Source organism: Crinia signifera, chromosome 1, assembly GCF_055691185.1.
Source record: "Crinia signifera chromosome 1, ASM5569118v1, whole genome shotgun sequence".
Lineage (NCBI taxonomy): Eukaryota > Metazoa > Chordata > Amphibia > Anura > Myobatrachidae > Crinia > Crinia signifera.
In genome coordinates this window covers 268280112-268414945 of record NC_139217.1, presented here as the reverse complement: position 1 = coordinate 268414945, position 134834 = coordinate 268280112, and the positions used below count along the sequence as shown (strand labels likewise).

General features: G+C 44.2%; 3 protein-coding genes and 1 non-coding gene across 6 annotated transcripts; 3 read left to right on the top strand and 1 right to left on the bottom strand.

The window, feature by feature from the left end:
* The first annotated feature begins 33244 nt into the window (after positions 1-33244).
* Positions 33245-48414, top strand: LOC146028343 (uncharacterized). Of its 2 annotated transcripts, none has more exons than XM_083158307.1 (4): positions 33245-33399; positions 43433-43523; positions 45696-46021; positions 47284-48414. In XM_083158307.1, the coding sequence occupies exons 1-4, from the start codon at positions 33324-33326 to the stop codon at positions 47397-47399; spliced, it is 609 nt and encodes a 202-aa protein (XP_083014433.1). In that variant the 5' UTR covers positions 33245-33323; the 3' UTR covers positions 47400-48414. The 2 variants fall into 2 exon arrangements, with proteins under 2 accessions (XP_083014433.1, XP_083014432.1); XM_083158306.1 differs by having other exon boundaries at positions 33246-33399; positions 47281-48413.
* A 10279-nt stretch (positions 48415-58693) lies between these two features.
* Positions 58694-111715, bottom strand: LOC146074895 (ADAMTS-like protein 5). 2 transcript variants are annotated; one of them, XM_083183581.1, is made up of 13 exons: positions 109592-111715; positions 108725-108865; positions 108496-108562; positions 100439-100575; positions 98625-98685; positions 97441-97552; positions 95938-96065; positions 94233-94356; positions 90771-90854; positions 89998-90161; positions 86315-86444; positions 82742-82816; positions 58694-60731 (listed from the first exon to the last, which is right to left on the bottom strand). In XM_083183581.1, exons 2-13 carry the CDS (start codon positions 108739-108741, stop codon positions 60424-60426), a joined length of 1407 nt encoding a protein of 468 aa, XP_083039707.1. In that variant the 5' UTR covers positions 108742-108865; positions 109592-111715; the 3' UTR covers positions 58694-60423. The 2 variants fall into 2 exon arrangements, with proteins under 2 accessions (XP_083039707.1, XP_083039697.1); XM_083183571.1 differs by lacking the exon at positions 109592-111715 and having other exon boundaries at positions 108725-109174.
* A 2016-nt stretch (positions 111716-113731) lies between these two features.
* DCAF10 (DDB1 and CUL4 associated factor 10) lies at positions 113732-133079 on the top strand. Its single transcript, XM_083183646.1, has 7 exons — positions 113732-114518; positions 115894-116007; positions 118614-118811; positions 119258-119460; positions 120939-121052; positions 128984-129129; positions 131973-133079. The coding sequence occupies exons 1-7, from the start codon at positions 114175-114177 to the stop codon at positions 132339-132341; spliced, it is 1488 nt and encodes a 495-aa protein (XP_083039772.1). The 5' UTR covers positions 113732-114174; the 3' UTR covers positions 132342-133079.
* Positions 126363-126481, top strand: LOC146047906 (5S ribosomal RNA). The gene has a single exon (XR_014466071.1). It is a non-coding gene; the product is annotated as a 5S ribosomal RNA (ribosomal RNA).
* Positions 133080-134834: the final 1755 nt, after the last annotated feature.

Here is a 134834-nt window from a genome sequence, read left to right as displayed (position 1 = left end):
TTTTAAAAGGAGGCTCTCCCTGAGGCGGACACGGGCAGGGTTGCCGTACCCTGCCTCAATAATTACTGAGATGCACCTGCGTCTCAGACAGCTGGAGCGCCTCTCCGCTGGCGCCTGCATGACCCCCTCTCTGCCGGCGTCCGCCAGTGCAGGGGTTCTGGCGGTTACCGGCGATGTGTGAGAGGCGCTCACTAGGCTTGCTATGGATGCCGGGCTGCCGCGGAGTTACTACGCTAGGCAGCCATCAGGCTGCCGCGGAGTCACCAAGCTAACTACGCTAGGCAGCCATTGGGCTACGCTGACAGTGTAGCTTAGCCTACGCTGTAAACGTAGCGTAGCCTGGCACCATGCTATTACACAAGTACCGTGTGTGTAATAAAGTTCTACTTTTCTGTGTGTGTGTGTGTCTTTTATTTTAACGGACGGGTGAAGCCACTCCCCCAGGTACCCCGTCCAAGGCTGACCAGCCATGGTGCTCATGGTTCGGCCGGGGGACCTTATGTAAAAAGTGTCCCCCGGCTGTGGCATGACACCGCAGGCTGTTGGAGCCCGGTGCTGGTTTCAAAATACGGGGGACCCCCAGATTTTTTGTCCCTGTATTTTTGGAACCAGGACCGGTCCAAGAGTCCGGGGCTGGTTTCAGAAATACGGGGGAACCCTACGCTTTTTTTGGAACCAGGTCAGCTCAATGAGCCCGGGGCTGGCTATGCTCAGGAGGGGGGACCCCACGCCATTTAAGAAAAAAACTAACTTTTACACATTTTTTTAGACAGGACCATGCACAGATCTCAATGATCTGTGCAGGCTTCAGACAATTTGCTTGTCAGAACCTGGACTGCATGTGTGGCGATTTTTAGACACATTTTCCTGAATTAGCATTTAATTAAATATGCGATTTGTATACTTTTCAATGGGAAAACATCTGGATGCGAGGCATTACTAAAAATCGCACCTTCAGAATGTGCAATTAATGTGCCATTTTTCCAAACTCATTAACCCCTTCCTGACAGAGCCAGTTTTTGCGTTCCTGACAGAGCCCTTTTTTTCAAATCTGACATGTATCACTTAAGTGGGGATAACTTTTTTTTGCTTTTACTTATCCCAGTGATTTTGAGATTGTTTTTTCGTGACACATTGTACTTCAAATTAGTGGTAAATTTGGGTCGATACAGTCTGTGTTTTTTTGTGAAAAATACCAAAATGTCGTAAAAAAATGGAAAATTTAGCAATTTGCAAAATGTTAAATTTTCTGCTTGTGAGACAAATAATCATACCACTCAAAATAGTTAATAACTAACATAGACCATATGTCTACTTTATGTTTCCATCATTATTTCAACTTCCTTTTAATTTTTTTGGACACTAGGAGGCTTACAATATGAATAGCAAATTCTCAAATTTTCAAGAAAATTTCAAACACTGATTTTTTTAGGGACCAGTTCAGTTCTGATGTGACTTTGAGGGACTTGTATGTGAGACACCCCCATAAATGATACCATTTCAAAAACTGCACCCCTCACAGTATTCAAAACAGCATTTTGGAAGTTTGTTAACCCTTTAGGTGTTTCACAGGAATTAAAACAAAGTGTAGGTGAAATTTCAAAATTTCATTTTTTTTGCAGATTTGCAATTTTAATACATTTTTCTAAGGAACACAGTACATTTTACTAGAGAAATGTGACTAAAAATTGATTCCCCCAATTCTTTTGTTTTCATAAATATCCTATATGTGGCCCTAGTGTGCACGTTGACCAAACCACAGGCTTCATAATAGAAGGAGCACCTACTTGATTTTGGAGCCTCCTTTTTATGAGATTATTTTTTAGGCACCATGTAGGTTTCTAGGCACCATAAGATGCTAAAATTTAGGAACCCCCCCACAAGTGACCCCATTTTGCAAACTACACCCCTCAGGGAATTCATCTAGGGGTATAGTGTACATTTCAAACCCCCAGGGGTTTCACCAATTTTGATACAACTGGGCTGTGCAAATGAAAAATTACATTTTTTTACCCAAAAATGCAGTTCTGGCTCAAAATTTTTCATTTTCATAAGGTATGAAGGAGAAAAAGCACCCCAAAATCTGTGCCCCAATTTCTCCCGAGTATGGCAATGCCTCATATGTGACCAAAAAATACCAGTTGGGTGCATGGCAGGACTCAGAAGGGAAGGAGTGATTTTTGGTGGTGGAATGTTGGTGGGTGCTATGTCGCATTAGCAAGACCCCCAAAGCACCAATACAGTGGAACCCCCCCACAAGTGACCCCATTTTGCAAACTACACCCCTCAGGGAATTCATCTAGGGGTATAGTGTACATTTCAAACCCCCAGGGGTTTCACCAATTTTGATACAACTGGGCAGTGAAAATGAAAAATTACATTTTTTTACACAAAAATGCAGTTCTGGCTCAAAATTTTTCATTTTCACAAGGAATGAAGGAGACAAAGCACCCCAAAATCTGTGCCCCAATTTCTCCCGAGTACGGCAATGCCTCACATGTGACCAAAAAATACCATTTGGGTGCATGGCAGGACTCAGAAAGGAAGGAGTGATTTTTGGATTTTGCAGCTCAGATTCTGGTGGAATGTTGGTGGGTGCTATGTTGCATTAGCAAGACCCCCCAAGCACCAATACAGTGGAACCCCCCCACAAGTGACCCCATTTTGCAAACTACACCCCTCAGGGAATTCATCTAGGGGTATAGTGTACATTTCAAACCCCCAGGGGTTTCACCAATTTTGATACAACTGGGCAGTGAAAATGAAAAATTACATTTTTTTACACAAAAATGCAGTTCTGGCTCAAAATTTTTCATTTTCATAAGGTATGAAGGAGAAAAAGCACCCCAAAATCTGTGCCCCAATTTCTCCCGAGTATGGCAATGCCTCATATGTGACCAAAAAATACCAGTTGGGTGCATGGCAGGACTCAGAAGGGAAGGAGTGATTTTTGGTGGTGGAATGTTGGTGGGTGCTATGTCGCATTAGCAAGACCCCCAAAGCACCAATACAGTGGAACCCCCCCACAAGTGACCCCATTTTGCAAACTACACCCCTCAGGGAATTCATCTAGGGGTATAGTGTACATTTCAAACCCCCAGGGGTTTCACCAATTTTGATACAACTGGGCAGTGAAAATGAAAAATTACATTTTTTTACACAAAAATGCAGTTCTGGCTCAAAATTTTTAATTTTCATAAGGTATGAAGGAGAAAAAGCACCCCAAAATCTGTGCCCCAATTTCTCCCGAGTACGGCAATGCCTCACATGTGACCAAAAAATACCATTTGGGTGCATGGCAGGACTCAGAAGGGAAGGAGTGATTTTTGGATTTTGCAGCTCAGATTCTGGTGGAATTTTGGTGGGTGCTATGTCGCATTAGCAAGACCCCCCAAGCACCAATACAGTGGAACCCCCCCACAAGTGACCCCATTTTGCAAACTACACCCCTCAGGGAATTCATCTAGGGGTATAGTGTACATTTCAAACCCCCAGGGGTTTCACCAATTTTGATACAACTGGGCAGTGAAAATGAAAAATTACATTTTTTTACACAAAAATGCAGTTCTGGCTCAAAATTTTTCATTTTCATAAGGTATGAAGGAGAAAAAGCACCCCAAAATCTGTGCCCCAATTTCTCCCGAGTATGGCAATGCCTCATATGTGACCAAAAAATACCAGTTGGGTGCATGGCAGGACTCAGAAGGGAAGGAGTGATTTTTGGTGGTGGAATGTTGGTGGGTGCTATGTCGCATTAGCAAGACCCCCAAAGCACCAATACAGTGGAACCCCCCCACAAGTGACCCCATTTTGCAAACTACACCCCTCAGGGAATTCATCTAGGGGTATAGTGTACATTTCAAACCCCCAGGGGTTTCACCAATTTTGATACAACTGGGCTGTGCAAATGCAAAATTAAATTTTTTACACAAAAATGCAGTTCTGGCTCAAAATTTTTCATTTTCATAAGGTATGAAGGAGAAAAAGCACCCCAAAATCTGTGCCCCAATTTCTCCCGAGTACGGCAATGCCTCACATGTGACCAAAAAATACCATTTGGGTGCATGGCAGGACTCAGAAGGGAAGGAGTGATTTTTGGATTTTGCAGCTCAGATTCTGGTGGAATGTTGGTGGGTGCTATGTTGCATTAGCAAGACCCCCCAAGCACCAATACAGTGGAACCCCCCCACAAGTGACCCCATTTTGCAAACTACACCCCTCAGGGAATTCATCTAGGGGTATAGTGTACATTTCAAACCCCCAGGGGTTTCACCAATTTTGATACAACTGGGCAGTGAAAATGAAAAATTACATTTTTTTACACAAAAATGCAGTTCTGGCTCAAAATTTTTCATTTTCAGAAGGTATGAAGGAGAAAAAGCACCCCAAAATCTGTGCCCCAATTTCTCCCGAGTATGGCAATGCCTCATATGTGACCAAAAAATACCAATTGGGTGCATGGCAGGACTCAGAAGGGAAGGAGTGATTTTTGGTGGTGGAATGTTGGTGGGTGCTATGTCGCATTAGCAAGATCCCCAAAGCACCAATACAGTGGAACCCCCCCACAAGTGACCCCATTTTGCAAACTACACCCCTCAGGGAATTCATCTAGGGGTATAGTGTACATTTCAAACCCCCAGGGGTTTCACCAATTTTGATACAACTGGGCAGTGAAAATGAAAAATTACATTTTTTTACACAAAAATGCAGTTCTGGCTCAAAATTTTTCATTTTCAGAAGGTATGAAGGAGAAAAAGCACCCCAAAATCTGTGCCCTAATTTCTCCCGAGTACGGCAATGCCTCATGTGTGACCAAAAAGTGGCAGGACTCAGAAGGGAAGGAGTGATATTTGGATTTTGCAGCACAAATTCTGGTGGAATGTTGGTGGGTGCTATGTCGCATTAGCAAGACCCCCAAAGCACCAATACAGTGGAACCCCCCCACAAGTGACCCCATTTTGCAAACTACACCCCTCAGGGAATTCATCTAGGGGTATAGTGTACATTTCAAACCCCCAGGGGTTTCACCAATTTTGATACAACTGGGCAGTGAAAATGAAAAATTACATTTTTTTACACAAAAATGCAGTTCTGGCTCAAAATTTTTCATTTTCAGAAGGTATAAAGGAGAAAAAGCACCCCAAAATCTGTGCCCCAATTTCTCCCGAGTACGGCAATGCCTCACATGTGACCGAAAAATACCAGTTGGGTGCATGGCAGGACTCAGAAGGGAAGGAGTGATTTTTGGATTTTGCGGCTCAGATTCTGGTGGAATAAATGGTGGGTGCTATGTGGCATTAGCAAGACCCCCGAAGCACGGTGAAATTATGAACCTAATAATCCATAGATGTGTGGTATATTTTAAAACACTCCTTTATACATAGGCCGGGTTTGTCGGGGCAAGTGTCACACTGGAAAATAGTTTGCTTTCTTATTCCCTTTTTATAGCAAACTTTGCACCTTTTTTGTGTCCTGCCCTTTTTTCCAGTGGAGGGGATTTCATCAGGAAAATGCTGCCCTGGTACAATACGGGGGCCAGTACTAGAAGTACTGGGGCCCTCTGCCTGCTGGTTCCCAAATATTAGGCCCTTTATGACTTCCTCTTGAAAGTGCATAAATGTCCCCCTCTGGCCGGTAGAACGGAATAGCACGTAAGCGTTATACAGTGCCATCTGGATGATATACACGGCCAGCTTCTTGTACCAGATTTTTGTTTTCCGCAGGGCACTGTACGGCTTCAGTACCTGATCTGAAAGATCCACTCCGCCCATGTACTTATTGTAATCCAGGATACAATTAGGTTTGGAGGTGTGGGTACTGGTACCTCGTACAGGGACGGAGGTGGTACTGTCTCCGTGAATTGTTGTCAGTATAAGGACATCCCTCTTGTCCTTATATTTGACCAACAACATATTTTCGGTGCATATTCCCCTGCTTTCACCCCTTCTCATTACTTGGGCAATGTGCGTTTTTGGGAGGCCTCTTTGGTTCTTGCGCACAGTACCGCAAGCTGCTGTACCTCTTGAACCAAGGGCCTTAAACAGGGGGATGCTAGTGTAAAAGTTATCCACATAGAGGTGATAACCTTTATCCAGGAAGGGGTGCACTAAATCCCAGACAATTTTTCCACTAACACCTACGAGTGAGGGGGGGCATTCTGGCGGTTCAATTCTTGAATCCTTCCCTTCATATACCCTAAACATGTGGGTGTACCCTGAGGTGCTTTCACACAGCTTATACATTTTTATGCCATACCTTGCCCTCTTACTGGGAAGGTACTGGCGGAATTTAACCCTTCCTTTAAAATGTATAAGGGACTCGTCAATACAAATACATTTTTCAGGGATGTACATCTCTGCAAATTTGGCACTGAAATGATCAATGACCGGCCTGACTTTGAATAGCCGATCAAAGGTGGGATCATCTCTGGGAGGGCACTGTGCATTATCGTTGTAATGCAAAAATTTAAGGATCGTCTCAAATCGAGCCCGGGGCATGGCCATACGGTAAAATGGGGTGCTGTACAGAACATCTGTACTCCAATATTGCCTAATTTCTGGCTTTTTTACTATGCCCATATGAAACACCAGACCCCAAAACGTCATCATCTCTACTGCATCTACAGGGGTCCACCTAGCAAATGATGACGTGGGGTTTTGAGCAATAAACTGCTGGGCATATAAATTAGTTTGGTCCACCATTAATTTATAAAATCATCAGAGAAAATAATTTGAAAAAGTCAATTTCTCTGAGACCTGGTGGAATCAAATTGGATTCCTGGCATGGCCAAAACTCAGGAACCTGGGGCTCAAAATTGTCTGGTGGTGGGGTCCATACGAGATCAATTATTGGGGGGGGGTCTCAGCTGCTCTACGGGGGCGTCTTTGAGGGGGTCCCTCATCACCAGAGGAGGAAGAGGAGCTTAAGACAAATCCTTCAAATTCCCCGCTTGCATCACTGGCTGTGTCAGAGTCAGAGGCAAGCATGGCATATGCCTCCTCCGCTGAATACATTCTTCTGGATGACTGGGATGACATTTGGGATGCCATTTTTATTTTTGTGTTACTGGTAGTGAAATGTTTCAACACGTGTATAGTGTAGGGGGGGGTACAAACTTTATTTCAACCCGGGGGGTATGTAGTGTGTATGTAGTGCAGAAAAAAAAAAAATACTTTATACAGGAATTTGATCCCAATAAAAAAAAAAAAAATTGAAGGGGTTAAAAAAAAAAAAAAAATTGAAGGGGTTAAAAAAAAAAAAAAAAAGGTCCTGCGCCAAAAATTGAGCACAGATGTAACGTCCGTCACTGAACAGCGCTCAAAGGCAACAGGAATTTGATAAAAAAAAAAAAAAAATAGATCAACCCTGTGCCGAAAAAGCTGATCAGTGATGTACGTCACTGATCAGCGCACAGTGGCCACAGGACACCCACAAAATCACAGTGTGTGTAAAAAAAAAATTAAAAAAAGACCCCACAGCACTCTCAAAAAAAAAAAGGTGATCAGTGATGCGACACTGATTACCAGTGAGGGGCAGCAGGTGCACAACCTTTGGTGCAACTGACAGTGCAACTGGCAGCAACTGACAGGTATATATATAAAAAAAAAAAACCTGCGCCCCCAAAAAGTTGCTGATCAGCACAGATATACTGATCAGCACAAAAGGGGGGGTAGCAGACACAAAATATACACTCTCTATCACTCTCTGTCACTATCTCTCTCTATCTCTCACTATCTCTCACTATCTATCACTATCTATCACTATCTATCACTCTAGGACACTGCAGCAGCAGCACTGACAGTTATATGTATAAAAAAAAAACCTGCACCCCCAAAAAGGGGGGGTAGCAGACACAAAATATACACTCTCTATCACTCTCTGTCACTATCTCTCTCTATCTCTTACTATCTATCACTCTATGACACTGCAGCAGCAGCACTGACAGTTATATATATAAAAAAAAAACCTGCACCCCCAAAAAGGGGGGGGTAGCAGACACAAATCTCTCTATCTCTCTATCTCTCACTATCTATCACTATCTATCACTATCTATCACTATGACACTGCAGCAGCAGCACTGACAGTTATTTATATATAAAAAAACCCTGCACCCCCAAAAAGGGGGGGTAGCAGACACAAAATATAGCTCTCTCTGTCACTATCTCTCTATCTCTCTCTATCTCTCTCTCTATCTCTCTATCTCTCTATCACACTGCAGCAGCAGCAGGAAGTCCCAAGAAGTCAGATCCAGGAAGCGTCCAGCACGCTACAAGCAGTGATCAGGTGATTCAGTAAGGTATTTGCAAGGATCAGGTAAGTATTAGCAAGGATCAGGTCAGTATCACGGCAGATAGGCACGGTGACCGCTCTGCACGCTATTCCAGACCGGAATGGCGTCTGCAGCGCAGTCACCGTTAGTTTTAAATGTCGCGCCTTGGCTGTGATTGGCTGTCGGTCCGACGGACCAATCACAGCCTTGGGGGCAGGTGGGGTGAGGTGTCATCGTCACCGATGACCCCCTCATGCCCCCTGACGCCCGGCGGTGATTGACACCTGTGTTACCGAGCGTCTGATTTGCTGGTAACACAGGAAAACGCTGTGAATGGCTGTTCACACTGAACAGCCAATCACAGCGATCGCCGACGGGGGGGCGGCATCGCAGCCCCCCCTGGGCATGCAGGGACATGTCTGCTGTCAGGGACAGCAGACATCGTCCCTCTGTCACTGCGTCTCTAGACGCAGTGACAGTTTTAAAGTCATGACGTACATTTATGCCATGTGTCGGGAAGTACATCCCGGCCATGACGTAAATGTACGTCAAATGTCGGGAAGGGGTTAACAAAATTGTTTTTCACTAATAAATGTCATTTTATTTGAATGTACTACACCGCCTGTGTTTAGTGTTCAGCGCAACCATCCTTGTATTTGCATATAGAGTGAGGTAGAGATGCCAGTAGAAAGGGATAGGTTAAAGAGGTGAGCAAGGTGAGTGCAGCCAGTGGGGGAGAGGGAACGTGGACACAGGATGGGAGGGGGTCTAAGGGACAGGTAGTGGCGGGAGAGGCTGAAATGAGGGAATGGACTTCCTCATCGGTAGTGGGGCAGAAGGAGGACAGAGATGGGTAGTTGGAGGGGGAGGATGATTGGGGTGGATGGGCAGCAGAGGGGGGATGGGAGGAAATACCATGTCCGTTTATCTCAATTTTAAAGAGGAAGAAGGCAAAGTCAGTGGCAGTGAGGGGTAATGGGAGTAGGGGTTGAGGTGGGCAAAGGAGGGTGTTGAAAGTTTCAAAGACACAGCAAGGACTAGAGAGGAGATGAGTGATTTGAAAAATAAAAGATTGGTGACGGAGAGAGCAGTGCTGTAGGAGGAGATCATAAACTTGAAATGGAGGAAGTCTGCCAGAGAGTGAGATTTCCGCCAGAGGCATTCAGCAGAGCGTCCACATTTTTGTAAAAATTGTGTTTGTTTATTGTGCCAGGGTTGGGATTTAGAGCGTTGGGTTGGGATCATTTGGTCTATTGCATTATGGTCGAAAGTCATTAGGTCGAATCCATTAGGTCGACATGCTAAAAGGTCGACATGACTCTAGGTCGACATGGGAAAAGGTCGACATGATTCTAGGTCGAAAGTTCATTAGTTCGACAGGTCATTAGTTCGACAAGGTCATTAGTTCGACATTGTCTATGTCGACATTCACAAGGTCGACATGGGGTTTTTCACTGTTTTTTTACCTGAATGTCAACACAGTCGACATGGACACAGTTTAAAGTGCACTGCATCCCCTCGCATCGCTCGCTGCGCTCGCAATGCGTCGGGCACGGTGCCTCGCTACGCTCGGCACACTATTTTATTCTCCCACCACGCCCTAGTGGATGGTAGGGCATGAAATACCGCCTGTCGGCACATGTTGGCTCAAAAAACAGTGAAAAACTCCATGTCGACCTTGTGAATGTCGACATAGACAATGTCGAACTAATGACCTTGTCGAACTAATGACCTGTCGAACTAATGATCTTTCGAACTAGAATCATGTCGACCTTTTCCCATGTCGACCTAGAGTCATGTCGACCTTTTAGCATGTCGACCTAATGGATTCGACCTAATGACTGTCGACCATAATGCAGTAGACCAAATGAGCGCATCCCAGAGCGTTGGATGGGGACAGTATACGGGGGGGGGGGGGTGCAGAGGTAAGAGAAGAGTTATAGAAAGAGGAAGCCTGATTGGGGCAGGTCATAGAGGAGAGAGGAAAGTCTCCAGGGGGGACAGGATAGCAGGGTCAAGAGACCCGAGATTGTATCTGGTGATGGTGGGTCTGGGCAATGAGGGTGGAGGGAAGGATGAGAGGGTGAAATAAAGAAGATGGTAGTCAAAGAGTAGGAAGGAAGAGTTAGAGACCCATATATAAATGAAATTTGCAAAAAGTTCTGTATTGCTTATACAAGACACACAGTTGGTTTTTGTTTCCTTCACCGGTGCTACATATAAAGAGAGGAAAGGGACATCCCTGTTATGGGGTGAGCGTCTCCTCTTCTCCGTTATTCAATGGATAATCAAGCAAAGGAAACCTTTGTAGATGTTTTGTCACCACATGGAAAAAAGGGATTGTAATGTGTGTCCAGCAAGCTTACTGTCACCACAGGAGTTTGGCCAACAGTATGAATGAGTTATGGAATTTAACATCTATCTTTGCCGTTCCTTTGAAGTGCCTAGTTCCTATCATGTGAATTAGGTTGACACAAGCATTAAGTCGACATGGGCAAGGTTGACAGTCAAAAGGTCGACATGGGTTTCTTACTGGGGTTTTTTTTAACCTGAATGTTGACACAGTCGACATGGACACTGAAACGTGGCACCACCTGCGTTCGCCATGCTTCGGGGAATGGTGCGCTCGCCATGCTACGGGCACGGTGCCTCACTACGCTCGGCCCACTACTTTATTCTCCCACCACGCCCTAGTGGATGGTAGGCCATGTCGGCTCAAAAATAAAGGTGAAAAACCCCATGTCGACTTTTTGACTGTCGACCTTGTCACATGTTGACTTAGTGGTGTCGACCTAATGACTGTTGCTCAACATGATATCGACCGTATCCCGTAGCAGCAAGGTCCGTAGAACACCAATTTTACTATCCATGCCTCCACTTGTTGCTTTTAGTAACTACTAGGTGGTGAGTGAAGCATGCCAGCGAGGGAATGCTTTGTGTTCTTTTAGCTACTTTCAGTCTACCCCTGCCAGCCCAGCTCACTTGGTGTGCCCTGTCGGCCAGGACATTTACTCAGAAGGATATATACACAATCAGTCTTTTAATAGTTGTCATCAAATATCTTTTGATTCATGTCAAATGTACAGTAATTTTCTTGCTGGCATTTATCAACATGATATTTTAACAAAATAATGTATACAAGTGACACAAGTCAGCAAAAATATACTATATCTGTACTAAAACAGTATTTTACATTGGTATCACATGTGCAGAACAATGTTAATGCTAAATAGTTCTTTTAGTTACTTGTACTGGTAAAGGTTTGTTGACGTTACATCAACTGTCTCTCATCACGCAATGGGGACTGTGAGCTTGTTATCTCTCTGCCACTCATAGTCATCTGGTGCCATTTTAGCCCAGTCATTGTGCATGTATCATATTTCAGCACAATGACTGCCAAATGCTAGTGAACATAAATAATGTGGGTAATGAGAAGCCGTATTCATATCTTGCAAACAGTGCCATGTCTGGCGGCACTATGCCCCAGAGCCATAAGGGTGAAACTACTGGCAGTGCAGCTGGTGCATCAGATTGGGACCCGCAACTGGGTAGTCTCTGCTAGTCTAACAGCTATACTGCCTAGGCCATAGGAAGCCCAACCTGAATGGTTAACAGCTGTAGCTCTAGTTTGGATTCTTGTGACACCTTGAGTCACACATGGTGGGTACTGGTATCCTAGTAATAGGTTGAGAGGATGGAGATAAGAGAGTAGCTGGGTGGGAAGTGTGTAATGTTCACTGGGGTGGACTTGGTGACATCACTACTACTTGCTGATGTGCATGTCCATTACATAACGGTGTGTGGGGTTGTGACACCCTCAGAGTGATCAAAATAAGTCAATGGCTTTCATTACCACCTTTATGCTGATGATACCCTACTCTATCTCTCCTCCCCCGACCTATCCCCATCACTCCTGTCCAAGGTCTCCGAATGCGTCACGGCCATCTAAGCCTGGCTGACCCGCCGCTTCCTGAAACTAAACAAGGCTAAAACTGAACTTCTAATCTTCCATCCCACGACCATGCCCTCTTTGCAAACTATCTCCATCAGCATTGGTGGAACCGAGATCACCTCCAGCGACCAAACGCGCTGCCTCGGTGTCATCATTGACTCCTCCCTCTCTTTCACCCCCCACATTCGTGCTCTCTCACAGTCTTGCCGCTTTCACCTCCGCAACATCTCGTGCATAAGACCATTCCTCTCCACTGACGCGACCAAAATTCCCATTCACTCTCTTGTCATCTCCCGCCTTAACTACTGCAACATCCTTCTCTCTGGGCTACCTCTCACCCCTCTCCAATCCATTCTTAACGCTGTTGCTAGGCTCATCTTCCTCTCCCGCTGATCCACCTCCGCCTCCCCCCCTCTGTCTATCTCTTCACTGGCTCCCCATTCCTTTCCGGGTTTTCTTTAAACTCCTCACCACCACCTACAAGGCTCTCTCCTCCTCCACCTCTCTTCACTGATCTCCCTCCCGTCCTCTTCGCTCCACTGCCGACCGACGACTGACCTCTCACCTAATTACCTCCTCCCACTCCCGTGTCCAAGACTTCTCTCGCGCTGCCCCCCTGCACTGGAACAACCTCCCGCCACCCATCAGGCTTTCTGATTCCCTTACCTCCTTCAAGCGCTCCCTCAAAACCCACTTCTTCTGATTGGCCTATCCCTCCTCCTCCTAACCTCTTTTGCTCCTCCTATCCTGGCTACCCTACCCCTCCATCGGTTCCTACTTATCCTATTGTTTTTCGATCGTCCACCCACCTCCTTTTAGTCTGTTAACTCTTATGAGTAGGGCCCTCCTTCCTCATGTACTCCTTCCTACCTCTTTACCTCACCAGTGCTCCTGTCCTGTTCTTCCCTTCCTCTACTTCATCTTCAGTCTCCGCGACAATTTCGACACCTACTTCAGAACTGATGCTGATTTTAGTTCTACCAGCTTTACCCTATTTATGCTGTATTTTATCAACACACCCTGTACGTTACCTTCTAATTTGTTTTTTGTTTGCTATGTACGGCGCTGCGGACACTTTGTGGCACCTTATAAATAAACGACCGTCCCTATGAGGCCATGCCATGTTTTGACTCACCCAAAAATCATTTGTAGATTGCACCAGGAAACAATATCAAATGCCTCTTCTGCATCAAGACTAAATACAATTCTGGGAATTTTCTTTCTGCAAATAGTGGATGTGATAATAGAATCAGTGTTACTGGCCAGGTATACTTGCGTATACTAGGAATTTGTTTTCAGTTTACTACAATATAAACAGGTGCGGGAACACGTACAGTCATACAGAAAGATATTCCATGGGGACATAGTATACATTATGTGCAGAGGGGTTACGGTGTGACTAGATAGTCAGATGTTGAGGAGTTCACGTGTCTGTAGGTGAACCGCTTGAGGGAAGAAACTTTTTGGGCTTCAGGTAGACCTGGTGGGAATGGCCAGTAGGTTAAACAAGCGGTGCCCAGGATGAAGCTGGTCCTTGGCTATCTTCGTTGCCTGCTTTTTTTTGCTCTGGATAGGTACAGGTCCTGGACAGAGAGAAGGTCTTCCCCAATGATCTTCTCTGCAGTTCGGTCTACCTTTTGGAGCCTGCATTTGTCTTTCTCCCTGGCGGAGCCGTACCGTACCGTACCAGACCAGTATCAAGGAGCACACTACAGACTCCAAAATTGCAGAGTAGAAGAGGAGCAGGAGCTTCTGTGGGATGTGGAAATTCCTTAGTTGCCTAAGCAAGAACAGCCTCTGCTGCACTTTTTCAACAATGGAATCAGCATTGGGCCCCCATTTAAGGTCCCAAATTGCCCTTCACCAAATGATGATCATTAATGAAATAAAGCTGGGACAGCAAAGCAGTTACAATGAATTTTAAATGGTTTTCCATAATATAGGCCATCATTTTAAAATCAGAATACAACAGCTTGAACAGTCTATTGGAGAAAACCTGATGAGGGCCTGTTTCACGCTTCAAAAGAGACAGATAAGATGCATTGGTACTTATGTAGTAGTTGGGCGCCCAATTTAGCTATGTATGCTGGCAGACAAAATCGCATCGCATGTCCCGTTTTAGTGACATTCCATCCGTGCGATGCGATCCCAGTACTTTCTATGCATATAGTACTGATGTATGCATATAAAGTACCGTAACTATGCTTTGTGAATAAACTTAAGCTACATAAATAGTCAGTCAGAAGTTGCGTAAGTGTTCCTGGTCCCTCACTCTGAGGAAAAACAGTGTCAGTGATGGATGCTACCCAGAGTTTTTCCAGTGTTTCAGCGAGTACTGTCCAGAGCATGATCGCAGCAGGTCAACAGATCTCATTATTCAGCCTGCCGACATCAGAGGAGGATACAATTGGCACTACAGTTAATGCGATCACACCTTACAAAACCGCATATAATCGCATGTGGTTTTAGGCAGTGAATACATTACTTAGTAAGATCCCATCGCATTGCATCATGAGGTACAATACGATGCGATAACAGTGACTAAATTATCGCATCGCATGACACTAAAACTGGACATGCAATGCGATTTCCTTTACGCAGAATAGCCCACTAAGCAAATTGCTTAGTGGGCGCCCAACTACTACATAAGTACTGATGCATTACATCTGGGGAAATTCATGGAATCCATCTGCAGTTTAAAATAAAGAGAAGTAAGCAAAGTAATGGGGCTCAAAGACTTATGTACTATTCCTTACTAAATCCAACAGGGGCCACAGATTTATTGTGAACTAAAGCTGGGTACACACTTAGTGATATATCGTATGTGTGACTGAGCAATATGTTGCTAGCAGGTGTGTACCCACGATCACGTTGGCTGTGCAGCACTGCAGATAGCTGATAATCTACAGATATATCTGTGTGTATGTGTTGTCCGCTAACTGCCCATTCACTTGCCGCAGGAACTAATGTCACAGCTGGTGACATCATTGAGTAGTCGATTGGTATACTTACCTGAATTGGTGTGATGATGCGTGTAGAGTATACCCACCTTAAGGATATTATAGACCTATACCCCTCCTATTCACTGATCTTCATGTTCAGCATTTCATGTTGTGCTCTAGTGTGTTTTGGGTTGTTTATCTATATTGTCCATCATTGATGAAAAGCCGAATTATTGGGTTATGCAGTATACAATTACATTTAAAAGTCAACATTATCATGAATACTGGTAAGGTAATATCCTTCATTCCGGATCCAAGATATACAATATGCAGAGCCAGCCCTTGCTAATTTGATTCCCTAGGCAAGATTTTGGCTGGTGCCCACTAGCCCCACCACAAGTTAGACCTTTGACCAAACATCCCTCCCCCACTACAGCACAGACCACAGAAGCAGCCAACAAATCTCATCACCCCTCGTTACGCTTCGGGCTCGCTGTGCTCGCCACACTTTATAAAATCAGCTCCACGCCAACATGGATAATAGGTGTATGAACACTCGCGGTGCTCGCTACGCTTCGGCCTGGCATGGATAGTGGGGGTTTTAAAAGGAGGCTCTCCCTGAGGCGGACACGGGCAGGGTTGCCGTACCCTGCCTCAATAATTACTGAGATGCACCTGCGTCTCAGACAGCTGGAGCGCCTCTCCGCTGGCGCCTGCATGACCCCCTCTCTGCCGGCGTCCGCCAGTGCAGGGGTTCTGGCGGTTACCGGCGATGTGTGAGAGGCGCTCACTAGGCTTGCTATGGATGCCGGGCTGCCGCGGAGTTACTACGCTAGGCAGCCATCAGGCTGCCGCGGAGTCACCAAGCTAACTACGCTAGGCAGCCATTGGGCTACGCTGACAGTGTAGCTTAGCCTACGCTGTAAACGTAGCGTAGCCTGGCACCATGCTATTACACAAGTACCGTGTGTGTAATAAAGTTCTACTTTTCTGTGTGTGTGTGTGTCTTTTATTTTAACGGACGGGTGAAGCCACTCCCCCAGGTACCCCGTCCAAGGCTGACCAGCCATGGTGCTCATGGTTCGGCCGGGGGACCTTATGTAAAAAGTGTCCCCCGGCTGTGGCATGACACCGCAGGCTGTTGGAGCCCGGTGCTGGTTTCAAAATACGGGGGACCCCCAGATTTTTTGTCCCTGTATTTTTGGAACCAGGACCGGTCCAAGAGTCCGGGGCTGGTTTCAGAAATACGGGGGAACCCTACGCTTTTTTTGGAACCAGGTCAGCTCAATGAGCCCGGGGCTGGCTATGCTCAGGAGGGGGGACCCCACGCCATTTAAGAAAAAAACTAACTTTTACACATTTTTTTAGACAGGACCATGCACAGATCTCAATGATCTGTGCAGGCTTCAGACAATTTGCTTGTCAGAACCTGGACTGCATGTGTGGCGATTTTTAGACACATTTTCCTGAATTAGCATTTAATTAAATATGCGATTTGTATACTTTTCAATGGGAAAACATCTGGATGCGAGGCATTACTAAAAATCGCACCTTCAGAATGTGCAATTAATGTGCCATTTTTCCAAACTCATTAACCCCTTCCTGACAGAGCCAGTTTTTGCGTTCCTGACAGAGCCCTTTTTTTCAAATCTGACATGTATCACTTAAGTGGGGATAACTTTTTTTTGCTTTTACTTATCCCAGTGATTTTGAGATTGTTTTTTCGTGACACATTGTACTTCAAATTAGTGGTAAATTTGGGTCGATACAGTCTGTGTTTTTTTGTGAAAAATACCAAAATGTCGTAAAAAAATGGAAAATTTAGCAATTTGCAAAATGTTAAATTTTCTGCTTGTGAGACAAATAATCATACCACTCAAAATAGTTAATAACTAACATAGACCATATGTCTACTTTATGTTTCCATCATTATTTCAACTTCCTTTTAATTTTTTTGGACACTAGGAGGCTTACAATATGAATAGCAAATTCTCAAATTTTCAAGAAAATTTCAAACACTGATTTTTTTAGGGACCAGTTCAGTTCTGATGTGACTTTGAGGGACTTGTATGTGAGACACCCCCATAAATGATACCATTTCAAAAACTGCACCCCTCACAGTATTCAAAACAGCATTTTGGAAGTTTGTTAACCCTTTAGGTGTTTCACAGGAATTAAAACAAAGGGCGGTATTCAATGAGCCTGATTCGCCAGGTTTTTATGGTGAATTTGTGCTGTTTGGCGAATTTCTGACTAAAACGGTGAATCACCCTATTCAATGACCAGTTGGCGAATACATTTGAAGGTTTTGGTCACCATGATTCACCGAGCAGCAATCGCTATCTTTTTATGGTGAAGTGGAATGTGAACTTTTAAAATAAAGTGTTCTGTTTTTTACATTTGGTGTCAAAAAATCAGGAATTTTCTTCTGAGGAGGGGCATGCTATTTTTATTCATGTGCTGTAAGCACATGAATATATATTTAATTTTAAAAATAATATTTTTTTTTTTTTTTTTTTTTACACAGCAGCCAGCAGGTGGCGCCAGAGCGGAGCCGCTCATTACATATTCATATATTCACTGCACGATCATTACGATCCTGTGTAGTGAATATACGCTTGCCTGCTGGGACCCCCGGGGGGGCAGCCTGTGCTGCCTGGCACCCGGGGAGCACACCTAACCCCCCACAAAGGTCTGGGCTAGGCAGAGAGACTACCATCTCTCTGCCTGGCACCGTCCTGAGGCTCCCTGCGGCAATCACCGCAGGAGCTCATATTCGCCTGTCAGGGGCAGCGAGCCCCTGACACGTTGAATACCGGAGCCCGCTGGCTCCGGAACGTGGCGATTGTGCAGCGAATCCTAAAAAGGATTCGCTGCACCTCGCAGGGTATTCACATTGAATACCGCCCAATGTGTAGGTGAAATTTCAAAATTTCATTTTTTTTGCAGATTTGCAATTTTAATACATTTTTCTAAGGAACACAGTACATTTTACTAGAGAAATGTGACTAAAAATTGATTCCCCCAATTCTTTTGTTTTCATAAATATCCTATATGTGGCCCTAGTGTGCACGTTGACCAAACCACAGGCTTCATAATAGAAGGAGCACCTACTTGATTTTGGAGCCTCCTTTTTATGAGATTATTTTTTAGGCACCATGTAGGTTTCTAGGCACCATAAGATGCTAAAATTTAGGAACCCCCCCACAAGTGACCCCATTTTGCAAACTACACCCCTCAGGGAATTCATCTAGGGGTATAGTGTACATTTCAAACCCCCAGGGGTTTCACCAATTTTGATACAACTGGGCTGTGCAAATGAAAAATTACATTTTTTTACCCAAAAATGCAGTTCTGGCTCAAAATTTTTCATTTTCATAAGGTATGAAGGAGAAAAAGCACCCCAAAATCTGTGCCCCAATTTCTCCCGAGTATGGCAATGCCTCATATGTGACCAAAAAATACCAGTTGGGTGCATGGCAGGACTCAGAAGGGAAGGAGTGATTTTTGGTGGTGGAATGTTGGTGGGTGCTATGTCGCATTAGCAAGACCCCCAAAGCACCAATACAGTGGAACCCCCCCACAAGTGACCCCATTTTGCAAACTACACCCCTCAGGGAATTCATCTAGGGGTATAGTGTACATTTCAAACCCCCAGGGGTTTCACCAATTTTGATACAACTGGGCAGTGAAAATGAAAAATTACATTTTTTTACACAAAAATGCAGTTCTGGCTCAAAATTTTTCATTTTCAGAAGGTATGAAGGAGAAAAAGCACCCCAAAATCTGTGCCCCAATTTCTCCCGAGTACGGCAATGCCTCACATGTGACCAAAAAATACCATTTGGGTGCATGGCAGGACTCAGAAGGGAAGGAGTGATTTTTGGATTTTGCAGCTCAGATTCTGGTGGAATTTTGGTGGGTGCTATGTCGCATTAGCAAGACCCCCCAAGCACCAATACAGTGGAACCCCCCCACAAGTGACCCCATTTTGCAAACTACACCCCTCAGGGAATTCATCTAGGGGTATAGTGTACATTTCAAACCCCCAGGGGTTTCACCAATTTTGATACAACTGGGCTGTGCAAATGCAAAATTACATTTTTTACACAAAAATGCAGTTCTGGCTCAAAATTTTTCATTTTCACAAGGAATGAAGGAGACAAAGCACCCCAAAATCTGTGCCCCAATTTCTCCCGAGTACGGCAATGCCTCACATGTGACCAAAAAATACCATTTGGGTACATGGCAGGACTCAGAAAGGAAGGAGTGATTTTTGGATTTTGCAGCTCAGATTCTGGTGGAATGTTGGTGGGTGCTATGTTGCATTAGCAAGACCCCCCAAGCACCAATACAGTGGAACCCCCCCACAAGTGACCCCATTTTGCAAACTACACCCCTCAGGGAATTCATCTAGGGGTATAGTGTACATTTCAAACCCCCAGGGGTTTCACCAATTTTGATACAACTGGGCAGTGAAAATGAAAAATTAAATTTTTTTACACAAAAATGCAGTTCTGGCTCAAAATTTTTCATTTTCATAAGGTATGAAGGAGAAAAAGCACCCCAAAATCTGTGCCCCAATTTCTCCCGAGTATGGCAATGCCTCATATGTGACCAAAAAATACCAGTTGGGTGCATGGCAGGACTCAGAAGGGAAGGAGTGATTTTTGGTGGTGGAATGTTGGTGGGTGCTATGTCGCATTAGCAAGACCCCCAAAGCACCAATACAGTGGAACCCCCCACAAGTGACCCCATTTTGCAAACTACACCCCTCAGGGAATTCATCTAGGGGTATAGTGTACATTTCAAACCCCCAGGGGTTTCACCAATTTTGATACAACTGGGCAGTGAAAATGAAAAATTACATTTTTTTACACAAAAATGCAGTTCTGGCTCAAAATTTTTCATTTTCAGAAGGTATGAAGGAGAAAAAGCACCCCAAAATCTGTGCCCCAATTTCTCCCGAGTACGGCAATGCCTCACATGTGACCAAAAAATACCATTTGGGTGCATGGCAGGACTCAGAAGGGAAGGAGTGATTTTTGGATTTTGCAGCTCAGATTCTGGTGGAATTTTGGTGGGTGCTATGTCGCATTAGCAAGACCCCCCAAGCACCAATACAGTGGAACCCCCCCACAAGTGACCCCATTTTGCAAACTACACCCCTCAGGGAATTCATCTAGGGGTATAGTGTACATTTCAAACCCCCAGGGGTTTCACCAATTTTGATACAACTGGGCTGTGCAAATGCAAAATTACATTTTTTACACAAAAATGCAGTTCTGGCTCAAAATATTTCATTTTCACAAGGAATGAAGGAGACAAAGCACCCCAAAATCTGTGCCCCAATTTCTCCCGAGTACGGCAATGCCTCACATGTGACCAAAAAATACCATTTGGGTGCATGGCAGGACTCAGAAAGGAAGGAGTGATTTTTGGATTTTGCAGCTCAGATTCTGGTGGAATGTTGGTGGGTGCTATGTTGCATTAGCAAGACCCCCCAAGCACCAATACAGTGGAACCCCCCCACAAGTGACCCCATTTTGCAAACTACACCCCTCAGGGAATTCATCTAGGGGTATAGTGTACATTTCAAACCCCCAGGGGTTTCACCAATTTTGATACAACTGGGCAGTGAAAATGAAAAATTACATTTTTTTACACAAAAATGCAGTTCTGGCTCAAAATTTTTCATTTTCAGAAGGTATGAAGGAGAAAAAGCACCTCAAAATCTGTGCCCCAATTTCTCCCGAGTACGGCAATGCCTCACATGTGACCAAAAAATACCATTTGGGTGCATGGCAGGACTCAGAAGGGAAGGAGTGATTTTTGGATTTTGCAGCTCAGATTCTGGTGGAATTTTGGTGGGTGCTATGTTGCATTAGCAAGACCCCCCAAGCACCAATACAGTGGAACCCCCCCACAAGTGACCCCATTTTGCAAACTACACCCCTCAGGGAATTCATCTAGGGGTACAGTGTACATTTCAAACCCCCAGGGGTTTCACCAATTTTGATACAACTGGGCTGTGCAAATGCAAAATTACATTTTTTACACAAAAATGCAGTTCTGGCTCAAAATTTTTCATTTTCACAAGGAATGAAGGAGACAAAGCATCCCAAAATCTGTGCCCCAATTTCTCCCGAGTACGGCAATGCCTCACATGTGACCAAAAAATACCATTTGGGTGCATGGCAGGACTCAGAAAGGAAGGAGTGATTTTTGGATTTTGCAGCTCAGATTCTGGTGGAATGTTGGTGGGTGCTATGTTGCATTAGCAAGACCCCCCAAGCACCAATACAGTGGAACCCCCCCACAAGTGACCCCATTTTGCAAACTACACCCCTCAGGGAATTCATCTAGGGGTATAGTGTACATTTCAAACCCCCAGGGGTTTCACCAATTTTGATACAACTGGGCAGTGAAAATGAAAAATTACATTTTTTTACACAAAAATGCAGTTCTGGCTCAAAATTTTTCATTTTCATAAGGTATGAAGGAGAAAAAGCACCCCAAAATCTGTGCCCCAATTTCTCCCGAGTATGGCAATGCCTCATATGTGACCAAAAAATACCAGTTGGGTGCATGGCAGGACTCAGAAGGGAAGGAGTGATTTTTGGTGGTGGAATGTTGGTGGGTGCTATGTCGCATTAGCAAGACCCCCAAAGCACCAATACAGTGGAACCCCCCCACAAGTGACCCCATTTTGCAAACTACACCCCTCAGGGAATTCATCTAGGGGTATAGTGTACATTTCAAACCCCCAGGGGTTTCACCAATTTTGATACAACTGGGCAGTGAAAATGAAAAATTACATTTTTTTACACAAAAATGCAGTTCTGGCTCAAAATTTTTCATTTTCAGAAGGTATGAAGGAGAAAAAGCACCCCAAAATCTGTGCCCCAATTTCTCCCGAGTACGGCAATGCCTCACATGTGACCAAAAAATACCATTTGGGTGCATGGCAGGACTCAGAAGGGAAGGAGTGATTTTTGGATTTTGCAGCTCAGATTCTGGTGGAATTTTGGTGGGTGCTATGTCGCATTAGCAAGACCCCCCAAGCACCAATACAGTGGAACCCCCCCCACAAGTGACCCCATTTTGCAAACTACACCCCTCAGGGAATTCATCTAGGGGTATAGTGTACATTTCAAACCCCCAGGGGTTTCACCAATTTTGATACAACTGGGCTGTGCAAATGCAAAATTAAATTTTTTACACAAAAATGCAGTTCTGGCTCAAAATTTTTCATTTTCACAAGGAATGAAGGAGACAAAGCACCCCAAAATCTGTGCCCCAATTTCTCCCGAGTACGGCAATGCCTCACATGTGACCAAAAAATACCATTTGGGTGCATGGCAGGACTCAGAAAGGAAGGAGTGATTTTTGGATTTTGCAGCTCAGATTCTGGTGGAATGTTGGTGGGTGCTATGTTGCATTAGCAAGACCCCCCAAGCACCAATACAGTGGAACCCCCCCACAAGTGACCCCATTTTGCAAACTACACCCCTCAGGGAATTCATCTAGGGGTATAGTGTACATTTCAAACCCCCAGGGGTTTCACCAATTTTGATACAACTGGGCAGTGAAAATGAAAAATTACATTTTTTTACACAAAAATGCAGTTCTGGCTCAAAATTTTTCATTTTCATAAGGTATGAAGGAGAAAAAGCACCCCAAAATCTGTGCCCCAATTTCTCCCGAGTATGGCAATGCCTCATATGTGACCAAAAAATACCAGTTGGGTGCATGGCAGGACTCAGAAGGGAAGGAGTGATTTTTGGTGGTGGAATGTTGGTGGGTGCTATGTCGCATTAGCAAGACCCCCAAAGCACCAATACAGTGGAACCCCCCCCACAAGTGACCCCATTTTGCAAACTACACCCCTCAGGGAATTCATCTAGGGGTATAGTGTACATTTCAAACCCCCAGGGGTTTCACCAATTTTGATACAACTGGGCTGTGCAAATGCAAAATTAAATTTTTTACACAAAAATGCAGTTCTGGCTCAAAATTTTTCATTTTCACAAGGAATGAAGGAGACAAAGCACCCCAAAATCTGTGCCCCAATTTCTCCCGAGTACGGCAATGCCTCACATGTGACCAAAAAATACCATTTGGGTGCATGGCAGGACTCAGAAAGGAAGGAGTGATTTTTGGATTTTGCAGCTCAGATTCTGGTGGAATGTTGGTGGGTGCTATGTTGCATTAGCAAGACCCCCCAAGCACCAATACAGTGGAACCCCCCCACAAGTGACCCCATTTTGCAAACTACACCCCTCAGGGAATTCATCTAGGGGTATAGTGTACATTTCAAACCCCCAGGGGTTTCACCAATTTTGATACAACTGGGCAGTGAAAATGAAAAATTACATTTTTTTACACAAAAATGCAGTTCTGGCTCAAAATTTTTCATTTTCAGAAGGTATGAAGGAGAAAAAGCACCCCAAAATCTGTGCCCCAATTTCTCCCGAGTACGGCAATGCCTCACATGTGACCGAAAAATACCATTTGGGTGCATGGCAGGACTCAGAAGGGAAGGAGTGATTTTTGGATTTTGCAGCTCAGATTCTGGTGGAATTTTGGTGGGTGCTATGTCGCATTAGCAAGACCCCCCAAGCACCAATACAGTGGAACCCCCCCACAAGTGACCCCATTTTGCAAACTACATCCCTCAGGGAATTCATCTAGGGGTATAGTGTACATTTCAAACCCCCAGGGGTTTCACCAATTTTGATACAACTGGGCTGTGCAAATGCAAAATTACATTTTTTACACAAAAATGCAGTTCTGGCTCAAAATTTTTCATTTTCACAAGGAATGAAGGAGACAAAGCACCCCAAAATCTGTGCCCCAATTTCTCCCGAGTACGGCAATGCCTCACATGTGACCAAAAAATACCATTTGGGTGCATGGCAGGACTCAGAAAGGAAGGAGTGATTTTTGGATTTTGCAGCTCAGATTCTGGTGGAATGTTGGTGGGTGCTATGTTGCATTAGCAAGACCCCCCAAGCACCAATACAGTGGAACCCCCCCACAAGTGACCCCATTTTGCAAACTACACCCCTCAGGGAATTCATCTAGGGGTATAGTGTACATTTCAAACCCCCAGGGGTTTCACCAATTTTGATACAACTGGGCAGTGAAAATGAAAAATTACATTTTTTTACACAAAAATGCAGTTCTGGCTCAAAATTTTTCATTTTCAGAAGGTATGAAGGAGAAAAAGCACCTCAAAATCTGTGCCCCAATTTCTCCCGAGTACGGCAATGCCTCACATGTGACCAAAAAATACCATTTGGGTGCATGGCAGGACTCAGAAGGGAAGGAGTGATTTTTGGATTTTGCAGCTCAGATTCTGGTGGAATTTTGGTGGGTGCTATGTCGCATTAGCAAGACCCCCCAAGAACCAATACAGTGGAACCCCCCACAAGTGACCCCATTTTGCAAACTACACCCCTCAGGGAATTCATCTAGGGGTATAGTGTACATTTCAAACCCCCAGGGGTTTCACCAATTTTGATACAACTGGGCAGTGAAAATGAAAAATTACATTTTTTTACACAAAAATGCAGTTCTGGCTCAAAATTTTTCATTTTCATAAGGTATGAAGGAGAAAAAGCACCCCAAAATCTGTGCCCCAATTTCTCCCGAGTATGGCAATGCCTCATATGTGACCAAAAAATACCAGTTGGGTGCATGGCAGGACTCAGAAGGGAAGGAGTGATTTTTGGTGGTGGAATGTTGGTGGGTGCTATGTCGCATTAGCAAGACCCCCAAAGCACCAATACAGTGGAACCCCCCCACAAGTGACCCCATTTTGCAAACTACACCCCTCAGGGAATTCATCTAGGGGTATAGTGTACATTTCAAACCCCCAGGGGTTTCACCAATTTTGATACAACTGGGCAGTGAAAATGAAAAATTACATTTTTTTACACAAAAATGCAGTTCTGGCTCAAAATTTTTCATTTTCAGAAGGTATGAAGGAGAAAAAGGACCCCAAAATCTGTGCCCCAATTTCTCCCGAGTACGGCAATGCCTCACATGTGACCAAAAAATACCATTTGGGTGCATGGCAGGACTCAGAAGGGAAGGAGTGATTTTTGGATTTTGCAGCTCAGATTCTGGTGGAATTTTGGTGGGTGCTATGTCGCATTAGCAAGACCCCCCAAGCACCAATACAGTGGAACCCCCCCACAAGTGACCCCATTTTGCAAACTACACCCCTCAGGGAATTCATCTAGGGGTATAGTGTACATTTCAAACCCCCAGGGGTTTCACCAATTTTGATACAACTGGGCTGTGCAAATGCAAAATTACATTTTTTACACAAAAATGCAGTTCTGGCTCAAAATTTTTCATTTTCACAAGGAATGAAGGAGACAAAGCACCCCAAAATCTGTGCCCAAATTTCTCCCGAGTACGGCAATGCCTCACATGTGACCAAAAAATACCATTTGGGTGCATGGCAGGACTCAGAAAGGAAGGAGTGATTTTTGGATTTTGCAGCTCAGATTCTGGTGGAATGTTGGTGGGTTCTATGTCGCATTAGCAAGACCCCCAAAGCACCAATACAGTGGAACCACCCCACAAGTGACCCCATTTTGCAAACTACACCCCTCAGGGAATTCATCTAGGGGTATAGTGTACATTTCAAACCCCCAGGGGTTTCACCAATTTTGATACAACTGGGCAGTGAAAATGAAAAATTACATTTTTTTACACAAAATGCAGTTCTGGCTCAAATTTTTTCATTTTCATAAGGTATGAAGGAGAAAAAGCACCCCAAAATCTGTGCCCCAATTTCTCCCGAGTATGGCAATGCCTCATATGTGACCAAAAAATACCAGTTGGGTGCATGGCAGGACTCAGAAGGGAAGGAGTGATTTTTGGTGGTGGAATGTTGGTGGGTGCTATGTCGCATTAGCAAGACCCCCAAAGCACCAATACAGTGGAACCCCCCCACAAGTGACCCCATTTTGCAAACTACACCCCTCAGGGAATTCATCTAGGGGTATAGTGTACATTTCAAACCCCCAGGGGTTTCACCAATTTTGATACAACTGGGCAGTGAAAATGAAAAATTACATTTTTTTACACAAAAATGCAGTTCTGGCTCAAAATTTTTCATTTTCAGAAGGTATGAAGGAGAAAAAGCACCCCAAAATCTGTGCCCCAATTTCTCCCGAGTACGGCAATGCCTCATGTGTGACCAAAAAGTGTCAGGACTCAGAAGGGAAGGAGTGATATTTGGATTTTGCAGCACAAATTCTGGTGGAATGTTGGTGGGTTCTATGTCGCATTAGCAAGACCCCCAAAGCACCAATACAGTGGAACCACCCCACAAGTGACCCCATTTTGCAAACTACACCCCTCAGGGAATTCATCTAGGGGTATAGTGTACATTTCAAACCCCCAGGGGTTTCACCAATTTTGATACAACTGGGCAGTGACAATGAAAAATTACATTTTTTTACACAAAAATGCAGTTCTGGCTCAAAATTTTTCATTTTCAGAAGGTATGAAGGAGAAAAAGCACCCCAAAATCTGTGCCCCAATTTCTCCCGAGTACGGCAATGCCTCATGTGTGACCAAAAAGTGTCAGGACTCAGAAGGGAAGGAGTGATATTTGGATTTTGCAGCACAAATTCTGGTGGAATGTTGGTGGGTGCTATGTCGCATTAGCAAGACCCCCAAAGCACCAATACAGTGGAACCACCCCACAATTGACCCCATTTTGCAAACTACACCCCTCAGGGAATTCATCTAGGGGTATAGTGTACATTTCAAACCCCCAGGGGTTTCACCAATTTTGATACAACTGGGCAGTGAAAATGAAAAATTACATTTTTTTTACACAAAAATGCAGTTCTGGCTCAAAATTTTTCATTTTCAGAAGGTATGAAGGAGAAAAAGCACCCCAAAATCTGTGCCCCAATTTCATTTTTTTACACAAAAATGCAGTTCTGGCTCAAATTTTTTCATTTTCATAAGGTATGAAGGAGAAAAAGCCCCCCAAAATCTGTGCCCCAATTTCTCCCGAGTATGGCAATGCCTCATATGTGACCAAAAAAATACCAGTTGGGTGCATGGCAGGACTCAGAAGGGAAGGAGTGATTTTTGGATTTTGCAGCTCAGATTCTGGTGGAATGTTGGTGGGTGCTATGTGGCATTAGCAAGACCCCCGAAGCACGGTGAAATGATGAACCTAATAATCCATAGATGTGTGGTATATTTTAAAACACTCCTTTATACATAGGCCGGGTTTGTCGGGGTAAGTTTCACAGTGGAAAATTGTTTCCTTTCTTATTCCCTTTTTATAGCAAACTTTGCACCTTTTTTGTGTCCTGTCCTTTCTTGCAGTGGAGGGGATTTCGTTCGGAAAATGCTGCCCTGGTACAATACGGGGGCCAGTACTAGAAGTACTGGGGCCCTCTGCCTGCTGGTTCCCAAATACTAGGCCCTTTATGACTTCCTCTTGAAAGTGCATAAATGTCCCCCTCTGGCCGGTAGAACGGAATAGCACGTAAGCGTTATACAGTGCCATCTGGATGATATACACGGCCAGCTTCTTGTACCAGATTTTTGTTTTCCGCAGGGCACTGTACGGCTTCAGTACCTGATCTGAAAGATCCACTCCGCCCATGTACCTATTGTAATCCAGGATACAATTAGGTTTTGAGGTGTGGGTACTGGTACCTCGTACAGGGACAGAGGTGGTACTGTCTCCGTGAATTGTTGTCAGTATAAGGACATCCCTCTTGTCCTTATATTTGACCAACAACATATTTTCGGTGCATATTCCCCTGCTTTCACCCCTTCTCATTACTTGGGCAATGTGCGTTTTTGGGAGGCCTCTTTGGTTCTTGCGCACAGTACCGCAAGCTGCTGTACCTCTTGAACCAAGGGCCTTAAACAGGGGGATGCTAGTGTAAAAGTTATCCACATAGAGGTGATAACCCTTATCCAGGAAGGGGTGCACTAAATCCCAGACAATTTGTCCACTAACACCTACGAGGGAGGGGGGGCATTCTGGCGGTTCAATTCTTGAATCCTTTCCTTCATATACCCTAAACCTGTGAGTGTACCCTGAGGTGCTTTCACACAGCTTATACATTTTTATGCCATACCTTGCCCTCTTACTGGGAAGGTACTGGCGGAATTTAACCCTTCCTTTAAAATGTATAAGGGACTCGTCTATGCAAATGAATTTATCTGGGATGTACATCTCTGCAAATTTGGCACTGAAATGATCAATGACCGGCCTGACTTTGAATAGCCGGTCAAAGGTGGGATCATCTCTGGGTGGGCACTGTGCATTATCGTTGTAATGCAAAAATTTAAGGATCGTCTCAAATCGAGCCCGGGGCATGGCCATACGGTAAAATGGGGTGCTGTACAGAACATCTGTACTCCAATATTGCCTAATTTCTGGCTTTTTTACTATGCCCATATGAAACACCAGACCCCAAAACGTCATCATCTCTACTGCATCTACAGGGGTCCACCTAGCAAATGATGACGTGGGGTTTTGAGCAATAAACTGCTGGGCATATAAATTAGTTTGGTCCACCATTAAATTTATAAAATCATCAGAGAAAAATAATTTGAAAAAGTCAATTTCTCTGAGACCTGTGGAATCAAATTGGATTCCTGGCATGGCCAAAAACTCAGGAACCTGGGGCTCAAAATTGTCTGGTGGTGGGGTCCATACGAGATCAATTATTGGGGGGTGGGTCTCAGCTGCTCTACGGGGGCGTCTTTGAGGAGGTCCCTCATCACCAGAGGAGGAAGAGGAGCTTAAGACGAATCCTTCAAATTCCCTGCTTGCATCACTGGCTGTGTCAGAGTCAGAGGCAAGCATGGCATATGCCTCCTCCGCTGAATACATTCTTCTGGATGACTGGGATGACATTTGGGATGACATTTGGGATGACATTTGGGATGCCATTTTTATTTTTGTGTTACTGGTAGTGAAATGTTTCAACACGTGTATAGTGTAGGGGGGGTACAAACTTTATTTCAACCCGGGGGGTATGTAGTGTGTAGTGTGTATGTAGTGCAGAAAAAAAAAATACTTTATACAAAAAAAAAAATTGAAAAGGTTAAAAAAAAAAAAATTGAAGGGGTTAAAAAAAAAAAGGTCCTGCGCCAAAAATTGAGCACAGATGTTGGTCAGTAACGTCCGTCACTGAACAGCGCTCAAAGGCAACAGGAATTTGATAAAAAAAAAAAAAAATAGATCAACCCTGTGCCGAAAAAGATGATCAGTGATGTACGTCACTGATCAGCGCACAGTGGCCACAGGACACCCACAAAATCACAGTGTGTGTAAAAAAAAAATTAAAAAAAGACCCCACAGCACCCACAAAAAAAAAAAAGGTGATCAGTGATGCGACACTGATTACCAGTGAGGGGCAGCAGGTGCACAACCTTTGGTGCAACTGACAGTGCAACTGGCAGGTATATATAAAAAAAAAAAACCTCTGCACCCCCAAAAAGTTGCTGATCACCTCAGATATAGTGATCAGCACAAAAGGCGGGGGCAGCAGACACAAAATTTAGCGCTCTCTATCACTCTCTGTCACTATCTCTCTCTATCTCTCTATCTCTCACTATCTATCACTCTATGACACTGCAGCAGCAGCACTGACAGTTATATATATGAAAAATAACCCCTGCACCCCCAAAAAGTTGCTGGGGGTGCACAAAATGGGGGCAGCAGACACAAAATATAGCAGTCTCTATCACTCTCTGTCACTATCTCTCTCTATCTCTCTATCTCTCTATCTCTCACTATCTATCACTCTATAACACTGCAGCAGCAGCACTGACAGGTATATATATATATAAAAAAAACCCTGCGCCCCCAAAAAGTTGCTGATCAGTTAATTTATACTGATCAGCACAAAAGGGGGGGCAGCAGTCAGTTATATAAAAAATATATAGCACAATCTGTCACTATCTCTCTATCTCTCTCTATCTCTCTCTCTCTATCTCTCTCTATCTCTCTATCTATAACTCTATTACACTGCAGCAGCACAAAATATAGCACTCTCTGTCACTAGGCCTCTCTATCTCTCTCTATCTCTCTCTCTCTATCTCTCTATCTAATAACTCGCAGCAGCACAACACAGCACAACACAGCACAGGATGTCACAAGAAGAAGCAAGATCCAGGCAGTGATCAGGTAAGTATTTAGCAAGGTTCTGGTCAGTAAATGGCGGCAGCTGGGCACGGTGACCGCACTGCACGCTATTCCAGACCGGAATGGCGTCTGCAGTGCAGTCACCGTTAGTTTAAACCCCCCTCCATGGCTGTGATTGGTCCGTCGGTCCGACGAACCAATCACGGCCTTTGGGGGCGGGCGGGGTGAGGTGGGGTGACACCAGTGTCACCCTTAGACCCCGCGGTGATTGGTGCTGTACTTTACAGCACCAATCACCTCCGATCCCGTGTCACCGGCGAACGTTATTCGCCGGTGACACAGAAAACGCTGTGAATGGCTGTTCACACTGAACAGCCAATCACAGCGATCGCCGACGGGGGGGGCGGCATCGCAGCCCCCCCTGGGCATGCAGGGACATGTCTGCTGTCAGGGACAGCAGACATCGTCCCTCTGTCACTGCGTCTCTAGACGCAGTGACAGTTTGAAGTCATGACGTATATATACGTCATGTGTCGGGAAGTACTTCCCGGCCATGACGTATATATACGTCAAATGTCGGGAAGGGGTTAAATATGCGAATTTGTGGAAAAAGTGCGATTTCTGAAGTTTTTTCATTAAAAATCACACAAATCACATTTTCACTTCTCATTAAATGTCACCCAAAGCTTTTGAGAAAAACACTTATTCAATCAACCTATTGGCTGCTTGGGTGCACCAATAGATTGCCAGGCTGACCTGCAGTAGGTGATAAAAATAATCCTATAGCAATGGAAAATCGAGAAGTGTGGTTCACAAAAAGAATTTCTCCAATTCGACAACATTATCAGTAACATCAGAATGCTGAAATGTAAACAGAAAAATTAACAATGCATAAAATCAAGGCTCATGTCCAAACTACATGTACTGCTGGCACATGTCGGCTAAAAAAAAAAGGTGAAAAACCCCATGTCGACCTTTTGACTATTGTCCTCCCCTCTGTCGACCTAACGCTTGTGTTTACCTAATGACCTGTCGACCTAACCCATGTTAAACTTCAATCATTTCAAACTTCAGTCATGTCGACCTAGTGACCTATCCCGTTTTACACTAGTACACGCACACACATACATACAGGGCTGACATTAGAAATTGTGGGGCCCGGGACTCCTCTCTCTCTCTGATGTATTACAATAGCATTCTTTTATTTACCTTTTCCACGGGTGAGTCGGCAAGAGGCTGATCTGGATCACAGACAGGCTGCCCCACTCCTCAATCACTCCCTCGTGTAGTGGCAGCACCAGCTCCTTGTCCTCCCCTCTGGAGCATGGCCCTATGTCATCACATCAAGTTACAATGTGGGAGCTTCCTGTGGGGGCTCCCGGCTGAATCACTAATGAAGTATGAAGGTGGTCAGAGCCAGAGGTGTACCGAGGTGACATGGTGCCTGGGGTAAGGATATGCTGATTCCAAGCAGATCACAAGGATTTGAGGGGGGGTCCAGAGAGTGGGACAATGTCCAGCAAGGTAGGGTCCAAAGTACTGGTGGGGACATTTACACCCCACAGCCATCCATCCACCAGTACCAGTGGGAAGTATCGTTTGGAAACACCTCCAGTGGCCACGGAACTTTCACCATCTTTCCAGGCCACACACTAGCGAGGATCCACCACAAATTGGCTGAGTGCTCCATCCACTTTTTTCAACAGTCCATCAGGGCCCAACACAACAACACCACCAACCCCCCACCCTCCCTCCCCCCACCCCAAATTTGGGAGATTCGTCCTGACCCACTGAATACTGCACATCCCAACTTACCTACGGCAGGACGACAACTGAGCTCAGTGCTGTATACCAACATCCAAGGAGTGGTAACTATATCATATATTTGATTGCACAGGTACTTTTCCATCCAGAGCTACTATATAAATATCCAGCAGGCAGAGGGCGGGATTCTCTAAAATCCGCAGCCCTCTTCGCCCGGCATCGAATTTCTAATGACCGCATATTCTCTAAAATATGCGGTCATTAACGCAAGGGACAGCTCTTGCGGTAAGAGCTGTCCCTTGCGATGCGGCGCCGTTGCTAGACTTCCGGGTCTATGACCCGGGAGTCCGTCTGCGCATGCGCAGACTGACGCGCCGGCCGCAGGGCATGCTGGGAGGGATCCGTGACGGATCCCTCACACACCGCTGCGGTAAGAAGCCCATAGGCTTCTGCAGGGAACCGCCAGCTTTTGCTGGCGATTCCCTCCGCAGCGGTGACACTGCGGAGGGAGGTTAGAGAATACAGAAATGCGGTAAAAACCCCGATAACTGAGTTTTTACCGCATTTCTGTAATAGAGAATCTCGCCCAGAGTGTTTTATTATACATGTTTTATTTTATATATTTTATTGTTTGTGTACATGCTACTTTGCATCTTGATTTTTATCAGAACAATATACAGTTTGTTTATTAATTAATAAAATTGTTTGTAAAGATCATCCAATCTTTCAATATATATTTTTCACACTATCCCAATCCAGCGCTGCCACAGAACTTTTGTTCTGTCCCCTTGTTTTCAAGGACATAATGTTCTTTGCTTCTCCATGACTTAAAGCCCACCGAAATCGCACCCTATTATCCAAATATTTATTTTATATATTGCAGTAAGCTCAAAATTTGTGTTGTTTTAATTGCAAAGCATATTATTTAGACCATTTATAAATTATTTTATAAGACTGTCAGTGCTAAATATAACAACTTTAGTGTTAAAAACAACCTACCCACATAATTAATCAGTATTCTGAGGTCCTAACCATAACCCTACCACACAGTAGGACACACACCAATTTAGCATGTGATAAGAAATCATTATTAGCATTCAGCAATGGTCAGAGTAGATAAGGCACTTTGGGAGGGAAGAAAAGTTCTACAAGACACTCCTTGCATGAAATTGAAACTTGGCAATTTCAGTGCAATGCAGTTGAGACAATAGACGAAGCAGAAGGCACCAGCATTAATAAAAAATGGGTGACCATCATTATTCAGCGGAAACCTCGGTCGTGGCACATGGGCATGATGGCAAAACACAGGAAATACTTGGTAAGGAGAAGCAGGCTTCCTAAATCTTGCAGTAGACCTAAAAAAAAGCAATGCGTGCATTTATATGTCAGTGATGTCTATGCAGTATTAATGACATTTAGGACATGTATATTATGCTGCTTTCAGACCGCAAAACTGGCTTTGACCAGGTATTTTAAAACGTTTCTAAAAACGGACTGCCAGCTAAAGCCCCTTTCCCACCGCATGTCTTTAAACGGTATTTCAATGCAGTTTTTGTTCCTTCACAACACTGAACACGTTTTAACCCATAGAAAACAGTGGATGAAAAAAAACGGGTCTGAAACGGGTAGGACCCTGCTTTAATACCATTTAGAAATACCAGTTCAATAGAACCGGTAAATTCACTCCTTTCAGACTGCACAAATTACCGTGTTAAAATGGTGAAATAACGGGTAAAAAGTGCGGTCTGAAAGGGGCATAAGAGGCCCGCAAGTAAAATCTTTATGTTTCTCTTCATTATAACATTACTAGTGTATTTTGTGTTTAAATATATTTATTGTTTTAGGGAAATTAACAAAGCATGATGGCATATTGTAGAATAAAAATATTATTTAAATCGCAAACACACTACTTTAGTACAACAGAGATTCTCTCTCTCTCTCTCTCTCTCTCTCTCTCTCTCTCTTTTGTAGACAGCCACAGAAATGTAGCTCTGATTGAAAGCACCTATAGAGTTTCCATAAATATCTAATTAAAAGTGTTTGGTACTTGTGTATTATAGCGGCGCCCATCGCATACCATAAGGCATGCGATGGTATGCGATGCGACGTGATATCGCGCGATATTGTACAATGTCATACAATTTAAAAATTGTATGACATTGTGTATGGCATACAATGCCATACAATGCGATGCGATGCGATTAAAAATTGTATAAGCACCCTAATGGGTGCTTACAATGTGAAATGCACCCCCACGCCACCCCCCACTATAAACGTGAACCCGAAGTGTGGCGAGCGGTACGCGTCCTCCGACCTTTTCATACCCCCACTATCCACGTCGGCGTGGAGTTGAGAATAGAGTGTGGCGAGCGCAGCGAGGCGAGCCCCGCGAGGGGACGCCGATACCTTCACAGGTATCGGCGTCCCCTCGCGGGCTTCACAGGTATCCGCGTCCCCTCGCGGGGCTCGCTGCGCTCGCCATGCTTTGGGTTCGGTGGCTCGCTGCACTCGCAACACTTTCTATTCTCAACTCCACGCCGACGTGGATAGGGGGGTATGAAAAGGTTGGAGGACGCGTACCGCCACCCCTCGCGGGCTCGCTGCGCTCGCCACGCTTCGGGTTCACGTTTATAGTGGGGGGTGGCGTGGGGATGCATTTAATATTGTAAGCACCCATTTGGGTGCTTAAAAGCGGGTGCTTATACAATGTTTCATCGCATAGGGGGCAAAAATCGCGTCGCATCGGGTGCATGGCATGCGATGCTATTCGATAAAAACCTTGCGCGATGTACATTGGGGGCGCCGCTATAATATGATAATTGTATGCATTTTGAACTTTTTAATTAAAAGGGCATTGCATGTACTACAAATCACACTGTGTTCACCGTGGCTTACGATGTGATGTGCACTCCCGTGCATATTGCAAAGTACAAAAAGTATGTGCAGGCTGTACTATTTGTACTAGATCAGTGGTAGCCACCCTAGCCCTCGAAAGCTACCAACAGTTCACATTTTCCAGACAACCTAGCTGCTGCACAGCTGCATTCATTAATCACTGACACATTTTAAAAGATACACAGATGGAGCTAATTAGCACACTTGTGATTCTGTGAGGAGACCTGCAAAACATGCACTGTTGGTAGTTCTCGAGGACTAGGGTTGGCTGGGGTGTACTAGATCATATCGCATCTAATTCAAATCAAGCGCTGTTTTAGCGTATCGCATGCGTTTGAACTAGATGCAATGCGATCTTTTACAAAACACATCAAGCGCACATCGCACCGTGTATGGGCGCCTTTAGGAACAACCTTAGGGATTTCTCTGGAAGCACTAATAAATGACTATAGTAGCAACACTATATTTTACAAAGATATTTCGATACTTATGTAGTATCTGGGCGTCCGATTTAGAAATCGGATCGCATCGCATGCGACCAAATCGTATGCGATGCGATGGTCAAGATTTTTCCATAGGATTCAATGTTAAAATGGTCTGAGTCCATTTTAACATAGAATTCAATGGGAAAAAGGGGTCCTTTTCATTTCCCCACTATCCAAGTGGGCATGGAGTTGGATATAAACCTGTGGCGAGCGTAGCGAGCCACCGAGCCCGAAGCGTGGCAAACGTAGCGAGCCCCGCGAGGGGACACAGAATACTTTTTAAGAAATATGCGTCGCTTCGCTCGCCACGCTTCGGGCTCGGTGGCTCGCTGCGCTCGCCACGCTATATAAAATCAACTCTATGCCCACTTGGATAGTGGGGAAATGAACAGGACCTTCTTAACATTGAATCCTATGCAAAATCGCATCGAATCGCATCGCATCTGATTGTATGCCTTAAGGTAAGGCATACAATCACAAAATCGGACGCCCAGATACTACATAAGTACCGATATTTCATTTTAAAATGTTTTTGCAATATAGGACAATTCAATTCAAGTTTTCACTACAGTACATAAGTTTAGGAGCTCATGAAAAGCAGAAAGATATGAATCCTGTTGGGTCGGATCCACCATAGATTAGAGGGAAGATTCCTGGTAGCCTGCCTTAAAAAAAATAAAAAAGATGTTGTCCTCACCAGTGTAGTGGGCTCAATCTCTTCCTGTGTCCCACACAAGCAACCTTGGCCCTTAAGAAAGCCACACACGCACCGATGCGGGCGGTGCGATGCTGTACGATGGGGTGCGCGCTCCCACGGCACCCCATCGTACAGTACAAAAAGTATGTGCTACACATACTTTTTGTACTAGCTTTTTCTAGCACAGCATTGCATCGCATGCACATCGTATGCACAAGGCATACGATGCGATGCTATGTGTGCTAGTTAAGCCCACAACGCACGCCGGGATCGGTGCGTGTGTGGGCTGCATTATTCAGATCTGATCACAGTACTAAATTGCAGTCTAAAAATAATGCAGCCAGTATTTACCCTGCACAGAAACAAAATAACTGACACAAATGTAACTCTCTCTATACATGTTACATCTGCCCCACCTGCAGTGCACATGGGGCCTTATTCTAGTTCACTCTTTCTGACAAAATCCTTCTTAGATGGACAAAACCATGTGCACTGCAGGTGGGGCAGATGTTACTTGTGCAGAGAGAATTAGATTTGGGTGGGGTTTTACTTCAAAGTGAGATCTATATTGCAGTGTAAAAATAAAGCATCCAGTATTTTCCCTGCACAGAAACAAAATAACTCACACAAATCTAATTCTCTCTGCACATTTTACATCTGCCCCCTGCAGTGCACATGGTTTTGTCCATCTAAGAAGGATTTTGTCAGAAAGAGTGAACTAGAATAAGGCCCATGATTTTGTCCATTTTGAGAACAAATTTGTACTGCGATCAGATCTGAATAAGGGCCCTTGGCTGGTTTACATGGCAGAGTACACAATGATACCTATATTCAAATATGGTAATGAGTTTTTGTCTGCTTGATGGAGTTTTGGGGGTAAGTGTTTAGTCTCATACTGCTTTCACATTGCAGAAATGGGTAATGACACGGTATTCTTAAATGGGACTTTAAAACGGGTCTGAGCCTTGAGACCTTTCACATTGCAGGTGAAAACCGTTTTTAAAATAATTTAATACCATTCAAACATTCAGCCCGTTTAACCCCCAAGGGACACGTTTCAAGCCATTGAAATAGAGCTGTTCAAACTGCCAAAAAAACGGCTTTAAAACGTGTAGGACTGCTTTTTAACCGTGTTGAAATACCGGTTAACTTTAACCGATAAATCAACTCTGGCACTTTCACATTTAAACGTTTTAAAATGGAAAAAAAACCGGCAATATACCGTTTTAAAAGTGCAATGTGAAAGGGGTATCAGTGTTTCAGTGGGGGGAGTAGGGGTATTATTGGAAATATGGAGGTTTGTGGTTCATCACAGCATCTTAAAGGTCTGGAAGCAGCTAGACTGCCAAGCATATTGTAGCCAACGGCTTACACACAGGTGTCGTGATGGATTACTCCAGCTTATTTAAGTGTTGGTTCCGCCTACATTTGATTTGGTACTGCTCACATGAGGTTACTTCTAGATATTTTTCCAGGGCCACTTTTAGTTTCCAATCCGCCCCTGATTATAACATAACCATGTAAATAAATGGCTCATTTTGTTTTATAAATGGTAAAGCTGTTTACTATCTCAAAACAAAGCTAGACATTGTTATACAGTATCTGCTTATGTGGGAACCAATTACCTTTTACCCTATCTGTCCACCCATGTGTATTCAGTAAACCTGCTCCACCTGTGTTGTAAATGTGTATGTACAACAGTTATTTAAGCTAAAAAATTTAAATGGCATGGTTATTTTCTGCTTTAAAATGACTGCAATAATTCTACTGTGCTGTCATGCTGTAGACTTCCAGTGTGTACAGTACAGCAGTTACATGTTACGGGGTTATGGATATAATGCAATATACCAAGCAGATGATCTTTTCGAGCACTTTATGTCAAACAATTGAGCGTTACTTGCCTTCCTCACTAAACAAAGGCAGTTTCTGTCCTCCACGTGTTACTGACTTTGTCATACTAGTCTAAAATGGGTATTAAACTATTTACAAGCAGTTTGTTACCTATTGATCTGGTCTGCTATATTTCTGGTTGGCACAGGATATACGACAGCCTGCCATGAAGTTGTTTGCTGCTAGACTTGTATGCAGTACCCAAGAAGATAAGGATATGAATACAAGCTACTGGTAGCTGCAGGAAGCAACTCTGCAGATAAGAATAAGTACTGCACACATTCATTATACAGGAGTATTTCAGTACACAAGACCCAAAATAAGGGCTACATGGTCCTGCGACTCAAAATAATAAAAGGGACTGTTGTAAGAAGCTGAGGAGCTAAGCCTGTCAGGGCAGCAGCTAGAACCCCTTCAGGTAATGTAGCCTATGATGTCATCAAACCACATGAACCATGGGACATACCATTTGAACTGTGATGGCAAGGGGTAAGAGCAAGGTCGGTGGGCTAGCAGTTTTACTATCCTATGTCAACCTCTTTCCTCTTTAGTAACCCAAAGAGTGGAGAGCCTACAACTTGCGCCCAATGTTACACTTTGGGTCCCATGTTACATAACCTTGCAGTTATGGTTCAAATCATATGTTCTGTTGTTTACATGTTCTGATTCCCTCTCTGGATCCATTTACTGAAGGGGAAATAGACACAATCCTGTAATGAATGAATCCTCTATGAATGCAGTACAGTTGGAGTCAGTAGTGGGTATGTACTCACTGAAACTATGGACCTCATTCAGGTCCGGTCATGTAGTTTGCAGGGAGATGCCAAAAACCCTACCACTGGCCCTGTCTCTGCCTAATGGGGGTAGGGGAGGGGGTGTAATTAGGTGGCATAGAGAAATGAGTTCCCCCACCTCTGCATGACCACTTTATGCCCTGTACATGCCCCTCACTCATGTACATACCTACCTGTAAATCACAGGATAACTTACATAGGGGTGATTCATTGCTATAAAAAATAAGTCACAGATATTAATATTGTTATTAGAATTTGTGTGCATCTACCAATGGTTGGGATGAGGATAGGCCCACGGTTCTGAAAAACTGTGGGTTGCAACCCCAAAGTGGGCCCCGACCATCTCAATATGACTCCATGTTGCTGACCATCAGGCTAATGCCTCCTCTGATCTCTCAGCCAGTGATCCAAGGAGTCTGAATAATCAGTTGAATTGTATGTTACCTTGGATCACTGCATTAGACATTTGAGGAGATTAGCTTGCTCCGCATCCACTCCAGTGATCTGCCTTTTCTGTCCTGCCCAGCAGGAGCACCTATCATCTCCCTTCCCCATATGTACTTCTGCCCCTGTCGCCATGAGTGTCTCTGACCACTGCCACCCAAAGTGTAACTCTTCCTCACAGGTGCCTCCTACCTCCCTTTGTGTGCCTTTTATCTCCCCTCCCCATACAGTATGTACTTCCAGCCTCTTCCTCCCCATTTGTTTCCTTGGCCACCATCCCTACTGTGCCTTTGCCCCCTCATCAAGGCTGGTGGCTACTGGTGAGAAGTAGCATGGAGATTAATCTAGGACAAAATTGAGCTAAACAGTGATGATTTGAATGAACCAAGTAAAGAAAAAATGGCCATACGAGCGCAGATCAAATGAAAGGCGTATGCTTGGCTTGTCAGTGTGAAAGTATACACGGGCATCTGTTGTGGTGACAACCTCAAGAATTGGTACCTCCATAAAAATATGAAAAATATATTTGTATAAATCATCTTGTTTCCACTCCACTTAAAAATAAGGTTTACTAAATGTAAAATAACAATTTTGTCCTGCTCCAGAAATATACACCACAGAATTTAGGGGCAGTCGCCCCTGTCACACCCCCTTCCCTGTTGCTCACCACAAGCCAGTCCTGTCTCCCCACCCCGGCCACCATTCACAGCAGTGACCATGCGGCAGGCTCGGGGATGTTCGAGGCGGCTCTGGCAGACTCTGGTGTCCTAACACCCGAGTGCTCCCAAGTGGAGCATACGATCGCCGGGGTGGGGAGTCGGGACTATCCGGAGGGGGGGGCGACAGGGGTGGGGTGCCCATAGAGGTGGTGCGACAGTGGTGCACAGGTTGGGGCACCACTGACACACACCTATTAATCACTAGAATCCCCGTGCTGGCAGCGTAGCTCAGCCCGAGAAATTTCCAGGCATACTACTGAGGTGGTTCAAAATGGTTACACCAACAGCCAACACGCTGGAAGGACCAAAGAGCAGAGTTTAGATCAAGGTTGCCTACCCTCCTGGAATGGCCAGCAGGGTTATGAAAATTGGGTCACCCTCCCGGCCCCCCGGAAAGGTGGGCAACCCTCCCGGATTCTGGGGGACCCCCCCCCCCTGATTGCGGCTTCCCCCACCCCGGCCGCGGCATTTAAATTACCTTTTCTGACGATCTCCAGAGAGGGGGCGGGGCCAAAGTGTCATCATTGCATAGTTTAGCCCCGCCCCTCCATGGAGATCGTCAAATTGAGGCACTTTCCTTTAATGATGTCATGTTTAAGCCCTGCCCCCGAACTTCTGCTGAAAGTCTCCTCTCCGGGCTTCTCCCGGAGAGGAGCTTTCTAAAGTCGGCAACCCTGGTTTAGATTTTGCTAGTATAAATCTCTGTTAAGAGCCGTTTCCACTGCACTGTTAGTGAGTTTCATTTGTTAAAAACCCTACTCATTACCTGAGAACAAATCCCAGGTCACTAGACCCGGGATTTTTTCCTTGTAGCCATTTCCACTGAGCAGATTCCCTGGTATACCCACCTATGACCTGGGTTTTTTCATTATGAAGGTATGTGCTCATTAGTGTGTTATTTTAAATATGCATCAATTTTTTCCAGCATTTATGCTACAAATAAGACTATGTTTAAATGGGAAAATGGACATCTTAAAAGAAATTGGCTTCCAAACATTCTAAGATATTTTCTAAACTAATACTGGGTACACACCAGGACGACTAGGGCCCGATCCCCACAATCTAGATCCAATTCCGATCAATTGGATGTAGATTGTGTGCTGATTGGGCCCTTTTCTGACCTGCTGTGGACCGATACCGATCCGATGCGCGGTCCAGCGGGTCGGTCGGTCGTTATTGAGATCCTACCTGCTGCAGGTAGGATCTCAATGACGACCATACAGCCGGGTGTGGGTCGCCATCAGATCGGACCCGCTGACGGTGCACATCGTGAGCGGGTCGTGCCCCCCCCCGCGTCACCGTGAGCGGGTCGGACGAGACACTGACGACCCGCTCACGATGTGCATCGTGAGCGGGTCGTCCTGGTGTGTACCCTACATTAGGCAACTATGGTAAATGCACCATATACATAAGAACGAAATAAGTAGGTCCATTTGTTGGTATTTAAAACGTCAGACCTGTTCTGCTGGCTTTCATGCAAAACATATAAACATCACAATTCTGATGACTATGATAAAATACTGGTCACAATTATTCCCATTCTTTGAACTAGAATACAATTTTTCTATTCACCAGACCCGAAGTCTGTGACTAGAATACACAAAATAGCCAATTTAACTAGAATACACTAAGGGCCTTATTCTGATTCACTCTTAGAGGCAAATTCCTTCTCAAATGGACAAAACCATGTGCACTGCAGGTGGGGCAGATGTAACATGTGCAGAGAGAGTTAGATTTGGGTGGGGGTTTTCTTCAAAGTGAGAACTATATTGCAGTGTAAAAATAAAGCAGTCAGTATTTTCCCTGCACAGAAACAAAATAACTCACCCAAATCTAATTCTATCTGCACCTGTTACATCTGCCCCCCTGCAGTGCACATGGTTTTGTCCATCTGAGAAGGAATTTGCCTCTAAGAGTGAACTAGAATAAGGCCCTAAATACCCAATTCTAGTAGACAAATTCAAATGCAGATCTGGCAGCAAGTATATAAAGCAGACTCCCCTTCTTGCCTTATTAGTTCCATTAACTTATTTTTTTCTTGGATCACCAAGCCAATCCTTTCTATGTAGCATTTTACAAACTGCAGAAACAGGCTCAAGAGATCCCTGATCTTTTGCACAGATCCAATTAATTACAACAGTTTGTTATTTATTAGCATTTGGGAACTGTTATTATTATTATCATTATTATTATCATTTATTTATATGGTGCCACAAAGGTTCTGCAGCGCCTAACAATACATAAATGATCAAAAAACAGATACCGAATTACAGTATAAGACAATTTAGGACAAGTACATGGTAAATATGGATAGTTGCATCAGGGGACAGGACACTGAAGCAATTATCAGGGTGGCAGAGATGTATATATTCTAAGAAAAGTACATGAGGAGAGAAGCCCTGCTCGTGAGAGCTTACATTCTAAAGGGGAGGGTTAGACAGACAGGGGTGACACAGAAGGGGAAGCAGTGAGCATAAACAGAAGGTTAGGATGAGAGATGGTTGGGTTTTATGTGAGAGGTATTTGAAGGTTGCATGTTAAAAGGTACATTTTGCCTTTCCGATATCACTGTGGTCATCTGTGAAAGTACAGTACATAGCCATTAGATTGTAAGCTCCCATGATCAATCAATGTCTCACTTTCTATCCTTGCCCCATCTGTTCCTCTTGCATATTCCCTAAATCCCAGTACACATTAGACCAGAGGTGGCCAGCAAATCAGAGACAAGGAGCCAAAAAATATGTTATGGTAAGGCAAAGAGCCGATACCATGCAAAAATGGCCGTGGCGTAGCTCCCACAAAATTGAGTATACACATTAGACGTTGCAGTGATACAGTGATATCTTTTTTAAATGCCTAGTGTTGCCACTTATTGTCTTTGTGTGTTGTCTATCGTACACTGTATTTTGCTTTTATCCTTCCATATTTTTGAAGTATACAAGGATTTTTCTGATTTGTCACAATGCAATGCCTCCATAACATCCTACCCCGAGTCTGCTCTCAACTATAATCTGTTTTCTGTTACTTACTTTATCTATGTAATGTGTGTGATTACAGTATATGCAGTTTGTGTAAAGTTGCACATAGAATTGCCGCAGTATTTTTTATCGCTATGTAAAAAAAATGACAATAATGATATGATACATATTGGAAACCATTGCTCTTTCATTTATACTCAGATCAAAAAAGAATAAATGAATCCAGAATATTTAATTTATCAATGACTGAGCCATAACTAGACATGTCAGCGCCCTAGGCACGCGTTAGCCCTGGAGCTATCCATAATGTATATAGAATGTATTTTTTTATGGATTTTGTGGCATAAAGCTTGGATGGATACATATGACCCTTGTCTATTTTCCAATAAATATTATAACGTGGCCATCTATTTGTATTGAATATATCTGTAAACTGTTTTGTGTATTAGTGATTGAACCACGTCGTTTGAGAGATCGAGAGGCTCTAAAGAGGAAAAGAGAAGAGGCGCAGGCCAGAGACACTTTACAGGAAGATTTTCGGTAAGTTCATAAGGGGTCTTCTTATTGAATAGTTAAAGTTTTATTTAAAAGATAAAATAAATGGGGAAATGGGTCAAGGTGAAATATATATATATATATATAACAAATAAACTATAAGTACACATAACCATCCCAACCACATGCAAGTCAAATACTAGTAGGCTTCAAAATGCCAAATTCTCAGCGGTGCACTGCTAAACAACGATATAGAATAAACTTCTAAGCCAATGGTGACCTACTTATGTATAGTGCACACACAGCTGTCCTCTCTCATCATTGCTGCAGTCACACTAAGGGGCCCTTCTATTCACACTTAATAATCCCAACCCAAACCAGTGTACTAATGGCGAGTATTTTTATTTGTATGCCTTTTTCCACAATAATGTGCTTTATTCAGTTTATTCGCATCTCGTTTTAATCAGCATAGTCCATTTCTGCAACTTATTGGCATAACGATGCAAATAACATGGATTTTCTGGGAACAAAAGATGCTCAGCGCTGGCCGAGTCATACACGAGTTGCCTGCTCGCATGTGACCTGTTTGCCGCGACTCATTACATACAGAGGCTAGATGAAGACGGAAACATCTTTAGGTCTGTACTATAGTTAGAATTGGATGGATTAACTCTTGGCACTGGAGGCCAGGGCCGCCGACAGGGGGGGTGCCAGGGGTACAGCTGCCCACAGTGGCACGGCCCCACCCCCCGCACCCGCACAATGCATTCCCCCACCCGGCGCCGGCAGCCAGGCACGCACAATACACAGTGCAGCCTGCAGAGCGCCGAGCCTAGGATACAGAGGGGCTGGGCGCTATGCAGGCTGCACTGTGCAGTGAGTGATGTTCCAAGCTCCGAGTGCAGACTCCTGGAGTGAGAAGATGCTGCGCTGCCGCCTGCCACTGGTAAGTAATAGCAATGGGGGGGGGGGGGGCGGCGCGAGGAGGGGGACATGGGGGGATGCTGGCACGCGCAAGGGGGTCAGTCCCGGGCCCCAACATTACTAGTGGCAGCCCTGCTGGGGGCTGATATATAGGCTAGGAACATGGATAGTAACAAAAAAATATATAAATATAAAAATTACCATTCACTGGCTTGCCACAGCCCTAAAGGAACAATACAAGTAAAGAAGGCTGCGTGGAAAAGTGGATGGGGCTGCCAATTCAAATGAATATTATAATGTTGATATATATTATACAGAGACGTTAAATGCAATAAACGATACAGATGTATTAATATGAGGCTGCCTCACATAGCTAATAAAGCAGTTAAAATAGATAAAAAAATAAAACATGCAGCAGAATTAAAGAATTATTCTGATTCACTCAGAAAGGCACAATCACTCTGTAATGGACAAAACCATATGGACTGTAGGTGGGGCTGATGTAACATGTGCAGAGAAAGTTAGATTTGGGTGAGGTATTTTGTTTCTGTGCAGGGTAAATACTGGCTGTTTTATTTTTACACTGTAATATAGATATCAGCTTGAAGTACAAACCCCACCCAAATCTAACTCTCTGTGCACATGTTACATCAGCCCCACCTGCAGTGCACATGGTTTTGTCCATTAGAGAGTGATTGTGCCTTTCTGAGTGAATCAGAATATCCCCTTAGATCATATCAATTAATTATAAGGTGTAGCAAAAGTGTGCACAGTTAGATACCGGTAGTTACAGTATGCTGAAGTTCAGTAGCCAGAAATAAGATAAAACATTCACTCATAGTCCAATTTAAGTGATATTAACAATCTAAAGTTAGGTGAGTTTTGCATTTACTGGGCTTGGATGATGCCTTCAGGAGCTTACCTTAATGCTTGGAGTCACAGTGATTCGTATCCGGTCGATGGATTGACGATGTTTAGATTGATAATCAAGTATTACACCTAGACACCAAAGAAAGGTGAAATCCTTGCCACCTTTTGCTTGCCTCAATCTTCTGTTACTGTTGATCTAGACGCTGCCGTCCATTTTTAGGTGTCTAACTAGACATTAGTGGTCAGGCTTAACTTTATTCCTCAGCTGTCACTTGCAAGATGCCAAAGGCAGCAGCGACAGTGAGCAGGACCTGGCGGTGGGGAGTAGGACGCGGCCAGCGGCAGCCCTCCTTCTACAGGAAGATAGAAGCCGCCGCTGAAAATGATTTTGCTTTTTAGAAACTATTTTATTATTTTCAATAGCAAACAGAAGAAAGCTAAAGGAACTGGACGTGGGAGAAGGAAACAAGTCAAGGAACCTGAGCCAGAGCTGGAGCATGAACCCAAGCTTGAACCAATACATGACCCACAACTTGAATTGAAACATGAACCAGAATATAATCCACAGTACAAGGCAGAGCTTGATCAGAAGTCTGCGGTAATGTCTGATGTTCCACTAGTACAGGATCCGCAGGAACCACCGGAGCATCAAATCCCACTTCCAACAGTGGGAACAGATGAAGCTGCAATTGTTACACATGAAGAGGCATCTGGCCTTTTGCCAGAGGAAAGCACATGTTTTCTAAAAGGTAATAATTTCCACAATTACAGTATACACAGCTTGATAACTAAAGGTGCCCATACACGACCAATCAGGCCCTGAAATCGGTCCAAATCGGCTCGGTTTGATGTCCCCTCAGGTCCAATGCATGGTCCCGTGCGCATGGGACCCGAACAGGTGGTCGGACCTGCTGGCCGTCCGACGACCCATCCTGGGACCTCCGACGCGTGCAGCGTGGGATGGACTGTGGGGTCCGGACAGCTGGTTGGGTGGTGAGGCGGGGAGCAGGCGCCGGCGCAGTAAGCTCTACTGAATTTGGCCAGTGTTTTCAAATTCAGCAGTGCTTCCTCACAGTTCCCATCTGCTGGACCTGCTGACCAGTGCCGCAGAGGTACCCCGTTGCCTGCCCCACAGACCCCGCAGCTCCTCTGGGATATGCATGGCAATAAAGTGACAAATCGTAAGCAGCCTCCCGGGGAGCTGCCGGGCAAACTGGTCCAACTTGTCCTAAGGACAAGTCGGATACAGTGTATGGGGGCCTTTACTTCTGCTATATTGGTACATTATTTTGTACTGTAGATTTAATTATTTCATTGTATAATTTATTATACCCTACCAATCTCCTTAGCATCACAGCGTCCTTTCTCCAGGCCCCAGCTATACATACTCTCTTGTTTTAAAACTCTATCTTCTTCCTTATTATTGCATCAATACACATTTGTCTTTTTCCCAGTGTGCATATGTACACAGTTGTGCAAACACTCCATTACTGCTCCCTGTCTATGCTACAATTCCTCCACCCTGCCACATACCTTCTATCCAGACCCTTCACAACAAAATGGTATAATACTTGAATTATGCATCAAAGCACTGGTAGCACATCATGTGAAGGCTTTTATTTCTAGTTGGGAGGCTCCTGAAAATTGGTTGAGCAACCCCCCCCCCCTCCTTTAGTCAGAAGGCTCCTGAAATTTGGGTGGACCCCCCCAAGTCTCCCAAATCCTGCTGCCCCAGCCCCCAGCCACTCCCAAAGATTCCCTTGTGCTTGGCAGCAAACTGGATGCTCTGAGGTGGTCATGATGGGATTCCTGTTGAATCTCATCATCATAACTCTACCCTTGCCTTTACAATGCCAGCATTCAGCATTGTAGAGTGTGGGGGCCTTGATGATGTGAACGAGTGTCCACACCGCCCAACTTGCATCATGCCAAGCCCTTTCCTGCACCAAATCTTGAGTTAATATGTTCTTTTTAGCCAGGCATATGACCTTTGTGTACTTTACCTTAGCAGATAAAGAAGAGGTGGCAGAGGCGGATCCGGAGACAGCGACTGCAGCACCTGAAGTTCTGACCTTTTCCCTCAGTCCTGAAGAAGTGGAGCATCAATACTACACTTCATTGCTTTAACTTTATGCAACTAAGCAAGCTGTTTTATACACAACAGTAAAATAGATAAATTATATTAATGTAAAATATTACTTATGTTATTTTGAGTGAATGCAAACAAAAATCAGCATTTATTTTCTACACAGCCAAGAACAGGGTGCGTGATGTCTCCAATCAACTATGATGTAACATGGGACTGATATTTAAGACCTTCAGTATTTTTCTTTATGACAAGCATTAACTATACTGTTGTTATTCAATTCTTTTTTAAATGAGATGCTAGCTGACATATTTTTCCAGGTAAGTTTTTCCATGTATGTAAGAAGCAGACAGAAAATAAATTCCCTCTGTCTACTCGTATAGGACTATAAGGTGAATTATTTGCATAATCCAGTCATTCTTGGCAATTCTGAGCACAGGTTAAGCAGCCACTGATTGTAGATAAGCTTCCTTGATGTTCCATACTCATCTGAGAGGCTCCCAGATTTGTTTGGCTCTCTTTCGCCCCATGAAGATTAGTTAAGGTTTACTCTAATCAACTTGCAAGATGGCCACCTCCATCCATTTCGAGAGTGAAGTGCGTGGGACAAGAAGCTTGATGACACAATTCATGCTGAATTGCATCATCATAGCTGTGCCTTGCAGCACAGCAGTGTGGCACAAAGTGACTACATGATGTCATGCATGTTGCAACACAATAAACGAAAAAAACTTTATTACAAGCGAGGAAGATTAACAAACAGCAGCTGCTCCTTCCCTAGACATGGTTTATGTAAGTGCCTCACATGACTAGAGGGAAATCTGCACTGCCATTATGACTTCATGCACCACCCACTTGGTTGTATTACACCTGTCACACCTGGCTGTGACACACATGCCACACCACACACCTGGCTGTGACACACATGCCACACCTGGCTGTATCATACCTGCCACACCACACACCTGGATGTGCCATGGCCACCCACATTGCCTACCCAGAGAGCATACTTTGTCACTAAGGCCCTTATTCTAGTTCATTCTTTCTGACAAATTCCTTCTTAGATGGGCAAAACCATGTGCACTGCAGGTGGGGCAGATGTAACTTGTGCAGAGAGAATTAGATTTGGGTGGGTTATTTTGTTTCTGTGCAGGGAAAATACTGGCTGCTTTATTTTTACACTGCAATATAGATCTCACTTTGAAGTAAAACCCCACCCAAACCTAATTCTCTCTGCACAAGTTACATCTGCCCCACCCGCAGTGCACATGGTTTTGCCCATCCAAGAAGGAATTTGTCAGAAAGAATGAACTAGAATAAGGCCCAAAGTCATATTCTGCATAAGAACAGAAGCTCATTAACTCCAACATTTACTTCAGCAGCTCAGCTAGTACCGTAGCCGAGACCAACACCTTCCCCTTACTTGTTACTTTGAAGGCTCAGCCCTGGGTCACCTCTTTACCTGCTATCAATAATAGTATCTGTCCTACAATTAGAAGGCCAACAGCAACCAACTTACATCTATCCATTCATCAAGTATCTTATTGAATGCCCAGATGATATTAGTTACATAAGGAAAGTAGTGCCCTAGGGATATGTACAAAGACATATCACCGTATACCATAGATAACGGGCAGGAAACTACAGAGACATGATCACTGGTGTTTACTGCATGAATGAGATTTAATGACACACTGGGACAGATGTATTAAGCCTGGCGAAGAGATAAACTGGAGATAAAGTTGAAATAAAGTGGAAGGAGATAACGCACCAGCCAATCAGCTGTGTTTGAAATATGACAGTTAGGAGTTGATTGGCTGGTGTGTTATCTCCTCCCACTTTATCTCAACTTTATCTCCAGTTTATCTCTTTGCCAGGCTTAATACATCTGCCCCACTGTCCCTAATGTAAGAACTTGACATCAGAATATTATATTGCATGTTAATATATGTTATGTTTTCTAGTCAATTTTAAATAATCAATAGTATGTATTGCAAGTTTCTTTGCAAGAGATGGCATATGGGCAAGAGAAGAAGAGTAGATTCCTTGGTAATTGACTTAACTATTGGAGGTATATTTACTAAAGTACGATTTTCATCTATTTCAGTTGAAACTTAATTGATGTTGGGCTTGTAGGGCTAAAATATACATTTACTAACATTAATAAATTAATTTTATAAAGTAAAAAGGAAATTTATAGGACAATGACTGCGCCCAGACAACACTGCTGCTGGTCGACGGTCCTGAAGATGTACCAGATCTTCTAGCAAATTGTTTGGAGAAAAAAAGGAATGTCACCAGCGCTGTGTTCCTTTTAGTGGCAATTTTTCTGTGTCTGGTCGTTAAAATTATACCCTTCTTAACTGACCTTAGGTTTATGCCCTATGTTCACATAAGGGTATCTTTTTACTGGGATGGTCCACTGTCCATATACACTTTTCTTTACGTGGCAGAATTTAATTTTATAAAGTGATAAGTAAATGCCTCTTTTGGCCGTGTAAACCCAACATCAATAAAGATCGATTTTAAACAACATTGAGTAAAATTGCTCAAAATTGACCCTTAGTAAACATACCTCATGGTCTCATATGACATTGTTTGTTTGCCAGTGACGTGCATGTGACAAAACATTAGAATTCACCTGTCAGTAATCAGGTCTCTATTATATTCCTCCCGATCATCTGCATGCCAGTATTTTTAATATCTATATTGTATAAAGTAGCAATATGAAGTGGTGGGTGACAGATGGAACTGGGTGAATTCGGGCCAGTTCCGATGTTTGGGGGTCTGTACATGTGCAGACCCTGGCAACGAACGTCCTCGGTGAGTTACACACTCGCCAGGCTGTACATTGCAGGGAGGGACAGGGGCAAATAGAGGTGGGGATCGCCCATGGGAGCGCCCAGCAGTTTATGGGTGTCCCCGTGAAAACGCTGGGCAGGAGGATGACATCACAGAAAGTCAACCGCCCGCCCCGTCGTCGTCCAGGTGCATGCAAATAAAAGTCAGTTTTCCCTGACTTCTGTTTGTGAAGGCAGGAGGAATCATTCAATGGTTGGCGACCATGGAATAATTTCTCCTGCAGCGGCGGCGTGTGAGGGCATGTGTTTTCATTACATTCCCTCGCATCTGACTTCACTGAACAGTTTATTTAGGTAAACCATACTGGTGAAAGGCAAACCCTGAGAAGAAATAATGTGCTAAAACATTCTTTGATTCTGATGATATTTGGACTGCATATAAAAACAGAATAAGCAATGAGACTCAGCTGGGTGCACCCCCCGGTGCTCGGTTCAGCACATTGCAGGGAGGGGTTCCTTTCGGAGCCCATAATCTCCATATTACCACCTCCAAACAGTCACTTCTTTTCAATCACTGTCCCATGACATCCTCATTGTTAGTGGAACTGCAGCGGTACCTGGGCGTTTGGGTATTGGAATCACAACACATGTGCAGTCTGACAAAAATCGCTCTGTTGTGTGAACATAGGCCATTACATACATGAATGTAGGCCCTATGATGCTAGCTGCTGACTGAGTCTGCCAGGCAATACATAGTGGAACATTTAATTTATTGTTTCCCACCTAGCTGCTGAAATGACCAGTGAAGCCGCTGATGGCTTCCTTGGTGCTGTGTAGCTCAGCGGGTATATGTTTCTGCGTCTATAATTCCCAGGGTACATCTAGTGTATACTTGATTGTATATCTGTACTGTCACTGTCTAATTGTACCTAACTGGCTGTTGCACAGCAATCCAAATCAAATTCCTAGTATACGCGAGCTGCTGCTCATCTTCTACACTGCCATAGTAGAGTCTGTCCTTTGCTCCTCGATCACAATCTGGTTCGGAGGAGCAAACGAGAATGACAGACGAAGGTTGCAAAGAGTGGTGAGGATGGCAGAAAAGATCATTGGGGCGGAGCTCCCCACTGTCCAAGAACTATACCTAGCCAGGGTCAATAAGCGTGCAGGAAAGATCTTGGCGGACAAGCTACACCCTGGCCACAACCTGTTTGAACCCCTTCCGTCAGGCAGACGTTTTAGGTCCATCCCAGCAAAGACGACAAGAACTACAAAAGGCTTCTACCCAATAGCTGTCCACCAACTAAACAGTATTGAACGCACCAAATACTAAATACTAACTTGAACTGTTCTAGATATATGTGAAATGTATGTGATGTATGTTTATGCCTCTCTTACCACCCCCCTTGTGTTCCCTGATTGATGCTGCACTGTTACCACAAAAAATTCCAAGCATACGCAAGTATACCTGGCCAATAAAGACGATTCTGATTCTGATATACCTAGCCAATAAAGCATTCTGATTGTGTCCAGCTGTAGCGGTGGTTGGGAGCAAACATTTGCTGAAGAGGCAAGACGTTGCCGCTGGTCATGACAAGTCAATGTCAGAATAAAGAATATGAGAAGCAAAGAGCTTAATAAAGATTCCCATTGCTGGTAGGATGCTGAACACTTGCATACTTGTTGTGGAGATTGACGTCACAGCTGGGGGTGCATAATTAAATGCCTGCCCAGCTGAATGAGAGGAGGACACAATGAGCTGGTGGTTGGTAAGAGTGTATACGTATATCAATTGGCCGCTCTGTAAATGGGTCCACCAACATCGATGTCTGGTGTGTACCCAGCCTAAGGCACTGTAGTAGCCATGGAGTGCCTTATACATGTGAAGCACTCAGCCATTCACTATTAGATATAAGCAGCGGTTATCACTCCCCGGCTGTTTTTCTGGTGCTCTGTGCAGGTACAGTATTTCTTGATTAGATTCGGGGTCATCCTTCTCTAGCCAGCAGCAGTGGCAGGTGGGCCACCATTCACTGCAGTGCAGACAGAGAGCTTACCCGCAGGAGCGGTTCTGAGTCACAGTGCAGGTGTAAGCAAGGCTGATCAGAACTGCAGAAGAATGCAACCTATTTCCAAAATCCACTATGTGTTCATTTGCTTTCATACTCCGCTGGGATTAGAAATGAAAGGGACAAAATAAAGAAATACTTAATAAATTAATAATTAATTACTACTATACACTGAATGTATTAATATAAACATTAACATATACATATATTATATAATATTATATTAAGATAAAATAGTCAACAAAGTCTACACTGATGTATTCGAACTTCTGATTGTGGGTGGTAGTTGTGGGGTAAATTTACCAAGATGGTAGTTTTATTGAAGATGGGATATTGGGATATTGCCCATAGCAACCAATAAGGCAACATCCCGTCTTCCAACATCTCGATCTTAGTAAATATAACCCATAGGGACCAATTCAGACGTGTTTGTTTGGGTCCGAATTCAGCCTCTTCATTGTTTGGGGTTTGCGTCAGCTGCCCGCCCACTTCCTGCTGAATGTCCACGCATATCTAAGGTTATCTGAGAGTAACCTTAGTGGTGCGTGTGCCTTCCACATCATTCTATGGGCGGCGACCATCTAATGATGTGGGTGTTCCCCACAGCCTGCCAATGGATGTTTATGTTATACATCCATTCCCAGCCCATGAAAGCAAATGTGGCATGTGAGGGGGGCGGGCGTACCGGCATTCACAGGGCGGCGTCTGGTGGACTTGCAAGGCTGCAAATTCACAGCTTTGTGAATTAACCAGAATAACCCCCATTATGTAGATGAGTTTCTGTGTGGTGTCCACATTTGTGACATCTACCCGATTCCACTGGAATAAAATGGCTTCTTTGGCTCTGGCAAACATATGCTCTATGTAAGATATTAATATGTTTCCTGTAAGGAAAAAGGAATGGAGAATATGTAGTGTTTTGTCTTGGTATTTGAATAAAGTGTCAACCTGATTCAATAAAGGAATACATTTTTTTAATTTATATTTTTGTACAATATTTTGAAATGGGTCAAGTGAAGATTGTTCAGATGTCGGACTGGAAAGAGAGGAAATCTAGTGATACAGCTGCATAATTGGAAATGAGCTGTGTTGTGGGAGTTCAAATTTAATCCGAAGTTCCTTAAAAATTAAGCAGTCTGCCGACACAACATACCTGACATACTTCACTATCACTACCTCCAACTATGCCACTTTTCTTACATATTTTGTGTTCTGCTAAATACCAGATTGCCTGTAATTGGGCAATCTGCGGCTGCGAGTCGCCAAGAACTCCTAAATAGAATCTGGTATTTGGCAAATATGGAATACATCACTAGTCTTCAGAATAACTTTGTTACAAAATTCCACTCTATCTGGGCTCCATGGTACTCTTTTCAGAACATCCCTCTCCTGGTCTTAAGTAATGCCCACCTTTTAATTATATTCATATGCCTCCCCTTCCTTTTAAAACCCCATTGGTCAGTTTGCTATTTTCTATATGGTTGTACCCTCTGCTTCAACAAATAAAATTATTGGATTAAAAAAAAAAAACTTGAGAAATAGCTTTTAGGCCTTTTAATCTGAGGCATAGAAAGGCAGATTTTCTAACCCGATGATGAACATTGAATTGCCCTAAATTGTAATCCACTTAGAATGCAGTGGGTTTCTGATTTACATACTGACCACCATGCTTCATAAAAAATAAATGATTATAAATATATTTTGGGAATTTGTGTTCTCGGGGAGTGAAGGAGAGCACCTGGAGAATAGGGGAAGTGTAGAGCACAATCTAAATCATATAAAGAGAAATGATTCTGTTCCAGTAGCCAATCCTGTGCATATTTAGAGAGAAGAGGTCTCGAAAATAGAGCTAATTACATGGAAGCCTAGACCTCCCTCACATCTGGGTAGTTTCAGTTTAAATTATGATATTCTCGGTTTCTTAGATCTCCAAAGAAATAGTAATAAAGCAATGGTACTTCCATAAAATAAAACTACCAAACATCACAAACTAAGTTGCAAATCAAACTTCTGCTGGGCCACCTGTCCAAAATGTTCACATGTGTGAGTTGCAATTCCATCAGCCATGTGGTGATATTAGAGAGAGACAATATTTAACCCTTTAAGTGTCAACATCTCTGTGAGAGATACGTACAATATCTGCTAAAAATGGCAATATCTCTGTGAGAGATGTTCAAAATATCAGCTAAAAATGCCAGCGTTGCTCATATTTGTTATATAAATTCAAATAAAAAATGTTGTGTAAATTTTTTTAATTCCTATGTAATAAGAAATCTGTATTTCATTATAAGGAAACCAGTTTTTATGTGTGGTTTAGACATTAGTAACGTTTAAAACCACAGACCAAAGCATGAAAAATGTATTATATCTCCCTCTTTTCATTTTTAGCGCTAAGTCCAAAGATACTACACTACAAGGAGCCACTTGGTGGCAGTGTTGCTAACAGCTTGGGTTGTTATGTTGTTTCGATGCCAAGCTGGACTTGTGACATATAACCATTCTCAGGCTGTTGTTAGCTCTGTCCAGTAGGAGTGAACATCTGCTTATAGTGCGTGTCCAATCATGTGACTTGGGAAAAAAAGCAGTTTTAATGAGGCTCTCTGCTTATTAAGTCACTGTGAATATTCTTGATGATATTACATTAGTCACCATGTGTTGCATGTGTTTACTAGTGCTCGGGAATGTCCATCATCTCCAGAGGAGAACATTATTTTGCAGCTGTTAAACACATAACAAAACTTAGCTGATCCATGTTGGCATAATGAAGACAATTTAAGTGACAAAATAAATCCATATTTTGAAGCTTTTGTAATGCAAATAAAATTATTGCAATATATATATATATATTCGCTTAGAACATGTGCACGGACCGCTCCGTGTGTATGCCCTGCAGCGATGGTGATGCGTGGTCCTGCGTGTTGCTATTGCCCAGAAAAGGAAAGTCAGTACTTGCACTGGCTATCCTAGATCGTGCGGGGCTTTGCCTATAAAAACAATAGGCAAGTCCCGCTCAGAACCATCGCTCAGTACAGAGCATCGGGAAATGGTTGCTAGGTCGACACAATTAAGGTCGACAGGTATTGGGTCGACCACTGAAGGTTGACAGGCCTTAGGGTGACACAGACAAAAGGTGGACAATGGAAAGGTCAACAGTCAAAAGGTCGACATTGGGTTTCACGTTTTTGTTGTCCTGAATGTCGACATAGGACACCGTATCGGTGTACCGCGTCTGCTCGTAACAACAGCCGGGTTGCCCCATGTGAACGGGGCTTAACACATAGTGATTTCTAAATGATTGGCAGCTGTAGCAGACTCTGAAATAGGCCTCATAGGGTGTATATCTCCCAGGGTAACACAAAGCATGTACAGCTTGAGAACCGCCAACTGGACTGGTATGCGGAGTTCTAACAAGAAAATGCTAATATTCAGCACTGCACTGATAATCGGCAGTCTGATGTCTCAGTATGTCTGTACCATTCTGCTCAAACCAAAGTGAATGACACCTTTCAATCGAAGCATCAAGCTTACATGTCTTTATATCCTTTCATAAACACATTAAAGGTGCCCATACATGGTGCGACAGGGCAGTGCGATGAGATGCGCCCTCCCGCGCACGGCACATTGTACAGCATATAAAGTCTGTGCAGCCCGTGCTTTTAGTACTAGATTGCATCGTATCTAGTACAAAAAGCATGCTGCTGTAGCACATTGTATGCTTTTTGTACTAGATGCTATGCAATCTAGTACTAGAAGCATGGAGTTCATTGCACCGTGTATGGGCACATTAACACAATTAGCATTGTGACAGAAAACCCAGAAACAGGAAAACAGGTTTATAATCACCTCTCTTCAAACTTGCACAATGGATGTTTCTAATGTATAAGGACACTGGACACATTCAAAAGATAGGATCACTAAGGTTGTAGATCAGTGTTGGCAATTAGCTGTATTACCTTATAAATACATGATCTTCTGTCACATACCTCCCTACCGGACCCATTCTCTGTTCCTGGACTTCCCTGGTAATGTATGATGATTACCATCACCTGTGGGGAGCTAGGTAATTGATAAGAAAGGTGTTTCACCACAGGTGATGGCAATCATACATTACCAGGGAAGCCCAGGAACAGAGCATTTTCACCCTCATGGAGAGGTTCAGGTAGGTAAGTATGATCTATCGGCATCAATACAACAAAGATACAACTGTTTACTGGAGGTATGGCTGCATCTTTCCTCTTTGCGTCTGATTACCAATTGATAAGTTTTCTATAATTTAAAGGGAACCCCCCCCCCCCCCCCCCCACGTTGCCTATTGCAGATTTCTTTCAACAAGCAGCTGCAATACTGGTGGACTCCTTGTACCGCTAGTTGGTGTAATAATGGGGCAGATGTATTTAAGCTTTAACAAGAGATAAATGCAAGGGTGATAAGGAGAGATAAACGTCCAGCCAATCAGCTCATTTTTTTTCAAACACAGCTTGTAACATTGCAGTTGGCAGGTGATTGGCTGAACATTTATCTCTCTTTATCACCCTTGGATTTATCTCTTGTTAAAGTAAAGCTTAATATATCTGCCCCAGAGTTACTAGAACAAAACTGGTTCATCATTGGCTTACATTCACCAGTGTAGATACAGTACATGTTTTCCATGTGTCCAGCCAATATCTGCCTGTTAGCTTTATATGAGAAAATTAGTATATTCACAGACATTGGGGGTTATTCTAGTTCAATCTTTCTGACAAAATCCTTCTTAGATGGACAAAACCATGTGCACTACAGGTGGGGCAGATGTAACATGTGCAGAGAGAATTAGATTTGGGTGGGGTTTTACTTCAAAGTGAGATCTATATTGCAGTGTAAAAATAACGCAGCCAGTATTTACCCTGTACATAAAAAAAATAACTCACCCAAATCTAATTCTCTCTGCACATTTTACATCTGCCCCCCTGCAGTGCACATGGTGTTGTCCATCTAAGAAGGATTTTGTCAGAAAGAGTGAACTAGAATAACCCCCATAGTCTCCATTCATGTACAAGCTAGCTGCCTCCTGTTTCTGGGAGTCTGGTAAGAGCTAGAAATAATTTGGTTTTACAGCACATTAATAATGGGCGGGTGATGACTATTTAAGAACAAGAATATTGGGAATCTCCTGGCTACTCAATGCGCTATATATATAATATAAAGTGTCACAGTAGGTGATAAAAGTAAATGGTACTTCCCCTTTAATGTGTTTTCTCCCAATAGGGGGGTTCCAACAACGAATAATGTAACGTCCAATAGATGTTTTTCAAAAGTCCAAAAGTCCAGTATACATTTTCATCAGATGATACATAGGATGAAAGATAGAGTAATAGGAAGGTTAGTGTCCCTCAGTGGTTAGTACTCTTGAGTACTCCAAGAGTACTAACCACTGAGGGACACTAACCTTCCTATTACTCTATCTTTCATCCTATGTATCATCTGATGAAAATGTATACTGGACTTTTGGACTTTTGAAAAACATCTATTGGACGTTACATTATTCGTTGTTGGAACCCCCCTATTGGGAGAAAACACATTAAAGGGGAAGTACCATTTACTTTTATCACCTACTGTGACACTTTATATTATATATATAGCGCATTGAGTAGCCAGGAGATTCCCAATATTCTTGTTCTTGTCTTGTTGGGGACCACAGGTGTAGGTCCTGAGGGATCTCAGGGCAAATCAAAGCTGCTGTAGCGCAGATTTTCAGTTACAGTCACCAATATTCTATAGGGTGATGACTATTTGCCTGCTTAGGTCATACACAGCTGTACCCTCCACTTTTCTCTGCAGCTCATAACAATATTTTTTACAATGTTTGCAGGATTGCAGCCCAGATGTAAGCGTGCCTGGTGGAAAGAAGTAAAAACGTCAAAGTTGTACCCAAGAATGTAATCATGGGATTCAGGGGACATTGTTAGTTTATTTTTATTTTTTTTAAGCTATTCTATTTTTGTGGAAATGTTTAATATCAGCTCTGCTTGGTGCATAAAAGAGGGAAGCTGTAGAGGAAAGGGCCTCAGAAAGATGTGTTCTGACACAGGCCTATAACTAGGGGTAGATGAGCAGTGGCATCTCCCAGTCCACAGGTCCCCAAGGGCAATATACCATCTCTGCCATATGTCACCAGTGTCTGGCTGACCCCAGAACAGGAACTGCACCCTGCAGCCAGTAGATAGTGCCTATAGCCCCACCCCCTCAGTGTTACACCATGATGTCATGTGCAGGTCATACTTTCTTATTATGTTATTAATGGGTAATGTTGTTGGCAAATAATGAATGTACAGTTATTTAAGTTATTCATTTTTATATTCATATACCAAATAAATATGTTATTCGTTTAAATGAAGGGTGTATATTTTGTTTTACCTGTTGAATTTGGTGCAAATATGAACAGAACTCAGAGTTATACCTTTTATATAACATACTTAAGGTTATTCATATTTTCTGATATCTTATATATTCTGATATTTTTACAATACAAATGTTTTTTTCATATTCAATTTTTAACGGGAACATCTAATAACATTTATAAATCTAGTCTTTTAACGGTATATGGTATATGCACAATAATACAAAACTGCCTCCTATATTTGCACTTTTTCTATTCAATTTTATAAACATTCAACAAACTTAGGGCCTAATTCATGGTGGCTCACAAAAGCAAAATAACTCACCCAAATGTAACTCTCTCTGCACATGTTACATCATTAAAAAAGGAGTTTGTGTCTATAATTACATAATGTTCAATACTAAATTGAATGGTGTTTCAATAAACATTTGAATTATAAAAAAAAAATGAGTTTGCTTTTGCAAACCAACCTGAGTCACCCCCTTACTTTTAAGCTACAGACAAATGATAAATTTAGCACAAGTTGATATAGCCTGCATTTCACTGTCCCTTATATGCACAGCTTCTCCCATCGGGGTGTGCAAATGTATGCACACGTACGTGCCAATATCTGATTTGAAGCAAAGGCGGAGCGAGGGCGGAGCTGGCGGAGCACGAGCTCTGAGTGCCGAAGATCAGAGGGAGCCGGAGCCATGCCTGCACCGCCAGCTCGCCTGCTCCTGGCTCCCCACTGTGCCTGTCTGCAGCGTGCTGGACTGTCTTATTTTAGGAGAGTTATTTTTGATGCCATCATGAGCCTGTGACATGTACTGTATCTGCATGCTCCTGGCACCTACCCTCAGCTACTGCTGCTAGCTATCAGCGGGGCTATGCATTCGCCTAGAAACACACATTTAAGGACTGATTGCTAAGCATGGGGAGGCCTAATGTGGCTACTGCAGCCACTATGGCTATCTCTAGATGATCTATGCTGTCGCCACATATTAATAAATAGTAGCCTTTATTTAGTTTCTTGTATTGTATATGCCCTTCATAAAATAGACCTTTAAATAAAAGATAACACATATTGATTCTTTAGAGAGCGATAAAATGCAGAAGTGGCCCAATCAGCTTCTAACTGTCATTTTATGGGCCGTGACAGATATGGGGGTGTAGCGAGGGTTAACGAGCAATTTTAGTCCCCCTTGGCAATGAGCAATGTCAGTCCTCTTGGGCAACAAGCAATTTTTGTCACCCTTGGCATCGAGCATGAAGCCCCTTGGCATCGAGCATGTAGGTAAGTGACACTTATGTGTCAAATGTGTAATAGGCATTACGGTTTGTTATATAGTATGTAATAGACATTGCGGTGTGTTATATAGTATGCAATGGGCATCATGTGTGGCCTTATGTGTAATGGGCATTATGGCATGTGGCTTTATGTGTGATTGGTACTACAAAGTTCGCTAAAATGTGCAATGGGCATTACGGTGTGTGGTATAATGTTAGGCCGTGCCCCCTTTTCACCTCGCGCGCGGGAGGGGGGTGTTGCGAAATATGCCCTTGCTCTGGGCACCGTGGCACCTAGCTACACCACTGATGTGAAGATCAGTGTGCTGTCTTTATATACTGATGCATTTGTGAAACCAAAGGAACACAACATCGCATAATGCAATTCCCTTGATTAGCTTGTGCCCCTTTTTTACATTCTAGCGTCTCCCATGCGCTGTAGCTGGCTACAGGTGTTCTCTGTCCCCAGCTCACCCTGTGCTTTATGGCATTGAGCCTGTAGTCTTGTCCACCTGCACACACATAACAGAGAATCAGTTGCACAGAGGCCTCAGGAGGATGTTCTGCACACTTTACTGAGGCGCTGCACCTGTATTTCCTCGTTCTGTGACCAGACTCTGACATAACTCTGTGGGGTGAGCAAGATCCTATTCAATGTTCGTTTATAGTTCATATGTCTTGAAGCCATCATTATATATTCTTGATGATCCTGAAGTTTGGGACAATTGCACCTGTCAGTCACCCAAATATATTCACGGTGCACAAGGGGGAACTTGCTCTTATATACATGCTTCACCTCTGTGTCATAGCGTGTCTCTTGTCCCATTATCTTCCTTCCCAAAATCTTTCCATGAATCACTGCGCAGAGAGGGATAGACAAAAATGATTTTATTACTTATTATTTTATTATAGGTGAAATAAAAAATAGTGTGCACTTTGCATAGAGGTAAGGTGCCCACACACTAGAAAGATCTGCGATCTTAAGATGTGCGCATAAATTAGCCTTCAAATCTTTGGTCCGCCCTGGACCGAAGATTTCAGGCAAGCACACATCTATACCAAAGATTTTTCTTAAGATCCTGTGTGCGTTCCTATAGATCTTTTGATAAATCTTCTGATCTTTTGTGCAGCACGTAAGATCAGAAGATTCAGCTAAAGATCCACGGGAGCGCGCATCGGACCGATATCGGCCGATTTTCGACCGATTATCGGTAAATATCGTACGATATATCGGCCGATTTAGCGAAAATCGGACAATCGGCCAAAAAATCGTTCGAGTGTGTGGGCACCTTTAGTTTCTTTAAGGGGAATATCCTATCAGTAGCCATAATTTACAGCTGCTAATGGACTCCCCTGGGACCATCCTATTAGCCCCGATGCCAGAACGCTGTCCCCCAGATGCTGGCACTTATCAGGGATTATGCACTGGATGCCTAAGCAGCCCCTTCAAAGCAGCAATAAAACACGGATCCAGCACTTATCCTGTATCCCATTTGCTATGATCCGCAAAAAAAACACATGCTTTAATACAATAGGCTGATAGTCACCATCAGGCTAAAATCATAAAAAAAAAAAAAGAACTTTTTTTGTACTTAAAATGAACAGGGCTAATAGGATAACCCTAAATGTGCTTTAAAAGTATAGATACTATCTGTACAGCACATTGATGTAATTGTTATCTCCTGTTATTAATACAATACATAACCCCTTATTACACATCTCCTCTTGTTAAACATTTCCTATTATTATACAATTATTTTATTTATTTACAGTTTCTTATCTGCCCATACTATATATATATATATATATATACCCATTATTGGTGAAAGATTAGCACCTGTACAGTCATTAAGCAAGTTAGGATTCCTGAAGCAAGTTATCCTTAACCCCTTCCCGCCGCAGCCTGTTTTTGCCTTCCTGACAGAGCCCTTTTTTTCAAATCTGACATGTATCACTTAAGTGGGGATAACTTTTTTTTGCTTTTACTTATCCCAGTGATTTTGAGATTGTTTTCTCGTGACACATTGTACTTCAAGTTAGTGGTAAATTTGGGTCGATACAGTCTGTGTTTTTTTGTGAAAAATACCAAAATGTCGTAAAAAAATGGAAAATTTAGCAATTTTCAAAATGTTAAATTTTCTGCTTGTGAGACAAATAATCATACCACTCAAAATAGTTAATAACTAACATAGATCATATGTCTACTTTATGTTTCCATCATTATTTCAACTTCCTTTTAATTTTTTTGGACACTAGGAGGCTTACAATATGAATAGCAAATTTTCAAATTTTCAAGAAAATTTCAAACACTGATTTTTTTAGGGACCAGTTCAGTTCTGATGTGACTTTGAGGGACTTGTATGTGAGACACCCCCATAAATGATGCCATTTCAAAAACTGCACCCCTCACAGTATTCAAAACAGCATTTTGGAAGTTTGTTAACCCTTTAGGTGTTTCACAGGAATTAAAACAAAGTGTAGGTGAAATTTCAAAATTTCATTTTTTTTGCAGATTTGCAATTTTAATACATTTTTCTAAGGAACACAGTAGATTTTACTAGAGAAATGTGACTAAAAATTGATTCCCCCAATTCTTTTGTTTTCATAAATATCCTATATGTGGCCCTAGTGTGCACGTTGACCAAACCACAGGCTTCATAATAGAAGGAGCACCTACTTGATTTTGGAGCCTCCTTTTTATGAGATTATTTTTTAGGCACCATGTAGGTTTCTAGGCACCATAAGATGCTAAAATTTAGGAACCCCCCCACAAGTGACCCCATTTTGCAAACTACACCCCTCAGGGAATTCATCTAGGGGTATAGTGTACATTTCAAACCCCCAGGGGTTTCACCAATTGTGGTACAACTGGGCAGTGAAAATGAAAAATTAAATTTTTTACACAAAAATGCAGTTCTGGCTCAAAATTTTTCATTTTCACAAGGAATGAAGGAGACAAAGCACCCCAAAATCTGTGCCCCAATTTCTCCCGAGTACGGCAATGCCTCACATGTGACCAAAAAATACCATTTGGGTGCATGGCAGGACTCAGAAGGGAAGGAGTGATTTTTGGATTTTGCAGCTCAGATTCTGGTGGAATGTTGGTGGGTGCTATGTCGCATTAGCAAGACCCCCCAAGCACCAATACAGTGGAACCCCCCCACAAGTGACCCCATTTTGCAAACTACACCCCTCAGGGAATTCATCTAGGGGTATAGTGTACATTTCAAACCCCCAGGGGTTTCACCAATTTTGATACAACTGGGCTGTGCAAATGAAAAATTACATTTTTTACTCAAAAATGCAGTTCTGGCTCAAAATGTTTCATTTTCACAAGGAATGAAGGAGACAAAGCACCCCAAAATCTGTGCCCCAATTTCTCCCGAGTACGGCAATGCCTCACATGTGACCAAAAAATACCATTTGGGTGCATGGCAGGACTCAGAAGGGAAGGAGTGATTTTTGGATTTTGCAGCTCAGATTCTGGTGGAATGTTGGTGGGTGCTATGTCGCATTAGCAAGACCCCCCAAGCACCAATACAGTGGAACCCCCCCACAAGTGACCCCATTTTGCAAACTACACCCCTCAGGGAATTCATCTAGGGGTATAGTGTACATTTCAAACCCCCAGGGGTTTCACCAATTGTGGTACAACTGGGCAGTGAAAATGAAAAATTAAATTTTTTACACAAAAATGCAGTTCTGGCTCAAAATTTTTCATTTTCACAAGGAATGAAGGAGACAAAGCACCCCAAAATCTGTGCCCCAATTTCTCCCGAGTACGGCAATGCCTCACATGTGACCAAAAAATACCATTTGGGTGCATGGCAGGACTCAGAAGGGAAGGAGTGATTTTTGGATTTTGTAGCTCAGATTCTGGTGGAATGTTGGTGGGTGCTATGTCGCATTAGCAAGACCCCCCAAGCACCAATACAGTGGAACCCCCCCACAAGTGACCCCATTTTGCAAACTACACCCCTCAGGGAATTCATCTAGGGGTATAGTGTACATTTCAAACCCCCAGGGGTTTCACCAATTTTGATACAACTGGGCTGTGCAAATGAAAAATTAAATTTTTTACACAAAAATGCAGTTCTGGCTCAAAATTTTTCATTTTCACAAGGAATGAAGGAGACAAAGCACCCCAAAATCTGTGCCCCAATTTCTCCCGAGTACGGCAATGCCTCACATGTGACCAAAAAATACCATTTGGGTGCATGGCAGGACTCAGAAGGGAAGGAGTGATTTTTGGATTTTGCAGCTCAGATTCTGGTGGAATGTTGGTGGGTGCTATGTCGCATTAGCAAGACCCCCCAAGCACCAATACAGTGGAACCCCCCCACAAGTGACCCCATTTTGCAAACTACACCCCTCAGGGAATTCATCTAGGGGTATAGTGTACATTTCAAACCCCCAGGGGTTTCACCAATTGTGGTACAACTGGGCAGTGAAAATGAAAAATTAAATTTTTTACACAAAAATGCAGTTCTGGCTCAAAATTTTTCATTTTCACAAGGAATGAAGGAGACAAAGCACCCCAAAATCTGTGCCCCAATTTCTCCCGAGTACGGCAATGCCTCACATGTGACCAAAAAATACCATTTGGGTGCATGGCAGGACTCAGAAGGGAAGGAGTGATTTTTGGATTTTGCAGCTCAGATTCTGGTGGAATGTTGGTGGGTGCTATGTCGCATTAGCAAGACCCCCCAAGCACCAATACAGTGGAACCCCCCCACAAGTGACCCCATTTTGCAAACTACACCCCTCAGGGAATTCATCTAGGGGTATAGTGTACATTTCAAACCCCCAGGGGTTTCACCAATTTTGATACAACTGGGCTGTGCAAATGAAAAATTACATTTTTTACACAAAAATGCAGTTCTGGCTCAAAATTTTTCATTTTCACAAGGAATGAAGGAGACAAAGCACCCCAAAATCTGTGCCCCAATTTCTCCCGAGTACGGCAATGCCTCACATGTGACCAAAAAATACCATTTGGGTGCATGGCAGGACTCAGAAGGGAAGGAGTGATTTTTGGATTTTGCAGCTCAGATTCTGGTGGAATGTTGGTGGGTGCTATGTCGCATTAGCAAGACCCCCCAAGCACCAATACAGTGGAACCCCCCCACAAGTGACCCCATTTTGCAAACTACACCCCTCAGGGAATTCATCTAGGGGTATAGTGTAAGTAGATAAGGCACACTTTTTCTTCAAACTAATTGGTTTTGACAGGTCCACGCCCCTTTTATACAGTTTGTCCACGCCCCCATTTATCCGCGTTTGATATCAAACTTGATAGCGCGTGATAAGCCCGTATCACGTTTGATATGAAAGTGGTATAAATAATATTAACCCCCCCCCGTATTAAAATATAATTGGTTTGATACTGTAACTTCATACACTGATATTGGTTATGTGAAATAACACATATATAAAGTACGCGATATCTTAATCAGCTGGTAGAATTTCTAAACATAATGCTAAAAAAAAGTTGTTAGAAAAATATGGTATACAACAGATATATAATTCGTAGAACTGTAGATCTTGTTTTATATCAAATTTGATTTGTGTAGGATGTCGCGCAACGCCGATCATCAAAACAGCCGGCTGAAAGCCAGTTATTATAACGTATTAAAGCCGGGGAGTTTTTGCGGCTTTGATAAATATTATAAAGCTTTGAAAAATAAATTTAAAAGATCCGATGTGAGAAAATGGTTACAAGAGCAAGACGCGTACACATTGCACAAACCGGCTAGAAAAAACTATAAAAGGAATATGATATGCGTATCGGATATAAATCAACAGTGGCAATGTGATTTGGTATCACTCATAGATCTGGCAAAGCACAACGACGGCGTAAAATATATACTAACCGTCATCGATATATTCAGTAAGAGGGCCTGGGCTGAAAGTCTGACTGCTAAGAGCGCGACGACTGTCGCTAAGGCTTTTGAAAAATTATTCCAACAGGGGGACGTACCGCGGAAACTACAAACCGATAATGGTAAAGAGTTTCTAAACAAAGTCCTAAAAAAGTTGTTAGAAAAATACGGTATACAACATTTCACAACCAATAATGATGTGAAAGCAGCCGTTATAGAACGCTTCAATAGGACTTTAAAAACACGAATGTGGCGATATTTCACGGCGAATAATACATACCGATATATAGACGTTTTACAAGCGTTCATTACCAGTTATAATAACACATACCATAGAACGATTAAGCGGGCGCCGAATGAGGTGGATGGCTCTAATGCGCTGGATGTCTTCAAGACGATATATGGCGATTACTTTAGAAGTAAGAAAACAAAGGCTTGTTTAGCGATCGGGGACCACGTTCGTATCTCAAAATATAAGGATATATTTCAGAAAGGTTACGAACAGAGTTTTTCTGAGGAAATATTTGTAATACGCGGAGTGAACACTAAAGGACTTAAGCCGCTTTACACGTTGGAGGATCTCTACGGGGAGGCTATAACGGGTAGTTTTTACCCCGAAGAACTTCAAAGTATACCGAAAAACTATAATAGGATTTACAAAGTGGAGAAGATTTTAAAAAATAAGACGGTTAGAGGGAGGAAACACGTATTAGTCAAGTGGCGTGGATACCCCACAAAATTTAACAGTTGGGTCGCTGCATCGGAGATAAAAGATATATAAACAAAGAGGAAGATGGATGACAAACCCTTCTACATAACATTGCCGAGTAACGCCTCAGCCGATACATTTCCACAAAATAAGATTTCTGACTATACCACAAAGTTAGCAAGGCCGATAGACTTAAGTGGAGATTGGGAAGTAGCTCTTACAGAAATACAATACCCACACACCTGGAATACAATCGATGTGCGTGATTGTGTGTTGAAAATAACAAAGTGGGATGGGACGAGCGGTACAGCAACGAGGGTTTGCGTTAAACCGGGGTTTTATGAAACCATCGGGGCGTTACTGTTTTCTTTCAACGCTGAAATTGACCGACATAAACTGGATGGTTTAAAACTATTGTACGATCCGCTTGAACGAGAGATAATCATCGACAACAAGGCGATGTACAACATCACAGCCGGTCCTAAATTGTCGAGAATACTGGGGTTATACCCGAAAACTAAGTTTTTAAAACCGTGCGCCGACATCAGCGGCGGTCAATATACGCTCTTCGTGTACACAGATATTATCGAACATCAGAGGGTCGGTGATAGTTATGTTCCGTTGTTGCGTACCGTTGAAATAAAGGGCCGTAACAACGAGATGGTCACTATACGGTATGAGAAGCCCGATTATGTTCCGTTGTGCAAGACGCATTTTGACACTATAGCCATAGAGATAAAGAATGATCAGAACGAAAACATGTCATTCAAGTTTGGGAAAGCGAACGTGAAACTACATTTCAGACGCCGCAAATCCGAATTTTATTAAAGACAATGGTGGCCGTTAAAAATTATGGCGACCCGGGGCTCTACGCGCAATATTATAAAACACAGGCCGGTAATGGATTACCCGGTTTTCACGGCAGCGCGTATATGTACGGGTGCGGTTTAGGTGGAATTTTTCGAAGCCTGTTCAGAAAAGCGGTACCGCTTTTCCGAAGAGGGCTGGCGATAGCAAAGCCCCACGTGAAGAATGCAGCACGCAACATCGCGAAAGACGTCATCGGACAAGCCACAGCGGCTGTTGTGAGCAAAATACACGACGCAAATCAAGCGAAGCAAGATGGATCAGGTTTAATCTATGCCAGGAAAGGGGCGGCTAAAAATAAACGGAAGCGGGCAATACGACTTCCGACATGGTGCAGACCCCTTTTAAACAAAAAACGGAGCAGACGCGGCTTAATTAAAAAAAGGAAACCGAAGCGAAGGGTCGGTGATATTTTTTAAGCATGTCTTTCATACACAATGAATCCATGGAATGCGCAAAATCTGAACTTGACCTTTTTGACGTACCACCGACGCAGACCAGCGTAGAGAAAAGCCTCTACGTCGAAGTTCAACCTTTGGCGGCATTATCCGAGACCGCGCCGCTTGAATTCTACATAGCGGCCAGCGGTGAACACTACTACGATCTGAACAACACGTTGCTGTACGTGACCTGCAAGATCGTACGGCCTGATAACACGGCTATACCTCAAGACGCCAAGGTCGCTCTTATTAATTACCCCATAGCAACTTTATTTAGTCAGGTTGATGTCACATTGGGCGATAGGCTAATATCGCAGTCCAATAATCTTTACGCTTATAGGGCCTACATAGAGACCATACTGAATTATAGCTCAGATGCGCTATCCACAAAACACACAACTGGATTATTCTACAAAGATGTGGCTGGAGAACACAACACAAGAACCCTGGATGGTGTAAACACAGGGTTTATAAAAAGGGCAAGAACAACGGCACAAAGTCGAACGGTTGAATTATTGGGGCCGCTACACTGTGACCTTTTTATAAACCCTGTGTTTACACCATCCAGGGTTCTTGTGTTGTGTTCTCCAGCCACATCTTTGTAGAATAATCCAGTTGTGTGTTTTGTGGATAGCGCATCTGAGCTATAATTCAGTATGGTCTCTATGTAGGCCCTATAAGCGTAAAGATTATTGGACTGCGATATTAGCCTATCGCCCAATGTGACATCAACCTGACTAAATAAAGTTGCTATGGGGTAATTAATAAGAGCGACCTTGGCGTCTTGAGGTATAGCCGTGTTATCAGGCCGTACGATCTTGCAGGTCACGTACAGCAACGTGTTGTTCAGATCGTAGTAGTGTTCACCGCTGGCCGCTATGTAGAATTCAAGCGGCGCGGTCTCGGATAATGCCGCCAAAGGTTGAACTTCGACGTAGAGGCTTTTCTCTACGCTGGTCTGCGTCGGTGGTACGTCAAAAAGGTCAAGTTCAGATTTTGCGCATTCCATGGATTCATTGTGTATGAAAGACATGCTTAAAAAATATCACCGACCCTTCGCTTCGGTTTCCTTTTTTTAATTAAGCCGCGTCTGCTCCGTTTTTTGTTTAAAAGGGGTCTGCACCATGTCGGAAGTCGTATTGCCCGCTTCCGTTTATTTTTAGCCGCCCCTTTCCTGGCATAGATTAAACCTGATCCATCTTGCTTCGCTTGATTTGCGTCGTGTATTTTGCTCACAACAGCCGCTGTGGCTTGTCCGATGACGTCTTTCGCGATGTTGCGTGCTGCATTCTTCACGTGGGGCTTTGCTATCGCCAGCCCTCTTCGGAAAAGCGGTACCGCTTTTCTGAACAGGCTTCGAAAAATTCCACCTAAACCGCACCCGTACATATACGCGCTGCCGTGAAAACCGGGTAATCCATTACCGGCCTGTGTTTTATAATATTGCGCGTAGAGCCCCGGGTCGCCATAATTTTTAACGGCCACCATTGTCTTTAATAAAATTCGGATTTGCGGCGTCTGAAATGTAGTTTCACGTTCGCTTTCCCAAACTTGAATGACATGTTTTCGTTCTGATCATTCTTTATCTCTATGGCTATAGTGTCAAAATGCGTCTTGCACAACGGAACATAATCGGGCTTCTCATACCGTATAGTGACCATCTCGTTGTTACGGCCCTTTATTTCAACGGTACGCAACAACGGAACATAACTATCACCGACCCTCTGATGTTCGATAATATCTGTGTACACGAAGAGCGTATATTGACCGCCGCTGATGTCGGCGCACGGTTTTAAAAACTTAGTTTTCGGGTATAACCCCAGTATTCTCGACAATTTAGGACCGGCTGTGATGTTGTACATCGCCTTGTTGTCGATGATTATCTCTCGTTCAAGCGGATCGTACAATAGTTTTAAACCATCCAGTTTATGTCGGTCAATTTCAGCGTTGAAAGAAAACAGTAACGCCCCGATGGTTTCATAAAACCCCGGTTTAACGCAAACCCTCGTTGCTGTACCGCTCGTCCCATCCCACTTTGTTATTTTCAACACACAATCACGCACATCGATTGTATTCCAGGTGTGTGGGTATTGTATTTCTGTAAGAGCTACTTCCCAATCTCCACTTAAGTCTATCGGCCTTGCTAACTTTGTGGTATAGTCAGAAATCTTATTTTGTGGAAATGTATCGGCTGAGGCGTTACTCGGCAATGTTATGTAGAAGGGTTTGTCATCCATCTTCCTCTTTGTTTATATATCTTTTATCTCCGATGCAGCGACCCAACTGTTAAATTTTGTGGGGTATCCACGCCACTTGACTAATACGTGTTTCCTCCCTCTAACCGTCTTATTTTTTAAAATCTTCTCCACTTTGTAAATCCTATTATAGTTTTTCGGTATACTTTGAAGTTCTTCGGGGTAAAAACTACCCGTTATAGCCTCCCCGTAGAGATCCTCCAACGTGTAAAGCGGCTTAAGTCCTTTAGTGTTCACTCCGCGTATTACAAATATTTCCTCAGAAAAACTCTGTTCGTAACCTTTCTGAAATATATCCTTATATTTTGAGATACGAACGTGGTCCCCGATCGCTAAACAAGCCTTTGTTTTCTTACTTCTAAAGTAATCGCCATATATCGTCTTGAAGACATCCAGCGCATTAGAGCCATCCACCTCATTCGGCGCCCGCTTAATCGTTCTATGGTATGTGTTATTATAACTGGTAATGAACGCTTGTAAAACGTCTATATATCGGTATGTATTATTCGCCGTGAAATATCGCCACATTCGTGTTTTTAAAGTCCTATTGAAGCGTTCTATAACGGCTGCTTTCACATCATTATTGGTTGTGAAATGTTGTATACCGTATTTTTCTAACAACTTTTTTAGGACTTTGTTTAGAAACTCTTTACCATTAGTACTCTTCACGGTCAATTAGTATACCCGAATCTGATTTCTGTTTATTTGTGATCTGAATGAGCGACATATACTCGCGAACCGCATTACCGTGTTCAAAGTCTGGTTGAAATGGTTTGGCCGGATGCGGTGTTCCATCCAGGTATAGGGATGCGAAGTTTACATTTTTATGTTCAAACCGTAGAGGGTTTTTGTCATAGGCTCCTGAAAACGCTTCATTATCTACAAAAGCGGCTATAACGGTTTTTGGCACCTGTCCTAAAAACAGATTTTCTAAATTAAATACGCGACTCCCCGTCGGTATGCTATAGATCTTCATGCCCACTCTATCGATCGCATATTTGGCGTTGGTGGTCAGTAAGGCCTGGGCGTGTCCAATCCGGACGGCGGGTGAGACCTGAACCCTTTTCACAAACAGGGACGCTGCAACAATCTGAATTTTAAAGGCCTCCGCTTCAGCAGACATTAAGCAGAAAGCATCTTTGTTTCTGATGAGTTTTATCTTCAAGTCCACGGCGTTCAATATTAGTTTATGTTGATGAAAAAGGTCACAGTGTAGCGGCCCCAATAATTCAACCGTTCGACTTTGTGCCGTTGTTCTTGCCCTTTTTATAAACCCTGTGTTTACACCATCCAGGGTTCTTGTGTTGTGTTCTCCAGCCACATCTTTGTAGAATAATCCAGTTGTGTGTTTTGTGGATAGCGCATCTGAGCTATAATTCAGTATGGTCTCTATGTAGGCCCTATAAGCGTAAAGATTATTGGACTGCGATATTAGCCTATCGCCCAATGTGACATCAACCTGACTAAATAAAGTTGCTATGGGGTAATTAATAAGAGCGACCTTGGCGTCTTGAGGTATAGCCGTGTTATCAGGCCGTACGATCTTGCAGGTCACGTACAGCAACGTGTTGTTCAGATCGTAGTAGTGTTCACCGCTGGCCGCTATGTAGAATTCAAGCGGCGCGGTCTCGGATAATGCCGCCAAAGGTTGAACTTCGACGTAGAGGCTTTTCTCTACGCTGGTCTGCGTCGGTGGTACGTCAAAAAGGTCAAGTTCAGATTTTGCGCATTCCATGGATTCATTGTGTATGAAAGACATGCTTAAAAAATATCACCGACCCTTCGCTTCGGTTTCCTTTTTTTAATTAAGCCGCGTCTGCTCCGTTTTTTGTTTAAAAGGGGTCTGCACCATGTCGGAAGTCGTATTGCCCGCTTCCGTTTATTTTTAGCCGCCCCTTTCCTGGCATAGATTAAACCTGATCCATCTTGCTTCGCTTGATTTGCGTCGTGTATTTTGCTCACAACAGCCGCTGTGGCTTGTCCGATGACGTCTTTCGCGATGTTGCGTGCTGCATTCTTCACGTGGGGCTTTGCTATCGCCAGCCCTCTTCGGAAAAGCGGTACCGCTTTTCTGAACAGGCTTCGAAAAATTCCACCTAAACCGCACCCGTACATATACGCGCTGCCGTGAAAACCGGGTAATCCATTACCGGCCTGTGTTTTATAATATTGCGCGTAGAGCCCCGGGTCGCCATAATTTTTAACGGCCACCATTGTCTTTAATAAAATTCGGATTTGCGGCGTCTGAAATGTAGTTTCACGTTCGCTTTCCCAAACTTGAATGACATGTTTTCGTTCTGATCATTCTTTATCTCTATGGCTATAGTGTCAAAATGCGTCTTGCACAACGGAACATAATCGGGCTTCTCATACCGTATAGTGACCATCTCGTTGTTACGGCCCTTTATTTCAACGGTACGCAACAACGGAACATAACTATCACCGACCCTCTGATGTTCGATAATATCTGTGTACACGAAGAGCGTATATTGACCGCCGCTGATGTCGGCGCACGGTTTTAAAAACTTAGTTTTCGGGTATAACCCCAGTATTCTCGACAATTTAGGACCGGCTGTGATGTTGTACATCGCCTTGTTGTCGATGATTATCTCTCGTTCAAGCGGATCGTACAATAGTTTTAAACCATCCAGTTTATGTCGGTCAATTTCAGCGTTGAAAGAAAACAGTAACGCCCCGATGGTTTCATAAAACCCCGGTTTAACGCAAACCCTCGTTGCTGTACCGCTCGTCCCATCCCACTTTGTTATTTTCAACACACAATCACGCACATCGATTGTATTCCAGGTGTGTGGGTATTGTATTTCTGTAAGAGCTACTTCCCAATCTCCACTTAAGTCTATCGGCCTTGCTAACTTTGTGGTATAGTCAGAAATCTTATTTTGTGGAAATGTATCGGCTGAGGCGTTACTCGGCAATGTTATGTAGAAGGGTTTGTCATCCATCTTCCTCTTTGTTTATATATCTTTTATCTCCGATGCAGCGACCCAACTGTTAAATTTTGTGGGGTATCCACGCCACTTGACTAATACGTGTTTCCTCCCTCTAACCGTCTTATTTTTTAAAATCTTCTCCACTTTGTAAATCCTATTATAGTTTTTCGGTATACTTTGAAGTTCTTCGGGGTAAAAACTACCCGTTATAGCCTCCCCGTAGAGATCCTCCAACGTGTAAAGCGGCTTAAGTCCTTTAGTGTTCACTCCGCGTATTACAAATATTTCCTCAGAAAAACTCTGTTCGTAACCTTTCTGAAATATATCCTTATATTTTGAGATACGAACGTGGTCCCCGATCGCTAAACAAGCCTTTGTTTTCTTACTTCTAAAGTAATCGCCATATATCGTCTTGAAGACATCCAGCGCATTAGAGCCATCCACCTCATTCGGCGCCCGCTTAATCGTTCTATGGTATGTGTTATTATAACTGGTAATGAACGCTTGTAAAACGTCTATATATCGGTATGTATTATTCGCCGTGAAATATCGCCACATTCGTGTTTTTAAAGTCCTATTGAAGCGTTCTATAACGGCTGCTTTCACATCATTATTGGTTGTGAAATGTTGTATACCGTATTTTTCTAACAACTTTTTTAGGACTTTGTTTAGAAACTCTTTACCATTATCGGTTTGTAGTTTCCGCGGTACGTCCCCCTGTTGGAATAATTTTTCAAAAGCCTTAGCGACAGTCGTCGCGCTCTTAGCAGTCAGACTTTCAGCCCAGGCCCTCTTACTGAATATATCGATGACGGTTAGTATATATTTTACGCCGTCGTTGTGCTTTGCCAGATCTATGAGTGATACCAAATCACATTGCCACTGTTGATTTATATCCGATACGCATATCATATTCCTTTTATAGTTTTTTCTAGCCGGTTTGTGCAATGTGTACGCGTCTTGCTCTTGTAACCATTTTCTCACATCGGATCTTTTAAATTTATTTTTCAAAGCTTTATAATATTTATCAAAGCCGCAAAAACTCCCCGGCTTTAATACGTTATAATAACTGGCTTTCAGCCGGCTGTTTTGATGATCGGCGTTGCGCGACATCCTACACAAATCAAATTTGATATAAAACAAGATCTACAGTTCTACGAATTATATATCTGTTGTATACCATATTTTTCTAACAACTTTTTTTTAGCATTATGTTTAGAAATTCTACCAGCTGATTAAGATATCGCGTACTTTATATATGTGTTATTTCACATAACCAATATCAGTGTATGAAGTTACAGTATCAAACCAATTATATTTTAATACGGGGGGGGTTAATATTATTTATACCACTTTCATATCAAACGTGATACGGGCTTATCACGCGCTATCAAGTTTGATATCAAACGCGGATAAATGGGGGCGTGGACAAACTGTATAAAAGGGGCGTGGACCTGTCAAAACCAATTAGTTTGAAGAAAAAGTGTGCCTTATCTACTAGTGTACATTTCAAACCCCCAGGGGTTTCACCAATTTTGATACAACTGGGCTGTGCAAATGAAAAATTACATTTTTTACACAAAAATGCAGTTCTGGCTCAAAATTTTTCATTTTCACAAGGAATGAAGGAGACAAAGCACCCCAAAATCTGTGCCCCAATTTCTCCTGAGTACGGCAATGCCTCACATGTGACCAAAAAATACCATTTGGGTGCATGGCAGGACTCAGAAGGGAAGGAGTGATTTTTGGATTTTGCAGCTCAGATTCTGGTGGAATGTTGGTGGGTGCTATGTCGCATTAGCAAGACCCCCCAAGCACCAATACAGTGGAACCCCCCCACAAGTGACCCCATTTTGCAAACTACACCCCTCAGGGAATTCATCTAGGGGTATAGTGTACATTTCAAACCCCCAGGGGTTTCACCAATTTTGATACAACTGGGCTGTGCAAATGAAAAATTACATTTTTTACTCAAAAATGCAGTTCTGGCTCAAAATTTTTCATTTTCACAAGGAATGAAGGAGACAAAGCACCCCAAAATCTGTGCCCCAATTTCTCCCGAGTACGGCAATGCCTCACATGTGACCAAAAAATACCATTTGGGTGCATGGCAGGACTCAGAAGGGAAGGAGTGATTTTTGGATTTTGCAGCTCAGATTCTGGTGGAATGTTGGTGGGTGCTATGTCGCATTAGCAAGACCCCCCAAGCACCAATACAGTGGAACCCCCCCACAAGTGACCCCATTTTGCAAACTACACCCCTCAGGGAATTCATCTAGGGGTATAGTGTACATTTCAAACCCCCAGGGGTTTCACCAATTTTGATACAACTGGGCTGTGCAAATGAAAAATTACATTTTTTACACAAAAATGCAGTTCTGGCTCAAAATTTTTCATTTTCACAAGGAATGAAGGAGACAAAGCACCCCAAAATCTGTGCCCCAATTTCTCCCGAGTACGGCAATACCTCACATGTGACCAAAAAATACCATTTGGGTGCATGGCAGGACTCAGAAGGGAAGGAGTGATTTTTGGATTTTGCAGCTCAGATTCTGGTGGAATGTTGGTGGGTGCTATGTCGCATTACAAGACCCCCCAAGCACCAATACAGTGGAACCCCCCCACAAGTGACCCCATTTTGCAAACTACACCCCTCAGGGAATTCATCTAGGGGTATAGTGTACATTTCAAACCCCCAGGGGTTTCACCAATTTTGATACAACTGGGCAGTGAAAATGAAAAATTAAATTTTTTACACAAAAATGCAGTTCTGGCTCAAAATTTTTCATTTTCACAAGGAATGAAGGAGACAAAGCACCCCAAAATCTGTGCCCCAATTTCTCCCGAGTACGGCAATGCCTCACATGTGACCAAAAAATACCATTTGGGTGCATGGCAGGACTCAGAAGGGAAGGAGTGATTTTTGGATTTTGCAGCTCAGATTCTGGTGGAATGTTGGTGGGTGCTATGTCGCATTAGCAAGACCCCCCAAGCACCAATACAGTGGAACCCCCCCACAAGTGACCCCATTTTGCAAACTACACCCCTCAGGGAATTCATCTAGGGGTATAGTGTACATTTCAAACCCCCAGGGGTTTCACCAATTTTGATACAACTGGGCAGTGAAAATGAAAAATTACATTTTTTTACACAAAAATGCAGTTCTGGCTCAAAATTTTTCATTTTCAGAAGGTATGAAGGAGAAAAAGCACCCCAAAATCTGTGCCCCAATTTCTCCCGAGTACGGCAATGCCTCATGTGTGACCAAAAAGTGGCAGGACTCAGAAGGGAAGGAGTGATATTTGGATTTTGCAGCACAGATTCTGGTGGAATGTTGGTGGGTGCTATGTCGCATTAGCAAGACCCCCAAAGCACCAATACAGTGGAACCCCCCAACAAGTGACCCCATTGTGCAAACTACACCCCTCAGGGAATTCATCTAGGGGTATAGTGTACATTTCAAACCCCCAGGGGTTTCACCAATTTTGATACAACTGGGCAGTGAAAATGAAAAATTACATTTTTTTACACAAAAATGCAGTTCTGGCTCAAAATTTTTCATTTTCAGAAGGTATGAAGGAGAAAAAGCACCCCAAAATCTGTGCCCCAATTTCTCCCGAGTACGGCAATGCCTCATGTGTGACCAAAAAGTGGCAGGACTCAGAAGGGAAGGAGTGATATTTGGATTTTGCAGCACAGATTCTGGTGGAATGTTGGTGGGTGCTATGTCGCATTAGCAAGACCCCCAAAGCACCAATACAGTGGAACCCCCCCACAAGTGACCCCATTGTGCAAACTACACCCCTCAGGGAATTCATCTAGGGGTATAGTGTACATTTCAAACCCCCAGGGGTTTCACCAATTTTGATACAACTGGGCAGTGAAAATGAAAAATTACATTTTTTTACACAAAAATGCAGTTCTGGCTCAAAATTTTTCATTTTCAGAAGGTATGAAGGAGAAAAAGCACCCCAAAATCTGTGCCCCAATTTTTCCTGAGTACGGCAATGCCTCACATGTGACCAAAAAATACCAGTTGGGTGCATGGCAGGACTCAGAAGGGAAGGAGTGATTTTTGGATTTTGCGGCTCAGATTTTGGTGGAATGAATGGTGGGTGCTATGTGGCATTAGCAAGACCCCCGAAGCACGGTGAAATTATGAACCTAATAATCCATAGATGTGTGGTATATTTTAAAACACTCCTTTATACATAGGCCGGGTTTGTCGGGGCAAGTGTCACACTGGAAAATAGTTTGCTTTCTTATTCCCTTTTTATAGCAAACTTTGCACCTTTTTTGTGTCCTGCCCTTTTTTCCAGTGGAGGGGATTTCATCAGGAAAATGCTGCCCTGGTACAATACGGGGGCCAGTACTAGAAGTACTGGGGCCCTCTGCCTGCTGGTTCCCAAATATTAGGCTCTTTATGACTTCCTCTTGAAAGTGCATAAATGTCCCCCTCTGGCCGGTAGAACGGAATAGCACGTAAGCGTTATACAGTGCCATCTGGATGATATACACGGCCAGCTTCTTGTACCAGATTTTTGTTTTCCGCAGGGCACTGTACGGCTTCAGTACCTGATCTGAAAGATCCACTCCGCCCATGTACTTATTGTAATCCAGGATACAATTAGGTTTTGAGGTGTGGGTACTGGTACCTCGTACAGGGACGGAGGTGGTACTGTCTCCGTGAATTGTTGTCAGTATAAGGACATCCCTCTTGTCCTTATATTTGACCAACAACATATTTTCGGTGCATATTCCCCTGCTTTCACCCCTTCTCATTACTTGGGCAATGTGCGTTTTTGGGAGGCCTCTTTGGTTCTTGCGCACAGTACCGCAAGCTGCTGTACCTCTTGAACCAAGGGCCTTAAACAGGGGGATGCTAGTGTAAAAGTTATCCACATAGAGGTGATAACCTTTATCCAGGAAGGGGTGCACTAAATCCCAGACAATTTTTCCACTAACACCTACGAGGGAGGGGGGGCATTCTGGCGGTTCAATTCTTGAATCCTTCCCTTCATATACCCTAAACCTGTGAGTGTACCCTGAGGTGCTTTCACACAGCTTATACATTTTTATGCCATACCTTGCCCTCTTACTGGGAAGGTACTGGCGGAATTTAACCCTTCCTTTAAAATGTATAAGTGACTCGTCTATGCAAATGAATTTATCTGGGATGTACATCTCTTCAAATTTGGCACTGAAATGATCAATGACTGGCCTGACTTTGAATAGCCGGTCAAAGGTGGGATCATCTCTGGGTGGGCACTGTGCATTATCGTTGTAATGCAAAAATTTAAGGATTAACTCAAAACGAGTCCGGGTCATGGCCATACGGTAAAGTGGGGTGCTGTACAGAACATCTGTACTCCAATATTGCCTAATTTCTGGCTTTTTTACTATGCCCATATGAAACACCAGACCCCAAAACGTCATCATCTCTACTGCATCTACAGGGGTCCACCTAGCAAATGATGACGTGGGGTTTTGAGCAATAAACTGCTGGGCATATAAATTAGTTTGGTCCACCATTAAATTTATAAAATCATCAGAGAAAAATAATTTGAAAAAGTCAATTTCTCTGAGACCTGTGGAATCAAATTGGATTCCTGGGATGGCCAAAAACTCAGGAACCTGGGGCTCAAAATTGTCTGGTGGTGGGGTCCATACGAGATCAATTATTGGGGGGGGTCTCAGCTGCTCTACGGGGGCGTCTTTGAGGGGGTCCCTCATCACTAGAGGAGGAAGAGGAGCTTAAGACGAATCCTTCAAATTCCCTGCTTGCCTCACTGGCTGTGTCAGAGTCAGAGGCAAGCATGGCATATGCCTCCTCCGCTGAATACATTCTTCTGGATGACTGGGATGACATTTGGGATGCCATTTTTATTTTTGTGTTTCTGGTAGTGAAATGTTTCAACACGTGTATAGTGTAGGGGGGGTACAAACTTTATTTCAATGTAGTATGTAGTGTGTAGTGTGTATGTAGTGCATAAAAAAAAAAAAAACGGTCCTGCGCCAAAAATTGAGCACAGATGTTGGTCAGTAACGTCCGTCACTGAACAGCGCTCAAAGGCAACAGGAATTTGATCAAAAAAAAAATTAAAAAAAGACCCCACAGCACCCTCAAAAAAAAAAAAAAAAGGTGATCAGTGATGCGACACTGATTACCAGTGAGGGGCAGCAGGTGCACAACCTTTGGTGCAACTGACAGTGCAACTGGCAGCAACTGACAGGTATATATAAAAAAAAAAACCTCTGCACCCCCAAAAAGTTGCTGATCACCTCAGATATAGTGATCAGCACAAAAGGGGGGGGGGGGGGCAGCAGACACAAAATATAGCACTCTCTATCACTCTCTGTCACTATCTCTCTCTATCTCTCTCTATCTCTCTCTATCTCTCTCTATCTCTCACTATCTATCACTATCTATCACTATCTATCACTCTATGACACTGCAGCAGCAGCACTGACAGTTATATATATAAAAAATAACCCCTGCACCCCCAAAAAGTTGCTGGGGGTGCAGCAGACACAAAATATAGCACTCTCTATCACTCTCTGTCACTATCTCTCTCTATCTCTCTCTATCTCTCTCTATCTATCACTCTATGACACTGCAGCAGCAGCACTGACAGTTATATATATAAAAAATAACCCCTGCACCCCCAAAAAGTTGCTGGGGGTGCACAAAAGGGGGGCAGCAGACACAAAATATAGCACTTTCTATCACTATCTCTCTATCTCTCACTATCTATCACTCTATGACACTGCAGCAGCAGCACTGACAGGTATATATATAAAAAAAAAAACCTGCGCCCCCAAAAAGTTGCTGATCAGTTAATTTATACTGATCAGCACAAAAGGGGGGGGCAGCAGTCAGTTGCACACGCAGTACAGCTGTATATATATAAAAAATATATAGCACAATCTGTCACTATCTCTCTATATCTCTCTATCTATAACTCTATCACACTGCAGCAGCACAAAATATAGCACTCTCTGTCACTAGCTCTCTCTATCTCTCTCTATCTCTCTCTATCTCTCTATCTATAAATCTATCACACTGCAGCAGCACAACACAGCACAGCACAACACAGGAAGTCACAAGAAGTAACAAGATCCAGGAACGCTACAAGCAGTGATCAGGTAAGTATTTGCAAGGATCAGGTCAGTATATCGCGGCAGATAGGCACGGTGACCGCACTGCACGCAATTCCAGACCGGAATGGCGTCTGCAGTGCAGTCACCGTTAGTTTAAATCACCCTCCATGGCTTTGGGGGCGGGTGGGGTGAGGTGGGGTGACACCAGTGTCACCCTTACACCCCGTGGTGATTGGTGCTGTACTTTACAGCACCAATCACCACCGATCCCTGTGTCACCGGCGAACGTTATTCGACGGTACACAGGAAAACGCTGTGAATGGCTGTTCACACTGAACAGCCAATCACAGCGATCGCCGACGGGGGGGCGGCATCGCAGCCCCCCCTGGGCATGCAGGGACATGTCTGCTGTCCGGGACAGCAGACATGTTTAAACTGTCACCGCGTCTGTAGACGCGGGGACAGTTTAAAGCCATGACGTACATTTATGCCATGTGTCGGGAAGTACATCCCGGCCATGACGTAAATATACGTCAAATGTCGGGAAGGGGTTAAGCAGGTAAGGAGGTTGATTCAGGATAACAGCGATAACACAATGTAATTCATAGTAAGCGGGTATGTCATCAAAGATAGCTGTAGAGATAATGCTGGTATTTGTTGTACTACCATACCTCCCAACTGTCCCAATTACAGCGGGACAGTCCGGTGATTGCTAAAGAGATGCCATGCAGGGAGAAAGCCGGGGGCTGCCCGGCTACTAGGGGAGAGCTGGACATGCACCAAAAATGCAGAAAACATGGGTCACGGCATTAGGCCACACCCACTATGCCCAATGCTACACCTACCCTTTTTGGGCTGGCCGCGCCGGAGATCCTAGTTTTGGCACTGACAAAAGTGGAGAGGTATGGTACTATCTATTTTGAGAAAGCAAAAACAGCTGCTTTTTGCTATTTTTACTGATGTTTTTTATCTGGTTATCCTATTGGATTGCCTAATAAAAGACCCATTTCGCTGTGAAAACACACACATGTTCAGTGGGATCCGATATGATATCCCGGCGGTCGGGATCCCGGCGGTCGGAATCCCGACACTGGAATCCCGACCGACGAAATCCCGACAAGGGGGGGACATGGATCGCCCCCCCTTGCGGGCTCGCTGCGCTCGCCACGCAGCGGGCCCGGTGCCTCGCTACTCTCGGCACGCTATTATATTCTCCCTCTATGGGTGTCGTGGACACCCACGGAGGGAGAAAGTTTCGGGATTTCGGCGGTCGGGATTCCAGTGTCGGGATTCCGACCGCCGGGATCCCGACCGCCGGGAAATTAACCGCATCCCGTTCAGTGAAACCTGTGTTTTGTCACCTAGCTACAGCCCTATTTTCACTAAACAGTGCTGCTTTCAGGGCTAATTAGATAGTCCCCAGGTTGTTGGGGCAATCAGTCTTGCGTGAGTCTATTACCCACGATCAGCAATCATGGGTATTAGGATATCGGCCTAGAACTCTAGGATGGGGCAGGGGAGCGGTTGCACAAAAGCAGTGAAGGTTGAGGTGGCAATCTAGAGTTGACTGCTGGGTTCAGTACAGGAGCTGGAGATAAAGCTGGAGAGCTCACCTCTATAAAGAACTTAGGACTTTATTCTAGTTGGATAGCCCCCCCGCGCATTCATGAGTGGGAGTGTGGTGAAATAGGCATGAGGGGGGGGGGGGGGGCATTTGTGCAGGCGCTGGGCAGCATTTAGCAGACCTGCAAAGCTGCGCATTTCGCAGCTTTGCAGGTCAATCAGAATCACCCCCTTACTGCGAATATGATGTGCGGCAGAGACAGCATCTCTCTGCATGAAAGTAATCCCTGCCACTCTCTGACTATCACCCTGTCTCCCTTTTCCTATCAACCATCACTACTACTTCCTGTCATCCACTCTCACCATTTCCTGTAAACCACTGCTTCTCCCTGTCACACTCACTCCATCATACTCTGCCTCTCACCAGCACCTTCTACTGTACCTCTCCCTGTCATCCTCTCCATTTCCCCCTCTACCTGTCACACTCTCCCCATCGCTGTCTGCCTCTCTCCATGACCCTCTGCTTCTTCCCATCCACATCTCCCTATAATCCTCTGCCTCTCACCATCATCATCTGCCTTTCACCCACTCCTTTTCCCTGTCACTCTCTGCTAATTTCGATCACACTCTGACTCTCACTGTCACTCTCTTCCTCTCTCACCCTCTCCCTCTTCCCATCAACCACTGCCTCTCCCTTTCACCCAGTCTCCCTCACACCCTGTCATGTTCATCCTGTTGCACATTGATTCTCTCTGTCATCCATTCCCAGTCACCACCTTCTTCTATGTCATCCTCTTTCTTTCTCCCTATAAACCACTGCTTCTATCTGTTACACTCTACCTCTCCCTATCACCCATTGACATGTGTTATATTGTGAATTGAGCTAGGGGAGGGGAGCCCAAGGCATAATTTTGCACCTGGTCCCACCACTCACTGGTTCCGCCATTGTGCAGTATTAGCAATTTCTTTGAACACCTCTGTTTGAGGGACCATTAAATAAGGTTTCCCCTTATTTTTCATTTTTTTGCAAGCTGTCTGGTTATTTCTTTCCCAGATGGGACATGATTAACTACAGCAGCATGATATCTGCTTACACTAACCAAAGTGACTCTGACAATAATGTTTCCTCCTCTGTGATCTGCCTTTGAACTGCTCACACTTCTGGCAGTGTCCACCTGGAAAAGAAAAATGATAATAATCTACAAAAATAGTTTATATGATTATTGAACAGCTACTGTAGGATATTAAGTTTAATTGGTGACATTTTAAATGGTATTGAAGAGACAGTATGCATTTTTTTCAGATGACACAAAGATAAACAACAGGACAGACACACCAGGAGGGGTAAAATAAATGATTGAGGATCTGACAAAAAGAATGGTCAAGACAGTTGCAATTAAAGTTTAAAGCCAATAAATGCAAAATCATGCACTTGGGTCCTGGGCCATCTTAACAGCATTGTAGGCCCCAGGCAAACACTGCATTTGGGGCCCCTCTACACTCATCCGCAGGAAAAAATGTAAACAAACAAAATGATAACCACCAATCAGCATGCTGATAGCCATTCACTGTCTGACTACAGGCTGGGAAGCAGGAAGAGAATGCTGACTGGCTGGTCTGATTGTGTCACAATCAGGGTGACCAGGCAGCTTTCTCTACTGCCTCCCAAGAAGCTTAGGCGGTAGATGCCCGCAACCTAATCTACCCCAGCTTGAAGCTGCCTATACATTAAATAAACCCCTCAATATCTGATTCCAAAGGGGGTTTTTTAGCGCAGAAAGATATACATGCTGAAAGACACTACCATTCAAAAGTTTCGGGTCACATAGAAATGTCCTTATTTTTGAAAGTTCACTTGAGAGAAAGATAAAAAGATTTTGTGACCCTTTATGTGAAAAGTGCACACAGGACCAGGGCCGGCGCTACCCACTCAGCAGCTCCTGCAAAGCAGGGAGGCGCCATGCTGAAAAGGCGCTGTCTCCCTGCCTGCTCTGCTAAAGCTGCCTCAGCCCTCACTGTCACTGCCACCTGCACGCCTGTCTGACAGCGGGCGGCAGTATGGAGAGGCTGAGCAGCTCCCTGCACCGCGCACACACTGTCCTCCTCATGCGACCTGCCCCCTCTTCCTCACAGACACTTGCGCTGAGGCATGTAGCGCTGTCTGTGAATGCCTGGATGATGTCGGGGGAAATTTACTAAAGGAAATTTGTAAAAAATACAGTAGTTGTACAGTATTTGTATCCAGAAATACACTTATTTTTGACATTTACTATCCCGAAAATACAGCAATTCGTATTCGTATTGATAGTACATCAATATGATTATGAATATGAATTGCCATATACATGTACTGTACATGCACCCGAGATCCTCCATACAGTAGCATCGCATATTGCATACACTCCCACAATCGGGCTGCAGCTTGTTGCAATGGCAATGTGAAAGGGCGCAAAATGTATGGTTTGCAGGAGGGCGCAGGACACCCTAGCACCGGCCCTGCACAGGACAGTGCCCTCTTTTACTTTTATTGACTTTTTGGAGTAAAAAGAAAGTTTTAAAGATAATAAAAAGTTCTTTTTTTCTGGTGTGCATCCATCGTGCAAAATCTTCTTCTCTTTCTCTCAAGTAAACTGTCTACCTTTTACCCGAATAGCACCCCCTGCCTAATTACAGTATACTAAGGCGGTCTCCTTGATAAAATCCCATAAATAATAAAGGGATATAACAAAATTGTGTGCAGATCTCCAACCCACCTTCCCCTCTCCCTCTTTTTTTTCAATGAAGAGAACATTAATACACTCTATACATTGTTAAGGTGGTAAATGACTATACTAGCTACAAACATCTGGTTTTTAAAATAATATCTACATAGGTGTATAGAGGCCCATTTCCAGCAGCCATCACTGCAGCGTTATAATGGTATATTGGCCAGTATTCAATGCTCCCGATTCACCGTTTATTCGGCGAATCTGGCTGTTTTCACTCCTTGCGGTGAATTTATTTCACTGAAAAATATGATTCACCCTATTCAATGTTCACTGTTCGCCGAAAGCGAGCAGTGAATGCCAGACAGTTCTCCTTTCATGCTCGCTGCAATTCGCTGGTGTATTTCAATAGGGTTTTCACTGGGATACGCCGAGAGTGTATTCAATGCTCAAATGGAGAACTGCTTTCTCCATTGATTTTTGGCATGATTCGGTACTTATGTAGTATCTGGGCGCCCGATTTAGACATCGGGTCGGATCGGGCACATCGCATCGCATGCGACCATCGGATGCGATGCGATGACCCGATTTTTCCATAGGAATCAATGTTAAAATGGACTGAGTCCATTTTAACATGGAATTCAATGGGAAAAAGGGGTCCTTTTCATACCCCTACTATCCAAGTGGGCATGGAGTTGGATATAAACCTGTGGCGAGCGTAGCGAGCCACCGAGCCCGAAGCGTGGCGAGCGTAGCGAGCCCCGCGAGGGGACACAGAATACCGTCCCCTCGCCACGCTTCGGGCTCGGTGGCTCGCTACGCTCGCCACAGGTTTATATCCAACTCCGTGCCCACTTGGATAGTAGGGGTATGAAAAGGACCCCTTTTTCCCATTGAATTCCATGTTAAAATGGACTCAGTCCATTTTAACATTGATTCCTATGGAAAAATCGGGTCATCGCATCGCATCCGATGGTCGCATGCGATGCGATATCGCATCGCATCTGATTGTATGCCTTAACTTAAGGCATACAATCAAAAAATCGGGCGCCCAGATACTACATAAGTACCCATGATTCTCCATTTTACATTTGTCATCTTTTTTAGGTGAACTGGAATGTGATCTTTTAAAATTTTTGGTGTCAAAAAATCTGATTTTTTTTTCTGTGAAGGAGCATGCTATTTTTATTCATGTGCTTGCAGCAAATGAATATATTTTTAATTAACTTTCTTTTTTAAAACAATTTTTTTTTTTACACATTCGCCAGCAGGGGGCGGGAGCCGGGAGCCGCTCATTAATATTCATTTATTCACTGCACACTGGTCCCGATCATTACATATGCACGATCGGGACCAGTGGGTGTAGTGGCTCCCTAACACAGCCCCCTGCCAGCTCTGGGGGGCTCTCCTTGTGTCCCCGACAGCCCTCCTTCACCCCCACAGTGTCTGGCGCAGGCAGGGAGGCTTCCATCTCCCTGCCTGCAGCAGTCACCCCCCCAGTGACATTCGCCGGGGGGGGGGGGGGGTGTTAAAATTTGCTGCCAGGGGCAGAGAGCCCCTGAGGCGTTGAATAGGGCGGAAGGGTGGCTGCCGGGCGAATCTCCCCGAAGGGAGAATTGCGGGGAAAGTGCAGCGAATCCTACACAGGATTCGCTGCCAGCCGCGATTCTACCCATTGAATACCTGCCATTGTGTTTGCTAATCGTGTTAAGACTTACTAATGGATGATTAGAAAACCCTTGTGCAATTACCTGTATGTTAGCACAGCTGAAAATGGGCTTGCTCGTTAGAGACGCTATAAAACTGGCCTTCCTTTGAGCTAGTTGAGCATCTTGAGCATTACATTCGTGGGTTTGATTATACTCTCAAACTGACCAAAAAAAAGAGAACTTTCATGTGAAACTCAACAGTCTATACTTGTTCTTAGAAATGAAGATTATTCCATGTGAGAAATTGGGGAACCCAAACCTGTATCCATGGGCTGATATGATCTATCCATACTCTGCTGTGCTTGAGAATCCCTCTGGATGTTGTCGTACATCTCCTTTGGCAGCCAATACTCATAATGAATGCCTGGGTTTTGTTCCTGAAAGAGAACCTGCAAAAGAGTAATAAAGAATAAAAAGTCAGGGGCTGCTATGGATGATTCCACAACTGGACTTGGAGGAAGTTTATTAGAAAATAAATAATACTCCATACTTCCTGACCCTCTACACGAGGGAGAAAATTCTCTGGCTCCTGGACTTCCCTTGTAATGCTTGATTGCCACCACCTGTGGTGAAATACCTTTCTTATCAGTTACCTAGCTCCCCACAGGTGATGGCAATCCTACATTACCAGGGAAGTCCAGGAGCAGAGCAATTTCTCCCACATGGAAAGGGCCAGGAAGGCAAGCATGTAATACTCCATTTAAAAATACCCTCCTTTCATTGCCTTTATGAAATAACCAGGACTGTGTACAATAAATCTGCATGTCTGACATGGAAAATAGGATTTTTAAGGATTTTAAAAAATATCACCCAGCAGCACATTTAATAATGTACAGATCAGTGTCATCATATGTTATGCACATCTCTACATACACTTGCCCTACACACCTCAGACCTGATTCTGGTTCCCTCGCAAAGCACAACTGGTTTGCTAATGGATGAAACCATGGGCCTTATTCTAGTTCACTCTTTCTGTCAAAATCCTTCTTAGATGGACAAAACCATGTGCACTGTCAGGGGGGCAGATGTAACATGTGCAGAGAGAAGTAGATTTGGGTGAGTTATTTTGTTTCTGTGCAGGGTAAATACTGACTGCTTTATTTTTACACTGCAATATAGATCTCACTTTGAATTAAAACCCCACCCAAATCTAATTCTCTCTGCACATGTAACATCTGTCCCACCTGCAGTGCACATGGTTTTGTCCATCTAAGAAGGATTTTGTCAGAAAGAGCAAACTAGAATAAGGCCCCATGTGCACTGCAGGTGGGGCTAATGTAACATGCAGAGAGATTCAGATTTGGGTGTTATTTTGTTTCTGTGCAGAGTAAATACTGGCTGCTTTATTTTTACACTATTGTAAAATGTATAATGTAGATATCCGTTTGAAGTACAAACCTTACCCAAATCGAACTCTCTCTGCACATGTTATATCAGTCCCACCTACAGTGCACAAGGTTTTGTCCATTAGAAAACCAAATGTGCTTTGTGAGTGAACCAGAATCAGGCTCCTCATGTGGGATTGTGTGTCCAGTAAAGTCCAGACTGAAGTCGATTCTGATTGGTTGCCCATAGCAACATCCCATCTGAAACAGAACTCCCATATAAGTAAATAATCCCCTGAGGGGTTTATTTACTAAAATGGTTGTTCTAGTAAAGATGGGATGTTGTCCATAGCAACCAATCAGAATCTACTAATTTATTAAGAACCTTCTAGAAGATAATATATAGAATCTGATAGGATGACCATTATCCATAGTGCTACCACTAGCCAGTTGGATTCAAGCTCATCATTTAACTTCTTCCAGTTATGCTGGGTACACACCTACAGATTAATCTGTCCAATCTGTCTGGTGGGAACAAAAATCTGGCAATGTATTGGAGCATAGAGACTCAAACATTTGCTCCCAAATGTTGGGAAACAAACAAGAGTAATTCAGATAAATTGGTTAAAGTCGTTTGAGTTATCAAATTAAACCAAACAAATATTTTTATCCATTTTCCAGTGTTTGGGAGCAATTGATAGACTGTCATTTTCTCCCATACATTTCCAGATTTTTGTTCCCACCAGACAGATTGGACAGATACATCTTTGTGTGTACCCAGGTTAACAGCAAAACTGTGTACAGTGCATATAGAGATTACATTGCATATAGCGAAGATCCACCTGAGAAACTGCGGTATGCCATTGAATTTGTATACAAATTGCTTTCGGACTATTGAGGTCCCCCAAATTGGGAATCTATTTTATCAGTCCAGAGACAAACTCTCCTCTGCATCTTACTTCTGTATGTAGCCCGTCCTCCCAGCATGGACGAGGCATGCAGAGAGCACAAGGCCGGGGGTCGCCCCTCCAGCATTAACATCAGTCAGTTCTTGTTTAATTTTTTTTAATGGGGAATTTCTCTCTTTCTCTCTCATTTTGCCGAGAAACATAGGACCTGATCACATGGCCGCTAATTCACACGGCGCGACTATCACTACACCGCGCATACGTATAGGCTGCAATGTGTGTGCGTGAGGTGATTGACAGGAAGTAGGCATCTTCAGGTGTGGACCGTCCACTTAGTGGGATTGCTAAGAAAACTGCAGGAAAGCCATAAAAACACTAGGGCCCTTATTCAGATCGGCACGGTACGGCCCGCGTGCGGCCGTACCGCCGATGTTTGTGGTCTGCACATGCGCAGAGGTCATTCTGCGCATGTGCAGCCCCCTTCGCCGCAGACGGATTTCGTCCGCCGCAAAGGGGGCGTATAGGGGCGTGAGGGGCTTCAGCCCCTCATTTCCCTATGTGTACGCCCCGCGTTTCATGGGCGTTCCCATGAAAACGCGGGGCGTATGCATGGTAATGAGGGCATGACGCCCTCATTACCATGACATGGGGGCGGAAAGCTGACGTCGCCGGATGTCAGCTTTCAGCCCCCTTACAAGCTCCCACACGGACGATTGTCCGTGTGGTCTGAGCTTGCGGGAGCTGCCGCGGCGTGCGGGCCTGCCTTCGATGGTCGTCGACCATCGAAGGCAGGGGGCAGCTCCCACCATGGTGGAGGCGTAGCCTCCACCATTTTTGTGCGGATCGCCAGCCGTCCGTGTACGGACGGCCGTGGCGATCCGTCCGGTGGGCGGCCCTTGGTTTGTGCGGTCGGAGCCCCGTGTGCGGCTCTGACCGCACCAACCAGAATAAGGGCCTAGGTATGTGTGACGTCAGCAATAGGCCGGATATGCCTGTTTTCATCACAGCCACTGAGTAAGTCTCTGGCTACTCTAAGCCTGTAGAAATCATTATATGCTGAGCGGCTTACCAATGGTTTTGGACATATTCGCATGGCAGCCGTACACATCTACATGAATTCACAAGGGAAAATATCACTCTACCTGAATGCTGACCAATACTACTTATTACTTCACTAGAAACACATTGCCCACATCCTGCTTGTGCTCATGTTTCCTTTTCAGCACATGCGCTGCTCTTGCTCTACCCACTTATTGTATGTACAAATCATGGGATACAGTGGGCGGTATTCAGTGCCTCCGACAAGGGGGGTTTGTATGGCAGGGGTAGCTTTTCCTCGCCGTCAAACCACCTTGCAGTACTCAATGTATAGCCTAAATCCTCGCTGTGAGCGGACGGGGAGGACCCCCTTAAACAGCCAGGTTCGCCGCAAATGTAGCGAGTCCACCACATTTTGTTGGCGAACCCCGCAGTTTTAATGGCCACACTCGTCGTTTCCACCTCACCTTAGGGAACAGGCGAGGTGGAAACAGCGAGTGAATGGGCGGGAGTTTAATACACTGATGGCGAGCTATCAGCCCTTCTCGCTGTTGATAGCTCGCCGTGAGGGCAATGAATATGCCCCAGTGTGTTCAGAGCTGCACTCCACACATGTCATTTTTGGATTCCAATTTATTTAGAATTATTTCAACTGAGAGCTTGCTGCTTACCAAGACATACAAATCTTCATTGGTAGGCCCAGATGCCTCCAGGAACTCACTGCTGTCTGCAGTGCGGGTATAATGTACCTCCGTCCCTGCCACGTTGTATACTCCTGGCAAGGAAATTGCCCAGTTCCCATTAATCACGTAGCCTCTACTCAAGCTCATCAGGGCTGGGGAAAGCAATCTGTTAGTGACAGAACACCATGCAGAATAGGACAGTATTAACACAATATTTAAAAAAAAATAACTTTCCTTACCCGTGAAACCAATTGACAGTGTACAGAGAGAGGTAAAGCTTGGGTAGGGTCTTGTAAGAGAAGGGCTATGCAGGCTGGAAAACTGTACGGTTATTCTATATGGGTATGTATGATAAGCAGGTAGGCTTACAGCAGGCGTAATAAGACTAGAGAGTAGGGATGGCCATCGTTGCAATCATCATGGATGGTTGCATACTATGCAATGGATGACTATCGATGGTTTTACCTATTGATGGTCATTCGTTTTCTTGAGGCCAATCAAAACCTGGTGATGGGGCTTCACTGGTGTTGGGGGCGGAGCTATGCTCGGTGTCCCAGCACCTTGGAAAAAATTAAATAAAAAAACGATTTGGTTATGCATTGATGTAGGAAAATCATCTGGTTCTACATCAAGCACAAACTATTGATGATTAAGAATCATCGATGGTCATCCCTACTAGCGAGACATGAGAGAACGGGGGATAGCTATAAAATCTGGCCCCTGCAATCCATCTCAGTATGACCAATGTCTCTCTTATTTACCTAGAATATTGCGACTTCGATCAGCCACTTTTACATGCCTTGCACCAGCTGGGATTCGAGTCACATTTTTGTACCCAAAGAATTCTATTGAATAAAATAATAATAAAATAGTGATCTGAAACATTGAAAGCAAAGAAGATTTACCGTGCATGAAAAAAATATAAATGTGTTTGCACCCTTTGCATTGCAACAGGTTGTTAGTCCAGGTGCAGTTACTTGCTCTTTTTTGCTTTGTTTGCACCTCAGGACCAGGCTGAAAGTTGGAATAAAGCCCCGTACACACGGGGGAGATATATTGCTCAGTTTCTCCTTTTCATCAGCTGGTCGCAGGAGCATGTTCCTGCGACCAGCGATCACTACAGGGGTAAAAACGGGAGCGATATATATATATATATATATCGCCGGTGCACACTCCCGTCGCGGGCAATATGGTCGCTTAGCGACCATATTTCCCGCGATATTACACAAAATCGCCCCCGTGTGTACGCACCTTAAGGAGTACTGCTGAATTATCACAAAGATACCGCACCCCATGTAAGAGTCAGCAAGTCTTCTGTATCCCACCTGCTTCCTACTGAAGCAGGCAGGATGGGGAGGAAGTCATTGGAATTGCAGTGTGGGGCAGAGGGGGTGGAGCTAGCAGACCTGAATTGTGGCATTTAGAGCACAATTGTAATAAATAAACATTTCAAAATAATTTCTAACCTTAAGAATGCACATTTTAATTTGTCAAAATAGCTCATGTACTGTACATGTAATTTTTCCATTTTTTTCTCCATAAAATGCACCTTATGTGAACTAGACGTGCAATAAACTTTTGCTGATTAAAATGATATAATGATAATGATGTCTAAAAATGTTCTACTACGGTGTTTCACATCCAAACAGTGCAACATTATTTGTTGAACCAGCTCACTAGTTCATTTAGGAGAGCTGCTATGGTGATTTGAAAATATGCTGATTTTGCGTTTCTTACAGATTTTTGAAAACTTTCCATAGCCATAATCTGGAAACGGCATGAGATATTTGAATAAAATGGGGTATGGGTAAAATCCGGAATCGGATAAGACACCGGAATGCCGGACTGGACATCAAACTCTGCTTTCCGGAGCATGTAGTATCCGGTCCGGGGGTGTCCTGTCCGGGGGTGCTCCATCTGATGAGGCTGCTCTCGCACCTGTCACCTGGGAGAGGAGAGGGGGGAGAATACAGCCTCACCGCATGGTCCGGGGGTGTAATAAAAACTGGAACGGTCCAGACCACACGGGGAGGCTGTAATCTCCCCTTCCCCATGTCCCTGGTGTGAGCAATCACAGGCATCCCCCCAGACAAGACACCCCCCGCATGGGACACCCCTCGGACCAGACACTATAAGCTCCGGAATGCAGAGTTTGATGTCTGGTCCGGCGTTCCGGTGTCTTATCCGGGTCCGGTTTTTACTTAGTCCCAATAAAATGTTGTAGTTTTCTTAGACTACATACAGTGTATACCCTCCATATACCGTATTTGACCAAATCTGAGCTGGTGAGGTCAAATTTTAAACAAAGGTGTGATCAGGGGCGTGCTGGGCCGGGGGGCAGGGTGCCATGTGCCCCCCGGGCCGCTTACCCAGCCACCTGCTGCGGGCCGCGCGGCGCACTTCCTCCAGCTCTCCTGCGCTGGCCGCGTCTTCCAGAACACGGCCGCGGCCACAGGAAAATGGCCGCCGGCCCCCTGCACTGAGGACATATCCTTAGTGCAGGAGGCCGGCGGCCATTTTCCTGTAGCCGCGGCCGTGTTCTGGATTCTGGAAGCAGCGGCCAGCGCAGGAGAGCTGGAGGAGGTGCGCGGCCTGCACCGGACTGGGGCTGCAGGGTGTGGGCAGGAGGGGCATGAACTGCGCTCTCCCCCGCCCCCCCTCCCCCAGCAGCAGCATCAGCAGCAGCAGATATAGTTGAAACAGCAACAATGGTGAGTTGCAAATTCTGGCACTGGGGTATATGTGTTTCTGGCACTGTGGGGGAATATCTGGCATTGTGGGGGCATATGTGTATCTGGCACTGTGGGGGCATATATGGCACTGTGGGGGCATATGTGTATCTGGCACTGTGGGGGCATATATGGCACTGTGGGGGCATATGTGTCTCTGGCACTGTGGGAGAATATCTGGCACTGTGGGGGCATATCTGGCACTGTGGGGGCATATCTGGCACTGTGGGGGCATATGTGTCTCTGGCACTGTGGGGGCATATGTGTCTCTGGCACTGTGGGGCATATCTGGTACTGTGGGGGCATATGTGTCTCTGGCACTGTGGGGGCATATCTGGCACTGTGGGGGCATATGTGTCTCTGGCACTGTGGGGGCATATGTGTATTTGGCACTGTGGCGGAATATCTGGCACTGTGGGGGCATGTGTATATTTGGCACTGTGGGGGAATATCTGGCATTGTGGGGGCATATGTGTCTCTGGCACTGTGGGGGCATATATGGCACTGTGGGGGCATATGTGTCTCTGGCACTGTGGGGGCATATCTGGCACTGTGGGGGCATATCTGGCACTGTGGGGGCATATGTGTCTCTGGCACTGTGGGGGCATATGTGTCTCTGGCACTGTTGGGGCATATCTGGTACTGTGGGGGCATATGTGTCTCTGGCACTGTGGGGGAATATCTGGAACTGTGGGGGCATATGTGTCTCTGGCACTGTGGGGGCATATGTGTCTCTGGCACTGTGGGGGCATATGTGTCTCTGCCACTGTGGGGGCATATCTGGCACTGTGGGGGCATATGTGTCTCTGGCACTGTGGGGGCATATGTGTATTTGGCACTGTGGCGGAATATCTGGCACTGTGGACATCACATTGTGCAGTGCAATGGGCATCATGTTATGGGGCGTAATGGGCATTACAGTGTGGGGATCATTGGGTAATTGCCATCACATTATAGAGTGTAATGGGCATCAAGGTGAGCGGCATAATGTGTAATTAGCATCACAATGTGCAATCTGCAGGTACACAATACAATCATGGAATAGGCCACGCCCCCTTATGTTAGGCCACAAGTCTAATTTTTCGGCGCGCCTTCGGCGCGCGCAAGCGTTCCGTCTTCCAGAAAGTGTGTGTGTGTGTGTGTGGGGGGGCTATGGGCCAGTGCTCTGGACTTGCCCCCTAGGCTAAAAGTTGCCAGCCAGCCCCTGGGTGTGATGATTTGACATGGAAGGACCCTTGCACGGATTTCACTGATCTGTGCAGCTTCATGTTTGGCAGTGTTTGGCAAACTTGTCAGCCAAACACAAATCACTACACCATCGAAAATACGAATCCAGAGAACAGGGCAGCTTAGTAAATAAACCCCCAAAAAAATTCAAAACAGACCCGATCATGTTTGTAACCAGCCGAGTTGCAACTTGGCCGATACATGGGAGCTTAGTAAATTTACCCCAAAATCAAGTATCATAAAAATAAACACACAGCTGAGCAGAACCTGTAGAGGGGTAAGGAAGCTGGAAAACATTCTGGACAAAAACACAGGAATCAGTTTGGCCGCCACAGTTCTGACATAAATCAGTAATGACTCTAAGACTTAGGACACCATCGCAGCTGACTCTCTGTGGAAAAAGCACACAAGAAGATAGGACACCAGATGAGAAGGGGTAAGATATGGGATGGATTAGCTGGCATGATACCATGCTAATCATTACTTATAAAAATTCATAAGTCACCACAATTTGCCACAATTTACCTGCAATGTTGGCCTCAGGCACGTTTTAAGAAAGGAGGAGGAGGAGAAGCCCAGAGAGGAGACTCTCTGCAGCTTTTTCACCTCTACAAAGAGCCACGAATGCTGGTAATTGACTGGTAGAGAGTGCGAGGGCTGATGCCGGAGCCCCGTTAAATGCATGAGGCTTGCCCACCCTTCTGGTGGGCCGGAAGGGGACCCGATTTTCAGGACCCTCCTGGCCATTCCGGGAGTGTAGGGTAGGTAAGTATGTATTGTCCCGCATCCCACCTGGGTCCGGCAGCGTCCCTGCTGAGCAAACCAGCTGTGAATAGATGCTACGCGCATTGCACAGTGTCTATTCAGAGAGACAGAGGGGAAAGAGGCATTGCCAGCAGCTGACCATGCACCCACAGTGACAAAAACAGGGGCTTGTTGTACAGCACATTACAATGAGCAGGTCCAGGGGCATACTTTGCTATATTGCAGGCCCCAAGCCAAATGTTTGTAAGAGCCCTTATTTAACAAACAATGGTGATCAATTTATGTAACATATGTAACTTGGACAGCGAAGGTGGGCCCCTTCTCAGCTCTGTGCCCCATAGCATCTGCCCTCCTATCACCTACAGTAGCTAATTCCCTGCCCTGGATGGAGCAACAGGAATGCCAGAAAAAAAAAGAGTGTCCAAATCCCAAATACGATCAGGAGGAGTGAATCTGACAGGCTTGTAAGACTTAAAGCCTTTGCAAAAACATGCTTCGGTACATGTTACCTAGAATGGCGCCGCCGATTTTGATCCTAGGCATCGCAAGGAAAAAAATCGCGTCGGTCGCATCGCATGCGGCCAAAAAATATTGAATGCGATGCGACCGACGCGATTACCGGGATTTTACATAGGGAACAATGTTAAATGGCCCAATTGACCCGATTTCACATAGGGAACAATGTTAAATGGCACACAGACCCCAAATAGCCACCCTGAAGTGTGAAATGGCCCCCCCAATTGTTAACGCCACCCTACGATCAACGTGAACCCGAATCGTGGCGAGGGGCGGCGGTACGCGTCCTCCGACCTTTTCATTCCCCTACTATCCACGTCGGCGCGGAGTTGAGAATAGAGAGTGCTTGCTGCGCTCGCCACGCTTCGGGTTGACGTTGATCGTGGGGTGGCGTTAACAATTGGGGGGGCCATTTCACACTTCAGGGTGGCTATTTGTGGTCTGAGGGTCATGCCCGTTTAATTTTATTCCAAAAAAAGAAAAACACATATTGGTGAAAAAAAATAAAAGCTGCACAGATAATTGCAGTAACCTATAATATCCAATCTAATTGTAATGGTTTTAAATTGTCACTTCCCTACAGTAGTTTACAAAATGCATAGAAACATCTGAGGACATCTGCATACGACTTGAAAAAGTAGTAGCTAGTTTTCTTCTGCATTGTTGTATGTAGTCATTTGGATATAATCACCAGGCATTGACCATTGATGCAGGTTCCACCAGGGTCCGGTCCACAACTGGTTCCATCCAACACTCGCCCAAAGTTGTAATAAAAGTTGTGTCCAACTGCCAAGCAGTTTAAATCACAGGCAATGGGGGCTGAAAATACACATATGAAGGCAGGACGTCCCGCTTTATAAAACCATTATTGGTAATAGGTATAGATTACACAAAAGTCAAATATTGACTCAAATGCCCGATTCAGACCTAATGGCATGGCTGCGAATTCGCACAGCATCTGGTTATCGATACACTGCACATGTGTACAGCCCATAGGCAATCCTGCGATGAATTTTTTCTATAAGCGCACCATTTGCAAGGTGATTGACAGTAGGCCTCTGGGGTGGAATCCAGCTGTTTAGTGGCATTGCTTAGAAAAACACAGGTGTGCCTAGGAAAAAGCTGGAGGATGTGTGAGTGTGATGTAAGCTCCAGACCGGATATGCCTTTGGTACTTGTGTACTAGCACGGCGCCCTGATAATTAGTCACCCGATTTTTAAATCACATCGCATGCCATACACCCGATGGCATGCGATGCGATTTTAACGCATATACGATATTAAATTGTATAAGCACCCTAATTGGTGCTTTTAACCCTAATGGGTGCTTACAATGCTTAAATGCACCCCATGCCACCCCCCAAGTATAAACGTGAACCTGAATCGTGGCAAGTTTAGCGAGCCCGCGAGGGGTGGCGGTACGCATCCTACGACCTTTTCATACCCCCACTATCCACGTCGGCGTGGAGAGCGCAGCAAACCCCGCGAGGGGACGCGGATACCTGTGAAGCCCGCGAGGGGACGCGGATACCTGTGAAGGTATCTGCGTCCGCTCGCCACACTTCGGGCTCAGTGGTTCGCTGCGCTCGCCACATTTTATAAAATCAACTCCACGCCGACGTGGATAGTGGGGGTATGAAAAGGTCGTAGGACGCGTACTGCCGCCCCTCGCGGGCTCGCTGTGCTCTCCACGCTTCAGGTTCACGTTTATACTTGGGGGGTGACGTGGGGGTGCATTTAAGCATTGTAAGCACCCATTAGGGTGCTAAAAAGCACCCATTAGGGTGCTTATACAATTTATAATCGCATCCCATCGAATTGTATGGCATTGTATGCCATATACAATGGCATACAATTTTAAAATTGTATGCCATTGTACAACATCGGCCGATATCGCGTCGCATCGCATGCGATATGGTCTGCGATGCGATGGGCGACGTGATAGTACACAAGTACCATGCCTTTTGCCATTACACCGCTGAGTAAGTACAGGGCTACATAGCGCCTGCGATGAGTTGTGGTTAGTGTAAAAATCATTAGATGGACAGTGAGCACACTCATTCACAAGATGGGATTGTACTCTAGCGGGGAGGCGCCTTCACAGAATGATGCCGTGCGAATTTTGCGGCTATTTCATCAGGTCTGAAATTGAATTGGGCCCAATATACTTATACTTGTATACTTCTATGGTTACCTCCATAAAATGGTACCCAATCGTATCTCTGCTGAGACCAGCCCGAGATGTGCCTATTATTGTAGAGAGCACACTGCAGATTCCTAAAAGGCACTGCATCTTCTGGACATAACTAGAAAATCATATCATAAAATAAAATGAATAAAGACAAACCAGAGGCTACTATCCAATAAGAACAACGGGCATATACCTACAATTTTGAAAGAGGTGTAACTAAAAATTGGATGGTTTCAAAGCATAATATGAAGGATCCCCAACAGAGGGACTCTCACTCATCAATTCCCATACCAGACCACTGAGCAGTATTAAATATTTGAATGTGTGTGTGGAAAATGAAATGCTCTAGTGTGCAGACCCATCATTGTTCCTCCAGGGAGGCTTCAGTCCCTTTACCAAGGTGGCCACCAACCTAAGTACTGCACATGCATGGCACCATCTTGTCACGTGTTATAGCAACACAGTGGGAGACAGTAGTCTTCCTCCAAGCTCCAATGAGACCAGCGATTACCTGACATTACCAACTTGTTTACAGAGTACCCTGCATCTCCAATCCATGACCCGAGTACCTAACACAGTAAGTATGGCTGTACACTGGGTTGCAAAAACCACTCCACTGGGTTAGTAACTGGGCTGTTTGTAGTTATAAGCAAGCTGTGCTACAGTACATCCTCACATACAATGTTGGCACTCAAAGGGTTAAATACGTTTCTACTGTCTCTAGTCTGCCGGCATTGTATATAGATGCTACCAGCGACTGTATCGCTAACACCTCGGCCATTGCGGTTCATTACCCAGTGCTCGGTTGCCCAATCTCCAGTCCTGTGGTGCTAGTGTGTACCATCTGCTACAGTGGTCCTGTACATGTCGCACATGAGTGTACTTAAGTGTCTTGTTTGTCCTGTGTGTATGGTCCTTCAGTTTGGTGTCCTAGCCTGACTCCAGTTCTGTACTTGCCTTGCCCAGCCTCCCATAGCAGCGTTATCCATCTCAACACCTTTGTATCACATGTGCCCCCGCTGGGATGGGGACCTCCGGCTTAGGTCGAATGAGCACGGGACCGCACATCGGATCCGAGGGGGACGTCAAACACAACCAATTTGGGCCAAGAAGATTGGTGTATGGGCGGGCACCTTTAGACTGATATCTGATATGACATATGTGAATCATAGTCTGATATGGCTTACCATGGAATGACAGGATTTGTACTGTCGCTGTTCTCCTGCACACATTACGTCCCCAGTCTCCCTGTGAAAGGTACAAGCCAGATTAGCTCTATAATAAGACAATGCTACACTGTCATTAAAAATGACGCAAAAAGAAAATAACAGCCTGCTAAATAACAACTATGACTTATAGTATATTATAAGTACGGTGGCGGAGATCACGGGGAGGGGGGGTAAATGAAGTGTGTATGTATAAATTTGTCACTTATCATTGCATCACTGTTTGTTATATCCTGATGACGGGGTGGTGTTGCCCCGAAACGTCAAAATAAAATGGATTAAATTGGTCCCACTGTTACACAGCATACAGGGCCTTATTCTGGTCTATGCGTAATTTTCCGATTTCTTTCGGATTGCGTTTTTTAGCCGTCTGAGCATGTGTAGGCAACGCAATGCGCATGTGCCACGCACGGTCTCCGTACTCGTTATCACTAATACCGTACAGAAATGTGCACCGCATTCACTCGGGAAATATGGGCGTAATATGGGCGTCATTAGGATCTACACAAGGGCGTAGTTTCAAAGTGGGCTAAACTGGGCGTAAATATGGGCGTACACGAGGAGTGCACTAACTCTGGTAGGCGTGCATTCGGACAGAACACCGACTGCAAACAAACCAACAGCCAGGAAATATGCGGTCTTCATAAGCAAGTATTACTTTGCGGACACCACTCGGTCATTCGCTAGGCATTCGGATCGCCCAATTAGTACGGCCGCACCTGAACCACTGTCAGCTGAACACAATACAATCCACTCCTCTACTCATTACTCATTAATTACACTCTTTTCATTCCCCTACTATCCACGTCGGCGTGGAGTTGAGAATATATAACTGTGAAGTAATACGCGTCCCCTCACGGGGCTCGCCACACTTCGGGCTCGGAGGATGAGCACAGCCGCCGCTCGCCACGCTTCGGGTTTGCGTCAATCGTGGGGTGATGACGGGGCCATATACAATGTGAAATGGGTCATATTGGCCCATTTTACATTGTTTCCTATGTGAGATGGACTTAATCAAGTCCATCTCATCTTGTGTGGCACAAGACCGACGCGATGCTCCCGATTTCAATGTTAAAAATTATTTTAACATTGAAGCCTATGGCAAAATCGCGGGCATCGCGTCGGTCGCAATGTTAATGGCCGCGACCGACGCGATGCCCGCGATTTTGCCTTTGACGGCTAAATGGACCTGATTTAAAAAAAAATCGGGTCCATCGCGGGCGTATCGTGTACCTTAACTTTAAGGTACACGATGCCCGCGATTGTGGCCGCACTAAGAAACAAGTACCGAATATTTCATTACGAGTTTGGGGGGCGGGGGCTTAACGGTGATGTCATTAAGCCCCGCCCCCATTACGGCAAATAGCCGAAAAAACTGATCTCCATGGAGGGGGCAGGGCTAAAATGACACGATTGTGACATTTTAGCTCCGCCCCCTCCTCTGAGACCCGCGGATTGCGGCATTTAAATGCCGCGATCGGGGGGGCTCAGTGAGGGTGAGACTCCCGCAAATTCCGGGAAGGTCGGCAACCCTGATATATTCAGTGTTTAAAAATAAAGTTACACATTTTTGGTGGTTTTGAGTTAAAAATTTAAAGCGCCATGTACTTGTCCTAGATTTTGAATAGTCACAGTGTACTTTGCAATATTTGGAAGGACATTGTCCCTTTTTATTGTATGTACTTCTTGAAACTCTTGTATATTGTAAATTGTATATCAAAAGTATAATTGAATAAAATATATTGATTTGTTGGTGGTAGCGAGACTGCTTATACCTTATACAGAGACGGGTTCTAAGAGCCACTCCCTCCTGACATGTACTGGAGCATGTGGTCCAAGTCCCCCACTCTGTCCAAACTCCAGAGGATAAGTAAGGAGTCCTTTCACTTTGTGGCTTTCTGTATTCTCTCACCTGTATTAAGGAAATAATCAGTGATGGTGATAACCAGAGGAGTGACAGAGGTGACATCAGGGTGCTTCTATCTAGAGAAGTATGGTTACATTATTAGCATGTTAATTACAGTTGACCTCACTACATAATGCTCTATTCTTAAATTAATTTTAATAATTCTTATTATGTCATATTGGTTCTAGGATGTGGGCAGACCCCTCCTTGTGAATCCACAGGTGTGGTTTGAATATTGTATCAATGACAAAGGGATAAAGAGATGGTATCTCCATGCAAATGTCTATAGCAGGAGATAGATTTTAGAAGAGGCTGTGCCATATAAAATCGCCTGAAGAAAATACTATTGAAACGTTGCTTCCTATATATATCTGGCTGGAGTGCTGCATTTCTTGTGGAATATATATATATATATATATATATATATATATATATATATACATATATATATACATACAGGTTGAGTATCCCGTATCCGAGTATCCATTATCCGAATTATTCCGAAAAACCATACATTCCAGAGAGTGAAAAAAAAATTTTTTTTTTGCTAAAAACTCACTGGGGACATTTGTAACAGCACTACTGAGGACATGATATGTAACTGGCACTATATATGTGCAAGAAAATGATTGCTTGGCATTCAAATTCAATATCTGAGATAGTACACACATTTTGTTTCAGGTTTTGAAACCTTGTTTTTTGAACAAATAAAATATATTTGTGTGTATTTTATGTGGTAATAAAATATATTTGTGTGTATTTTATGTGTTTATACAGCATACATGCAAGATACTTCAAAATACATAATTGAAATATTAAAATATTCCGAAATACGGAATAATCCGTTATCCAAAATTCTCCTGGTCCCGAGCATTTTGGATACGGGATACTCAACCTGTATATATATATAAATATATATATATATTATAAAAACAATACTTCTATCGTGCTACAAACAATCTTAAATACAATATGAAGACAGCCTCTCTATTAATCCCAATGATAGAAATACAATACAGAAATAGATTGTCGCCAAAGACTCCTATTGGAGGGTAACCTGTTAGTACAAATGTACTGATAGTCCAATAAACACAGAGAAGAATTCCAAATCCAGATATTTTATTGTAGAACTTGTTCAGATTTCATTCATACAAGCGGATGACCATGTATAAACCCAATGTGTTTCGTCAGTACTTGTGTATTATCACGGCGTCCACTAAGCTATTTGCTTAGAGGGCTATTTTGCGTAGGGAAATCGCATCGCATCGCATGGGCCATTGTAAGTGCCATGCGATACAATGCGATGAGATGCGATTTTCCTATGTAATGTATTCAGTGCTCTTTTATTTATATTGTATAGGGTGTACAATGCCATTAGGCAGGACAGGTCAACCTGTGGCTCTCCAGATGTTGTGAAACTACAAATCCCAGCATGCCTTGCCACAGATTTAACACTCCCTTATAGCAAAACTGTGGCAAGGCATGGTGGGATTTGTAGTTTGACATCATCTGGAGAGCCACAGGTTGGCCAGGCCTGCCATTAGGTATACAATAATGACATACAATGAGGTTTTAGGCACCCCCCCCCCACTATCCAGGCCACCCTGAAGAGTGGCGAGCTGCGGCGGAACGCGTCCTACGACCTTTTCACACCCCTACTTTCAACGTTGGCGCGGAGTTGACTCTATATAGTGTGGCGAGTGCAGCGAGCCACCGAGTCCCGCGAGAGGACGCGGAATACATGTAAAGTAATCCGCGTCCCCTCGCGGGGCTCGCTGCGCTTGCCACAGTTCAGGCTCGGTGACTCGCTGCGCTCACCACACTATATAAAAACCAACTCCACGCCAATGTGGATAGTAGGGGTAAGAAAAGGTCGGAGGACGCGTTCCGCCGCTGCTCGTAATGGCATCGTACACCCTATATATGCGATGCGATGTGATGCGATCCCCCGGGGCTAAGAGAGCAGTGAATAAATTACATAGGAGGATCGGATCGCATCGCATGGCCGTTACAATGGCCCATGCGATGCAATGCGATTTCCCTACGGTGCCGTATGTAAGAAACTTGGGCACCATGATAATACACAAGTACCGTTTCGTCTTATGCAGACTTTATCAGGGGATGTTTCTTTGATTTTTTTTTTAATCAACTCCATTTTTAAGTCATAACAAAATTCGGGTAGAGGTTTAGTTATGTAACCTTATGTAGTATAGCCTTAATTTAGGTAGTAGAGGTTTGAATCATAAATACCCCCTCTATGTTATGCCTCGGCACCCCGGTGGGGTCTGGATTGCGGATGTGAGTGGCTGTGCACCTAATCTGGACCCAATCAATGTGTTATACCCCCTCTAAGTTTGCCATATGTTGCTTTCCTGACCCACTTTGTGTAGTGTCCAGACCCCTTTATGGGCCCCTGGTGGTGTCGGGATTGGCGGTCTAAGTGACTGTGAACCTAATCTGAACCAATGTCCTCTACCCCCTCTATGTTATTCAACTTTGCCATACCTTGCTTTCCTGACCCACTTTATATAGTGTCTGGACCTCTTTTTGGGCCCCCATCTAGGTGTGTCTTACCCCCACAATATTTTTTTCACCAGATTGTAAGTCATATGTGTACCAAGTTTGTGCACATGTTACATCACCCCCCCCCACACACAGTGTGCATGGTTTTGTCCATTAGAGAGAGAGAATTTGCTTTTGCGAGTGAACCAGAATCATGCCCGACATGTATAAGCTCAGTAAGTACAAATTGACCATATAAATGAGTAGGGCATTGATAGGAATGAAGTTGCAAAGAGAGAAAATGTACATTCAGTTCATCTCATGTGGTAAGAAATCTCCATTTTTTCAAGCTGCAATCCATTAAGGCCCATACACACTAAAGGTACATACACACGGTACAATTTTTTTGACCAGTTTAGTTGAAATATATTGATGACCAATTTCCCTTGTCCTGGACGAAAGACGAAAGATATAGCTACAGTTTATAGGCTCTTTTTGAAAGATATCCGTATTTTCACTGGTGTGCTGCTTTGGACTTTCTGGTTTATGCTGATTTTAAAGGGGTGCAAAATCTATATAACAATAGGGACCCCTAATAACCAGAGAGGCCTTGATAATTGGCTTGAGGGCTTTCCATATATTTGCAAATATATTTAACCAAAATCTCTGAATTATCATGTAGATTTAAATCTGGTTACTGATATCACACAGTCAGTGTTGCTGGGGGAACCAAATGTGCTTTTCTTTGTTGATTGGCTACTGATACTATCGATATATTTGTAAGTGTTCCAGCTAAGCTCATTTTGCAGGGCACGGCGCCTACCCATTTTCGGCCGAGCAGTCTGTCACATGGGGGACACACAGCAGGCTGTAGGTATATTCAATATTTTAAATGCAGCACCGCCCGCCACTTGGAGCTTAGCTGCTGCCAGCATGAGTCAGTGATTGGCTGCTGGGCTGCAAGCTTCTATTGGCTCACGAGCTAACCCAAGATTTCAAATAGCTGCCGAAGTCATTCAATGGTGAAAGAAGCACTGCCTCTGCTTCTCCCCTTAGATAATTAAGAAGGTGGCAGCAGAAGAGGCCAGACCGGGGTGGTGAGTATTACATCTGTGTCACTGCTGGGGGAATTATAACTGTGTCACTACTGGGGGCATATTGTCTGTGGCACTACTGGGGGCATTATGTCTAGGGCACTACTGGGGGCATTATGTCTATGGAACTACTGGGGGCCTTATGTATATGGCCTTGCTGTAGGACTTATAAATGTGGTACTATTGGGGGTTGGGTATAAATGTGGTGCCCTCCCGATTGAAAAATGGGTACTTGTGGAGTATCACGGCTCCCATCGCATGCCATATGTAGTGGCATGAGATGGCATGCGATGAGATGCGATTTTTACAGTTTTTAGCTATTTTTAGCAAAAATCGCATCGCATCGCATGCAATCAAATCACATGTGATGCGATCGCATGCGTGTTTGCACTAAAATGCAACCAAATGCATTGAAATATGTAGCAAACATGTTAAATGCCCCCAAATGTCATTTTTCAGAGTGTACCACCCCCACTATCAACGCGAACCCGAAGCGTAGCGAGCGCAGCGAGCCCGCGAGGGGCGTCGGTACGCGTCCTACGACCTTTTCAAACCCCCACTATCCACGTCGGCGAGGAGTTGAGAATAGAAAGTGTGGCGAGCCACCGAGCCCGAAGCGTGGCGAGCGGACGCGTTTACCTGTGAAGCCCGCGAGGGGACGCGTTTACCTGTGAAGGTATCCGCGTCCGCTCACCACGCTTTGGGCTCGGTGGCTCGCTGCGCACGCCACACTTTCTATTCTCAACTCCACGCCGACGTGGATAGTGGGGGTATGAAAAGGTCGTGGGACGCATACCGCTGCGCTCGCCACGCTTCGGGTTCGCGTTGATAGTGGGGGTGGTACACTCTGAAAAATGACATTTGGGGGCATTTAACATGTTTGCTACACACTTTCAATGCATTTGGATGCATTTCAGTGCAAAATCGCATGCGATCGCATCGCATGCGATTTGATCGCATGCGATGTGATGCGATTTTTTAGCATGCGATGGACATCGTATGAGCCGTGATACTCCACAAGTACCGAAAAATGTGCCCTGCTCAGTGGTGGTCAGCACCCTTCCCTTAAAAAATCCTAGAGGGAACACTATTTGTTATACCAAAAATTCATGTTGTGTATTTATCCCCTTTTCACACAGAAAAGCTAATATCGGGTCAAACATGTGAACCGGTAATTCTCAGTTTAACACATATCCTTTTCTTGTGTAAAAAGGATCAACACAGGTCGAAATTTTAGGGTCTTTGACTACCTACCAGGGTCGAAGACCCAGGAATTTTGCCCCTGGTTGACCTTTTAACACTGAAGAAATACCCGTGTAATACCACTTTCAGTCAGAAATGCATTTTCATTGCGAGTAATTTTGCCATCCCAGCCCATCACACAGAAAAGCAAATGATACCCTTTCCAGACATACGACCTGGCAATTACACAGCACTTTGAGTGCCGGTCATTCTGACCACCTTTTTAAACTGAACAGCAAATTACTGGGTTAAAAATTTCAACCTGGTAAGTTGCTGCATTACAACCAATGTTGACTCTTGAACGACAAATTACCAGGTAGAACTGCTTCACCCGGTAATTTGGTTTTCTGTGAGAAAGGGCTATTACTGGGTTAGCAATGACTACCCGGTAATTTGCTGAATAACACAGGTATTTTTTCTGAGTGAAAGGGTCAATCCGGGTTGAAAATCCTGGGCCCTCGACCCTGGTAAATTCCAAGATCAGAGACCCATGACTTACGACCCAGGTTGACCCTTTCATACAGAAAAATGAGCCGTGTTGAATGGCAAATTACCAGGTAGAACTGCTTCAACCCGGTAATTTTGTTTTCTGTGAGAAAGGGGTATTAATTAGCAAATTACCAGAAAGAAATGCTTGACCTAGCAATATGATTTTCTGTGTGAAAGAGGGGGTCAGGCTGGGACCTGCAAAGCAACCCAGCACTCAAATGTCAAGTATAGGCCGGGATTTAGGGGCTATTCTCTCTGAAAGTATTTTTTTTATAATTTGAATTTATATAACAAATGAGAGCAACAATGGCATTTTTAGCGGATATTTTGCACATCTCTCACAGAGATATTGGCACTAAAAAGGTTAATATGATACCAAGCAGAATTGTATCCTGCACACATAATCAATGTATATTTGGCTAGTGTTGATAAATAAGGACCTATCTAAGACCAGTACGGATGGTGCAATGGTTAGCATTACTGCGTCAGAGCACTGAGGTCATGGGTTTGATTCCCACCATTGTCCTAACTGTGCAGAGTTTGTATATTCTCCCCATGCTTGCGTTGGTTTCCTCCCAAAATCCCAAAAATATACTGGTAGGCTAATTGGCTCCCAACAAAAATTAACCCTACAATGTCTGTGTGTGTGTGCGCATTTGGTAAGGAATATAGATTGTAAGCTCCACTGGGGCAGGGACTGTGAATGTTCAAATATACCCTGTAAAGTGCTGTGGAATATGTGTGTGCTAAATAAGAAACTGCTAATAAATAAAATGTAATTGTGTAGTTTCACGGCGCCACTTACGTAGTCAGCGTAGTGTCCCTGTCAGCATCAGTGTTGTGTTCCCGAAGACAGCATAGTCAGTGTCCCTGTCAGCATCACCGCCGTGTTCGCGCAGCCAGAGTAGTCACCGTGTTGGCCTTGTTTTCTGCGTCCGCTCGCCACGCTTTGGGCTCGGTGCCTCGCTGCGTTCGCCACTTTATAAAATCAGCTCCACGCCGATGTGGATAGTGGAGTATGAACAGGTCAGAGGGATGCATTCTGCATCTGCTTGCCATGCTTTTGCTGACGTGGATAGTGCTGGTTTGAAATGGAGGCATTTGCCAGTATGTAACATGGAGCACTGGCAAATGCGTCTTTTATTGTGCATGAGACGCACTTGCGCCTGCACCCCCCTTTGTGCATGAGATGCACGTGCTATCGAACCACTAACCCTGACCATCTCCCTGAAGTGGACACGGGCAGGGTTGTTGTACCCTGCCACACGAATTACTGAGACGCACTTGCCTATGAGACGCTCGTGTGTCTCAGGCAGATGGAGCGTCTCTCTGCCGGTGTCCGCATGATCGCCTCTCCGCCGGTGTCCACCAGCGCAGGGGATCTGGCAGTTACCACCGCTGTGTGAGAGGCGCTCACTAGGCTTGTTAGGGACGCCAGGGACAGAGCTGCAGCTTGCAGGGACAGTACGGTGACTATGCTGCCTGACGGGGACATTGCGCTGGCTACGCAGGGCTGCCGCGGGGACACTACGCTGGGCTGCCGTAGCCCTACGCTGACAATGTAGCTTAGCCTGCGCTGACAACGTAAGCATAGCGTGGCGCCATGAAACTACACAAGTGCCAAATAAAATAAATAAGGACAGATGCCAATTTAAAAAAGCTTTGCCATCCAGCAGTTACATGAGAGAAAACTGCAATACAAATCTACCAAAGTGTTGGAATGTCACACTCTATGGGCTTTGTCTACTGCCATATGTAAGAGGTCACAGTGTTCCTAGTCTGCATAATTGGAGATTAGTGAATACCTAATTGCAATACTGCAAAATTCGTAGAAAGCACGTTGTTTCCATAACCCAGATGCCTGTGAGTACATGTTCCCCCATGTATTTCTGTGGAGGACAGAGCAGATGCAGCCTATGAGTGACGACAGCCTCCCTCTTACTAGCTGCTGGTGACAAGAGGCAGCGGAAGGGCAGTCTCAGTCAGAGACTTTCTCTTTTGAAAGTAGGGAGCACTTGGCAAAGTTTCTAAAGGTGGAGTGTGCTGTTGAATGGTGCTGTAAGAGGGAAACAATGTATAGGTTCATGTGCAGCAGATGTAAGGAAAGGACACCTTGTTTATAGTAGTTGTACAACTGTCATAGTGGAATTATGATTACAGCAACCAGATATTATTTGGAAGGAATGTATCAGACAGTATTTGGAATAACAATAAAGCTTTCAATACACATATGCGATTTTGCATATTTCATCTGATTTTGACGCATCGGGCAGAGAAAAGTCGCAAATCACATGTGTTTTAGATCCGATCCAATGCGTGGTCCTGTGGGCATCGGATCTGAGCCCCTAGATCGCTAGTGCTGCACTGTAGATATGTCGGACCCTTGCCTGGGATCCTCCCCTCGGAGCAGTCGCATAAGAGTAATGTTTTATACAGTATACTGTATTTATCCACCAGAGTGATAGTACAGTGAAGGTAAAACAACTACAGCATATTCTTTTACATTTTTGGGTTAACAAATTTGCCTTTGACTAAATCTGATTTTTATAGTCTTTGGGGAAGACAAATACAGTAGGTTATTATTTTAATGACATCTTACCTGTGCCTGGCTAGCAGCTTGGATGGCAGATAAAACCAATATCAGAGTTACAACTTGAAGTCTGAGCCTGTTAGGGAACACACATTAGCAGTGATATACTGTACAGTAAATGACAAGTAACAACAGGTTGTTCTGGGGAAGATTCTCTGTCTATATAAAAGGCACCTACTGTACCTAACAAGCTATGCTATATAATTTAAGCTTGGCAGTTGTACACACGCTAACTCACCGGTTCTCCAGGCACATTCTGAGAGCTCAGGACAGATGCAGATGTCACAAGTTCATGTCCAGTTTATCAGCAATGTCTGGGATCCTGAGCAAATAACGGGTTCTCAAAATAATCCCTCACTGGATAAAGCCTCTGTGGAAACTAAGGGACGTTTTATACGCTCCAACATCACTTCTGATCTCACAAAAGCTGATCTCACAACTTGGATTCCTGCCGTTCCTCCCTCCCTTATGGACACACCCCTTACATTTGACATAACTTAGAGATCAGTGGATGATATACAGTATATGCTACAGAGATGGCATGTACATTATGCCACATAAGACACGTTGGCTAATGATGCAGCCTGGCACTTTGTTTCAGTGATCTTTGCTAATTTCCATATATTTAGAAAAATTGTATTGAATAAAATATCATGGCCAGAATAAAGCATGCTACTAATTCATAATTTTACAGTAGGAATGAACACAGGTTAATAGATATATAAACTCACAAGGTTTATTACATGCTGTTCTATAGGTTTTTGCAGCCCACATTACCTATGTCTACTCTACTCAATAAACACGTTCATGCATGCATACTGTACATAGAAATAACAGGTGTGCATACTACATACAGATATATCAGGTGTGCATACTGTATAAAGATATATCAGGCTTGCATAATGTACATAGAAATAACAGGTGTGCATACTACATATGGATATATCAGGCGTCTATACTGTATATCAATATATCAGGTGTGCATACTGTATATAGATACATTATGCATGCATACTGTCACATCCACCATGGCGTTTACCCAAAACCCCTGTGCTGTACTCAGCCCTAGGCTCTCTAGCTGCACTTATAGAACCATGGCGCTCACCTCTGTTTGTGTCCCTGGGGGGAGACTGGAGTCTCTCTCCTGGGGATGAGCCTGCGAGCTGGAGCGCATGATCCGGCCAGCGCTGGGGGGGCTACCATTGGTGCCGTCGCGCAGCTTCCCCTCATCTCTCCACAGATGGTAACCAGGAGACTGGATGCCGGGTCGCCAGAGGCCGCTTGCAGGTGTCTGTGTGGGGCCTCAGCTAGGCCGGACCACCGCTGTCTGGGGGATCCTGGCCCTCTCTCCTCTTCTTTGATGTCTTCTGTATGTAGATATATCAGGCGTGCGTACTGTAACAGATATAGCAGGCCTGTATACTGTATGTAGATATATCAGGCGTGCATACTGTAACAGATATATCAGGTTTGTATAATGTATTTCAAAGGTAGTCCGTACTCACATCATCCAGAAGATAAATTTGGGGTGCTAAAAGCTGAACGCAATATTTTTAATACAGAGAAATATATGACCAAAAAAGGAGCACTCAGCAGAGCCAGTAGAGAGTAAATTGTAATTTTAATGGTTACAATTCTCTATTACAAGTCCATCAACGTTTCCGTCTGCGTAAGACCTTTGTCAAGATAGAAGTTCAAAACCCATCATCGTGAAACAAATGCATAGTCATCCTAAAGGACAGGTGCATATATTGAGCTAACCATGAAAGGCTGCATTTAAATGGTGCCAGATGCCGAAATCTGCAGCAAAAGAGCCGGAACCTGAAGTTACCCGGTCAGAAAGTCCATGCGTTTCAACTAAATGGTTAACTGTTGCTATAAAGATATATAGACCAAATAGTACCACGCCGCAGCATCTATAAACTAAAGATATCTGTGTCCTCCTCTACCGCTTATTTGAAAGAAGCGTATATAATGTACAGTATATAAGACGTGTGTGCTGTATACAGATACTGTATGTCAGACGTGCATACTGTATAGATATATAGTGTTCCTTCTAGGAACTGGGCAGGGCAGGGGGCGGTGCTGCATGGGGGCAGCATGAAGGGGGCTGCCCATGGCCGCCAAAGTCACCATTGTGGATGGGCCGGGGCTGCTGCCATCACCAAAGGGGGCAGGCCCGGCCACCACCATCACCAAAGGAGGCGGGTCGGGCCCGCCGATGTCACCAAAGGGGGCAGGCCTGGCCCCGCCGAAGTCACTGCGCGGGAAGCCCCGGGCAACTACGCCGGCGCTGGGCTTCCTTGTGCGCACTGGCGGGGACAGGTAGCAGGTTGTTCTAGCCGGGCGCTGCAAGGGGCAGGGCGCATTTTGCCCTTTGAAAATCAGGCAGCACCCCACTAAAACAACCTAGCGTGGACACTAGATATATCAGGCAAGCACACTGTTTAGAGATATATCAGGCGTGTGCAGACGTAAATCTAGAAAGTTGGTAATAGGTGAACCAAACGTTTTAAAGAAAATAATGCCAAAAAGGGTCATCGCCTCACTGGATAGAGCATGGCCTTACTACAAGGAGCATGGTCTTGCAGGAAAATATTACCTTATACTCCATACAATGGACAATACATGAAAATGAGTGTACTATTTTGTTCCAAATTCTTTAACATTTTCATTTTTAATCCCCTGACATTAACACACCAATATTGCAGACACACACTGGCTTCTGGAAACAACTCTGTCTGGCTGTAAAATGTGCTAGAGTGCGAAGGATTCAGAAAAATGGAGATGAGGATGAGATAGGGTGTGAGGGAAGGAGGATGATGGAGCATACTTGCCTACTTTAAGTGTCTCTTCTCCAGGAGAAGCCCGGACAGGAGACTCTCTGCAGCTTTCCCAGGGGGCGGGTCTTTCAGTCATTAAGACCCACCACCTTTCCTGTAAATGCCGTGAGTTGCGGCTATTTGTGGGGTTGTACTAAATGATGCGATTTGTGTAATATTAGCCTAGCCTGTTCCCTCAAAGAGCAGCGAATTCCTGTATTTGACTGGCAGAGGGAGGGGGTGCTGGGCTGATGCAGGGGGGCCCCCTCCTGGGGGGCGGTGAGAGGGACATGATTTTCGGGTCCCTCCTGTCCATTCCAGGAAGGTAGGTAAGTATGTGATGGAGGAGAGGATGTGGCCAGGGTGCAGGGGCGAATTTAGGGGTCAGGCCGCCCCTAGGCACAACATTTTTGCCCCCCCCCCCCCCCTATTTTAATGTAATTATTATTAAGGTAAAAGTCCTAACTAGTATTTCACAGATTTTATCAATAATTCTAAAAGTTATATTTTATTTTTCATTAAATGACTCTTAAAGCACATTATTGCTTTTTTTCTTTTTGTGTATATATGTTTATGCCGGAGGACCCGGAGGGAGGGAGGCCGGCAGTTGGAGGATCTTTATTAGAGGTGTCTCAGTCAGTCAGTCTCTCTCACAGTCTCACGCTGTGACTGACTGAGCGCAGGGAACTGTGCGCCGCTCAGCTCAGCTGCTGTATCCGCCCATTGGCTACTCAGCAGCCAATATGCTGCATGTATAGGGTAGCCAATGGGCGCAGGCAGCAGTGAGCCTGAGCCAAATGCCAGACGCGCAGGAGGACCATCGGACCGGTGATGTAATGTGCATGGCAGAGCGGGTGGGCAGCAGTGGTTGACGAGCGGCGCTGCCGCCGACATATGAGAAATCATGGCGGGGGTGACACTGCTCGTCACTCGCCGCTGCCCACCCGCTCTGCCATGCTTCTATTTAACAGAATGTCAGCCTGCCTGCCTCCCTTAATTGGTGCCGCCCTGAGGCACGTGCCTCACTGCCTCATTGAGAATCTGCCATAGTCAGTGTGAAAAATATAAGCCCACAGCAGTTTTCATGGGGGTGAGAGGGGGAGTGTCCATGTCTACTGTGTCGACATTCTGGTTAAAAAAACAGTGAAAAAACCCCATGACCCATGTTGACTGGGCTCTACCCTCTGTCAAAACGTCCGGGCTTTGAACAGTTGTTCCCATAGCACATACTGTCAGACTTTATTTCTCCTCTCTAGGAGAAGGCCGGAGAGATCAGACAGCATGTCAGGGGGCAAGATGAGGTGGACGTCACTAAGCTGTCAAACAAGGCAATTAGTGGGTCTGCGGATTGGGGGAGGAGGGGAAATGATGCAATTCGCATCATGTTTACCCTGCCTCTTGCTGCGGAAAACAGGCTTTAGTGCAGCAGGGAAGACGGGTGCGGGGGGCAGCGTGACTGATGCGTGAGACTTGCCCACCTTCCCGGGGGGCCTGCAGGGGAACCCGAATTAAGGGAGCCTCCCAGCAATTCTGGGAGCGTAGGCAAGCCTTCCATAGCACCCCCTGATGGTGGCCCTGAATGCATAGCCCATATGCTAAAGCTCTGGGTGCCAATCTGTTGAATAATTAGCATTCCAGAAGTTGGTGAATCTGGCAGCATCACATCCCCTTATGAAACCTATGCCCGATTTTGCTGCTGATGGACATGTAGGAATTGCAGCAGGCATCAGTCATCTGCTGCAGTCCCTCTGTGATACGGTCAGGGGACCAACATGTGCAGTTAACCACAAACACTGATGTTCACAGGTATAAAGCCGCACATATTTAATGATAAATAGGCCACTTATCAGATCCATCCAGATGCCAGGTCCTTATACTTAAGCTTATCATATTATCCCTTTAAAACGGGAGACACTCATGAATTACACCAGATCTATGGCTGATTGAAACCAGGTCAAAATGCAATCTAAAGTATCATTTCTGAATTCAAGAAGTATCTAAACAGACAGAAGTGCACGCCATGCTTCTTGCTGCTGTCTGGGATCGCGGAAGAAGAACTAAAAACGTAGAAAATTAACATTTCAGAGCATTTCTGTAACTGAGCAGAGCACAGCTCTATACGTGATTCCGGGTCATTACACATACACACAACAGAGGTGAGGGGACTGATTGCACACGGCCAAATATTCCGCCGCACAGTAACTGTGTACAATCATATTCAAAATCCCTGTGGTTACTTCCCCAGGATTTTCCTAGCAAATGGGGACACATCATCAGTGTCATAATAAAACTCAGATGACGAACACAGCCGGAACCGGAAACACATGTGCGGCCATTTTTTATACGGGCAAATATATTATAACTATGCTAGAAACTTTATAAACTTCATACAAATTATACAAAAATAATGCGGGTAATAACTTGGCTCCCGCAGCCTTTGATAGGGTATCGCGCTGGGGTTTGATATATCGAGCTCTATATGACACACAGTTGTGTACAGTCGCTCCGTGATGATGTAATGAGGAATCCCTCCCTCCATGTAACGGCGCACCGTGCAATCTGTCTGCTGCTGCCGCTGCTGCTGGTGTCCAAGGCCGGGAGCAGCTCGGAGCAGTTGTGTGCCCAGGTAGGTGACAGCCCACTCGTCACCAGGTCACGCACATACCTACGGTCACCGTGGTGCTGGGGGCTGACAGTCGGTGGGATAAAGGACGAGCAGCGGCTGCGGCAGCGGACGTCTTGCGGTCATGCTCCTGTGCTCCGCACCTCCTCCCAGGCCCCGGGCTGCAAACGGCTGACGTAGGCGGAGACTGAGGAAGTGTGCCTACTCCTTTCTTAGCACGAAGCTGTGTCCACGCGGTGAGACATGAGGGCCACGGACGAAGAGAACCCGGATGACGGCCCGAGTGATGTCACGGTGGAGGAGGAGCTGCAACCTGCTGAGCGTCCGGCTAGCCCCGCCCCTGCGGAGGAGCAGCATCCGATGCCTGAGGCGGAGGGTTCCGCTGCTGGGGGTGATAGCGGAGCAGGACGGAAGCTTTTCTTTTGGCTAAAGGACAGGTGTTGGGGACGGGGTCTGTGCGTGGATCCAGCTCGGGACAATTACAGGGCGATGACCAGCCTGTACAGCTCCATCCAGCCAGCTGACTCAGTGAATCTGAGCACAAGGACACATGGTGCTGTTTTTAACCTGGAATACTCCCCGGATGGGTAAGATCCGAGAAGCAGGATTAGGCTGGAGCTGTATCATGACTCTACCATGGTGCACAAGTACTACAAGTTAAGGGTTGTCTCTATTTGCAGAATAACAATTCTGAGCTATGCCTTCTTGTATAATTACTTTGCTAGCTACGTATTTATCCATTCATGTGTATACTTTTACCCCTGTAACATTGCATATATAACCCAGGTTATTGCCATGTCAAGGTGCAGTGCAATCAACCTGAGTTAAACACTGGTCCCAGTGTTCATAATGGGTAGCCTGGGTTGGACCAGGGTTCAGAATCCCAGGTCAAACCCAGGTTTGCGTTTTAAAAAGGCTTTATTATCATTCACTTGATCCTTTAATCCACTCACACCACTACAGTTTATAAGAAGCTGATTGCCAAGGGAATCGCAAACACTCACCCCTAGCATTTCCATATATGCCAGATCGTCCAGTCTATATATATATATATATATATATATATATATATATATATATATATATATATATATATATATATATCTATATATATATATCCTGGCTATATATATTTTCCTACTAAACTGCTAAAACCCAACTACATACAGTACAGTATGTCTAGGAAGCCGCTGCATGAACCTTTTTATGTAAAGTAATAAAGAGATTTCAAAAGGGGCTGCATGGAGCTAGGTGAGAACTAAAGAGCCCCATATACTACAACGATATCTCACCCTGAAGTCTGATGGAATTTCCCTTGAACTCCTCCTGGATCTTCCGGGAGTGATTCCATCCGATTTTGTACTTTGGTGTCTTTTTTTGCATAAGTCTATATCTCATGCGATTGATCAAGCCAAGATAGAGAGCATGGGATATATCTTATGACCTACAATTGTACCATAATATATATCTGATGGTCTGGATTAGGGGGCTAGAGGAACTGGAAATGTCAGTCAAACGTCCGACGATATATCACATACGATATATAGCATGCGCAAAAAGCACTCCGTTTTCCATCTGATTCCGATACATAACTGGTGCAGTAAGACCGACCTTGGGGCTTCTATCCGACAATCATGGGATCGGATGGAAAACACATATGACAGACGATATAGCGACCGGACAGGTCGTAATTGGATGAAATCATGCAAAAATCGTTCTAGTGTATGGGGGCCCTTTATACAGTATGAATGGTGTAAGTGAATACGGCGATAAATGTGGAAAAGCTGCCTGAATCCTGTAAGAAATATGTGACACAGCGCTTACTGTCCTGGGATTAAAGTAAATAGGGGGCTTCTAGGAATAAACATCTATATTTGTTATTCTAGTTCACATTCATTTACAACTTCCTGCTTTCAATCCAGTGTAACATATGGTAACTCTTTACATCTTACGTCTCTTTAGGTCTGTATTAACTGTTGCGTGTGAACAAACAGAAGTCCTTCTTTTTGACCCAGTGTCTTCAAAGCACATAAAAACACTATCGGAGGCACATGAGGACTGTGTAAATAATATCAGGTTAGTCAAATGATGATCAAATGTTTTTGGAGATGGGGGTGCTGGGTACATACGCAAGACCAGGGGTCGGGATGCTGGTGGTCAGGAGACTGACACCGGCATTCCGATGATCTAAATCCCAACTGGGATGGATAAGTATACTTTTTACCATGTTTCTTTTTTTTGGGGGGGGGGGAGGGGGGGGAAGAACGATGGCTAAGGACTATGACTTTAATGCCCCTACAGATATAAATGCTAATCCAGGCTGTTTACACTCTTTATTTCTTTTGGCGCTTAAAATCAGTCAGTCAAAACTGCCAATAATCAGCAGCTTTGATAAACTGACATAGTAAACATTAACCCAGGCTTTTCTGCTTCAAGGTAGCATTCCAGTTTGCTTGGCAACAATTCAGGCAGGTTACACATTTCCTAAAGGTCCTAAATTTTATTTATTTCAGAAAATCTGCTATCGGTGGTCATGCTTATAGTGAGGCAGTAATGCGTTTTCTTCATGCCAGTGTGCTGCAGTGCACCTTTTGTTTCATGCACATGCTCCATCTGTATTCAGACATAGGTGCCTCCGTCATAACTAGAAGGTGCAGCAAGATCTCCTTCATCAGGAAAATGAAGGTGCCTGCACTGAGGAGCTGGAGGGGATGTAGAACATACACTAATATAATCTTGTATACAAATGGTTAGATAAATATAATAAAAGTGTAAGAGCAAGCCTGAGGGGCCTCATTCAAAATATCAGTAAGCTCCTCTCAAAAATGACAATGTTTAAATACCTGATTTGACCTTTGGCCCCTTACCAACGTGCCAGCCTTCATAGACTTCTCCAGATGTGTTTACTAAAAGTTTCAGGTAATCATATACTACTTGGCCAATAAACTAGTCAACTGAAAGTGAAGAACCTTTTACTATTAGTAACACGGTGTGTTGTAATGTAAGAAAGGAATCTTAGTGGTAACAAGAAATTTCTGTTGAAGTCTTGAATTGATTCTGCTGGAGATGCATGCCTGTAATTTCAATGGGTTAGCTGCAACTCTGTTTTTGTTTAAGTGCCTGTAAAAAATGGTTGCTCAAAGTCAGTTATTCAATTATTTGCTGATTGTGCACAACTGTGTGACTTCTGCTTGCTGCCTCCTGAGGTGGCGAGAATAAATCTATGAAAATTCATCTTTTTGGGCATGCTAGCCAGGACTTTGCACATGTTTTGCTGCTTTACATATCTCACTCTGGTGCATTGGGTAAAATAAAACAAGGAAAGACAGTCACTTGCTGTTGTCAAAACCTAAATAGCTTTGTCATGCGACCATTACTTATTGCTGCCTAAAATGCAATTTAATAAGCAGACATTGGGGCATATTTAGAGGCGCACTCTGGTCGTGTTTTTGGATGGATATTGATGTTTTCTGCACTGTGCAAGCTCTGTAGCTGAGCATACGCACATTTCAACAACTATGGACCATTCAGAGTTGTACGCATTGGTGTTCATTCTAGCACCCGCTAGCTTTGAAAACCCTGTGCCTGGGGAGTTTCTAGCACAGGTCTGGTTTGCATATCAGTGCTGATATACAGACCACACTGTGCTAGAAGCACTACAGCAGACAGCGACACCCCAGGCAGGGAAGAGGAACTGCATGGATTTTCAAAGATAGCGGGTGCTAGAATGAAGACTACGCGTATTAGCTGCATCTCCACTTAGGTGCTAATGGGCCATCACATATGGGATACGTTTTCTGTGGGCATGTAGAGGGGAACTGTGGTCTGATCAGAGTTGAGCGTGAGTAGTGTAATTCTAGCAGTTGTACAAGTGTATAATGGACAAGGGATTTTTTCTTTAAGCATGTCAGCTAACAAAATTGGAAACCCATTTTCTCCTTTCCAATAATAAACCCACAGTTGTCCTCTCTGGCAGCTCGAAGTTGTGCTAATTCCAAGGTAACGTTAGGGACCAGAGGGAAACGTGGTGACACAGACAGCCTACTAAACAGGGTAGTCTGAAAAGGATATGCCCTTAAAATCAGCATTATCCTTTGTACATGTCTGAGCTACCATAAAAATGCCCTCCTGAATGTAATAACCTTTTTTGTATTAATAATTATTATTATTTTTGTGTTGTAAATGTTCATAGTTTTTATTATTTTTTTGGTTCATGGTTATAAAGTGTTCTCAAGGCAGGTGTTGGCACAGCTATTCTAATTGCCATATGACACCATAATTAAAATTTAAGCCCTCTAAATAATTTAATATAGTAGGTGTGCATATACTGTAAGAAGTCAATCCTACTTCTTAAATCCCTGGGTTTGTTGATAATAGAACAGTTGACTATTGATACATATAAACTGCATAGTCCTGCTTTCATTATGCACCACTTCTAAATGGAGCACAAATATTTTATTTGTTTTTAAAACACAGTATCGCCCTTTGAATGCAGCAGCATCACCTCTCTCTCATACCAAATGCTATTTATTGCTCCTTGTGATGGTTAAAGCTTTAAGATGTCTTATCATGTATAATAGACAGCTCCTCCGCTGACTTTCGTTCCTTACAAGTAAATGCAAATCTTTGTGATTACTATTAATCTATTGTAAATATATATATTTTTTTTTTCATGTGTGCAGATTTCTGGACAACCGGTTGTTTGCAACCTGCTCTGATGACACCACAATAGCACTATGGGACCTGAGAAAGCTAAATACGAAAGTTTGCACTCTGCATGGACATACCAGCTGGGTGAAGAACATAGAATATGACACACATACACGGCTTTTGGTGACTTCTGGATTTGATGGCAATGTTATAATTTGGGATACGAATAGGTAAATAAGATTTTTACTAATTGGGCCAACATTACATCCTTAGAATTTTAATCTCAATTAATATTATTGACTTTGATCTTGTGACTTGAACAAACTGGAATATGTAATTATATAGAGATCTATGAAATATCAGTAATGTAGCCAAATTAAGTTGACATTTTAATGTAAATAATGAATTGGAGAGAATGTTCTAGTATTTTATATGTGTATATTTTTATGTACTATCTTTAGTAATTATCAAATGTTTGACTGTAGCTACATGCAAAGCTCATGTTGCTCTGCTTGAGGTGCATTCCATTCAAATCTTGTGCAACAGAACAGAATGCAGGACAACCAGTATTATAAACACATTTTATTTTATGATTTAGGAGCCAAAAGTCATCACAAATGTTATTTTTGTATTTTGCACATGTGGTCGTTTATGAGCTTTTGCTTCTATTTAACAGGTGTACTGAGGATGGCTGCCCGCACAAGAAATTCTTTCACACACGCTTCCTAATGCGCATGAGGCTAACGCCCGACTGTTCAAAAATGTTGATTTCAACTTCGTCCGGTTATCTGTTAATTTTGCATGATTTAGATCTGACAAAGTCCTTAGAGGTTGGCAGTTACCCTATATTGAGAGCAAGAAGAACCGCTTCCACTTCAGGTAAAAAAGTAATAGAAATAAAGGTTGAGTATCCCTTATCCAAAATGCTCAGGACCAGAAGAATTTTGGATAATGGATTATTCCATATTTCAGAATATTTTTATATTTCTATCATGCATCTTGAGGTATCTTGCATTTATGTTGTATAAACACATCAAACACATGAAATATACACAAGGTTTCAAAACATGAAACAAAGTTTGTGTACAATCTCCGATACTGAATTTGAATGCCAAGCAATCATTATCTTGTAGATATTTAGTGCCAGTTACATATCGGGGAAAATTTAATAGGATGAGAGATTCAGAAAGTGAGAGATTTGGTAAGAAATCTCCATTTTTTTTTTTTTTTTTTTTTTTTAAATTTAAAGCGACAATCATTTACACTGTAAAACCAGTTTGATTTTGAAGTGTAAATGTTTGCCACCTTAAAAAAAAAAAATGTAGATTTCTCACCAAATCTCTCACTTTCTGAATCTCTCATCCTATTAAATGTCACTGATGATGTCATCAATATTGCTGTTACAGATGTCCCAAGTAGGGAAGCCAATCCCGGGGCATTTTTTCAATCCCAGTATTCGGGATTGAAAAATGCTCAATCCCGGGATTGGCTTTCCTAATAAAGACACCCTGGCTGCCCCACATTTACTCACATTTAAGGGTGCAGCAGGGTTGCCAGGAGCCCGGTTGCTGGGTGGGGGGACGGCAGCAGCCATGCTGCTGGGTGGGCGGGTGTTCTTGCTTGCTGGGCGGGCGGGTGGGCGGGCAGCGCGGCATCACACTGCCGGGCACGACCTCTGCCTGTGCAGCATGACCTCAGATCTCGTCACGCTGCGCAGTGCTGCTGGTAGAAGTCAGGCAGCGTCTGAGTGATGCTCAGACGCTGCCCGGCATTAGACTGCGCGCATGCGCAGTCTAATCCCGACATCCCGGGATTGGAAACTCCAATCCCGGGATTGAAATCCAGGCGTTTTGGGGGCCAAATCCCGAGAATTGGCCACCCTAGTACCAAGTAGGTTTTTAGCAAAAAATAAATTAAAAAAATCAGTTTATAGAATGTATGGTTTTCAGAATATTTTTGATAAGGGATACCCAATCTGTGTATAGATCTATATAGTGCTAAACTTTTTATTCACTTTTGTAACATTGTGCACCATGATATGCACCTGAATGCACAGGTTCTAGCTTTGATATTTGTTTTGGTGCTTACCTAAAGGTGTGTACACACAGTGCGATTTTTGGCTATTGATTTTGACGAATAGTCAAATTGTTAGCCAGTTAGTTCAAATCACACCGCAGCACAGTCTATTTCTACTATCTCGTAACGAGGGCCATGCTGCACAACATATTACCATTCTCAAAATAGCTTATGATGGTTGGCCCAAGTCATTACCAGCTAAACAGTTCTTAGACATTTAATGGTTAGTCTGCTTGTTATAAACAGATGTGAATGTAACCAATGTATTGTATGATCTACAGATGTGACTACATCACCTACATCTTCTGACGCCAGGCCATCAAGCTCCCCTTGTCATCACAGTGATTTCGGGTCACTCTTCGAGAAACACACTTCCCGTGCCTCACAAAGAGAAGGTATGTGAAAGTATACACCTAGAGCTGTGGTTTCCTGTTTTCAAAATGATCAAATGCTCCATGATCACTTTCCAGTTCACCTTAGATGTCCAATGCAAGACTGTGAATCATGTTGAAAATCACGGTGAAAGCAGTTCTCCATTTGAGCATTGAATACACTCTCGGCGTATCCCAGTGAAAACCCCATTGAAATACACCAGCGAATTGCAGCGAGCATGAAACGGAGAACTGGCTGGCATTCACTGTTCGCTTCTGGTGAACATTGAATAGGGTGAATCATATTTTCAGTGAAAAAGATTCACCACAAGGAGTGAAAACAGCCCGATTCGCCGAAAAAAAATGGTGAATTGGGAGCATTGAATACTGGCCTCAGTGTGGAGTCACATTAACCTGACCCAAAATTGGTCAGCCCAGAGATAGTTACTTGGAAAGTGGTAGCTACAAAAAATAAAACTGGGTCCCCCACCTGTGTAAAAAACCCCAGCATGGACTGAAAACCAAGGCCCTGCAGTGTTTTTGGAGTTTATAATATTTAAATATTGTTCTTAACATGCAGCCAGTTGATCCCACCAAGGTAACCTCAGCATTCTGGCACTTGGAGAACCATCTGTAGTACTCCTTTAAAGAAAATATTAAAATAAAATCACAACACCAAATGTACCATCTTTTTCTTTGATCTTTTGCATTGTCACCATCTCCTCCGAACTTGCAGCATCCTCTACTCCCATATTCGCCTGGGGGGCGTCAGCCTGTAAGCTCTTCTGTGTGTATTTCACCCACCAGGACTTTCTCTGTGTCTTCATGAGCTCTTTGCTCCTCCTCTGCCATCAAACTGAAAGCTGCTGGCTAATATTATTTTGCACCAGATGGCAGGGTGGGGATGCGGCTCAGTGCAATTGGTTCGCTACACCCATTACCTAATCTTCCAGGATCCAGTTCTGTCCCATATGCCCACAATTTCACACTGCGACCCACAGGGTTACCTCTCGATCCCACACCGCCACCACGTGGATGGTGAGCAGGGCTGCGGGGGCTGGAAATAGGTCACTTGCTCTGGCCCAGGAGTGTACACACTTATATCTGTAGACATGTTTTAAAAACAAGGAGATTTGAAGGCAACCAGGATTGGGGCAATCCTGGAAGATGCAACTGCAGACTGACCGGTTTGTCAGACATTGGACAAGTGTGTGTCTGGCTTAAGTCTTCTATACTGCTACCTTCTAATGTTTGACATTTATAAGAGTAGCTTGCAACACAGAGAGCAAGTTATCTTACTTCGATTCTTACCCAAAATTTGCCACAATAAATAAAAAAATGATAGGATGTCCCTATCATCAGCCAGCAAGGCAGAGTAGGATGTTTGCTGCAGAGCCAAAAAAGTCTACCACTAGAAGTATTATTAGAGTACAAATAAGCCTGTTCAAAGCCAATGCCTTGTGATTGCCTCTGTGTTTGTGCATGTGTGAGTGAGAAAGAGATGTAGTTTCACTCGCTACCAACAGATGGCAGTATTCCGGAGACACACAGTCAGACACTATACATATATATCAATGATATTCCTATATCTATAGATATAACAAACCATACAAACAAGTTCTCACAATGTAAATTAGCTTTTAGTGTTCATGTATCCTCTTTTATGTGGCAGCATTTAGCTGCTGTTGTGCTGTATGAAAGAAGACCCATCCTAATATATTTAAGAAATGTTTGTACGGGCCACTTTATAAATCTAATTTCTTCTGCGGCAGACGTCAGGGGCCACAGGGATTACATTGGGTAGAGAGTGAGGTCACGACCTTTCCAGCACCAGAAAGGATAAAACTTCTGGACTGCCCAGAGACAGCCCTGGCTCCTCCCTCCTCTACCCCGCCTCCCAGGCTAGCTTACTTTCAGTTTTGATTGTGCTGGCAGGAGCCAACACGCATTTTGAAAGGGCTGCTGTTAAAGCAGCTTAAACTTCGTTTTTAATTTTTTTTTTTTATTCTTATTTTTACAGTGACTGGAGTCAGTGACAGAGCAGCAGCGCTGGGGGTCTTTTAGACCCCTGCACTGCGCTCCATCACCCGGGACCCGGCAGCCCAACACCACCCACGTGGCTCCCACAAGCGGAGGTGTTCGGCTGGCTCTGAAGCACTGGAGAGCACAGCCGCGACGGGGACCGGGACATCAGCGGTGAGCACCGCTTACAGGTAACGTGCTCCCCGCTGGGAGCGCGCGCGTGCGCATTTCTAATGGCGGCTGAGCAGCTCGGCGAGGGGGATCGCCGGGCTGCACTAGCAAGCGGCAGAACCGCCGCCTCTCGTAGTGTTGTGCACTCTGTCCCGCTGGACCACCAGGGAGACTTTGAGTGTGGGCAGTGGCGTCGGTAAGCGGGGCCGCCCGGCAAGCGCCGGATCCCCGCCATTTTACCGGCGCCACATGAGTCATTTAATCCCGGTGGCCATTTGCTAGTAGGGGGAGGGAGCCTCTCCTCACACAGCCCCTCTCCCGGAGACAGGAGCTAGGATGTACCCACGTGGTTTCCAGCCCTGATCTCTTCCTGCCTGCCTGCTGCAAGTGTAAGAAGGACACAGAGAGCTCTCTGCCAGTCTGGAGTTCCATCTCTTCACTGCCGGGCCATCTGGGCAAATCCCCCCTGTACCTCTCCTACTGGAGCACAGGGTACAGTACTTTATGCTCCTGCCGGCCTTTGTGCTTTGCGGAGCTCAGTGCCACTTTATTATTTGCATTGTGCTATGTCTCATAACTGTTAACACCATCACTGCATGTCAGAAGTATAGGTGTTAGCTGTACCAGTTTAGCTGCCTCTTGTACAATCTTAGAGGACAGCGATAGTGACACAGGAACTCCTATATTGGTGTCCTGCACACATTGCAAGGCTGGCCCAAGTACCACCGGCCAGCCTGGGCATATGAGTATAGCCTGATGGCGCGGATACCCTTTCAAAAAGGGACGCCATTGTAAGGACGGAGTCCATGGTACTTTCCCAGCTATCACGCGGTTCTGGCGGTCATTTTAACATACTTGCCACCATTGCACGCTGCTGGAGGCTCCTGACTACTAATGCCAGGGCTGTGCTCAAGCTTGTCCTGATTAACTGCATATTGAATGCAGCTGCTCCCCCAGGTTCTGTGTTCAGACAGTGGGGTTTAGAGCATAGTGGGACAGTATTGGGCTGTATGTAAATTAGGTCATAGCACTCCTGTGTTATATACCATGGTGTTGTTGATGGCCTGTGGCAGCTCATCTCCTTATACTGTCTCTCTTATCCAGTGATTCTATCTCTGGTTACCTTTACCTACTCTCTCTCCCTGTGTGTGTAGTGTATATATTGTCAGGTGGAAAGTGTATAACTCCGTTTACATTGTCATCTGAGGCATGTGTCTGTGGCCTTCCCTGATGTATTTTTCCTCTGTGACATAGAGATCGTTAGATTTCTGCAATAAGCCTCTAATTGTGCAATGTGTATCTGCTGGCTGACAAAATAAAAACCCCTTCTTGCTTTCTTCCAGAAAGATACTGTGTTCTCAGATTACAGTTTATGGGGGGACAGTTTGCTGCCAGCTAGGTCATACAGAGGACAGCAGGAAGTCTTATACCCTGCTATCAGAGTGACACAGAGGTCACTCCATTAATCAAAGGCAAGGGCAGCAATGTCTAATGCAGATAGCATGACTTGTATGTTACTAACTCATGAGTTAGCAAAGTTTTCCATAGCAAGTCAATTAGAAATCACAGTGTGTGCAGCCATTACAGTTCTGGTCCAGACACCTCTGCTAACTTTTAAACCCTGTCGGAACATAGTCCAGGCCTGTTTTACCCTAATAGAGCAATAGCTCAATCAGCAACGCTCCCGTCTCTTAAGTAGACAAGGCGCACGGCTATAAGGATTCAGTCCCCACAATACCAGGGGTTATTTCATGTTCTGACAGGGCACTATGGCAAACGTAACAACGGTGGACTCTGAAGTGTAATTTCTCCACAGGATAACCTTCGGTATTCCTGGTCATTGGAAGTTGGAACATTGCACTGTCACATATAGAGCTGGTTGTGGTGTGTACGCACAATACAATCCAGTGTGGGATCTGACTATGTAGTCGGATTTACATTCGGATCACATGCATGTAACATGCAGATCGCACATTTGAGATAATTTGACTTAGAATTCCTCCAGGCCTCTAGTAGCCTTGCACCCCAGCGGGGTAGCATTTTTGGGAGATGCAGCTGTGGAGGTGCAGTACGAACTGTGTAATGGTTAACATTACTACCTCACGGCACTGATGTCAATCTATATTCATAACACACTGGATATGCCCAATCTCGTTTGAGATCACATGGGAACACCAGCTGTTGTAGATAACATGGGTTCCATTCAAACAATGCCATTACCCTAACTGTGTGGAGTTTATGTATATTCTCCCCGTAATTGCGTGGGATTACTCCAGGTACTCCCGTTTTCTCCCACAAACAATTCGGTTTGTCATTTCTTATGGTTCTCCTTTAAGTTATGTTAGCGGAGTAACACTGGCTGTAGCTTTTATAATTAAAAGCTAATATGGCCTTGACTATGCATCCCTTCAGAAGTTTTACTGGTTGCCAATGTTGACGGCCTTGTTCATTTCAGCGCCACCATATGCTATATACCAATATGTTGCCTCTTAATCTGTACGACCTATTATATAGGGGTACATGAATGCATATGTTTATGTTTGTAGGCATTTGTGTATGTACATGTGTGTGTGTGTGTGTGTGTGTGTGTATATATATATATATATATATATATATATATATATATATATATATATATATATATATATATATATATATATATATATATATATATATATATATATATATATATATATATATATATATATATATATATATATATATATGTGTGGATTTGTAGCAGGTGTCCGGCACTCACACTGACATATATATATGTGTATATATATAGCGGTGCTAGGTCAGCATTCTCGCTTCTTACATTCAAACAGCGGTTCGATATAGTTTCCTGTTTGTTTGTTTTCTAATGTATCTACATACACATACATTATAACCAAAACTGATCCTTTTGGTAAATCCGTGTTTTATACACGCAACAGTACATCTTAAGGCATAGACTGGATAATGCTATTATGGAAAAGATGCTTCTGTCTTGAAACCTAAGTGAAAAAGACAGTCCTGTGGGATTTCTGCAAGGTAGAACCTTGGTTTCTAGGTCACCCTGTGCAGGTCCAGTCGGGTGATGCAAAAAGGGTGGTTTGTTATCAACCACTAGGGTGACACTCTGAGTGGGCCTGGCTATGAGCCTACGGCCACACCACCCTGAACACGCCTGATCTCGTCTGATCTTGGAAGCCAAGCAGGGTCAGGCCTGGTTAGTACTTGGATGGGAGACCGTCTGGGAATACCAGGTGCTGTAGGCTTAGGCCTCCCGCTTCTTCCAATGGGTGCAGCGCAAGATCCCGGCCTTGTTGGCAAAACTATACCGGCAGATGGACCCTCCCTTCGGAGGTGTTCCTGTGGTTGGTAGGCCATTGGGGTGGACCAATGGTGGATTGATGGCTTTGCGTCACATTTACCAGGTCACCCTGTATGTGTCCAGGTCTCGAGACCCTGCAGGTTACAGAGTCCACGCTCTGTAATGTCAGTCCAGTGGCTATTCGTTCGAAGGTAGGCTTTTCCCCATTTTTGCTCCTCCTCAAAGTAATTTGTACATTAAAAGTGGAGGTGGGGGCACCTTAATCCAGGAGAATCTGGTTCTCGGATCTGTGAACCCTGTTAGGGGTCTCTCTTATCTGTCTGCCTCTGGGGCCAGAACTGCTCACAGGGTTGTTAAGACAACCTTATTAAGAGCCACGGGATTTAATTCAATCCCAGAATTTACCGTTTGTCTAGGGTTTTGTCCTTTCGGTAGAAGTAGTGGGGGCTGGCCTCCGCCTGTTTTCTTTAAAGGAACAGGGCTCGGCTCTCTCCTTTGTATTCCACAGCCTATGAGCTTTGTGGTACGATCTCCGCTCATTCTGGCAGGGGGTCCTGCAGATCCAACCTCTGGTTGTTACAAACATGGTGGTTTGATAAAATCTTTCTCTGATTCTTTAGGCCCTTTAGGGCTCTTTACAGGCTAACTGGGACAACGGTTTGCCTGTTGACCGTTGCTGCTGGGTGTCTGCCCGGTAGGCTCTGTCAGGTCAATCGCCCTTCATGGTCTTTCATTCTCATAGAACGGATTCTTTGAAACATTACTTTACACCACACAAGGTGGTTCCTGAATTTCAGGTCATCCAGGAGATAGTGATCCCTGCCCTTTGTAGGCCGGCGGTCTCTCCTAGGCAGCAATCAACTGGAGATGGTCTGTGCTTTGCATGTCTATGTACATCACGCTGTAATACTTTGGCCATCTGACTCTCTCTTTATCCACTAGAGAATTCATAAGAGGGGCTGGTCTGCTACCATGCAGACTATTGCCAGCCAATATCTGCGGTCGTTTATCAAGCAGGATTCCTTGTTCACCTCACTCCCTGTTCTTGCAGGGGTACGGGCTCATTCCACTACATCTGTGGGTGTGTTTCGGGCTTTTACAGGTGGTGCAACGGCAGAGCAACTTGGCAAGGCGGCAACTTGGTCGTCTGCCAACGATTTCTTACGCTTTTTTGCGTTTGTTATGTTTGCCTCTCAGAACTCGGCATTCGGCCAGAATATACTGGCCGCGGCACAGGCGCGTCCCCACCCTTAGGTGGCTGCTTTAGGACATCCCAATGTAATCCCTCTGGCCCCTGACGTCTGCCGCAGAAGAAACTGAGATTTATGTCTTACCTGTTAAATCTCTTTCTTCGAGGACGTCAGGGGCCACAGGGATCCCTCCCTGCCGCACCTGCTTCATGGTATTGAAGTTCATAGTTCCTCCGTTGAGTGAACTTAGTTAAAAGTTCCTTTGTTGAGGTACTTATACATGTCACAGTTATGGTTCCTCTGTTGAGCAACCACACACACATATATTGGTTGAATGTGTTACTGTATGGGTTTCTCTTCCTTCTATCTTGTCTCCTGCCTGGCTTTGGGAAAAACTGAAAGTAAGCTAGCCTAGGAGGCGGGGTAGAGGAGGGAGGAGCCAGGGCTGTCTCTGGGCAGTCCAGAAGTTTTTATCCTAGAAGTTTTTATCCTTTCTGGTGCTGGAAAGGTCGTGACCTCACTCTCTACCCAATGTAATCCCTGTGGCCCCTGACGTCCTCGAAGAAAGAGATTTAACAGGCAAGACATAAATCTCAGTTTACATTTATTTGACAACTTTAACCTATCTTCAGAAATTCCATATTCCATGTTTGCCTAAAGTTACCAGTCTTTGGCAAGTAGGAAATATTCTGGTGTATTAAAGAGTGTGAATTGCCCATGTGCTGGCAGTAGTTTCCCAACTATGCTCCTGGGAAGCCTTTTATAACCTTGTCAACCTCTAGGAAGTCTACCAGCTTTCAGCACACTGGCACAGAATGGGCATTTGGGATTAGTGTAATATAGCCTTCAGACTACACCAACAGGTGATTTCATTTACACCTAAGGGGTTTATAGGAGAAAGATTAATTTCAGATCTTATTTAGTTTTAAGACTGTGGGGTAGATGGTATGAAGCAGTGATAAGGGAGGAGAAGTGATAAAGTGCCTGGTACTTTATCACCGGCTAATTGGCTTACAGCTTTTCAAACCCAGCCTGTAACTTAACAGTCTGGCTGCTTGGCCAGAGATAAAGTGCCAGGTACTTTTTCACTTCTCCCTTATCACTGCTTCATACATCTACCCCTATATTCCAGTTCTCTAGCTAATAAATGTGACCCAGCTCAGCTGTGAAATTACGCTATAGTTTACATTCAATACTTTTTTTTTTTTTCATGTAGAAAGTTACGCTTTGATATAAACGTTTTGTTTCTATGGCAGGTACTTCCCCTCGTAACAGCCTAGAGGTATTAACACCAGAAGTCCCAGGGGAGAGAGATCGTGGAAACTGTATTACGTCACTACAACTCCACCCCAAAGGGTGGGCTACACTGCTACGCTGTTCTAGCAATACTGATGACCAAGAGGTGAGGACTCTTCCACTTATCAGTGTTTAATTGCCAGGTTTGACCGCTGTTTGAGGGTTGGGGTAATATTCACAGAAAACACTTTTATCAACACGCTTGCACATCCCTAGATGCGTTTATAATTTGCGTATTAATATTTGCTTTCTTCCTCAGATGTTGGACTTTATCTTATCATTTATCTTACTCAGGCTCTTTGTAGTAATTAGCAAGGCAGTAACATGAAGACTCTAGGACATACCTGAAGAAAACTGTTAAAGGCTCTACCTGTTAAGCTGGGTACACACTATGATATTATACACAATGTTATTGGTACACTCCCACGGGTGGGTGACGACATCCTCTGTTGTCCATGCATGCAGCTCAATCTGAGGATATCTTCAATGACTGCATATTCCTGCATGTGACTGGGAAATCATTGACTAATATATCGTTTGACCATCGTATAGTGTGTACCCAGCTATAGTCTATAGAAGTCTGTGGCTGTTCCATGTATTTACATTTTGTTATTCGCTTAGTAATCAAAATAAGTCAATCTTTTGGTGTGTATGCTACATACAGGCACTCGTTGGTATACACTGGAGAAAAGAAGGGTAAAAGTAGACTCTGAAGATAAATTTGTAACCAAACTCAACATTAAAATGGTATTTGACATCCGTATTAGTGCATAGTTTATGGAGTTTCAGTTATTGTAAGATGTTCATGCTACTGTTATTCTATCTACATGATCTGTATACAACTTCATACACTTTGGGAGATTCATTTTTCTACATATAGTCACAAGTTTTGTGATTTCCTGTCATATATTGATGTACAGCAAGGATTACAGCCTGACTGGATGTAGAACAGTGATTACAGAGCTAGATGTACAACAGTCACTGTAATCCATGTTGTACATCTGAGGTAACTTTGGCATACTGACGTTCGGGATGCTAGCAGTTCGAGTCCCGACACTGGTCACATGGGCGCCAGAACTGTGACACCGCTCACCATTCTGACGCCGGAATCCGCACTTAGCATCCCAAATGTAAGTATGGCGGGATTGAGTTAGGCTTGGCAGTATAGGGGGATTAGGAGGTTGTGGCTTTTAAACTAAGGGGGTATGCCATAAGTCTGCCAGGGGGGTATGCACTAAGGGTAGTGGATAGGCAGCAGGTATGGATGGGTTAGGGGTAGCGCAAGTGGGTTACAATACCTACCTAGCCAATGTCAGGATCCTGCGCATTGGGTGCAGCTGTTTGTTCGACTGCCAGCATCCCATACTCAACCCATACATTCAGTCACAATTTATGTGATTGGCTGTGCTCTACATTTACTTAAGTTTCACAAACAACCCAATTGATTACAATCCGATTGCAAATGGAATTTCTTGCTGTCTGTGATCACTGAGCAGGCAGAATGTGTGGCTTACCGTAAGTAACCACCCCCATACATACTGCATTCCCAGCTGCCCAATAGGTCCTTCTTTGATTTCTGCTGCTTTTGGCTAGGGTCTGTCCAATCTCTCACTGCATATACAGAACAGATTTTATAGAATTTTATATAAATAAAGGGAAAACACATTTAATAAAGTAATATAGGTACTTGTTTCCTAGAACGGCGCCCACTAAGCTATTTGCTTTTTTCATGTAATTTATTCTCTGTGTGCCCCAGGGTATCGCATCGCACCTGCCGCAAAATTGCATGCGATTTTATAGGTGTGCGATGCCATTACATTAGGTATACAATAATATGATTGTATGTCCTAAAAATAGGTTTTACGCACCCCTCCACTATCCAGGCCACCCCGAAGCATGGCGAGCGCAGTGGAATGCGTCCTCCGACCTTTTCATACCCCCACTATCCACGTCACCGTGGAGTTGATTTTCTATAGTGTGGCGAGCGCAGCGAGCCACCAAGCCCGAAGTGTGTCGAGCGCAGCGAGCCCTGCGAGGGGACGCGAATTACTTTACATGTATTCCGCGTCCACTCGCCACACTATATAAAATCAACTCCACGCCGACGTGGATAGTGGGGGTATGAAAAGGTCAGAGTACGCATTCCACTGCGCTCGCCATGCTTCGGGGTGGCGTGGATAGTGGGGGGGTGCGTAAAAAAAACTATTTTTAAGACATACAATCATATTATTGTATACCTAATGTAATGGCATGTCCTAAAAATAGGTTTTACGCACCCCCTACTATCCACGCCACCCTGAAGCATGGCGAGCGCAGTGGAATGCGTACTCCGACCTTTTCATACCCCCACTATCCACGTCGGTGTGGAGTTGATTTTATATAGTGTGGCGAGTGGACGCGGAATACATGTAAAGTAATCCGCGTCCGCTCGCCACACTTCGGGCTTGGTGGCTCGCTGCGCTCGCCACACTATAGAATATCAACTCCACGGAGACGTGGATAGTGGGGGTATGAAAAGGTCGGAGGACGCGTTCCGCCACCCCTCGCGGGGCTCGCTGCGCTTGCCACGCTTCGGGGGTGGCGTGGATAGTGGGGGGGGGGGGGGGGTTGCGTAAAACCTCTTTTTAGGACATACCATATCATTGCATAGGTAATACAGTGGGGCACACCGAGCATTGAAAAAATTACATAAAAAACCTTGTATCGCATGCCGCTATAATGGCCCATGCAATGCAATTTCCCTATGTTAGCGTACGTAGGAAATCTGGGCGCCGTTGTAGGAAACAAGTACCATAATTTATATCTAGGTCAGAGCAAATGTATAACTTTTAAGAAGTCTGTTTTTGTTTTAATACAGTGCGAGAATTTGAAAGTACTGTAAATGCTTACAGTTTGTTCATTGTCCAGCTGATTTGAATAGTATTTAATTACTTATGGTTTTCCTTGCAGTGGACCTGTGTGTATGAGTTTCAGGAAGGTGTTCCTGTACCTCCAATTTCTCCTCGCTGCTCTTTGAGACTAACTCACTACATTGAGGAAGCCAATGTAGGCCGGGGCTATATTAAAGAACTGTGCTTCAGCCCAGATGGACGCATGATTGCCTCTCCACATGGATATGGGATCCGATTGTTGGGATTTGATTCCCAGTGCAGTGAGCTTGTAGACTGTTTGCCTAAAGAAGCTGCAACTTTACAGGAAATTCGATCCCTATATTCTCATAAAGATGTGGTGCTAACAACAAAGTTCTCTCCCACACACTGTCAGATAGCATCAGGGTGCCTTAGTGGGCGAGTCTCCCTGTACCAGCCCAAATTCTAAGTACTAGGCAACATTTCTCCGTGACCAGCTCAAGGATCAACGTGTTGCCAGCTCTTTGAAGAGACGTACCCATTTCCTGAAGATATCAATCTATAATCTTTAGACACTAGTTTTTAGTCTGGAAAGCGGTTTTAATGGTGACTTTATTTTTCTCAGTTGGATATTATGTTCTGTGTTTGATTGGTTAAGCTCCAAAACAGTCATACATTCTAAATTTAAGCATCTGCTTTCAAGGTAAGATGTGCTTTCACATATTCCCAAATTTCACTTTAGCATATTTAGTAATAAAGGTTTTCTTAATAAATGAATAAGCCCATATATTGGTGCCGTCAGGTGACTGCAAAAAGCTGTAGCTGTATATTTGTCATTATTTATATAAAATGTACAATGGGGTATAATATGTAATGCATATTACTGAGCTGTGCATGCTGTTGATCGTCTTACCAATTAAGTGATCTGCTTTCAGGATACCATTACTACAGTGATACTGAAATGATGTAAAGCAGTCACTGTAAGCTGTAGACACAGGGATGCTGTATGATGTGACTGTCATTGCATTTAATCCACATGATGTTACTCGCAGTTTGCAGCCACTGTTTTTAGATGTGTTTTTTTTTTCTTTTGGTTCTGATTTTGACTATGGAAAAAAACTTTGTAAAACTTGCATCAATTATTTTTGAAATGTGTTTCCTAGTGAAATAATATGTATTAAGTAAAAATCTCATCTATGGCAACCTATCTTGTTGTACTAAATATCGTTATTTACAAGTAAAAAGTGGCATGCATGAGCTGTCACATAAAGTGACTGTTTTATCACAATAAAGAATGAATGAATCTAAAGGTGCATACACACGTACTGTACAGATTTATCTGTCCGATCTATCTGGTGGGAACAAAAACCTGGAAATGTATGGGAGCATACGACAATCAAAAAATTGTTCCCAAACACTTATAAAACAGACAGTGATCAGTCAGACAAATTGTTTATTCGTTCTGATATAACAAATTTATCAAAGCATATATTTTTTTCTGTTTTCCTGCATTTGGGTGGAAATTTTTGTCATATGCTCCCATACATTTCCAGGTTTTTGTTCCCACCAGATAGATCAGACAGAAAATCTGTACATGTGTACGCACCTTTACAAAGAAAGTGCATTCGCGGTATCCATTTGCGGAGACCCGGTAATTTCGACTCACGCCAGGGCCGCTCCTGCCCAGCCTGGTAGTGGGGCTCAGTTGTTTCTGAGCCATCGCTAGACCACAGGACATTTTTGGTACATTATATAGAGCCATTATAGCGGTGGCCCTGGAGGTCTCAGGAGGGTGTGGCGCTGAGCTCTGTGGCCCCACCACCATCTCATCAGTAGGGGCCTGTCCTGGGTTTCCTGTCAGAGTGAAATCTCCCTCCCTCCTGTGTCCAGTGGCCATTTTGCTACACAGCCTTCCTGCTCATTGGACCGGAGATACTGTACCTGCCTCCCTTATACCTTCACTGTGTTGGTGTAGGGTATAATGTGCCTCCTAATAATTAGATGTTTTTGTACTTGGTTCTGCTCTTATTTTATTAGTTTTTATATCACTGTATACCTAGCTTTATTACTAGCATCTGTAATTTCTGTGGTAACACTTGAGCTCAGTGACTAGAATATACTTTTTAAATTGCTGGGTTTTGCCTCAACGTTATTTGTTAGTTTTCGGTATAAATCCTGTATACTGCTTAGTTTAATTACTCCCACAGTCTTTATGCCTCTACTTCCAGACCAAACGCGTTTCAGCTTAGAATAGATTAGTGTGACTTAAAGTAGAGGCATAAAGACTGTGGGGCTGGACCTTATACGACTTTACAACCCATAGGCAACCGTGAGTTAATCAGTGGAGACCGGGGACCTTTAATTTTAACACCTGAAATATAGCCTTGATTATAAGACCAGACACTGTATTATGCCCAGTGGCGTTACAAAACTATTCCCCCCCCCCCCCCCCTTTTAAAAGACAAGACGCCCCCCCCCCCCCCCCCCCCCCTGGGAGCTGGCTTTATATACACCAATCTCCTAGAACATTCTACACTATGAGAAGTGCGTTTCCTGTTCTATCTTTGAGTTACTCGAGCATACGACTACAACGTAGTATCCTCTACACTGATTGAATATTCCAAGTGGGAGCGCCTCATCCTAACCTTTTAGTATTGGACTTTTTTTTCCAAAAAGTTAGTGACTATTCTTGGATAGGGCTGCACCCTTTTGTTTGGAGCGCAGGTTTCTCTCATCTTGTAAAAATGGTTCCCTTCTCTGTTCATTTACAGTTGAAGCACACTGTATTCGTTAGTCACACAGTAGCACTAGCAGCTTATTTCTTTAAGTCTGCTATTATACATTTATTTCACACCAGTGTCTTTTGTTCTGTGTGTTTTCAGACTACTACAGCTTACTATATTTGACAATACAGAGGAACCGTCATTTGAGGAACTGTCCGTCCCTGAACCGGAGTGGGCCG

Bases quoted from the DNA above. Each gene is read 5' to 3' on its own strand.
- LOC146028343 (XM_083158306.1), top strand. From the start codon at position 33,324: ATGGGTGACCATCATTATTCAGCGGAAACCTCGGTCGTGGCACATGGG. The intron at 43,524-45,695 runs GTAAGTTCATAA...TATTTTCAATAG, and splicing joins ACTTTACAGGAAGATTTTCG to CAAACAGAAGAAAGCTAAAG. The intron at 46,022-47,280 runs GTAATAATTTCC...ACTTTACCTTAG, and splicing joins AAGCACATGTTTTCTAAAAG to CAGATAAAGAAGAGGTGGCA.
- LOC146074895 (XM_083183581.1), bottom strand. The intron at 96,066-97,440 runs GTAACCATAGAA...GTGTATTTTCAG, and splicing joins TTGGGTACCATTTTATGGAG to CCCCCATTGCCTGTGATTTA. The intron at 94,357-95,937 runs GTGATTATATCC...CTTTTTCCACAG, and splicing joins GCATCAATGGTCAATGCCTG to AGAGTCAGCTGCGATGGTGT.
- DCAF10 (XM_083183646.1), top strand. From the start codon at position 114,175: ATGAGGGCCACGGACGAAGAGAACCCGGATGACGGCCCGAGTGATGTC. The intron at 116,008-118,613 runs GTTAGTCAAATG...TCATGTGTGCAG, and splicing joins GACTGTGTAAATAATATCAG to ATTTCTGGACAACCGGTTGT. The intron at 121,053-128,983 runs GTATGTGAAAGT...TTTCTATGGCAG, and splicing joins CCGTGCCTCACAAAGAGAAG to GTACTTCCCCTCGTAACAGC.